The 101,967-nt window shown below is 32.3% G+C and overlaps 7 protein-coding genes across 19 annotated transcripts; 3 read left to right on the forward strand and 4 right to left on the reverse strand.

Moving 5' to 3' along the window:
- Nucleotides 1–29,988: 29,988 nt before the first annotated feature.
- Nucleotides 29,989–44,589, reverse strand: LOC141462175 (E3 ubiquitin-protein ligase RNF103-like). The gene is made up of 7 exons (XM_074143812.1): nt 44,309–44,589; nt 43,956–44,235; nt 41,853–42,126; nt 38,372–38,483; nt 36,236–36,437; nt 34,294–34,532; nt 29,989–31,097 (listed from the first exon to the last, which is right to left on the reverse strand). The coding sequence occupies exons 2-7, from the start codon at nt 44,188–44,190 to the stop codon at nt 30,336–30,338; spliced, it is 1,824 nt and encodes a 607-aa protein (XP_073999913.1). The 5' UTR covers nt 44,191–44,235; nt 44,309–44,589; the 3' UTR covers nt 29,989–30,335.
- Nucleotides 44,590–44,632: 43 nt separating this feature from the next.
- Sec15 (exocyst complex component Sec15) lies at nt 44,633–57,939 on the forward strand. Of its 3 annotated transcripts, none has more exons than XM_074143807.1 (19): nt 44,633–44,858; nt 45,647–45,812; nt 45,940–46,124; nt 47,522–47,623; nt 47,713–47,815; nt 47,892–47,976; nt 48,499–48,683; nt 49,050–49,217; nt 49,303–49,374; nt 49,493–49,627; nt 50,644–50,822; nt 51,505–51,696; nt 52,873–53,104; nt 53,195–53,336; nt 53,418–53,604; nt 54,193–54,334; nt 54,538–55,499; nt 57,369–57,501; nt 57,602–57,939. In XM_074143807.1, exons 1-16 carry the CDS (start codon nt 44,767–44,769, stop codon nt 54,329–54,331), a joined length of 2,364 nt encoding a protein of 787 aa, XP_073999908.1. In that variant the 5' UTR covers nt 44,633–44,766; the 3' UTR covers nt 54,332–54,334; nt 54,538–55,499; nt 57,369–57,501; nt 57,602–57,939. The 3 variants fall into 3 exon arrangements, with proteins under 3 accessions (XP_073999908.1, XP_073999909.1, XP_073999907.1); XM_074143806.1 differs by lacking the exon at nt 44,633–44,858 and adding an exon at nt 44,955–45,149; XM_074143808.1 differs by lacking the exon at nt 45,647–45,812 and having other exon boundaries at nt 44,679–44,858.
- Nucleotides 57,940–59,711: 1,772 nt separating this feature from the next.
- LOC141462180 (calmodulin-like protein 4) lies at nt 59,712–63,133 on the reverse strand. The gene is made up of 5 exons (XM_074143825.1): nt 62,907–63,133; nt 62,792–62,822; nt 62,596–62,727; nt 62,346–62,528; nt 59,712–60,030 (listed from the first exon to the last, which is right to left on the reverse strand). Exons 1-5 carry the CDS (start codon nt 62,907–62,909, stop codon nt 59,930–59,932), a joined length of 450 nt encoding a protein of 149 aa, XP_073999926.1. The 5' UTR covers nt 62,910–63,133; the 3' UTR covers nt 59,712–59,929.
- Nucleotides 63,134–64,034: 901 nt separating this feature from the next.
- Nucleotides 64,035–71,417, forward strand: rtet (major facilitator superfamily domain-containing protein rtet). Of its 5 annotated transcripts, none has more exons than XM_074143815.1 (10): nt 64,094–64,136; nt 66,436–66,600; nt 66,722–66,825; nt 66,899–67,057; nt 68,189–68,374; nt 68,443–68,548; nt 68,654–68,874; nt 70,357–70,447; nt 70,524–70,661; nt 70,781–71,417. In XM_074143815.1, the coding sequence occupies exons 1-10, from the start codon at nt 64,109–64,111 to the stop codon at nt 70,879–70,881; spliced, it is 1,299 nt and encodes a 432-aa protein (XP_073999916.1). In that variant the 5' UTR covers nt 64,094–64,108; the 3' UTR covers nt 70,882–71,417. The 5 variants fall into 5 exon arrangements, with proteins under 5 accessions (XP_073999918.1, XP_073999916.1, XP_073999914.1 ...); XM_074143816.1 differs by lacking the exon at nt 64,094–64,136 and adding an exon at nt 65,469–66,189; XM_074143817.1 differs by lacking the exon at nt 66,436–66,600 and having other exon boundaries at nt 64,035–64,136.
- Nucleotides 71,418–72,626: 1,209 nt separating this feature from the next.
- LOC141462173 (transmembrane protein 245) lies at nt 72,627–90,705 on the reverse strand. 3 transcript variants are annotated; one of them, XM_074143811.1, is made up of 15 exons: nt 90,175–90,705; nt 89,899–90,106; nt 89,781–89,830; nt 88,123–88,178; nt 87,810–87,925; nt 87,599–87,723; nt 86,593–86,721; nt 86,345–86,512; nt 84,162–84,357; nt 81,982–82,166; nt 80,264–80,364; nt 79,067–79,197; nt 77,413–77,563; nt 74,881–77,011; nt 72,627–72,849 (listed from the first exon to the last, which is right to left on the reverse strand). In XM_074143811.1, exons 1-14 carry the CDS (start codon nt 90,703–90,705, stop codon nt 76,855–76,857), a joined length of 2,304 nt encoding a protein of 767 aa, XP_073999912.1. In that variant the 3' UTR covers nt 72,627–72,849; nt 74,881–76,854. The 3 variants fall into 3 exon arrangements, with proteins under 3 accessions (XP_073999912.1, XP_073999911.1, XP_073999910.1); XM_074143810.1 differs by having other exon boundaries at nt 74,881–77,008; nt 77,413–77,587; XM_074143809.1 differs by having other exon boundaries at nt 77,413–77,587.
- A 131-nt stretch (nt 90,706–90,836) lies between these two features.
- Nucleotides 90,837–95,406, forward strand: LOC141462178 (tRNA-specific adenosine deaminase 2-like). 5 transcript variants are annotated; one of them, XM_074143821.1, is made up of 6 exons: nt 90,837–90,974; nt 91,080–91,430; nt 91,497–91,763; nt 91,828–91,977; nt 92,057–92,188; nt 93,899–94,051. In XM_074143821.1, exons 2-5 carry the CDS (start codon nt 91,188–91,190, stop codon nt 92,168–92,170), a joined length of 774 nt encoding a protein of 257 aa, XP_073999922.1. In that variant the 5' UTR covers nt 90,837–90,974; nt 91,080–91,187; the 3' UTR covers nt 92,171–92,188; nt 93,899–94,051. The 5 variants fall into 5 exon arrangements, with proteins under 5 accessions (XP_073999922.1, XP_073999923.1, XP_073999921.1 ...); XM_074143822.1 differs by having other exon boundaries at nt 91,393–91,430; XM_074143820.1 differs by lacking the exon at nt 90,837–90,974 and having other exon boundaries at nt 91,017–91,430.
- On the reverse strand, nt 95,294–96,757 carry Hexim (Hexamethylene bisacetamide inducible). Its single transcript, XM_074143819.1, has one exon. It carries the CDS (start codon nt 96,568–96,570, stop codon nt 95,620–95,622), a length of 951 nt encoding a protein of 316 aa, XP_073999920.1. The 5' UTR covers nt 96,571–96,757; the 3' UTR covers nt 95,294–95,619.
- Between the last annotated feature and the right edge of the window lie 5,210 nt (nt 96,758–101,967).

Raw genomic sequence — 101,967 nt, forward strand, 5'->3', positions numbered from 1 at the left:
TTAAAATAAAAATCTATTCATTGCTCCATTCACATCTCACAATTGCAGCAGCGCAGTACCAACAAAATCCGATAGAAAGCATGACCTGGCCCTATGTCCATACATGTACAACAAGTGAAGTTATAATCTACCTTTTTCTTTTTAATTATTCATCCTTTTCATTAATAAAGAATAAATAAATAATGCAAAAAAGTATTAAATATTGACAATTTCAATAAAAGAGATAAAGTAAAAAGTGAAATAGTTAAATAATTTATACAATTGAAAACAACACTTAAATTCATTATCAGTGGATGGTATTAAGTTAAAAAGAATGAATAGACATAAAAATGAACAATTAAAAAGTATAAAATCCATAAAATACATTAATGAAATACGTTTGATTCTCGTATGATCCGGTGTAAGAATGGCTTACTTAACAACGCCAGCTATGTGGGCAGGCGGTGGGGTTTCCGTTAGCTGTTCATGTAAACTTTATCGTATTCACAGCGAAAATAAAATAAATAGAAAATTTCAAAAATGAGATGAAGAACTTTAAGAAACAGTCAAAAATTGATTTCCTACAAATGTTCTACTCTGATACAAATTATAACAATTACTATTAAATTCTCTTATTTTAGAAAACTTGAATAATATTCCAAAAATGAAGCATTTAATGAATGCAGTAAGCTAGTAAAAATAGAATAATTACATCAAAAGTACTAAAAAATTTGAAAGTATTATTTTTATTATGCAATTAATCAATTTCTTTAAGAATTTAGCCATAATATTCGCCATTACCATTAATAACAGTCAAATATTTAGCTTGAAAATAAGGAATAAATAAAAGGATAAATAAATAAGAAGAAAAGGTTAGGTTACATGTGAAGGTAAATAAAATCGAAGATACATATCGATATTCTGGAAACTAGCCGAGTAGCCCTACTCACACAGACACACATAGCTTGAGCTTAAGCTCTTTGTGGAAAGTAAACAAGGGTAATACAATCGGAAGTGTATGGTTAACTAGTTTGGAAACTCCTAGGGGGAAATGACGTAATCACAAGTTACTAGTTTGGCGCGTTTCTCCACTTATTCAAACACTTGTTGAACCTTTACTTGTTTAATAATGTATTAAAATGGTAGAAAAGCTAGTGTATTGATAATAGAAACACATTAAGCTTGAATATAATAATAAATAACAACATTTATTACTTGCAATAAGTACTAATTATTTAACAAACAAACAGGAGTAATATCACTTTTTGTAGATCTAAGTCTTTTAAATAGTATCATATAAATTGGTAGATGATTCATTATTGATAAATAATCTTCATCTTTATTGATTGTAATAATTACTAATTTCACGTAAATAGCAAAATAAAAATATATTTCAATGATTATGTATTCTAAAATCATTAAAGACATGAAAATTGATATTTCAAATAATGTGAAACTACTAAAATCAAGTCAAAACAGCGTAATAATTAAAATAAACTCACTTGGTAAGACGCCAATTTTCTCCCGCGCTATTAAATAAAAGTGGAAATTTAGCGCGCTTCCTTTCTCTGCTAAGTGTGCTAAAAGAGACACCTGAGTTGATGATTCTACACTATCACTGCACAATACCAACAAAACGAAGGTGGCCCTGAAAAGGCATTAAACTAGGGAAGCTAGAAACACTGTACGCGGTAAATGAAGTAACAAGTAGCGCACGTAATAAAAGAACACTTCAAATTTAGGCAGATTTTCCAATGTATATTAGAAAACGGCCGGACCATAACGTAGACACACTTTCTATTGGCTGAGTTCGTAACTCATAGCTTGTCAATTTTGCAAATATTGAAATAATTAAATTTACGGCTTGAAATATTGTCAAATGTTGTTAGAATGTGAAATAGTAAAGAGAAAAAACATTTATTACAAAAAGGATAAGAAATTATTGAATAATAATTAATTTTGCAATGTGTATTGCAAGACAGCCGGACCATAACGTAGACACACTTTCTATTGGCTGAGTTCGTAACTCATAGCTTGTCAATTTTACAAATATTGAAATAAGTAAATTTATGGCTTGAAATATTGTCAAATGTTGTTAGAATGTGAAATAGTAAAGAGAAAAAACATTTATTACAAAAGGAATAAGAAATGATTGAATAATAATTAAAATATGTAATTTTCAATAAATAGAGATTGCAGTTGTGGCCGCTGGAGTCGTCTGCGTCAAGGGGGGTACTTTACTGCAGTACTAGTATTGTACGAACGTAGCCAATAGGAATTGAGATAGAGCCCTATATAAGACGGCCAGTTGACCGCTCTGGTCAGTCACTCAAGAATTTTTAAACCATCAACATCTCATGCAGTACAGCTTCCAACGTGGGATTTTACAGCTAAGCCAGCAGTATCAAGTGAGAAGAGGCTAGTTGGGCAGTATTCGCCTGGATGAAGGCGCAACGAGGGACTATAAAATTCGCCTGGATGAAGGCGCAACGTGGGACTATAAAATTCGCCTGGATGAAGGCGCAACGTGGGACTATAAAATTCGCCTGGATGAAGGCGCAACGTGGGACTATAAAATTCGCCTGGATGAAGGCGCAACGTGGGACTATAAAATTCGCCTGGATGAAGGCGCAACGTGGGAACAACTCATCTGTAACACCCCAGTACTAGTTGCTGGTGATATTTTTGAAATGTTCGCTGGGTCTTCGGACTCGGCGAACCCCCCTCACAAAGCTGTGGTGACACAGCACGCCTTCGAGTTAGGAGCTAGCCCGCTTGTGAGGTTTTGCATGTGGGCTTCTGTCTGTTTTATACAGATATGTAGCTTGTTGCTGATCAAGACAAGTGGGAATAGCAGAGAGCAGTTCCTTGCTGGCCTGTAAACATGTCTTCCGTTCTTTATGAACAGAGACTTGTGTTGTTTGGTGTGGCACAGTTTCTAGAGGCTGTGGTAGACCAAGTCAACTACAGGCAGTTTGGAAGTTTGCGTGAAAGGTGGGGTAAATTCCTCGGTGGCCAGTGGCACACTTGTCTTCGGGCCCAAGACTCGTGTGCCCAAGTGGTGAGGAGTTCAGGCTAGCTAACGTGCTAGTAACATTAGCTGTCCTGGACTGTTGATCCACAGCCACTTGGAGTTTTCCCATCTGTAGTTATTTTGTCCCTTGCCCGCGCAGCAGGATGCGCCTTTACAGGGCGCGTTGCGCACATTTTTTTTTATTTATTTATATGATAAATCTTGGCCGGCGGCTTTGCCGCCGGCCAAGAAAATTTTTTTTGTGCTTTCTGATTCAAACACAATTTTCCCGCGCTTTTTCAAATTTTCCCGCCCATTTTCAAAATCAAAATTTTCGCGCGGTTTCTTTTTTTAAAAGAACTAAACCCCACAATCAAAGAACAATATTTTCGGCTGTTAGTTAATAAGTGCGACTCTAAGTTGGCAAATTTGAAGAGAAGTCTCGTAAGTTCGACTCTGACTACACTTGCCAAGGATGATGATCCCCCTACCACTTGGCATCAAAGGTTCTTGGCCCTGAAAAGGACCCTTCGTTGTCCTAGCTGGTAGCACTGATCTTATCCGCTGGTGAACACGTAGCTGCTTGCTAGGATGACAATATCTCATCTTCAGCCGCTCAGCTTGCTTCTTCTTCTTCTTCTTCTTCTTCTTCTTCTTATTTGAGTCTGCTAGCTAGCAGTGCATCCTTTTTCTATCTGCTTCCAAGCCTTGCCTCTTCTCACTTGATACTGCTGGCTAAGGGTGTTTCTGCTTTTTAGTCCTTCTTCTTCCTGTGATGTTACTCCTTTGATTGTTCTTGAATGAATGAGCTGCTCTCTGCAGAGCACCCTCTTATATAGAGGGGATTCGCGCATGCGCACTGCGCAACCACCACTTCACCTACCCCCACTCTCATCCCCTCCAACAACTCACACTTGTCTCCCTTATAACTCCTACCCATAACACAACAGCCCCACCAATTCTTGTCGCTCTCCTGGACAACTGGCCAGAACGAATCCGCCTTTGGAATCGTTGGATTTGAATCAGTTCCAGGGTTCGAATCCATTACAACAACTCGTTCACTCATTAGTAAAAATGTCACGCAATTTATTCAAATATATCATTAAAAGTTAGTTACCTTTCCCAGTGTATAAAAAAACTATCCCTAATTTCCAATTGCTCTCATAAATATAAAATTAACAACGTAACACAAAAATACACTAATCAATTATAAAAATTAAAGCAATGCAGTTTAGTCATTATCTACCTTCACCACTGCAGTTAATAGAGAAACGCAAATAGGTAGCAAATTATTCCCATAAAAAAATTATAACCCTTCAAGTAAAATGATAATTACTCATAAATAAATTTACCAACAATTCAATATTATCTTATTATTTTACAAAAAGAAAAAGCTGTGTGCTTAATCTTTAAGTTAGCGCTGGACACTCTTATTCTTATCTTCATTGGCCCAACTTTAAACCTGTACAATGTCTGTCTGTGAGACGGTCAAAGTAACACTCAGCCAAAATGTAGTATTACCTAATTGCTTTATTTACTGCAGTATCCCATCTGGAGTTGCGGCCCCCCTTGACCAGAATTTTCTTTGAGCGACAATTGTCCGTTGGCAGCATTGGTTGTTTGAACGTGGTGCGTATGGTGACCAGTGCAAGGCAGAAGTTCAGTTGCCCTTGGGCACCTCAACAGAGACGGAGCTGCTGACTGACCTTGTGTGCTGTGCGTCGGTCCGCCAAATTGATGGCGTCCTTCCGCCGGAGGAACATGTGCCAGTGCTAATGAGGAGAGATTGTCTGTTAAGAATTGGACTTTAATCGCCATATTGTTATTATTTATTGTACCTTCTGTATCTGTCATGTATGTAAGTCTTGTACATTCATTATTAAGAGAAAATTACTTGCCACCCCCGTCTGGGGTTCTCATCATTCCAATAATAATTTATGCCAGGATACCTGTATGGTATTTGTAACTAGAGAATTCCCTGTGCACAGCCCTGTACATTTAATGCATTGTCAAAACAGTATCCTTTCCAATACCGTGCCTGGTATTAGCGCTAAAAGAGAGTCACAACTCTGTCGTTATATTAATTGTTCCTTGAATAATTGTCCCCAATACCGTGTCTAGTAATTAAGAAAAAATTAAATATAGAATTTATTCATTTTGTTAAGTGCATTGTAAGTTGTCATTTATTCTTTAATTGTAATATAGACTTTATTCCTTTTGTTAAGTGCATTGTAAACGTTGTCATTTATTCCTTAATTGTTCAATAAACATTAATTATATTTTTTCTAAGGGTACTTTAAGTGTTGGTCGAACACTTTGTTTTATATTAATTGACCCCCCCCCCTTTTACACTCCTTTTCACCATCCCTCCCACACTTCATCTATTTCACAAACATTCATCGATTGCAAATATTTTTTACTTAAATATTCCTTTCATTTCAATACAAAAAACATTATAACGCTTTCTTAACATCATTTTCATTTTTCAAATTTCTTTCTTTTTCTCCATTACTCTTATAAAATCTCCTTAACAAAAACTTACAGTTTAAAAAGTTAAGTATAAGGGTTGATTGAACGCCAAAAGGTACACAAATCAGCAAGTACCCAACATTTCATTTATACTTCATTGATGGTATTTAAGTAATTTTACTGCATTAATTTTCATTCATATTTTTTAAAATTTATTAGATGTCACAGACCTTTATGCTGGCCTTTTCATCTACAAAATATTTGTTCAAGTAGCACTATAGATTGACTATAATATCTATTTATCTATAATAATCAAACTATTAATTACAGGTTAGAAAGAAAAACGTTATAGAAAATATGAGGCTAAAAAATTCAAATACTTTTTTTAAAAAAATGCTCACACCAACATATATTAATGATTTTGTTTATTTTATTTATTTATTTGTATTTTTAAATAAAAATTGTCGGTTTAAGTTCATTCTTCGATTAAAGTAATTGTCATTTTATGTAGTAGTCAAACGTTTATAATAATAGATAATAAATTAATCTGGCTTTATCATAAATAATATAGTTTTCTTCAATTACATTCTCAATCTAAGTTTTCTTCCCACAATGTTATATATGTAATATATATAAAATAAATAAGATATGCATATATTTAGGACAGCTAATTGTTCCAGTATTTTACTATAAGTAAAATTAGGGGGACTAAATTCAATTACAATTGAGAAATGAATAATTGTTGTTGAATAATCTACTTGTTATTAACTGTGTGTTATTTGTGCTCACGAATATTTCGGTATGACGAATTCAAGACCGAAATATTGTTTTAAATCCAAAAACATTGATTCATATTTAAACAGTAGCCGACTCTTAGTCTTTTTCTACTTTAACATGCATTTATATGTGACTACTCAAAATAAAGGGCATATTAAAGATAAATCAGAAGAATAATTTGGAATAGAGTTAAAATAAAGTACCTATTTAATAACGAAGATATATTATACATTTTATCAAAATTATAACAAAAAAAATATAATGAATAAACTGGCCAGCATAAGGGTCTGTGACATCTAATAAATTTTAAAAAATATGAATGAAAATTAATGCAGTAAAATTACTTAAATAATATCAATGAAGTATAAATGAAATGTTGGGTACTTGCTGATTTGTGTACCTTTTGGCGTTCAATCAACCCTTATACTTAACTTTTTAAACTGTAAGTTTTTGTTAAGGAGATTTTTGTACCCTTTGGATAGATTTTTCTTTTTGTCTATTTTGCAAAGTTACATATCTGCTTTACAGATTTTTTTAAAAATTGGAATAAGCAATTCTATCATTATAACCTGATAAGGTGTTAAGTCGGAACCGTAACTACCACTGGAGAGATCTTTTTAAAGAACGATTATAGTTGCGGTGCCCAAACCATCCTCAATAACAAAATTTTTTTGAGAAAACGTTTTGAATAAAATAGGAAGGAATTTGTACTTAAGTAACAAAATTAAACTGCGATTTCAGTACTTCCTTTTAAGAGGAGTAAGAAAAATAAACTGCAATTACAGTACTGCTCCCTAAAAGGCAAAGAGGCAAAGATTTTGAATCGAACGACAATTCATTGGTGTAAATCGGTTCACTCATTGATAATTTTAACGATTGCAATACTTTCTCTTAGTAGGTGTAAGAGCATGATGGCACTTCACAGCCACGTAGAGGAGCTTTAACCACTTCTTCCTGCTAAATTTTATCAAAATCGGACAAAGCGTTATAGAAATATTAGTATTAATAGTTTTATAAAGGGCCTTACTTGGATAGGGCAAACTCCCCTCCTCATGAGGCATAGCGTCGAGACTTTTAAAGTGCAAATCTATACAAAATTTCGATTCGAATGACACTTCATTCATGAAAATCGGTTCACGTGTCGATAATTTTAAACGATTGCTATACTTCCCCTTAACAAGTGTAAGAGCTGATCGCCGCTTTATTGTTACGTAGGGGAGCCCTAACCCTATCATCCTTCCAAATTTTATCATAATCGGGCCAAGATTTACAGAGTAATTAGTAATAATAATTTTGGAGGGGGCCTTACATAAAGGGGGCTAACTCCTCTCCCATTCGATGTACAGCGTCGACACCCCCAAAAGGCACATCTACATAAAATTCCGAATCGAATGACACCTCATTTATGAAAATCGGTTCACGCGTTTAGGCGCTACGTTGTTTACAAAAAAGGTAACAAGAAGAAGAAGAACAACAACAACAAGAACAAAGAACATTTTTTGAAAAAGCCGTTTTTGCTCATTTTCGGCAACTTTTTTCTCGAAACCTATTAGATCTGAGTGGTTGCAAAAAAATTACAGTTATAAAGGAGGGTTCGGAGTAAGATTTAAAGAAAATTTGGGAATTTTATCTTTTATAGAAAAATAGAAAAAAATTGTCAAAGTTGGGTGTTTTTCAACGTTACGCTTTTTCGTGCAGTTTTTGATGGTCAACCCTTATACAACTGTCCTACCGGACAGTTTTAATACCAACAATTTCAAATAAAATATAAACACACAATCATCTAGTATGCAGGAGGAGTCAGTCCTCGTTACCTCGTTATTTTATCAACAGTTACAATTTCTATCCAATAATTTCCTACCCATTTCCCTTTCTCTATCTTCCATCCTCTTCAATTCAAGCAAGTTAACTCCAGTCAAGCTAGATAATCACAAAACTCCATTGCTTTAATTTATATTTCAGTAGCCTATTTTTCTCTTACCTTCTTCATTTTATATTTATCACAGCAATTGCAAATTAGGGATAGTACTTAATGTGTCTTCAACAAATATACTTTTCTTATTAAATGGCAAACCTAAATTTTAATCATATATTTTACTAAATTCCCTCACATTTCTTCTTATCTTTAATCCTTCCTGCCTCATTTTCATTTTAAATTACCTCAATTTTTTGCAGCGGGGCGGAATCACTTTTTTTTTAAAATAGCCATTTCAATCAACTCCTACCACTGCAACCAGTCCGCTCAAATAGCCCATCACTACTGGCCAACACCCAAACTCCTCTCAAATCATTTCATTAATATTAATACTCTTCCCAATTCTTTCAAATAATCCTTTAATTTATCTAATACAAACTCTAAATCAAAACTTATTTCCATCTCCTCTTCCCTTTAATCTATTTACTTCCCATATGATACAATTTTACAAGTCTAAACGCGCTACCTCTCTTCAATATACCGCAACAATCAAATCATCTTAATACTTCATACTTCTTTTTCCAAATTCTCTTATTCACTTGCTCATACTCCAACAGTACTCTTGTTTAAAACACCTCACTCTTAATGCAAGTCAAACTAAAATCATACATTTTTCAAACAGTACTCGTAAAAACAAATTCCCTAATATTACCTTTTCACCAAAGCCTATTCAAATTCTTCATCTCTTTCATTACCTATTACTTCTAATGCTAAATATTTCCACGCCTCAAAGTACTCGTACTTCGCCAACGCACAGAAACTGCCATTCAATAAAGTAAAGTCTATTTTCTTCAATTCTGCGGCAACACTTCACCAAACTAGAAAGAAACTACATACTCAATTCTATCCTCAAACCAACAATTCTCTATTGTAAAGTGACCACATTTTCATTCAGAAAAAGCAGCACAAATAGAATGAAATGACAATTACAATTTAGTTACATATATTTTATTCTATACATTCATATATTTTAACAAAAATCTATTTATTATTAATTATTGGTAACCAGAGTTGGGCAAACATTTAATCAATTAAAAAACAATTGAATTAAACCGAAATTTAATTTTAATCATGATTAAAAGTAAAAAATTTAATCGGCCAAAATTAGTTGATTAAAATTAAAATTAAATAATCAGAATTTTAATTGATTGAATTAAATTCCAAATTTAGTTTCAATCAATTTGGACCATTAAATTTTTTAATTTAATCAAAATATGACAGATTAAATTTTTAAAACCAAACATTGCCAATGGTTAAACCAGAATCGGACCAATCCATCTTTATTCCGCCTAGCTGGTGCTTCTTCTCTATCAATATTATCACCTTTCCCAAACTTGGCACCTTCATTCTACCAGTCTGGTGTCTCATCTATACCATGTTGGTGACTCTCAAGACTTAAACTCACATTTAACCATGTTTACCACTCACTAGACTTAGATAGGACTACCTTACACTCACATTTAACCATCTTTACCACTCACTAGACATAGATAGCACCACCTTACACTCACATTTAACCATGTTTACCACAAACTATACTTAGATAGGACCACCTTACACTCACATTTAACCATGTTTACCACATTTAAATTTTTTGGGTCATAAAATTCTGTAAAATTGTGGCCGTTCTATATCTCCCACTATGAACCACGTATTCGTATGGAATTTTGTTCTCTTGTACACTTTGTTTTTCTCAATTATAATCTATAGTTATTTTGTGCACACATCCATAAATGTAGAAGATATAAAGGGTTGAAAATTTTTTGGATCATGAAATTCTGTAAAATTATGGCCGTTCTATATCTCCCACTATGAACCACGTAATCGTACGGAATTTTGTTCTCTTGTACACTTTGTTTTTCTCAATTATAAACTATAGTTATTTTTTGCACATATCTAAAAAGATAGAAGATATAAAGGGTTGAAAATTTTTTGGGTCATGAAATTATGTAAAATTGTTGCCGTTCTATATCTCTCACTGTGAACCACGTATTCCTATGGAATTTGGTTCTCTTATACACTTTGTTTTTCTCAATTATAAACTATAGTTATTTTGTGCACACATCCATAAATGTAGAAGATATAAAGGGTTGAACAATTTTTGGGTCATGAAATTCTGTAAAATTATGGCCGTTCTATATCTCCCACTATGAACCACGTATTCGTATGGAATTTTGTTCTTTTGTACACTTTGTTTTTCTCAATTATAAACTATAGTCATTTTGTGCATACATCTAAAAAGGTAGAAGATATAAATGGTTCAAAATTTTTTGGGTCATGAAATTCGGTAAAATTATGGCCGTTCTATATCTCTCACTGTGAACCACGTATTCGTATGGAATTTGGTTCTCTTATACACTTTGTTTTTCTCAATTATAAACTATAGTTATTTTGTGCACAAATCTATAAATGTAGAAGATATAAAGGGTTCAAAATTTTTTGGGTCATGAAATTCTGTAAAATTATGGCCGTTCTATATCTCCCACTGTGAACCACGTATTCGTATGGAATTTTGTTCTCTTGTACACTTTGTTTTTCTCAATTATAAACTATAGTCATTTTGTGCACACATCTAAAAAGGTAGAAGATATAAAGGGTTCAAAATTTTTTGGGTCATGAAATTCTGTAAAATTATGGCCGTTCTATATCTCCCACTGTGAACCACGTATTCGTATGGAATTTTGTTCTCTTATACACTTTGTTTTTCTCAATTATAAACTATAGTTATTTTGTGCACACATCTATAAATGTAGAAGATATAAAGGGTTCAAAATTTTTTGGGTCATGAAATTCTGTAAAATTATGGCCGTTCTATATCTCCCACTGTTAACCACGTATTGTTATGGAATTTTGTTCTCTTATACACTTTGTTTTTCTCAATTATAAACTATAGTTATTTTGTGCACACATCTATAAATGTAGAAGATATAAACGGTTCAAAATTTTTTGGGTCATGAAATTCTGTAAAATTATGGCCGTTCTATATCTCCCACTATGAACCACGTATTCGTATGGAATTTTGTTCTCTTGTACACTTTGTTTTTCTCAATTATAAACTATAGTTATTTTGTGCACAGATCTAAAAATGTAGAAGATATAAAGAGTTGAAAATTTTTTGGGTCATGAAATTCTGTAAAATTGTTGCTGTTCTATATCTCTCACTGTGAACCACGTATTCGTATGGAATTTGGTTCTCTTATAAACTTTGTTTTTCTCAATTATAAACTATAGTCATTTTGTGCACACATCGAAAATGGTAGAAGATATAAAGGGTTGAAAATTTTTTGAGTCATGAAATTCTGTAAAATTATAGCCGTTCTATATCTCCCACTGTGAACCAGGTATTCGTATGGAATTTTGTTCTCTTCTACACTTTGTTTTTCTCAATTATAAACTATAGTTATCTTGTGCACAGATCTATAAATGTAGAAGATATAAAGGGTTGAAAATTTTTTGGGTCATGAAATTCTGTAAAATTATGGCCGTTCTATATCTCCCACTATGAACCACGTATTCGTATGAAATTTTGTTCTCTTGTACACTTTGTTTTTCTCAATTATAAACTATAGTTATTTTTTGCACATATCTAAAAAGGTAGAAGATATAAAGGGTTGAAAATTTTTTGGGTCATGGAATTCTGTAAAATTATGGCCGTTCTATATCTCCCACTTTGAACCACGTATTGTTATGGAATTTTGTTCTCTTGTACACTTTGTTTTTCTCAATTATAAACTATAGTTATTTTGTGCACAGATCTAAAAAGGTAGAAGATATAAAGGGTTGAAAATTTTTTGGGTCATGAAATTATGTAAAATTGTTGCCGTTCTATATCTCTCACTGTGAACCACGTATTCGTATGGAATTTGGTTCTCTTGTACACTTTGTTATTCTCAATTATAAACTATAGTCATTTTGTGCACACATCTAAAAAGGTAGAAGATATAAAGGGTTGAAAATTTTTTGGGTCATGAATTTCTGTAAAATTATGGCCGTTCTATATCTTCCACTATGAACCACGTATTCGTATGGAATTCTGTTTTCTTGTACACTTTGTTTTTCTTAATTATAAACTATTGTTATTTTGTGCACAGATCTAAAAAGGTAGAAGATATAAAGGGTTGAAAATTTTTTGGGTCATGAAATTCTGTAAAATTATGGCCGTTCTATATCTCCCACTATGAACCACGTATTCGTATGGAATTTTGTTCTCTTGTACACTTTGTTTTTCTCAATTATAAACTATAGTTATTTTGTGCACAGATCTATAAATGTAGAAGATATAAAGGGTTGAAAATTGTTTGGGTCATGGAATTCTGTAAAATTATGGCCGTTCTATATCTCCCACTGTGAACCAGGTATTCGTATGGAATTTTGTTCTCTTGTACACTTTGTTTTTCTCAATTATAAACTATAGTTATTTTGTGCACACATCTAAAAAGGTAGAAGATATAAAGGGTTGAAAATTTTTTGGGTCATGAAATTTTGTAAAATTATGGCCGTTCTATATTTCCCACTGTGAACCACGGATTGATATGGAATTTTGTTCTCTTATACACTTTGTTTTTCTCAATTATAAACTATAGTTATTTTGTGCACACATCCATAAATGTAGAAGATATAAAGGGTTGAAAATTTTTTGGATCATGAAATTCTGTAAAATTATGGCCGTTCTATATCTCCCACTGTGAACCACGTATTCGTATGGAATTTTGTTCTCTTGTACACTTTGTTTTTCTCAATTATAAACTATAGTTATTTTGTGCACACATCTAAAAAGGTAGAAGATATAAAGGGTTGAAAATTTTTTGGGTCATGAAATTCTGTAAAATTATGGCCGTTCTATATCTCCCACTATGAACCACGTATTCGTATGGAATTTTGTTCTCTTGTACACTTTGTTTTTCTCAATTATAAACTATAGTTATTTTGTGCACAGATCTATAAATGTAGAAGATATAAAGGGTTGAAAATTGTTTGGGTCATGGAATTCTGTAAAATTATGGCCGTTCTATATCTCCCACTGTGAACCAGGTATTCGTATGGAATTTTGTTCTCTTGTACACTTTGTTTTTCTCAATTATAAACTATAGTTATTTTGTGCACACATCTAAAAAGGTAGAAGATATAAAGGGTTGAAAATTTTTTGGGTCATGAAATTTTGTAAAATTATGGCCGTTCTATATTTCCCACTGTGAACCACGGATTGATATGGAATTTTGTTCTCTTATACACTTTGTTTTTCTCAAATATAAACTATAGTTATTTTGTGCACAGATCTATAAATGTACAAGATATAAAGGGTTCAAAATTTTTTGGGTCATGGAATTCAGTAAAATTATGGCCGTTCTATATCTCCCACTGTGAACCACGTATTGTTATGGAATTTTGTTCTCTTATACACTTTGTTTTTCTCAATTATAAACTATAGTTATTTTGTGCACACATCCATAAATGTAGAAGATATAAAGGGTTGAAAATTTTTTGGATCATGAAATTCTGTAAAATTATGGCCGTTCTATATCTCCCACTGTGAACCACGTATTCGTATGGAATTTTGTTCTCTTGTACACTTTGTTTTTCTCAATTATAAACTATAGTTATTTTGTGCACACATCTAAAAAGGTAGAAGATATAAAGGGTTGAAAATTTTTTGGGTCATGAAATTCTGTAAAATTATGGCCGTTCTATATTTCCCACTGTGAACCAAGTATTGATATGGAATTTTGTTCTCTTATACACTTTGTTTTTCTCAAATATAAACTATAGTTATTTTGTGCACAAATCTATAAATGTAGAAGATATAAAGGGTTCAAAATTTTTTGGGTCATGGAATTCAATAAAATTATGGCCGTTCTATATCTCCCACTGTGAACCACGTATTGTTATGGAATTTTGTTCTCTTATACACTTTGTTTTTCTCAATTATAAACTATAGTTATTTTGTGCACACATCTATAAATGTAGAAGATATAAAGGGTTCAGGAGTTGGTATTGAGCATTTGTAGAGTGCGGACGTAATTGACTGTTCTGTTTTAGTTTCTGTTTTTCTCTAAGTTAAATTCGAATTACTTAGTTAAATTTAGTATCAGTTTTTTCAGTTTTCTGCCTGCTTTTTAGTGATAATAATTTCATAAATAAGTTGTTTGGCTTCATTTGATAATTTAAGAAAAACTTAAAATAATTACTGTTAAAAATAATCAAGTTTAGAAGAAATTATGTACGGTAAAAATCAAAGTTCAGTTGGTGGGGATGTGCAGAGTGACAGTGTGCCGGGGAGTAGTGGGGGCACCGACTCTAGTAGCGTAATACTCGCCCGACTGGATTATATTTTCACTGAACTGCGAGATTTAAAAGCTGATCGAGCGGAAGTTGTCTCATCTGTAAACGCCTGTAAAAACGATATTGTCACAGCCATTTCTGCGATTGATGAGAGAATAAAAAAATGTAACGACGACAATCGTCAGCTTAAAAAAGCTAACATGAAACTGCAGAAAGAACTTGGAGAAGTTAAGCTACAAATAAATGAGTTAATTCAGTCTACACAATATAATAGCTCTGTTAGGATAAATAATGTCCCTTACACTGAGCAGGAAAATGTGTATAATATTGTACAAAAAATAGGCCTAGCTATTGGCTTTGAAGTAAGGGAGGAGCGTATTTGTTCCTGTTATCGACAATTCTTTAAAAAATTGACGGCCAATTATAGAGAGGAAACTGTCTGCCCTTCAATTATTTTGAAATTTGTGAATACTAAAGATAAAAACGAATTCCTGAAAAGTAAGAAAATAAATAGAGCTAAACTAACCACCGAATTATTCAGTGCTACTTCACCTGGTAAACCTATCTTTATAAACGAAAATATGTCTCCTTATCATTACAAATTATTTAAGAAAGTTAAAGAGCTTCAAAAACAAATTATGATAAAGTATGTTTGGTTTCAAAATGGGTGCATCAAGGTTCGAGTATCTGATACTACGTATGTGAAGTCTGTAAAAAGTGAAAATGATTTAATTTCCCTTCAGTTGGGCTTTACGGGGCAAAAGGAAACTGCTGAGCTGGGCGGAGAGTCAGAATATGACGAACCGGATACTGATGCCTCGGGCATCTCAACTGCATCCACACAAAGCAGCAAGAAAAGGAAATTGAAGAATTTGAAGAAAAACTCAGACTCCAGCTCGATTCTTCCTTTTTTACGAGGCCGACCTCAGCGTCCACTGAGTCAAGGGGAAAAGAACAAGGAGGAGAAGAAATAGAATTTAAAAACAGTCTGGACGGATCTCTGGTAACGATTTTGGCTTACAATGTTTGTGGTATGAAAAGTAAAAAATTTAATTCTGGTTTTTTTAATTACATAAAAAGGTATGCAATTTTTCTCTTATTTGAAACTTTTTTAGTTGAGGAGGAGTTTTCGTTTTTTGTTTCTCTGTTTGATGATTATGAGCTCAAGTTTATACCCGCAGTTCGCGTGTCAAATTATGGTAGAGCCAGTGGGGGTTTTTTGTTCGGCATTAAAAAATCTATTTATAATTTTAATTCAGTGAGATATGTAAATATTAATGGCTTTTTTACAATTAATTTATGTAGCTGTGATAATATGTCTGTATATGTTCTGCCAGTGTACTTAAATTGTAACAGATGGGAAGCTGATTTTATTTTGTTAAGTAATTTAATAACTGAATATCAAGATGAAAATTTCATCTTATTGGGCGATTTCAATGGAAGAATAGGAGATTTACAAAATAAATTATCTAGTAAGCAAATAGAGAATGTTGAATTTATGAACGTAGTCAGAAATAGTAAAGACAATGTAGTAAATAAAAACGGGCTAAGTCTAATTGAGTTATTTGATAACTACGACTTTATTGTATTGAATGGTAGATCACGAGGAGATATATTTGGTGAATTTTCATTTTTAGGCCCTACTGGTTCGTCTACAATTGATTTGTGCTGTGTGTCTAGAGAATGTTTGCCTGTTGTCTTGGATTTTAAAATTGATTCTCAAATTTACTCTGACCACATGCCCATCATAGTTACTTGCAAATTAAAAAGGCAATTCAAGTACGACCAGTCGTTAAATCTAATTCCGAAACTAAATTGGAAAATTCAAAACAAATCAGATTACCAATTTAAACTTGAAATAAGTACCGAAAAATTTATTTATGAATATAATACCACGAACTTAGAGTCTATTTATCAACTAATATTTATCTCTTCACATAATAACCTTTTGTACACAAACAATAATAACATAAAATACAATAGAATGAAAGAACAGCCCTGGTTTGATAAAGAATGTTTTCAAGCTCGTAAAATTTCTTTTAGTTCACTTAGATTGTACAGAAAGACAAATAATATTAATGATAGAAATAATTATTGTATTTATAATAAAGAATTTAAAGATGTTTTTAAAAGGAAACGTATAGAATACTATAGAAATATAATTGGAAAATTTTCTGAAATAAAAGATACCAAAGAATTTTGGGAAATAGTTCGATCTTTTAAAACTAAATCTTACGTCACTGGACCGGATATCTCGTTGAACCAATGGTTAATGCACTTCAGTGATATGTATAATCCACCCTTGCTTGCAAATCGCATTCATTTCTGCCCACCTTTTATGACTAATGAGTTTTTGGACGCTCCATTTACTTTTCCAGAATTAAAACAAGTTTTGAACACAGTTAAATGTGATAAAGCACCAGGTACAGATCGAATCCCGTACGAATTCTATAAATATGCCCCAGAAAACTTTTTAAATGTATTACTTAATTTTTATAACAACATTTTAGAAAATGGTAATATTCCAAAGCGTTTTAATGAAGCAATAATATTTCCTTTACATAAGAAGGGCAACACTAATTGTGTAGAAAATTACAGGGGGATCTCTTTTGAGAACACCGTCGGGAAAATATTTTCCGGGTTAGTTTTGCAAAGATTAAACCAGTGGTTCACTGAAAATGATATTTTAAAAGAATTTCAGGCGGGTTTCCGCCGTAATTACTCAACAATAGACAATGTGTTTACGTTAATTTCTCTGGTAAAAATCAAATTAAGCGTCAAAAGGCAAAAAGTGTACGCCTTTTTTGTCGACTTCAGTGCGGCATTCGATCGAATTGATCGACATGGACTAATTTATAAATTATACAATAATGGGCTCTCTTATAAAATAATTAAACTTATTTTTGGTCTTCACAATGATACTTATGGCAGGGTGTGGTGTAGGGAAGGTTTGTCAGACTCATTTAAAATCGCGATGGGAGTTAAACAGGGTGCACTTTTGAGTCCTCTCCTTTTTTCTGTATTTATTAATGATCTGGAGGAGTATTTAGATGGCGGAGTGAATATTGGTGCATCTAATGTTAAACTTATAGCGTACGCCGATGACATTGTCTTGCTTGCGTCGTCGCCCATTTCACTACAAAAAATGATAAATTCATTGCACAGTTATTGTAGTACTTGGAATTTGGTTGTTAATCTTGCAAAATCAAAAATCATTGTTTTTAGAAACGGCGGTAAAATCTCTTCAAATAACAAGTGGTGGTATGGAGCTGAACAAATTGAAATTGTAAACAATTATAAATATCTTGGAATCAATATCACGCCAACCCTTTGTCTGACTAATCATTTTAAAAATAAATTAAAAAGTTCAAAGTCTTGTCTAAATTCCGTTTGGAAAAGTTTTATTTTAAACAAAGATATTGGCTTCGAAAGTAAATTAAAAATATTTAATTCTATATCTAGAGCAAGTATCTGCTACGGAGCTCAAGTGTGGGGGGGCCAAAAATTTAATGATGTGGAAAAATTATTAGTATTCTTTATTAAGAAAGTATTTAAATTGCCAGTAAATACTCCAAATTATTTATTATATCTTGAGACAAAGCTTTGCCCATTATTTACTTTCACGCTTAATTTACATCATAAATATATTTTAAAAGTACTGAAAATGCCCGACTTTAGATTTCCGAAAATTCTTGCCCAGTTTGCTATAAAAAAAAATTTATATTGGTTCAAGATTCAAAATGAATTGTTTCATTCGCACGGAATTCGATTTGATGTGGGTGCTGTAAATCCAGAAGCCCTTAATAATAGCTTTAATAAATTAAGAGAACAAATAAGTTTTAAATTTCTGGAAGATTGCGTAAATGCAGCTACCTCGTCTAAAACCTCAGTAATTTATAAAGATTTAAAATACGATTTAAACTTCATAAATGAGTGGCTCTCCTTAAATGATCTTACCTGGATAATAAAAGCTAGAGGGGAATTGATTTGTTTGAACTACAAACGTTATGGAACAAGCGCATCATCCCTCTGTTCGCTTTGCAATCTTTCACAGCAGGAGGACATTTACCACTTCATTGCAATCTGTCCAATACTAAAAGAGTTTCGCGTGAAGTGGTTAAAAAAGGCTGTACTTACACGGGAAGAATTAATAAACTACTTAAATGGTGCCGATTTTAAAGCATTGATTAATTACTGCAAAACGGCCTGGCAGTACAGGTATTTCCTAGTACAGGAATTTAATTATTAATCTTTAATGTAATAATCCCTCTACGTTCCCTTTCATTTGTATTTCATTGGTTTTGTTTATAAAATGTAGTATTTATTTTTATTTTTGTTTGTTAATTTGGAATATTTTTGTAATGTATCCGAGTCAGAAGTACCATCTTATAACTTATATGCAGAATGTTGTTTTATTTTTATTTTATTTTTATTATTTATTGTGTTTATTAATGCCAGCTCCCTCTGATGGTTTATTAAACCAAGAGTATTATCTTTATATTGTCAGTGATTGTTTTGTTTTCATCTCTTTCTAATTTGGCTTAATAAAGATATTATTATTATTATTATTATTATTATTATAAAGGGTTCAAAATTTTTTGGGTCATGAAATTCTGTAAAATTATGGCCGTTCTATATCTCCCACTATGAACCACGTATTCGTATGGAATTTTGTTCTCTTGTACACTTTGTTTTTCTCAATTATAAACTATAGTTATTTTGTGCACACATCCATAAATGTAGAAGATATAAAGGGTTGAAAATTTTTTGGATCATGAAATTCTGTAAAATTATGGCCGTTCTATATCTCCCACTATGAACCACGTAATCGTACGGAATTTTGTTCTCTTGTACACTTTGTTTTTCTCAATTATAAACTATAGTTATTTTGTGCACACATCCATAAATGTAGAAGATATAAAGGGTTGAAAATTTTTTGGATCATGAAATTCTGTAAAATTATGGCCGTTCTATATCTCCCACTGTGAACCACGTATTCGTATGGAATTTTGTTCTCTTGTACACTTTGTTTTTCTCAATTATAAACTATAGTTATTTTGTGCACACATCTAAAAAGGTAGAAGATATAAAGGGTTGAAAATTTTTTGGGTCATGAAATTCTGTAAAATTATGGCCGTTCTATATTTCCCACTGTGAACCAAGTATTGATATGGAATTTTGTTCTCTTATACACTTTGTTTTTCTCAAATATAAACTATAGTTATTTTGTGCACAAATCTATAAATGTAGAAGATATAAAGGGTTCAAAATTTTTTGGGTCATGGAATTCAATAAAATTATGGCCGTTCTATATCTCCCACTGTGAACCACGTATTGTTATGGAATTTTGTTCTCTTATACACTTTGTTTTTCTCAATTATAAACTATAGTTATTTTGTGCACACATCTATAAATGTAGAAGATATAAAGGGTTCAAAATTTTTTGGGTCATGAAATTCTGTAAAATTATGGCCGTTCTATATCTCCCACTATGAACCACGTATTCGTATGGAATTTTGTTCTCTTGTACACTTTGTTTTTCTCAATTATAAACTATAGTTATTTTGTGCACAGATCTAAAAATGTAGAAGATATAAAGAGTTGAAAATTTTTTGGGTCATGAAATTCTGTAAAATTGTTGCTGTTCTATATCTCTCACTGTGAACCACGTATTCGTATGGAATTTGGTTCTCTTATAAACTTTGTTTTTCTCAATTATAAACTATAGTCATTTTGTGCACACATCTAAAATGGTAGAAGATATAAAGGGTTGAAAATTTTTTGGGTCATGAAATTCTGTAAAATTATGGCCGTTCTATATTTCCCACTGTGAACCACGGATTGATATGGAATTTTGTTCTCTTATACACTTTGTTTTTCTCAAATATAAACTATAGTTATTTTGTGCACAGATCTATAAATGTACAAGATATAAAGGGTTCAAAATTTTTTGGGTCATGGAATTCAGTAAAATTATGGCCGTTCTATATCACCCACTGTGAACCACGTATTGTTATGGAATTTTGTTCTCTTATACACTTTGTTTTTCTCAATTATAAACTATAGTTATCTTGTGCACAGATCTATAAATGTAGAAGATATAAAGGGTTGAAAATTTTTTGGGTCATGAAATTCTGTAAAATTATGGCCGTTCTATATCTCCCACTATGAACCACGTATTCGTATGAAATTTTGTTCTCTTGTACACTTTGTTTTTCTCAATTATAAACTATAGTTATTTTTTGCACATATCTAAAAAGGTAGAAGATATAAAGGGTTGAAAATTTTTTAAGTCATAGAATTCTGTAAAATTATGGCCGTTCTATATCTCCCACTTTGAACCACGTATTGTTATGGAATTTTGTTCTCTTGTACACTTTGTTTTTCTCAATTATAAACTATAGTTATTTTGTGCACAGATCTAAAAAGGTAGAAGATATAAAGGGTTGAAAATTTTTTGGGTCATGAAATTATGTAAAATTGTTGCCGTTCTATATCTCTCACTGTGAACCACGTATTCGTATGGAATTTGGTTCTCTTATACACTTTGTCTTTCTCAATTATAAACTATAGTTATCTTGTGCACAGATCTATAAATGTAGAAGATATAAAGGGTTGAAAATTTTTTGGGTCATGAATTTCTGTAAAATTATGGCCGTTCTATATCTTCCACTATGAACCACGTATTCGTATGGAATTTTGTTCTCTTGTACACTTTGTTTTTCTCAATTATAAACTATAGTTATTTTGTGCACAGATCTATAAATGTAGAAGATATAAAGGGTTGAAAATTGTTTGGGTCATGGAATTCTGTAAAATTATGGCCGTTCTATATCTCCCACTGTGAACCACGTATTGTTATGGAATTTTGTTCTCTTATACACTTTGTTTTTCTCAATTATAAACTATAGTTATCTTGTGCACAGATCTATAAATGTAGAAGATATAAAGGGTTGAAAATTTTTTGGGTCATGAAATTCTGTAAAATTATGGCCGTTCTATATCTCCCACTATGAACCACGTATTCGTATGGAATTTTGTTCTCTTGTACACTTTGTTTTTCTCAATTATAAACTATAGTTATTTTCTGCACAGATCTAAAAAGGTTGAAGATATAAAGGGTTGAAAATTTTTTGGGTCATGAAATTATGTAAAATTGTTGCCGTTCTATATCTCTCACTGTGAACCACGTATTCGTATGGAATTTGGTTCTCTTATACATTTTGTCTTTCTCAATTATAAACTATAGTTATTTTGTGCACAGATCTAAAAATGTAGAAGATATATAGGGTTGAAATTTTTTTGGGTCATGAATTTCTGTAAAATTATGGCTCTTCTATATCTCCCACTATGAACCACGTATTCGTATGGAATTTTGTTCTTTTGTACACTTTGTTTTTCTCAATTATAAACTATAGTCATTTTGTGCACACATCTAAAAAGGTAGAAGATTTGAAGGGTTGAAAATTTTTTGGGTCATGAAATTCTGTAAAATTATGGCCGTTCTATATCTCCCACTGTGAACCACGTATTGGTATGGAATTTTGTTTTCTTGTACACTTTGTTATTCTCAATTATAAATTATAGTTATTTTGTGCACACATCTAAAAAGGTAGAAGATATAAAGGGTTGAAAATTTTTTGGGTCATGAAATTCTGTAAAATTATGGCCGTTCTATATCTCCCACTATGAACCACGTATTCGTATGGAATTTTGTTCTCTTGTACACTTTGTTTTTCTCAATTATAAACTATAGTTATTTTGTGCACAGATCTAAAAATGTAGAAGATATAAAGAGTTGAAAATTTTTTGGGTCATGAAATTCTGTAAAATTGTTGCCGTTCTATATCTCTCACTGTGAACCACGTATTCGTATGGAATTTGGTTCTCTTATAAACTTTGTTTTTCTCAATTATAAACTATAGTCATTTTGTGCACACATCTAAAAAGGTAGAAGATATAAAGGGTTGAAAATTTTTTGGGTCATGAAATTCTGTAAAATTATAGCCGTTCTATATCTCCCACTGTGAACCAGGTATTCGTATGGAATTTTGTTCACTTGTACACTTTGTTTTTCTCAATTATAAACTATAGTTATTTTGTGCACACATCTAAAAAGGTAGAAGATATAAAGGGTTGAAAATTTTTTGGGTCATGAAATTTTGTAAAATTATGGCCGTTCTATATTTCCCACTGTGAACCACGGATTGATATGGAATTTTGTTCTCTTATACACTTTGTTTTTCTCAAATATAAACTATAGTTATTTTGTGCACAGATCTATAAATGTACAAGATATAAAGGGTTCAAAATTTTTTGGGTCATGGAATTCAGTAAAATTATGGCCGTTCTATATCTCCCACTGTGAACCACGTATTGTTATGGAATTTTGTTCTCTTATACACTTTGTTTTTCTCAATTATAAACTATAGTTATCTTGTGCACAGATCTATAAATGTAGAAGATATAAAGGGTTGAATATTTTTTGGGTCATGAAATTCTGTAAAATTATGGCCGTTCTATATCTCCCACTATGAACCACGTATTCGTATGAAATTTTGTTCTCTTGTACACTTTGTTTTTCTCAATTATAAACTATAGTTATTTTTTGCACATATCTAAAAAGGTAGAAGATATAAAGGGTTGAAAATTTTTTGGGTCATGGAATTCTGTAAAATTATGGCCGTTCTATATCTCCCACTTTGATCCACGTATTGTTATGGAATTTTGTTCTCTTGTACACTTTGTTTTTCTCAATTATAAACTATAGTTATTTTGTGCACAGATCTATAAATGTAGAAGATATAAAGGGTTGAAAATTTTTTGGGTCATGAAATTCTGTAAAATTATGGCCGTTCTATATCTCCCACTGTGAACCACGTATTGGTATGGAATTTTGTTCTCTTGTACACTTTGTTATTCTCAATTATAAATTATAGTTATTTTGTGCACACATCTAAAAAGGTAGAAGATATAAAGGGTTCAAAATTTTTTGGGTCATGAAATTCTGTAAAATTATGGCCGTTCTATATCTCCTACTTTGAACCACGTATTGTTATGGAATTTTGTTCTCTTGTACACTTTGTTTTTCTCAATTATAAACTATAGTTATTTTGTGCACAGATCTATAAATGTAGAAGATATAAAGGGTTGCAAATTTTTTGGGTCATGAAATTCTGTAAAATTATGGCCGTTCTATATCTCCCACTGTGAACCACGTATTGGTATGGAATTTTGTTTTCTTGTACACTTTGTTTTTCTCAATTATAAACTATAGTTATTTTGTGCACAGATCTATAAATGTAGAAGATATAAAGGGTTGCAAATTTTTTGGGTCATGAAATTCTGTAAAATTATGGCCGTTCTATATCTCCCACTGTGAACCACGTATTGGTATGGAATTTTGTTTTCTTGTACACTTTGTTATTCTCAATTATAAATTATAGTTATTTTGTGCACACATCTAAAAAGGTAGAAGATATAAAGGGTTCAAAATTTTTTGGGTCATGAAATTCTGTAAAATTATGGCCGTTCTATATCTCCCACTATGAACCACGGATTGATATGGAATTTTGTTCTCTTATACACTTTGTTTTTCTCAAATATAAACTATAGTTATTTTGTGCACAGATCTATAAATGTACAAGATATAAAGGGTTGAAAATTTTTTGGGTCATGGAATTCAGTAAAATTATGGCCGTTCTATATCTCCCACTGTGAACCACGTATTGTTATGGAATTTTGTTCTCTTATACACTTTGTTTTTCTCAATTATAAACTATAGTTATCTTGTGCACAGATCTATAAATGTAGAAGATATAAAGGGTTGAAAATTTTTTGGGTCATGAAATTCTGTAAAATTATGGCCGTTCTATATCTCCCACTATGAACCACGTATTCGTATGAAATTTTGTTCTCTTGTACACTTTGTTTTTCTCAATTATAAACTATAGTTATTTTTTGCACATATCTAAAAAGGTAGAAGATATAAAGGGTTGAAAATTTTTTGGGTCATGGAATTCTGTAAAATTATGGCCGTTCTATATCTCCCACTTTGAACCACGTATTCGTATGGAATTTTGTTCTCTTGTACACTTTGTTTTTCTCAATTATAAACTATAGTTATTTTCTGCACAGATCTAAAAAGGTAGAAGATATAAAGGGTTGAAAATTTTTTGGGTCATGAAATTATGTAAAATTGTTGCCGTTCTATATCTCTCACTGTGAACCACGTATTCGTATGGAATTTGGTTCTCTTATACACTTTGTCTTTCTCAATTATAAACTATAGTTATTTTGTGCACAGATCTAAAAATGTAGAAGATATATAGGGTTGAAATTTTTTTGGGTCATGAAATTCTGTAAAATTATGGCTGTTCTATATCTCCCACTATGAACCACGTATTCGTATGGAATTTTGTTCTTTTGTACACTTTGTTTTTCTCAATTATAAACTATAGTTATCTTGTGCACAGATCTATAAATGTAGAAGATATAAAGGGTTGAAAATTTTTTGGGTCATGAAATTCTGTAAAATTATGGCCGTTCTATATCTCCCACTATGAACCACGTATTCCTATGGAATTTTGTTCTCTTGTACACTTTGTTTTTCTCAATTATAAACTATAGTTATTTTGTGCACAGATCCATAAATGTAGAAGATATAAAGGGTTGAAAATTTTTTGAGTCATGAAATTCTGTAAATTGTTGCCGTTCTATATCTCCCACTGTGAACCACGTATTCGTATAGAATTTTGTTCTCTTGTACACTTTGTTTTTCTCAATTATAAACTATAGTTATTTTGTGCACAGATCTAAAAAGGTAGAAGATATAAAGGGTTGAAAATTTTTTGGGTCATGGAATTCTGTAAAATTATGGCCGTTCTATATCTCCCACTTTGAACCACGTATTGTTATGGAATTTTGTTCTCTTGTACACTTTGTTTTTCTCAATTATAAACTATAGTTATTTTCTGCACAGATCTAAAAAGGTAGAAGATATAAAGGGTTGAAAATTTTTTGGGTCATGAAATTATGTAAAATTGTTGCCGTTCTATATCTCTCACTGTGAACCACGTATTCGTATGGAATTTAGTTCTCTTGTACACTTTGTTTTTCTCAATTATAAACTATAGTTATTTTGTGCACTGATCTAAAAATGTAGAAGATATATAGGGTTGAAAATTTTTTGGGTCATGAAATTCTGTAAAATTATGGCCGTTCTATATCTCCCACTGTGAACCACGTATTGGTATGGAATTTTGTTCTCTTGTACACTTTGTTATTCTCAATTATAAAATTCTCAATTATTAAAACTGTCCGGTAGGACAGTTGTATAAGGGTTGACCATCAAAAACTGCACGAAAAAGTGTAACGTTGAAAAACACCCAACTTTGACAATTTTTTTCTATTTTTCTATAAAAGATAAAATTCCCAAATTTTCTTTATAATATAGGGCAAATCCTCCTTTATAACTGTAATTTTTTTGCAACCACCCAGATCTAATAGGTTTCGAGAAAAAAGTTGCCGAAAATGAGCAAAAACGGCTTTTTCAAAAAATGTTCTTTGTTCTTGTTGTTGTTGTTCTTCTTCTTCTTGTTACCTTTTTTGTAAACAACGTAGCGCCTAAACGCGTGAACCGATTTTCATGAATGAGGTGTCATTCGATTCGGAATTTTATGTAGATGTGCCTTTTGGGGGTGTCGACGCTGTACATCGAATGGGAGAGGAGTTAGCCCCCTTTATGTAAGGCCCCCTCCAAAATTATTATTACTAATTACTCTGTAAATCTTGGCCCGATTATGATAAAATTTGGAAGGATGATAGGGTTAGGGCTCCCCTACGTAACAATAAAGCGGCGATCAGCTCTTACACTTGTTAAGGGGAAGTATAGCAATCGTTTAAAATTATCGACACGTGAACCGATTTTCATGAATGAAGTGTCATTCGAATCGAAATTTTGTATAGATTTGCACTTTAAAAGTCTCGACGCTATGCCTCATGAGGAGGGGAGTTTGCCCTATCCAAGTAAGGCCCTTTATAAAACTATTAATACTAATATTTCTATAACGCTTTGTCCGATTTTGATAAAATTTAGCAGGAAGAAGTGGTTAAAGCTCCTCTACGTGGCTGTGAAGTGCCATCATGCTCTTACACCTACTAAGAGAAAGTATTGCAATCGTTAAAATTATCAATGAGTGAACCGATTTACATCAATGAATTGTCGTTCGATTCAAAATCTTTGCCTTTTAGGGAGAAGTACTGTAATCGCAGTTTATTTTTCTTGCTCCTCTTAAAAGGAAGTACTGAAATCGCAGTTTAATTTTGCTATTTACGTACAAATACCTTCCTATTTTATTCAAAACGCTTTCTCAAAAAAATGGTTATTGAGGATGGTTTGGGGACCGCAACTATAATCATTCTTTAAAAAGATCTCTCCAGTGGTAGTTACGGTTCCGATTTAACACCTTATCAGGTTATAATGATAGAATAGCTTATTCCAAATTTTAAAAAATCTGTAAAGCAGACGTAACTTTGCAAATAGACAAAAAGGAAAATCTATCCAAAAGGTACAAAAATCTCCTTAACAAAAACTTACAGTTTTAAAAGTTAAGTATAAGGGTTGATTAAACGCCAAAAGGTACACAAAACTGCTGATTTGTGTACCTTTTGGCGTTTAATCAACCCTTATACTTAACTTTTAAAACTGTAAGTTTTTGTTAAGGAGTTAATGATAATAATTTTGGAGGGGGCCTTACATAAAGGGGGCTAACTCCTCTCCCTTTCCATGTACAGCGTCGAGACCCCCAAAAGGCACATCTACATAACATTCCGACTCGAATGATACCTCATTCATGAAAATCGGTTCGCGCGTTTAGGCGCTACATTGTTTACAAAAAAGGTAACAACAACAACAACAAGAACAAGAACAATTTTTGAAAATGCCGTTTTTGCACATTTTCGGCAACTTTTTTCTCAAAATCTATCAGATCTAGGTTGTTGCAAAAAAATTACAGTTACAAAGGAGGATTTGCCCTACATTATAAAGAAAATTTGGGAATTTTATCTTTTATAGAAAAAGAAAAAAATTGTCAAAGTTGGGTGTTTTTCAACGTTACGCTTTTTCTTGCAGTGTTTGATGATCAACCCTTATACAACTGTCCTACCGGACAGTTTTAATTAAAGCATCAATTCACTAATCTAGCTTCATTTCGTTTTACGAAGTAGATGCTTCTTAATTATCTAATACAACTTTATCACTTCTTAAAAAAACCTATATCCCTGCGTGTTTCTATTCCCCTTTATCAGGGGCGGCTTAACCTATAGTGCAGGGTGTGCAATGCACACGGGCGCCGCGGCGCCCCCTGAGACAGCTAAGAGCATCGTCTTGGACCATCATGGTACAACAATGATATGACAGAAGCGGCCAGCCAGCGCGGTGGCGGCAGTTATCAAACGCGATAACTTAGTTAATAGTTATAGCCGTGGGGGGGGGGGGGGTCAGGCCTAGGGGGCGCCAGGGTTTCATTGCACACAGGCGCTACACGAGCTAGAGCCGCCCCTGCCCTTTATGATGTAAATAGATCTGTAATTCTCATCCACACTCTGACAAAAATACATTTCCTTCCTTTAGTATCATTTTACTTTTTTGCCACCTGCACAACACACATTTCATCCATACATTTTCAAGAAATTCAAATCAAAGCATCCATTATAAAACAGTTCTATCGAACTTTACCACTCACACCAGTATCACAACAATCAAAGTTTAGAAACTAAACTTAGATTCCAAATGTCTTGATTTCTATTGTACGACATTTCATGTAGTTTGGTACGATTATAGGAAATATTTACCGTATCTCCATAATTGAGAGAAATATGATGATTTTAGCTTCAAAAGTAAAGGAAATTTAGGAATATAAAATTTAGAAACCTGTCGTTTTTATTAACTGGACACTACTCTCTGAAGTAAGATTTGCTCAAATATTTTCTGTCTGCAATTTCAGTTCCAAGCCGAAATACTAACTTCGAGATTTCCGTGAATTTTAATTTGGAGATTTTCTTTTCTTCGTAGACGCCATGCGTTAGAGACATTTTTAGTTTATGGGAGGGGTAACTTTCAGTGATTTTTTTTTTCTAGTGAAAATTCGGTTTTGTAAATTAAGATTATTTTGCAATATTTCCTTTTCTTCAAAAAAGAAATCGTATTTAAAAAGATGTTATTATATCTATAAATTACTTCTTTGTTTTCAAATAATTTAACTAACTAAATATTTTGAAAACATTTTGTAACATAGAGTGTTGAGTGGTGGGAGTCTAAGGGACCCGCCGCCAAAAGGGAAGGAGAGGGAGTTAGTTGTAGAAAAGTAAGGAGTGGACACGCACCTACCGTCCGCCATGGCCCGAAGACCAATTGGTAAAATATTTTTTTGAGCTCATTATTTTTAAATCTTAATTAACTTGATTATTTAAATTTTGTATTTTAAAGGAAACTTTAACTGTTTTATTATTTTAGTTTATTTATGGTTTATACAACTTGTTACCCAGCTGGCGTCATTATTTAATTTAAAGAAATATATTTTGGTTTGTTCAGTTTTGATATGCGTTTTTTATTTTTTATTTATTTGATATATCACCACCTCTGAGGACAACTATAACGTTGCAATTTGTATTGCGGTTCGATTCCCAACATTGTCCTTGCAGTTTATTTAATGTGATAGAGAAATATAACTAAATTTTTCGCTATTTTCCTTCATACACAAAATTTGATCAGTGGATGACCGTAAACCTAGCCAAAATCTATTTGCGAGTCTTAACTTTTTCAGCTAGATGGCTAGCCACTTTTGGCCCTTCGCGGGTTGTAGTTTGCTACAACTCTGTACAAAACTCCACTTCCATTCGGCAGCACCAATCAGTTTCTTGTGAAGAAGGACGACTCGATGTTGAAAATGTAGTTAGGTATGAAGCGCTAGATAATTGCTAGATTGCAGATTTTCTCCCCCGTAGCAGGTCTGTGCCTGGACCGTTTTCACATTCACCTCTTTTTTAATTAAACTTAAGCTAATTAAACAGTTTAGTCTAGGAGATTTTCTTAAACTATCTACCCGTCACATACTATATTTGATGTCAAGGATGTTAACAGCCGAAGAGAAACATAACGTGCAAGTCTGCATATTCTAAAATCTAGGAATATTCATGTTATAATTAATAGGAGTATTAATAAGGAATAAGATTAGCTGAGTGGTTAGCGACTGGATATACTGGATTCCAATGCGATCAAAGGTCCGAATCCAGCTGATTGCTCTTACATTTTCTCTTCGTAGAAGCTTCTTACAGCTCACTTTCCGGTAATGGACAGTGTTGTATGTAAAGAGACAACACCGTCCGCAGTACGGCAGTGTACTGGAAAAAGTTTCGGGCACCAATTACCTCAGATGTTGACGCCCCTTAAAGAATAATAATAATAAAAAGGAATATTAATGTTTTAAAATTTGGATAGGTGGATAGTATTTATTTTATTTTCAATTTCTGATGAATAAAAAACTGAACAATCAAATGGTGACATTTTCACAAAAGGGCATTCTACAAAACTTTACATGATATTTATCACAAATAAGATGGAAAGGAATGAACGTTATGGAATGCGCACTAACTAATCCTCCATTTTAAGATTGATAGTTACCCAGCATTTATTTACAAAGCATAGAACATGAAAACCATAGTGTCTACATTGTCTCTTTGACTAAGTAATTAGCAAGTAAGTGAACTTGAGAATCTTATTTTTCCACTTAAAATTACAAAAAATAAAAATGAACATAACATCACAAAGATAAAATTAGTTTATTAAATTTTAGTTTTGTAGGCTGGCCAGCGACAGATGGGACAGTGGTGATTATTTCTGGATAACCAGGTGAAGATACATTTGTGATGATAGTTGTGAGAACATGGCAATGTACACAATAGCACACCTGATCTGTACTTATCTAGACAGATAGCACACTCTGTCACTTCTTTAGCGTCGAATAATAAATCTCTACGAGACAATTCCGTGACAATATTATCATCTTCAGTATCCATCATTGTTTGCAAAGCTTCCGGCGAGTCCTTTCTAACTAGTTTCCTTTGTGGAGGACGATACTTATGTGTTGGCAATAATGAGGCATACTCATGAATAAGGGAAGGTTCTAACCAAAGAGCAGGCACGGCAAGACGTTCGATGAGTACTCCAGTCTCAGGGTCTAGTCCAATAGCGCTGAACAGAGGAGGCTGTTGTCTGAACAAACAATCAATCTCCCACCAACTAGTTCCGCGTTCATTTTCACTTCTAGGCACCTTACGGCGTGCGAACACACCGAACGCAAATAGGGAACAGACAAATAGCCTCGAAGATTTTAATAGCCGCAACCAATCCGACCGGACCAGAGAACCAGTTTCAGAAAGTGCAATCATCCTTATTGCAGAAAGGCACCAGTTACAAAACGAGGCGGTAACTGGCCAATGAAGTGCTCCGTACAGAACTAGCCATGCAGCGAACAGTAGCAGATTGCACACTACTACGGTCCACAGGACGGCAGCCAACATTCTCCACCACGATTCTGCAATCACCTGTTACAAATAAAACTATATTTAGCTGCTTCAACGAGTTACACAAAACACTTTCCATAATCGCGGCCTATTGGGTCGCTGAGTAACTATTAGAGTAGCGCACAATTAATTAATAAAAAACAGAATTTATGTAGAATGTAAATAAAGTGTGTTCAGCTATTTCTAGGGCTATCCCACAAATCAAATAGCTTTGACATTAGTGATAATGTTTTTCAGTTACTATTCTCTGTTTTCGAGGAATAGGCTATTTTTTTACTATTAGAAAAAGCTTATTTATACAAAAATATTTTACCCATTTAAATCTATTTATTTTCATGTTTTCTTTCAGCACAATTTTTGAAACTAAGATGTACTTGCTACTTAATAAATAAAATTGAATAAAACACAGGATTTGAAGAGCGATTTGATTAAATGTTTTGTTTTGAAAGCCTAATGTCCAATATTAGCAGGCGAAATTAAATTACCTTTGAAGGATTATGAATGTTCTTTCAGTTGGTATAATTAATTTGCTACAACTATTGCTCCTCATATGCAAGGCCATTTTATGGTTGAAAGTTGTGAAGCATTAAAAAGTTATAAAATGCCGCCTCTCGAAAAGAAACCATGGTTTCTTTGGATATATTAAATGAAACATCAATAAATAAACACATTTAACTTACATCCTGAATGTAAATTATGTAAATGAGATAATTTACAGATGTTTGCACCTTCGCAGTTTGTTACAGATGTAATAAGGTATAAATTAATATACAAGAATTGGGGATAATAGAAAATTAACCGTTTAATTTATAAAAACGGAGATTAATAAAAATGAACTTAAAACTGGTTTAAACTTTCTTAGCTCCTGTGACGAATACCTCCGAGATATAATTGAACATTTGAGGTTCTTGATATACAGCTGAGAACCTTTAAGATATTTTAAGCCGCTTGAAAGGTAAGTACACATTATTACCAGTATTTATAGTACCTTAAATGTGAACATATCTCCCAACTATTTCATTATTTTCTGTTTCAGCGCATAACCTTTTTAAGATGAAAAATGATATGTCAAAGATATTATGTTAAGTTCTTGAAACGCGGCTTACGTGTTTCGCGTGACCTTTTTTGCAACAATCTCCCGAAAATCACTGCGTTTCTGCAGGATGAAGATCATCTTGGAGTGAAACAAGGCAAATGTTTTTGTTCTGTTTGGGGAAGGTGTGGATGAGTGGCTTATTATTGCACTGGGTTGCTAGAAGAGGCTGGAAATGCAATTTCGGCTGTTCACAGTATATTCATGGAGCCTCTTCTCTACAAGAGAAAATTTGAGATTGCCTATCACTCTAAGTAATTCCTAGTGAATTACATTCTCTTCATCAATCATATAAAATTATTTCTTTTTATCAAACTATTTAAATTCAATTCATTTTCCCCTAAACATTGTAAAAAAAAATTTATTGGAAACCTTTAGTCACTAACTAGCTATCTTTTTACAAGCTAAAAGAGAGAAGTCACCAGCATAATGTGTTTTCTTGAAATAATTTCTCCAGGTCATTTATACAAATTATGAAAAGTAAGGCCCAAGGCGGAACAGAGCGGAAAACTATGTATCTTCGATCATTTTATGTGACCTGGGATTGTTGAAAGAAAATAATGAAATCTTTCGGCTGATTCGTTTTAAAAACTTTTAACACATAATAAACTGGAACCTAATACCAGCGCTTTTTTATCTAAATCGTTTAGCAACAAAAAATAAATAATTAAAAAGTACTTAGAATGCGCTGGATGTATGAGGGTCCTATTTTAAAGTTTCACTCTTGATTGCTAGTTTATTAAATATCATTACATGGTGGCAGCGGTGAAAATAAAGATGGCAATATAATTAATACCAAAGAAACTAACTGAGATATTAATAAAGCGGTTCAGTCCGCGCACCGCCGCCAGATAAATACGATATCCAAAATCTAGAAGAATGAATCACACAATACGAACGCTTTCAGCGGTCGGTTTAGCAAGCATAAGGTAAATGTTTTTGTCTGTTTGGGGAAGGTGTGGATGAGTTGCGTAATTATTGCACTGGTTTGCTGGAACAGGAAAGGGATTCACACAAGACAAAAAATGAAATTACTAAAACAATTTAGTATAAACACATTCTAAGAAAGAACTACTAAATTATTGAATCTTTTCCAAGCCGAAAGGAAATCAATTATAAGTCGCTCAATTAAATGCAACAGCTGAGTTTAAGGGAAATGTATTTTGGGTGAGATTGTATCAATTTAAGAGATGCCTAAGTTAAGGTTCTATTGACCTACGATTGGACGTCTGTTAAATCGTACTATACTTGTGGTAAGTAACACATTTCAAACAAGCAGAGCTGCTAAGTTGAGTAAGTAATTACGTAGATGTAGAGACAGAAGAAGTATTAACTAGTTACTAGGTAACAACTAGGTAGTATTATGGGCGGCTCTTGCTCCATTTACCGAGAATAAATCTTTTGGTATTCTAGACACGCTTTCTCTTAAAGCCAGCTGGTAACGAAGGCAGAAGAGATATAAAACAAAAAGTTTTGTGCAAGCTAGTTTTAAAAATTTCCGCGTTAGATCGTAGATTAACAGCTGTTAACCCCTACTAACACCACCTAATGAGTCTGTGTGGGTGCAGATTGATTCAATCCAAACACACGGAAATATTTTACCTGTTAGGACAGTTTATCAAGGTACATGGAGGTGATATTGTTACATGAAGCGACTTCAATTCAATATAGACTTCATCACGTAGTTGTTGATTTAGGGCAAACCTATAACTCTTAATACTGAAAGGATTTACTAATCATTTTTGGGATTGGTTTGTAATGTAAATGGGGATTATTTGTGTTCATCATTTACTAAACCATAAAAAGATGTATGTAACGTTAGCGTGTGAGACTTAAGAACTGCCCAAGAAAGCAAGACTGATTTGGGCTTAGAGGCAAGGCGGGTTCTGAAGAGAATATTTAGTTCCCTTTAAAAAGGTGCAATAGTATAACTGGAAAATCTAAGAATTGTACTAAATATACAAGAGAGACGACCAAGAAACTCCTATAAAGAGAGGTCGGCTCCATTAGTTGGATCATTCGCCGCCTTCCCCCCCTTAATTTATACTGAGTGATCTTTGCTACATTTAAATTATTAAATTTAACTTTAAACATGAAAAATAAGCAAGTAGGAGGAAATTTTACTTGTAAGAAATAAAACACAGCGAACATGTTGGCCAACAGCAGGCTGCACAGGAAGAAATCATTCATTTCTGGCTGAATAGCTTTAAGAAAGGAATTCATTGACCTCAGATTGAAATGTTCCATTTTTCTTCTTCCGTAAACAATTGTCTGATCCGGGGTTATTATCAAATAACTTGGAATTTTACCAACTTTACTGACATCTTCCTTTTTCACAGTGAAAATGCCAAATGTTATTCGTCCTGAAAACAAACAATTCGAGTTGAAGTTACAAAGTTAATTATTTTCTTTTATCAAGCAAAGGGGGGGGAGCAATGAACATTGAAATGATGTCAAAATTTCGATAAATAATTTTTGTTGGAAAGATTTAAAGTCTCCTGAGTCCAATAAAGTGGTTTTTAAAAAAAGGTCAGAAAAAAAATGGTTTTCAATACTCTACAAAAATGCAAAATCGCAGAATGCTCAGTATTTCTCTTTAGTATAAATTACCCCATGGGAGTGATATTAACTAAGCGAAGAAATAAGATCAATCTGAAACTTGGAATATATCATTGAAAACGTTACTTGTCCAGATCTACAAACGTATTTAAAACATTTTTTGGGGAAAATTTGCTTTGAGGGTACTTTTGGAAGAGAGATGAGGTCCAATAAAGTGCTATTTCGGCATTATGTACTGTTCTATCACTTAAAAGTACTTGAATAATACCCAAAATTACCAATTCAAAGAACATTTTTAATTGGAAAAAGCTTCTTACTGGTCAGAATTTGCATTTTTTTTTATAGATTTTCATTGAACTGGAAGGCGTGTACAGAACACAAGCTTATATATATTCTATATCTATAGAACATATACGCTTAATATTTAAACACAGAGGTTTAATTTTTATCAATAGTATAATGTTATTGTTTTAAATGAGTTACATAAATTTTGAGTAATTATAAAACATAAAAATAGAATTAAAAAAAGCGTGCGCGTGAACAGTGTATGCGTTCCCACTAGATTTGTTTTTATTATTATTTTTTTTTGCAAAAATCGTAGTGTAACTTTGAGTACAAGTAAAGGCCACCCCAAATGCAAAGTAACTTCGTATCGTTGATTTCATCCACCGAAGTAACAAAGTTTTTTTTTTACCTCACTTTTTAATTTTTTTTATAATCCCGAAACTCTTGAGAAATTAAAAAAAAAGAAAAAAGAAACTTGCGCACTACGATAGATAGTACTCTGATTCATAAAACCTATGACTGGTTAGTAATTATGTTTATAGAGAACCAAAACCAACTTCAAATTGATTAGTGATCGATCTACTAACAGTCCCAGATATGCGCAGTAGCCTGCTTCCTTTGACTACTGTAGAGGTTTCACAAATTTCTTTTAAAATATTTCTGACATTACTAATTGCAAACTGATTAAAGTGTACCAGTAGAACAAACTGAATTTAAACCTCCTTGGATCACTAAATAATCACATACGAAATAGCATCGATCACAAATCGCCTGCTGGAATCAATATAAAGTCAATGATATATTCCAACACTGCGAACCGAAACGAATATATTAACGAACAATTATTAATGAATAATGAATAATAATTCTTCAGATAAGTTTTTTTTTTTTAAATCTTTTATTGAAATTTGCAACTGCAAATATATATATTTCTCTCTTCCTAAAAGGGGAAAAAGAAATTAAACTGTGATTACGACTCGATTGCAATACATCCCCTTATATGAGGTGGACGGCACTTTAATGTTACACACGGAAGCTCTAACCACTTCTTCTTGCCAAATTTTATTAAAATCAAGAAAGGTTTCGAGTTATTATTATTAATAGTTTAAGCGAGTGGGTTCCTGACCGACGATTTGAAAAACATTTCAGTCACATTCTCTCAGGAAAAGTAATTATTCAAAGAATGAATAAATAAATTAAATCTAGATTAAGTGAGAAATACCTGTAAATTTTATGCTGAGGGCTGCGAGAAACAGTGGTGGATGTAGAAGATGAGTAAGCAATAGCACTTTTACACCAATGTTGGACTCTATAGTGGTAGCGTTTTGATTATTTGCTTGCAGCCATTCCTTTTCCAAGTCACTATATTCTTCTACTTTTTTAACTCGCAATGATAATTGTTCTCTTAACCACTCAAATATTGCCTGAAATATAAGGGTTTAATTTGAAATAATTGAAAAAAAAATGAACTACTGGGTTTTAATTAATTTAAATTGCTATTAATAATTTATTTGACCCTGCATTCGAAATTATTTTATAGAATAAATATTTCTATAAAAAGGATTATAAATAAAAATGTACTTGAATCCTTACAAATTAAGCTATTTCTAAACTTATGTAACATACTTGATGTACTATTTATTTAGCATACTCTGGAGATTAATACATCCCAACTGAACGGATTCGGATTAGAGTTGATTTTCACTTGTTTCACTATTAAGGAAAGGTATAGCAATTGAGCAAAATTTTCTATATTAAGTTTTCACTAAAAAATTTATTTTTGAGGTTCCCAGCATCAAAAAAAAGAGTAGTCTTTAGAAAATGGTGTTATGCAAATCTGCGTCTTAAATGAAGTACATCAAAAATGAAGCACCGTACGTCTCTCAAACGTTTACTATAAACCAGGTTCTTAAACTGATCGATTGCAAATTATGGGTTATAAAACTCCTTAAGAGCAGTTGGCTGAATGGATTTTTGTTTTCCTTTTCTGAAATTTTTCCTTAAAATTACTCCAAAAACAAGAGCACTTCTGTGGAAGGAGATTGTTTACGCACCTCTCTAATTTGTTATTGCGGTGTGAGGTAGGATAAGGAAATATTGTATATAAATAAATATCTACTGTATAAAATTTATAGGTTAGAGTCTAGAAAAGTATGGCTGGCTCTCAGGACTTTCTCTTACTGCCGCCTTTTATCTAATTAGATTTCCTCAATACTTTGAACTAGTAAAACATATTAAATATGTAAATTTTTACAAAATATACATAAATTCACTACTCTCCCTATTTAATCAATCCTCTCAATCAATAATTCATTCAATTGATCAATAACCAAAGTGATCCCTGGCTATCATACGAGTATATTATGTCCAAATTCTGAAACCATGAAAATTTGATATGAGTCGTTAGGTGGTGTATGAAAAAATTCTGTAAAACCAATCTTTCAATATACTGTAAATGAAATTTCTAAGCTGATAAGAATAAGATAAATATGCATGTTATGATAGATAAAATAAACGATTTCAAATGAAACTCTTTGATGTTGCTTACAATAATCGTGTCGCAAAGTCTCTAATAGTACTACTCGGAATTGGTTAGACTCATTAAACTCGTAAATCCGAATATGGTTGAAGAACCGTGAAACAGTCCTTACGAGAAAAAACTTACTACAGTCCTCCCTAACAACGTAAAAAATTATTGTAACCTTTTCAAAAAATAGTTCAAAAATTGAAAATCAGTTTCGTAATGTGGTACTTCGGGCCATCCGAGATTCTTCCAATGAATTGAAGTTTTGTCGTCAGATTAAGTTATTAAAGCGATTAGACCGTTCGATGATACCGAAAGGGTACTTTAGAGGGTAACTCTCTTCCTCTTGAAGTGCTCTTAAATGGATTTATCTTGGAGAATGTTTCAAATAAAAATTATAGATCTATATTTACGTACATAATTAGTGTATTAAGTTAAAAGTAATTAAAATATTGAATAACATCAAAAAACTAAAAAATCTTTTTTGTTCCAAAGAGGCTCTTCCTCTTTGGTGTAGACGAAAAGATTATTAACGAGCATACCAATCATGGCTCCAGAATGAAATATCACTACTATGATGACTACTATGATTTTTCGTTTTTGAGTTGTGCTGACCGCACGAATAAACAAAGGATGCACAACAAAAAGATACCAATTAGTAAATAAAATTCATATTATGGGATCTCTTCATTCAAATTTCCAGTGAAAATACAAAATCGAAAATCTCTAACGAGAACTTCCTCTTATTAAGAGAAAGTAATTTTAGTAATAAGAGACAGTAAAAACGAATAAATCGGTAAATAAAAAGAGTAACCTTAGTACATAAAGACTTACGTTTGGTTTAGTAAGTTGGCACGTTCTCATGATAACTCTATCTTTTGGTTTGATGCCTCGAGGCATCGCCAGTAGTAGTAGAGGCTGACTCCATCCTTTACTGTTACAAAGCCTAAAACAATCCTATAATTGAAGTTTAATCTCATTTAATCGAAACGCCAGTTATATCATTATGAATAATCTTCATTCACTTTTACTTTCTCTTAATTCTTGAAAGGGAGGTATGAAGATTTTAATTAATTATTTACTCTTTCATTCCAAGAAAATAATTGTTTTCCAGCAGATTTTCATCGGTCAAATGCGATCTGAGTACGAAAAATATTAAATGCACATATATAAGAATCTGTTGGGAGTAACTAGGTGGTCAATAACGAAAAATCTGGTAAGTTTAAATTCTTCACATTTCTTTTATAAGTTGCTTCACTTTTTTTCAACAGGAAATCCAGTGTAGTTATCTTACATTCATTTAGAATCAAAATTTTATCCATATTTTTCACACAAATCACAAAAATTAGTAAAACCGCTTTTTCTTAACAATTTTCTGAGCAGCAGGATTGGCAACTTACTAACAGGTAATGCTAAAATCTTTTTTATGTACTTCATAAATATTTTTAAGGTGGTTAATAAATATTCCAACAAAATCTGGCAGAGTTTTAATTAAAAAAAAAAAAAAAAAATGGTCAGATGTGAACATTTACACTTTTTCTCACAATAACTCTCACTAACTATCTTACTTGCTTATTTGTACATTTCAACTTATTCCTTAAATTTTCTATGACGAATTATTCCCAATGCGCAGGAATAGGGCTGGAAAGTACAGTGGAGGTTATGTACAGGAAAATGTATAATTTTTACTAAGGATTAAAATTTTATTATTTATGTGTAAGAGTGAGTTGACAATGTAGTACTTAGTAAGAAATGACTTAAGGAAACATTTTAATGGTTTAACCTAGAAATGATGGTGAATTTTAAAATGGGTTACTTTAGGAGGTTCAAATAATTTAAATTAAATCTGAGTTTTGCAATAATAAAGTGAATATGTAGATTTTTAAGAATTGGCCACTTACTTATCACAGTATACGTCGGGAACTAGTATAACTAAAAGTAAGTACAACTTTGGAAATAACGTTACTAAAATGTTAAGGAATTTTTTTTTTTTAATGAATATGTTTCTGAGACAGGTATTGCATCTGCGCCTTTAAATTGTCCAAACTATTAGGAAATACTTTTAGTTGTTTGCAGTCGGTCAATTCTATTCTGGCAGGCAGGAAATGAGCGGATCCGACCCAGGGCCTCGCCCGACGGGGCAGAAGATGACCCTCAACCCGACAAGGCGCAGCTTGATGTAGGATCTTCATTGGGGAATATGGATGTCTCAAATGCAACGTTTGACTCCTTAGTTACAGCAGCAATTTTGAGCTACTTGCAGAGGTGTAAATAGAAGTGATTAAACACTACTTCACTTCAAAAAAAATAGGTTTCTGGTAAGGAAGGTCAGTACCAGCGCTAGGTGGCGACTGAGAGGGTCTCTCTCTAAGTAGATGTTAGTTACAGTGTTATCTCCTACGTTATGTTCTGATGATTCTATATAAAAAATACTATAAAAGTATTTGTGTTGTTGTTTGCATCCTGACAATTGTGGGGCTGGTTAGTTGCTCAGCATAGGTCTGACCATATTTATTTTTTTGTCAATGGCTAGGTCGTATTCTGATCATGAAGAAGGCTTATTTCTAGATGGTGGCAGGAGCCTCGTTCCTCAGGCAACATATTGTTTTATTGGTTTTCCAGAAAACGTTTTAATCATACATTACAAGCCTGAACATTTAATTATCGTTTCAATAAAAACAAATTTAAATATTCTAGATTCCACGAGGTTTGCCCAGTAAGTCTACAAGTTAGCGTTCCACTTGGCGACCACAACGACCAAAACATACTTTTAGGCGTTCCACTTGGCGACCGCGGTCGTTGTGGTCGTGGCGAAAACGTCACTAATGACGTCATTATTTTCGCCCACACAACGACCACAACGCCCCATCTATAGAGCTGGGTCGAAGTGGGCTTTCAGAGTTGGCGCAATTTTTAAAACAAAATATGGCGACCGAAAAAATTATCTCATCTAAATGAAAGTATTATTTCATGTAAATAATAGAATGTGTTTCTCGAAAGTCTCCAAAAAATAAATAAATAAATAATTACTTATCCCTTTACATACTAAATCACTGAATAACACAAAATCATTTACCTGAAATAACTTTTAAATTCTTCATTTGAATAAAGATCAATTACTCTGATAGCTAATAATACGTGGCCTAAGTTTTCGCTTTTTATCATTGCTATTTTGTAAAATTACATTCCACTCTAATCGGAACTAGATAAAGAACTTTCTAAAGCATTATTAATAAATATCCAACTGTTGCCACAAAAGACATTTTAATTTTATTTAAACGTAAATTTTATAAATACTCCACTAAAATGTAATATAAAAAATTGAATTATATATATTCTTTTAATATAAGTCAACTTTACCAATAATTAATAAAGTTTATTATAACTGCTTATACATGGGGTTTAAATTAAAAAATAACCTCTTCAAGCTTCTAACTTATTTTCGAGGCCGCCATATGCAATGTTTACATGAACGGTTAAAACGCCCACAGTCCGTTCCACTTGGGTTTTCGATCGCAACGCCCACAAGCAAGTGGAACGGGCAAAATCGCGGTCGTGGTCGTGGTCGTTGTGGTCGCCAAGTGGAACGCACCCGATCTGTTGTGTATTAGTATTTAGTAAAATGTTATTTCACTTTGAATCGATTTTTATTTCTCTCTTTCTCCATAAGAAATTGAAATGAAAGTCACATACACTTACTACTACTGGTGAAGAAAGTATTGCGACCATATTAAATTTATTTTGATTATGAATTATTTCGATTATAAGTTTTCACTAGAAAAAAAAAACCCGTGTCTCAAAAATTGGTTTACAGAAAATGGTCAGTGTGGGTAAAAAAAAAATTTAGAAAACGGATAATCTCAGAAAGATGAAACTTTATGAATCAAGTACTGTTACAGTATCTAACTTAATTCTAACCTAGAAATGAACTCATTGTTAATAAGAGTAAACGTTATTTAAGTTGTACATTCTTTCATTTTTATTTCACTACACTTAATAACTTTTCTAGCAAAATTTGTTTTAAGGGCACTTCGAGGAGAGATTAAGTAGATACAAATTTTTACTTCACACTAATGAGCAGTTTTACATTTTGGTTAACATAGTTAGATAATCTAGGCATTATTATCAAGAATTAAATGTGTTTTAAAATTCACATTTTAAAGATTTGAAGAAAATTTGTGTACTTAGAATGTGAGAGTAGTATAAAGAAAAAGAAGTGCGAGAGTTCACATCATATTTCTTAATTTGGTTTATAGACTGGAAAAGCTTCTTATATTTAAAAAAAAAAAAAAGAAAATCATTGAACTAATATCACCTATGATCAAGACGGCAATTAAAGATCCCAGTTCGAATTGCGAATGGTGCTAACATATTTCTCACTATAGTCCATGTGTAATCATCCAGTAAAGGATCCATTTTTGTCATGGGAATCACTTGCACCAGCCAAACACTGTCTTTAGTGTCCTCAACTTGTTCATAAAAATGAGCCGCACCAGTAAAATGTGACGGATTTGGAGTTGATGTCAAGCGCTCTTTTTCTCGAAGATTTACTTCACCCAATTCTTCTACTTCGTCCCGGACTACATCGGCTAAAAATAATATTTAAAAAAAGACATTAGGAAAATTCACTAACATAAGTAAACTTCAAGGCAATATGGAATTTCAAATGAATTAGAGTTCAAGAGAAAATAATACGGAATGAATGATTAGTAGAGAAAGAAAGTATCACAGTGGAAATAGACAATTTTGTTTCTTTCTTTCTTTTAAAGGAAAAATGCTTATGCATCTGTGGCTGACTGATAGTCCGTGAGTGAGTAATGTACAGGCAAGAAACCCTCTCTAGGGCTGCAAGGAGTTGACCTCGACATATGCTCTTTCACATCCGTTCTCCATTCGTTCCTTTAACAAGAGTCCTACTTTTTGCGTCTGAAAACTGTCTCGATGAACATCGCTACCTAGTCACATAAATCTGTGTGGAAAAGCAGGATTCCTACTCTTTTCTCCACTATTCGATCCAGGATAGCAAGCAAATTATTCATCTTTTTTCTCCTCTATTCTACCATGTTTTTCCCTCACACTATAGGCCATCTTCTGTTCTAGGAATATTAAATCAACCTGCAAAGACTAATGCGGCGGACTCTTCTTTAGACCAAAGGTATCTGCTTCCAATAATTTTCTTTAGTTGAGATTTTGCATGCATACAATTGTATAATATTTTTGCTCCTGTCATCAACATGTGCCGTTATTTCGCTATAAGGCCCTAAAATTTGCTAGTCTATTTAATGCTGATGTATCTTTGGATTTCTCTGAAAAGTGCCTGCCCTGCTCCCAAAACGAGAAATTAGCAACGAAATGACACGCCCAGACACCGTGCTTTTGGAGACAATGTTTCATTTCCCTCATGAATCTGGACGGTTGTAGTAGAGACTTAATGTGACGACCACCTTTTATCTTACGCCAGGCTGACATTGATTCTCGAACCAAGAGCTCGCGTGCCTCTTAACTTGATAAGAGGTTTAGCTGAGTCTCATAGGGGTCAGGTGTGACTTGCGATATCATTTAACTCTCTTTTCAAGGAATTTTCAATCTGCATCTCTATAAGCAGGTTGCCATCATATAATATATTCCACAACAATAACAAGTAAAAAAAAAAGTGTTAAAAAAAATTGTTGATTTATATAAAATGTGTAACAACCTTTACAACTGTACTAAGGGTAAGTTGTGTAAGTGTTCACATTTCACTTATCATAGAAACAATTTTTTAGATAAAAAGTAAAAATAACATTGGATTAAAATAATGAAAAAACCAATGTGAAAATTACATGACCTTTTATCTGTCCCCAATTTATGAAATTAATTTTAGTTTATACATATTATTTACTAAAGTTTGCCGTCTATATCATTCTGACTGCCAAATCACACCAATACAAATGCTTGAAGAGTTGTATTAGATTGGTATACGTTCAGGTCTTCTAATCAGCCAAGAAAAAAATGTGTTCATGACCAATTCCAACTAAGCAAACATATTTCTCAAGGTAAGAAGCTGGAATGAAGATAGAAGCCATTTATTTCGGTCAAACTAAATCCTTCACCGATACATTTGCTAAAGAAGTGTACCGTAGAATGTCAATGGTTAAACAAAAAAGTTTATACTGTAGGAATTTCGGAACCTACAGAACCTTACCTAAAATACTGCACAGGTTTTTGTTTTCATACCTAACATCAATAAAATAGTAATGGTCTTAACCATAAATTTTGTTAATTATGATCAAATAGCCGAGTCGAAATTCAAGTTAGTGTAAATTCATGATGTAGTAAAGCCGTGAATACACTGAATGTGCATGTAAAATAGACTCATTGCATGTTTCGCACAAAAATCTACTACTTTACACACTTCTAAGAATAATAAAAAACTTACCTGATGCTTCAACTAAGTGTGCTAATTCTTGTTTTTCGACATAGCCAGTATAGCTGACTCCTCTAACTTCAAGCAATTGTTTCAATTGTCTTACACTGAGCAATATAGGATTAATTGTATGAGTTGTGAGAACCCCTTCCTGGTAACGTAGCATAATGTCAAGGAATCGAAAAGCCAGAAACACCAGCAACAAATAAGTGAGAAGAAGAACCAGGGCAACCCATGCTGAACGCATTGTAACTTTAAAGCATTACCACAAATAATCTATTACACAGTCCATCTAAAACAGGAATTTAATTTCTTAAATAATTGAGCTAGTTAACTGATAATGACATGGTTTGAAGTAAACTTACTTAGTGCTCCTTACATAAAAAGTACGAAATTGTATTCAAGGACTTAACATAAAGTAAGAGGCTATGAAGTTCAAGAGAAGATTGTTTTTTTCATTTTCTGTAGAAAATCTAAATTTCATTACTTTTTCTTTATGATGGGTTTAACTTTTTAAAACTTACTTCTGCTTAGAGACAATTTAACCACTAATAACTTATACAATATGTCATGTTCTCGAGATACGCTACGAAAACACTGCCCTGTGCCCTGTCTTTATCATTTCTACGTTACACCTTATTATTAAATCCTACATAATAAATGTAGCTCTTCAATCGATTATTTTTTTATCGATAATGAATATGGAGATAAGTTATTTTACGGTTACAATTTTTTGGTGAAATTGCATTGTGAATTAGCGTGGTATTAATGATTTTTATTTTATTATTGCAGACGATTAAGGAAATTCACATTGAAGAGGGAGATGGAAAACATATCCGAATCAAAAACTCCAAATTATGACGCTTTTTTCCAAGAAATTGAAGGCTCAGATGACTATTGGGGCCCAACTTTTCGGTACTTTTTAAAAATCTATTTCTTTATAAATAAATTACTGTTAGCTAACCTTTGAAACAGCTAGATTGTACGCAAGTACTTAATTTATTGATTTAAGAAATGTGCAGGCTAGAACCAAAGTAACCTACTCCTTGATATAAAAAGTTTAAATTTGCAATAAATATTTATAACCAGAATGAAAAGATCAGTTACGTTAGATTCACAGAAGTGTTTCGCTATTCAAACCAAACATGAACATTTCATTAATGAACTTGAATCGACCGACTTAACCAGTATAAGTCTAGTTATCAGGTAATTAAAGCCTTGAAACTTCATCATTCTATTTACTGGGAAACAGCAATTTACTATGCATATAAACGCACTGCCAAGTTTTGAGTAATAAAGATATTAATTTTCGTAGCATTTTATTGTATTCTGTGAATGCTTTTTTATATACCGAGTATTTTATACATATTGTTTGGTTGTACAGGATATTTCAAGGTAGTTTCTTTAAATTGTTATTCTTCAAACAGGCTTTCTGACATTCATTAATACTTGTAACTTTACCTACTAAACTCTGATCTAAAGTATTAAAAATTAAAAAAATCTCTAAGCAGGAACATGTCATATCTTTCTTTCAAAAGGGGCACTCAACTAACTTGGTGGCCACAGTCTTGTATCATAAACACATCCTAATACTTTTCCATAATCTCCTGGTGCTAGAATTAGGGTATTATTCTAGTTGAGTCTTACTCATAGCAAATCATTAGCTGTTATTTATTTTTAGTGATTTGTTTTTATTCCCAAAGGGCAATATACGATGGTGATGAAGCCGCTAAATTCATGGAACAGCTGGACGCCAGAATTAAAGCTCATGACCGCGAGATCGAAAGGCTATGCAATTATCATTATCAAGGATTCATTGATTCGATTAGAGAACTTCTGCAAGTCAGATCACAAGCCCAAAAACTTAATGTAAATGACTCTTAAGAAAATATTTGTTACATTGATAAAGTTTGTGAAAGACGTACTTTCGTATTCCTCATGTTGACATTCTAAGTTTGGAAAAATAAATCGACTTTATAAAAAATTTTAATTTCAGAGTGAAATAGTCGAACTAAATACATCTTTACAAAGTTCGGCAAAAAGAATAATTTCAAAAAGTGAAGAGTTGGTCAAAGCGCGCAAGGTAGAGAGTAATATTGCAGCGGCAATTCATAGTTTGACGGTCTGCCTGCCTGTACTTACTACCTATGGCAAACTACAGAAACAAATGGATGAGAAAAGGTAAATTTTAAATTTTTATGAGAGAAATATACTCGTCGGGATTCCTGCAAAGTCTTTATTTTCAGATTTCAGCAGACTTCATTAGATTTATTAGCCTGTAGGGCTTTCCAGGCGTCCAAGAAGATGGCGACTCTGCAATAAAATTTCTTTCGTTTTTTTTTTTTTTTCAGCTACACAAAGAAATATTAGGTTGGCTCCACCTGAAAGACTGTTCAGAATAGTTGGCCTATAGAGGTGTTAAAACTTGGATTAGCCTTCTACTCTTTCTCATACTCCTTCCTTGCCAGTATGGTTCCTCTATGAGCTGAATACACATTACAATGTGCTATCAGTACTTTTGATTAGATTAAGTAGAACAGTTTTTGACTTCGAAGTCAAAAAATATTCGGCAAAGAGAAGGAAGATATCCATCTTACTCAATCTAAATTGTGCCCTCAGTAAAGTTTAGGACGGGGAATCGCTAGTTGTACCATTGTTTAAATGTTGTATAATTTCAGCGAGTCTATTTATTTATTAATAGTAAAAATCATGTTGGTATCATTAAACAATTCTTCAGTCCCCAACTGGTCATTTAGTTCATCTAGTTTATAACAAACTTTCAATTCCTTATGAACTAATTCAATATAGTGTTCTAGATCCTTGTTTCTATTGTACGTTACCACTTATAGAAGAATCTTTGTTTGTTTTTCAAATTTTTGAATAGGCTGCTTTGATTGAGTACTATCAATACGGGTCATCAAACACTCTAATATCCACGTTTCACAAATTTGTGCACAACAATTAATATATTAAATTCGACATTTGTTATAGATTATAATGATCACTACACTAATGATGATGGAAACTAATTAATAGAAAACATAAGTCATAATTTAAGAAAGATCATAATTCTACTTTTTTCTTAATTTCTTAATCTACAAAAGAAGTCCTAGAAGTATTTAGAGACGTGCTAGCAAAAATTCTATTTAAGGAGGTCTAGTCAAGGATTTTCTAATTGTATTTGTATATAACTCTAATAGTTGAAAGTGTAAACTTTGTAATGCTTAATTCCAATAAAACGTAGTAATCGCCATTAAACGAAAAGTAGCCAAGGACAAAACAATAATATGACACCGCCTTCCCTTTAGAGTTTGGTGAGAGAGAAGTAATTTCGAAATAATTGAATCTTCCATAAATATTCATTTTTCAAAATGTATCTCTACTTGTCATCTTCGAACCTAAATTTTTAAATGTTAACAGTAGGAATTATTTACTAGTATAATGATATATTTTTTTAATTGTAAAAAGTTTGACCAATTTTTATTTTAATTTTTAAGTTTATGAATTTCGTATTATTTGTTTATCAAAGTCTGTTCCCATTTAATAATAGGCAGACACTAAAAACGTTTTCCTATTAGATACTACCCGGCACTCAAGACCCTAGAGCAGTTAGAACACTTGTACCTTCCTCGAGTTGCCAATTATAGGTTCTCTCGTCAGATGAAAGATAATATACCAAAGTAAGTGAAATAATATGAGAACGATTTGTCTAATCTGTTTACTTTTTTACATTGAATTGAATTAACCCCTGAACACTTCAATAATCTAGGTTAAGAGAAAACATTAAAGAGGCATCAATGTCTGACTTGAAGGATTTTCTAGAAAATATAAGAATAGTCTCGCCGAGAATTGGAGAAGCAGCCATGGTTCATGTAAGTTATGTTTATTTTATTTTCTCGCGGATAAAAAATTAATCAACTCTCCTCTGTTCGTTGGGTGTTGTTGCAGACCTCGGAGCAGTTAGTTATCGACCCTGAACTCATCAGAAGAAAGAAGAAGCGCCACGCACCTCCTCCTCCAAATCCTTTTACAGGTAATCCACGTTACTATTTTTTCGATAGCAATTTAAAGTTTATAACACTAGTTGTGACTGTTTAAAAAACGAGAAAATATGGACATAATGATTTAATTTTTATTAATTTACTTTATCAATATTTTGGTATTTTTCTACAAAAGGATTTCGTGTTTTCTTTTTTTTAATTTTAATTTTAATTTTTTCTTTTAAATTACTTTTTCCCTCCTTTATCTTCCAGCAAAAAATTATTTTTTACAGATTAAAAAATAAAAAAAATCACAAATAATTAGTTGATGTGAACAGATCGGAAGCAAATGCTGTTATTACTTATCCCTTAAAAAAAATTATAAATCTGGGAATCACACGAATATCAGGGAGCTGTTATTTTGTTAATTGTAATGTTTGTGTTTTATGTATTTATAATGTTTTCATATCTGAGATAACATTTCCTACTGATTCGTTAGTTCATTCTCGTCTCTATTATTTTATTTAAGGCATGTACGCCTACTGCCAACACTTTTAATCAAAGCCAATTTTTAGGGGAAATTGATAAGGAAGATTTAGATGAAGAAGATCTAAGTGCTCAAGACATGATAGATTTCTCACCAGTATATAGATGTCTGCACATCTATACTGTGCTAGGTTCCAGAGCAGACTTTGAGTCTTACTACAGAAAACAAAGACGACAACAGGCCAAGCTTGTTCTACAACCTCCTACAAACATGGTACTATTTTATTCCTTGAACATTATGTACATATATATCATACATATACATATATTGAAAAAAGAATTCATTCTTGTAATAATGAGTGGATAAATTGAATAATGAAAAATTGATGTGAGAAACACTCTCATGGCTTTCTAATCACTGAAAATTATGTAAAAAAAAATTAGTATTTTTTACCAAAAACAAAAAATGGCGAAAAAACAAAAAAAAAGATTAATCAGTTAAGTGACATTTTCGCTTAACTATTTTAAATTTTACATACATATTTATATTCAATTATTTTAAGCGCTTGCTTTAATATTAAGGAAAGTGTAGCGAAAAACTGCTTTTACAAGAACATATACATGCAAATGTTGCCCCCAGCATGAATCCATTGAAGGATACAGAACATATATGCACAATTTGCTCGGATTCTTTGTTGTGGAAGATCATATTCTAAATACTGGAAATGGATTAGTGGATCGTACTTACCTGGACGAATTGTGGGCGTTTGCCATTGGAAAGATAGTGAATGCCCTGCGAACTCATTCCGTGAGTGATAAGTTGCATTCTGATAGATCTGAGAGTTCTTTATTCTCTGATGGTCTATTTAAATGTATATATTGATTTCTTTCAGGCTTACTGCACTGATGCCACGCTCATGCTTAAAATCAAGGATCTTATCATGCTGTTTGTAACTTCTTTGAGGGTAACATTAATCATTTCAGATTTTTTTTATTTTTTATTATACTATACTTATACAAGATTATACTATTATACTGTTATCTTTCAATATTCTTATACTATGTTTTTTACTCCATTTACAGAACTATGGATATTCTGTAAACCAAATATTTGAAGTTCTCCATGAAATACGGGATCACTACAATGAAGTGTTGATGCAGAGATGGGTTGGCGTATTCAGAGAAATTCTCGATGAAGAGAGTTTCCTTCCTATCGAGGTACTTTAATTCAACAAACCTGAGATTCACTAGAACATGGAATTTTGTATAGAAATAAGTATTGTGTTCTTAAATATAGCATCGCGATAATATGTGGGGACTGTAGCATTGCTATGCAGATACAAGTTTACTTGATGCAGCCGGCTGTATTTGATTCGCCATCATTGCCTTAAGCTTAAAGGCAGTTTAAGACGGTTTGCTTCTGACTTTCATCACGGAAAGTAAATAACAAGCAAACTGTGTAAACAGTAGATCGAAGAAGTGATCATCTTGGATGACGGTTAAACAAAGTAAAGACACTTTTAACATTCCCTTTATTTATGATGATTATACGAAATATGTACCTCCGTTTTATGAAAGTGTATTAAAGCAGATATTCATAAGAGAAAATATTTTGACTATTTTACAATTTTGACTATAAGTAACTCAAGAATTAATTATTTAAACACACTAATAAATTATTGCCGATTGACAATATTTGAAGAAGGCTTTCTGCTGCTGCACTAAAATTGTAAATATGATCACTATTAATGGTAGAAAATAAATTAAGAATGAAAGTGAGCTGCATATTTCGATTAAATTGTTTGAATTCATCTTTTGACATTAAATTAAGTAAGTAATAGGTTAATATCAACATATTTTATAAATATTTGTTTATATTTACCAGTATAATTTTTCTGCAATTTTTTTTTTTTTTTTCAACTTTCTCAAACTCTTATTTACTTTTATTAAGACTGTTCTTAGATGTTCCTTGGAGGTAGTATTCTTAAGCCACGACCTTTTTGTCCCTACAAATTGTTCAAATTACTCTGATCTTTATGGTGAGGATTCAGAAAACGCAATTGAAATATTAGAAATGAATGGAGAGAAAATGTTTCGAATGTGTAAAATATAATATTTCGGTCATTTTAAAGGGCGGTTGTGGTTCTCTAGAAGATCTTTCATTTAGAAGTCCTTACTTGTTTTACTCTCCTTCCGGCTACAAGGTTTTTATTAATCAACAAGATTGTTTCTAGGTAGAAACACAAAAGGAGTTTGATCAAGTTCTATCAACGTTTCCATTTCAAGATGATGCGCTAGAAGCGGCTTTATTTCCTAAGAAGTTCCCATTCTCCCCATTTGTTCCAAATATATATCAACAAGTGAAGGAATATATTTACGCTTGTTTGAAATTCTCTGAGGATCTGAATCTGAGGTAATGAGTGCTCTCAACTTTATATAATAAAGATAAATCTTAAAAATTGATGTTAGAGTTATACGGCATTTTAATTAAGATGCCTGCAAAACTAAATTTCCTTCCGTGTTCCAATTATCAGCAGAAAATTATTGGTGAACGCCAGTGTGCATGAGCTGGAAATAAAGATAATGATTTCTATTTTTTTTGTTAGTCTTGAAATGTGGAATTTATAATTTTGTTGGTAGTTTTAGAAATATTGCGGCTTTCAAGGATATGGATTTAAAAAAAAATCATTAAAAAATAATGTTGTTTTCATTAGAAGATTTTTTTTTAGGTTATTGAAAGACTAAAATAGACATTCAAAGCCAATTTCTCATAGATTGGATATCTTTTAAGTGGCAAATCGTTTTTAGAGCATCATATTGTTGAATTAATTGGAAATAGCGCGGTCATATTTATTTTATTTATTTATTGTTTTTTTTTTTTTTTTATAACGTAAATTCTGTGAATAATCCAGTATATGCTAAACAAAAAAATAATAGACACATTTTTTTGGATATTAGCTTGCTATGAATCTCTAAACAGTAGCCAAAGATGTAGGACAAAATTTCGTAATTTCTGTACTATCACTTCGCTTAAAGACTTTAGAGGAAAATCTCATTTTGAAATGTGCAGTGTTTGATGAAATATTGAATTTCAGCCAAGGAGAAGTTGATGACATGATAAGAAAGTCTACGAACCTTTTATTGACAAGAACTTTTACTGGTTGCCTTTCATCTGTTTTCCGCAAACCAGGTTTGGGACTTATGCAGGTGATTCAGATAATAATTGACACCAGATATCTTGAAGATGCAACTGTCTATCTTGAAGAATTTGTCTCTAACATAACAGGGTAAGAATATTTCTTTTTCCAAATAATTTTTGATATTCTATGAACCTTTTTATCTTTTCCTTTTAGTACATTCAACTCTTAATATTTAGAGTAGGGCTCTTAGCTCAGTGAATAAGGGCACGCTTTAATTTGTCAATTTTTGTCACTCATCATGTGGCAAGTAAGTCTTTTTCGCCAGTGTATGCTGGCTGCATTGCTGATTTAGAAGGACCTGCAGAGTTCTAACATCATTTAGAAACGTGCTAATCTCAAGTTTCACGCACATCATTCGTCCAATTCTAGCAGAATGGGCTTATAAGCAGTCGTGGCTGGTTGTATTGCAGATAGCTGTAGTTACAATAGGAGGCAGTAGCCGCTCAGCAAGTTGGTGCTATAATTTTCTCACTTCTAGAGCCCTACATCGCTCGCGGGTGCTGAGATTAGCTTCAACTAGACATTGCTCCTCATTCGCACCTCTTTTGACCAGGGAATCCGCTAGATTTGCATTACTTTCTAGTCCGACGTGCCTGGTAGATACCCCACTACATTTGCACGTTGAAACCATTGTGGTTTATATGTGATAATAATTGCCTTCTGCGAGAAACCAGCGGGCATTTGATCAGAGAGGTTTCGTAGAGAGCTTTTAGGTCATTTATAAGTCCAAATAAAGAAAAAATGACGAGGAGGCATTTGTTGGCGCCTTTTTGATTGCGTCCTCCTGTCGAAATTAGTTAATGTAATATTATTGTTACACTTCCTACCGGCTCTCTTTCTGATCCAAGGAATTCCTTAGAGAACCAATGAGAGTTGTTTAATCTTCTAGGAGTGCTATAGGGTGAGTGGACTTACCCTCAGCATTGGAAAAATAATCTTTTTAATCGGTCAGAATACTCCGTTAACAATTATAAATAAAAGAAGTTTACTTCCGAAGGAGGCTCTTTTGGTTATTCTGTGATCACAAAGTTAAAGGTACGGTTCAGTAGATTGGCATACGCTAAATAGTATGCAATAACATTCAAACTTCAAAAATGCTACAAAGGTTTCCTGAGTTCATCGCTTGCCTACAAATGGTCCTCATTTTCAGCATTCTCCACCGCACCATCTATATTTTGTGATAAGGCTAAGATCTAATGTTATAATGCTATGCGTTTAGCAAAAATTACAATCCTGAAAAAATTTCCCAATAATTGTTTCTAGATCGCCTAAAGAAGGTCAACTAGGTTCTCGAGGTCAAGGACATCTGTTCGGCGTGGCCAGAGACGATGCCGAGAAACAAATTTGTGACAAACTGAAACAGAAACTGGACGAGTTCATTGAGTTGGAAAGTTATGATTGGCTGCTAGTAGAGCCCCAAGGACATGCTTCTACTTTTGTTTCTGATCTAATAGCCTTCCTCAACAGTACTTTTACTTCATTCACCAATTTACCCGTAAGCCATAATTTTTTTTTTCCAAGCTATCCAAGAATTAAATTTTCTACATTTTTACCTAATAAAAGCATTATACTATTTGACTTGTAGAGTGAAGTAGCTCAAGTAGCCTGTAAATCTGCTTGTGAACATATTGCAAAATCTTTGATGGGAATGATTACTAACAATGATGTTAAACAAATATCTATGGGAGCCATACATCAGTTGAATTTAGATACATTGCAGTGTGAACGTTAGTAACCCAATCGTGAAGTTTTCTCTTTAGCTGTTTTATCATTTGTAGCTAAAACTAATTTTCTATTTTATTAAATAGAATTTGCTGCTTCCGAGCCTGTGGAAGGACTGGAGGAAGGAGTACTGTTGCAGTACTTTACAGACCTAAGACAATTGTTAGACTTGTTTTTATCCTGGGATTGGTCTACTTACTTCCATGATTACGGCCAAGACAACAGCAAGTATCAACAAGTATCACCAAACACGGCCATCATTCTCTTGGAAAAGTATACATACCTCTTAACTATTATTTGTAACTTACCGCCCTGTTTTTTAGATAGTTACAATGTTGCACACCAGCTTTGTAAAGTAATATCTTATACCTTTACAAAGGTGTCAGTACCAAAGTACTTCTATATGGCAAGCTCTAAATAATAAATGCCAAAGAACACACTGCCATAGTCAACCCTTGAGTTAGTGTCCTTAACCTCCCGGGGGCCAAACTGCAAATTTCGAAAGAATAAAATATTTTTCCCTCACAATACATGTATTATAAAGTTCTTTTTTTATTTGGTATCTGATTCATTAACCCAATGAGAAGATTATTTCCAATTTCAATTTAATCTTATTCTTTTATTTTTTGAAATCTATACTAGGTACATATATGAACAGTATAACGATTACTAAATACACCATACTAAACTGGACATAAAATAAAAGTACCTAGTGTTTTATGTCTTGACCATATTTTATGTACTATTTTTATTTTCAAGGCTATCCATTCGAAGGAGGTTTTTGTCCCCCACAAATAGTAACCTTTTTCTTGTTTGTTGTCATTCGTAAAAACTCTTTCATATTTACGTAATTATTGTTAGAATAAGAGAAGCTGACAAGAAGACTGTTTTTTCTGTTTTGAAGAAAAGTGAAAGAGATAAAAAGAAACTGTTAGAAACTGTTTTGAAACAATTAAGACAGCTGGCAGCCACTGCCCAACAACAGCACCAATTGACTTAGAAGGTAGGTTAATTGTTCCAATTAGTTGTAATATGGAAGGAATTTGGCGTCACATTGTACACCCTTTGCCAGGTCAAGAACCAATTATATTCCTACAAACATCTGAATTTAGTTAAACCTTTAAAGAAATTAGTAATAATAACAATTTAGTAATAATTCGAAAAGTAGTTATTTGATTTGAATCACAATTGTTCTTTATTTCGCAGTGCCGCAGCATCAACAAAATTTTCCTGCAATTTAATTTTGAATCCTCAGTTATTTATGGATGTGCTAATATTCGTTTTAGCGTAAAAGGAGTCAACCGAAAGCGTGGTACATGTTTGTTAGTGATATCAGCAATAGAGAGCAAGTTTCAGTTTAATTAATTTTAGTATTAATCGTTCAAAATTTGTTTATTTTTAATTATATTGTTAAAAAATACTTTTATACATTTAATTAATCTTTAAAAATCATTATTCCAACACACTACATTTGTTTAAAATAATAAATTATTGTTTATAGTTGTTGTTAATCACTAGATGAGAATCCCCTCCATGTAATATATTTATTAATTTAATCTTTATTGAAAAAAAGTTATTAATTGTACAAGTAAAGAAAATTTGCTCTTCAGACTCGAGTACAGGTGTTGGCTTTTCGAGCGAAGCGAGTTAACTTCTGGACAACGGGGTAAACATCCCTCAGTGTCCAGTTCTCTCAAAATTTTTCTGCAGGCGATTCAATTATTTATAAGGTATATACTCCAACGAAATGATTACATAAAGATTGATTGAATTGGTAGGTTACAAAGTTGGTGATTCATTAGATAATAATGTATCAAATTTGAATGCCTAGCTTGGTTTAGAAAGTGTTTGGCGGTCCTTATTTGCAGATAAATTGGAGTTCATGCTTTGTTTTTTTCTTTGTAATACGTATGAATTACTTTTTTGTACTTTATTTTTTAATGAACACTTTTAAAAAAGTCATATGAGCCTATTGAAAAAATCTCAAAAAAGTGAAAAATCTACTAAGTTAAGTGGCACTTAATGTTGACTGATTTTTACCTTAAAGATTATAGTAGAGTCTGATAGTAGCACCTTATCCAGATATCAAACTTAAATTTTCCGCGATGTTTTTTTTGTTATGCTGCAGGCAACCCTCTACTCAGACATACACATGAACACAACAACTGGTAAAATCTGTTTATATTTATTTATTTATATTTAGGAGGCCTCATATCGGATATTTCTAATTAGAACAGATTTCGTAAATTTGCCATGATGGCAAACAGTCAAAGAAAGATAATATACTTCTACAAAAATTAAAGTTAACCATAAATAACGCAAACCACATCCCGCTGCACTTGAGAACTTCTTCCAATCAGACTAACCTGTCATAAACCGAGTATTTGGATAGTGGCCATTCTAACTGTAAGCACATGCTAAATACATCCTATAAAAAAATCCTATAATTTTTCTTATATTATAAAAAAAAAAAAGTATAATTACCCTTACTAGCTAGATGCTGCAAGTTTTTGTTAAAGAGATAGTATTTTAAGATGTATAAGTTGCCTTGGGCTTTGAAAATTCAATTCTTTGTAGTGTTTTCTATGTTTATTTTATGACTAAAAAGTTTGTTGTTATTACAAAAATGCTTTAATCGACCAATCTCATTTTTCTCTTTTTTTTAATCCTCTTTTGTTTTAAAAGATTATATTTTTCGACCGTACGTTTTACATCATCGATCAAAATTACTTATCCGAAAGAACCACTTTCTGGAATGGATTTGCTAGTTACTAAAATTTGCTTTAAATTCATTAAACTTAATACTCTCATTTCGTTCTTGAGTAATTTTTATTTTTAAGTGTCATTTTGAGTAATGTACGGACTATCACCTGTTATCGAAAATAAGTGTTTCATTGAAGTGCGGAATTGGAGAAAGTGGAGAGATCTGAAGTCACGCATTTTCTGAAAAGACTTTTACAGTTTTCCTCGTTTTTCTTAGTTCATCAACAGAAAATTCCCAGATATTTTTTTTACTGCCATTAGCTATTAAAATAAAGATAATCATCTTGTATTTTTTTTTAATTCATTGTTGGTGAGGAGGGTACTTTTTTTTTTTAAATATCGTCGTCTGCATAATAGTAATGACAATTTCTATTTAAGTATCTAACTTTATGACATCCTTAAATATTCATTTACTCTTGGCATTGGTAAGCTGTTGGCCCAAGTTAAGGTTAACTTCTATGTTGACTGTTGAGTGTTGATAGTGTTGACGTACGTACGTACTACGTCCACGTATTTGAGGTTTAATTTAATCTTGGAGTGAAATTAACAGAACCCATTTTTCATTTTTAATATTACAGATAGTGTTCACAATAAAATGATCACCGACATTCAGCTTATGATATTTGCCAATTTTTTAGGAGTTTCCCTATTTTTGCTCGTCGTACTTTATCATTACATAGAAGCTAACTATATAAAATCATAATACTTGTAAAATTGTAAGTTTTTTTTTTTACTTTCTAATATTGTATATGTCACATTTGGCTTGACCATTTTAAAGAATAATATTGATAATATTACTTAGGGAGGATAAATATGTAATTTTTCACTAGCCCAATTGGGCTAGAAAAAACTTACATATCTATCCTCATATATAATCTTAGTTCCTCTTGTGTACTTTGTGTTCGTGACTTCAATTTTCAAAAAAAAAAATTTTTACTTTTTAATAATTTAGAATACCAAATAAACATTCAAATATGATGAATGCCTAAGAACACTAAAGACAAAGTAGTTACGTGTATAAAAAAACACGAATGGTCTTGTTATTGAGCTAGACATCTTGTGGACTCCTTATTTTTTTTTTTTTTTACTTATTAAGCTAGTTCACTACTAAATGAAATCTTAGTATAGCGATTTGCCATGATTCTTGCAAAAGAAATGCCAGTAGGTAGACCTTACAGAATTTTTCATGAATTCAAACTGAGAACTGTTTTCTCTATTAGCAATAAATATTTGTTGAACTAATTGAAATATAGTAATTTTTGTATTTGTTTTAGCATGTACTGCGCAATACAAGCCACAATATTGACATCTAGACATCATAGTATTTTCTACACTGAATGTAAATTCAACATTTGAACTGCTGTCAACATCAATATTATTGTCCCCATTATAGGAATTTTTTAAAAGGTTTTTTAATGCTTTGACTGACTAATTATTAATTGAAAAATATATCCATAAAATATTTACTTTGTTGCAAAGATTTATATATCAGGTTTGTTATTTATAGGATTGTCTGGCACTTTCTGTTATTGCTGAAGTAATGCCAGTGTATTGGACAAAATGTTAAAAAGGGTTGCACTAAATGTCTCGGAAGGCTGCTTGAGTTACACTTTCTTCCAAACTCTCTGGTTCATTTTTAATACTTAACATATTAGAATCAATAAAAATTGAAGTCTTTAATAGTTGACAATTTTTCCACTAGTTCTACTTGTAGAGTTTTTTCCACTATTGAGGATGTTCAAATTTATCAAAATCCTAATGAAAATCGCCAAAAATGCAATATAAATTTTTTCATTTATAGAGATCTGTATTATTGATGTTAATAAAAACACATTATTAATTCAACCTCGTTTGATTGTGAAAGATTACTAGTTTTTGAGCATTTTGTTGCAGTCTATCCATATCAGTGGATTTGTGACAAATATAAGAATTTTGAATATAAGAACTCTAATAACTAGTGAAGTGGATCTGTATTATCTGGTCTATTAATAGCATATTACAAGCTGTAACTTAGCCCAAGTATAATATAAGAAAACGCAAGCATCAATTACACTAAACCTTTAAATATAACAGCCAGTTACTGGGTAGGTCCTAAAAAAATTCTAATGGTTATGTGTGGTCAGGTGTTCTGGCACATTTTGTTTTAGCAAAGGCAGTACTATAGCATTCTCTTAATATCCTTTAATCTAAAACTTAAGTTTCAATATACATAAATGTTACTTAAATCTCACTAAAAATTTTTGCTTATCCGCTGTATAGCAGAAATGTCCCCCTCCTCCTAAAAATATTTATAGTATTCCAAAAAGTGGAACTACTGTTACTTTTGGCGTCCGTCAAGTTGGTATGGCCACCAATTTATTTTCAACTTTTTAATGAAACTTTACTTTGTAGCTTACCTTGTACATAGTTTTTCAATTTTAACTGGGATTTAAATTTATTTTTAATACAAGATAGTTTCGAATTGCTTGCCAAAATTAGAACGTATTTGTCCATTCTACGGACCATCAAATCAAGGACTAATGTCGTGTAATCATATGAAAAATTCCTGTGGTTTAAGGTAGCAACCCTGCTGATACAACAAAAGTTACTCCTTAACAGGTAAGTATCGAGTTCTACAATGAAAAGTAATCTCTTCAAGTAGATTCTGCGTATAATTTGGGGATGGTTACATATATTTCACATCCAAAACGTTTTTATTATTGAATATTATTTTTTATAAATTCATTAAGATTTAAATCTATTAACTCTGCTTTATTCTTTTAAATATATATATACAACACGAGGCGCAACGGTAGCCGAATGGTTAGAGGCGGCGAGGTCCGCAAAGCTAATATGTATTGAAGTCTGTACTGGGTACGATTCCAGGTCTAAGCCTTGGATTTTATTTTAATGGTTAATCAAAGAAATTTGCTGTAAAATATGCTATCCCGCTACCGTCCATGACTCCTTATCAGTAGTTGAACGTTAAGTCCGCCTGAAAAAATAGGCATTACTTTTTTAAAAATGTCACACCTGTTTCTTATGATGTAATCGTTGACTTATCTTCCACATGAAGTATGCTAAATGCATGAGATAAATTTTGTGTTCAACATAGAGGGAAATAAAAGAAAAGGAAGAAATTTTTACATTCTGTTGCAAGTTTTTTGCAAGAGTAATTGTGTGATCATTGTAAAATTGATAAAGATTCAATAATTAAAATGTGTATTATTTTACTGATACTGACTTTCACTTACCAAATTTCAATTTTATTTTTCAGATTCTCATTTTACAGAATTACTTAGTTTTATTATTTTCAAAGTTTTTAATTTTTTTCTGTACCGAAGTAAGTCATTACCAATTCTGTCAACTGTATTTTGTAGAATGTAATTATTTAACTCTGCATGATCTTGTCTAGTTAAATTTGAATTAAGTATAAATCGCAAAATTTTACTAATGCATTTTGTTTGGCACACTTTTTATACGTATGTTGTAATATACTTTTTGCATTTAATTCATTGAATCTTTAGATGTTTTAATGCTACTTTTTGTTTTATTTCAGCATATCTTGCTTTGCCTTTGTAAGAAACTAAGGGTGCTACTAGACATCTAATATGGTTTAAATGGCATGTACTTTTAGGTGTTGTTTTATAAATATATTTCAAAAAGTTTAAGTACATTTATTGCAGTCACTCTCCTATCCATGCGCAAATATTTCCTTACAAATTTTAAATTTGAAGACATACATTTCTTTCATTGCACTTTTAAAGAATATACTTTTATTTAATCATTGTTCCTTTAAGAAAGAAAAACTAAGAGAAAATATAAATATAGAAAATAATAAACTAAAGCATTCCATTCAGTAATAATCTGGTACTGGAGCACAAGCAATCTTGACGAAGTCTTCATATTTAACCATTGAATTTGTAGAAACATTTGCTTCTCTGAATATCTGTTCAACTGTAAACATAAATGCTTAACAACATTCTAAATAAAGCATTCAAAGTTTTCATGAAAAATTGTACGGAACATTACGCCCAGCTAAACGCCATAACTTACCTTATCTTAAGTGATCCTTAATACACAAACCACATTCCTTCAAAGATTACTTAATAAAAGAAAGATTTAAAGGACCGTATTTTTTTCAAATATTTAAACTTAGTAATGACAAAGGAATTCTTTAGAATTTTTTCAACCTTTTTAAAGACCCCTGTTTTAGAAAAATAGTTATCGGAATGTGTCTTGTCATGAGTGTCTATGTGAGTAAAACGAAGTCAGCGGGAAGCTATAAATTTATATTTAGTTAAGCAATCGATAGAAACTTAGGTGTAGTCCCTGACCCAGAAATAGCAATCAACTAAAAAGACTTCTTAAAATGTCTCCCATGATTTTCTTCAACCTTAGCATTTCTATTGCACTTACGAAGCCCTGAAAGTTTGTTTGAAACATTTTTTTAACAAAATGCGGTTAAGGAGGAAACAATCACTTTTAGAGGAGGATTGGGTCAAAGGTGTTATTAATACGAGGGTCGTTTGAAAAGTCCGTGCAAAGTCAGAGAGATAGCACTACTGGCGCGTATCGAGGTTATGTTTAGTTAGTAGCATCTCTTGGAAGAATACACACCAAGTTTCAGCCAGATCGGTCTATTTCTTTGTGTTTGGCATTCGTTTGAATCGAGGAAGTCGAGTGATTTTCAAAAAATGGACGAAAAAGAATTTCGTGTGTTGATTAAACACTACTTTATGAAAGGCAAAACGCCTCAGGAGACTAAAGAGAAGCTTGATAAACATTATGGTGACTCTGCACCTTCGATTAGAACAGTTTATAAGTGGTTTCAAAATTTTCGGAGTGGCCATATGGGCACAAGTGATGCTGAACGTTCTGGACGCCCTGTTGAGGTTACTACTCCAGAAATCATTGATAAAATCCATGATATGGTGATGGTGATGGATGACAGAAGAGTGAAGGTGCATGAGATTGCTAGTGCTGTGGGCATTTCGAATGAACGGGTACATAATATTTTGCATCAACATTTGGAAATGACAAAGCTATCCGCAAGATGGGTGCCGCGATTGCTCACGCTTGACCAAAAACGAAATCGTGTGAAGTGTTGCAAGGACGGTTTGCAGCTGTTCCAGAAGAATCCGTCACTGTGGATGAAACATGGATACATCACTACACTCCTGAGACCAAAGAACAATCTAAACAATGGGTTACCAAGGGGGAATCTGCGCCAAAAAAGGCGAAGATCGTTCCTTCGGCCGTAAAGATTATGGCGACTGTATTTTGGGATTCGCAAGGAATAATCCTCATCGACTATCTGGAAAAGGGTAAAACTATTACAGGTGCACATTATTCATCGTTATTGGACCGTTTGAAAACCGAGCTGCAAGAAAAACGCCCACGATTGGCCCACAAAAAAGTCCTTTTCCATCACGACAACGCACCAGCTCACACCTCAGCAGTTGTGGTCGCAAAATTAATGGAAATAGGGTTCCAACTCGTTTCACATCCCCCCTATTCTCCAGACTTGGCTCCCTCGGACTACTATTTGTTCCCCAATATGAAGAAATGGCTGGCGGGAAAAAGATTTTATTCAAACGAGGAGGTGATTGCAGAAACGAATGGCTATTTTTCAGACTTGGACAAATCCTATTATTCGGAAGGGATCAACAAACTAGAGCAGCGTTGGACGAAGTGTATAAGCCTAAAAGGAGACTATGTTGAAAAATAAAAAAGGTTTACCCCAAAAAATTAAGTAGTTTTTATTTTTGCACAGACTTGTCAAACGACCCTCGTATATTAAGGAGGCGTTATGCACCGCAGAATTTGTAAGATTAATAAAACGGAATATAGCAATATGTAGAAACTTAACTATCCCCTAACTTAAGAAAGAAGGTTTTTTTAACAATTTAACTTATTCTAATACATTATTACCTCTAAATATCTTTTATTACGACTATTATCGTAATCATTTTTCTAGGAAAATTCTTTTAAGGGCAGTTCTGGAGAGAGACGTTTACTTAGATGCTTATAAACTGTATAATGTAAGGAGGTAAATATGTTTCAAAAATTCAGAGAGTGAAGAAAACGTATTTCTAAATTAGAACCTTGAAAATTGGGAGAAAAAGTCGTGCGAATGTTCACAATTTTTAGAAATTAATATAATAAATAATAATATACATATTATTGTTACTATTGGAAGGGTAGTGCCTTCTTACAAGTTTTATTGACTAATTTAGTATTTTATAAAAACGAATATCTAAAATAATTACCTTCCTTAGAACTAAGTTGTTCTCCCCAGTGAAGCAACAAATGTCTTAGATGTGTCCCAGGAATCGTCCCCTTTTTAGTCGAATCTTCTGCCTTAAATGCTTGAACTACTTCTCGAGGAAGATTTTCGACTCTACTGTGCACATGCATAACTTTTAAAAAATCGGGAAATGACATTTTTCCACCTATAAGAGAGGTTAAGAAATCATACTATGTAATTATATAAACCTTAAATAATTTTTAAAATTAAACCTTTTTCCTTTAGGTATCCTTTCAGTTCTGCTATGGTCGGGCTCATGCCAAGTGATCTCATAATCACTGTCAACTCATCCAGTGTTCTAATGTGACCATTTCTTGCAAAAAGAAAAAAGCATTCCCTAAATTCTGAAATATGCATTAAATTATAATCTGAAAATTTAACACAGTAAAAATAAAAGAATAATCATACCATCTATATCCTCTTCTTTGAAATGATGGGCCTAGAAAAGTGATTATATATAATGAAAAATATAATTGTAACATTAAAAATAATGCCGTAAAAAGTATTAGAAAATGTACTTTACCATATTCAATATAGCGGTAGTTCTAAGTTTGCCAAGTAAATAGGTTAGGAAGTAACGGGTCCAACACACAAAAAATGACAATACATAGTTCTTAGTTTACGAGGGAGTGGGGTCAGGTAAGCTACTAGCAATTAGCTTGCTTTCATATTGTAGCACAGTGGTTCCCAATCTTTTTTTCATTAGTGTACCCCTTTACCTGATTGTTTCCTCAGTGTGTACCCCTAATATATACATACATAGTATATATAAAATAAATAATCGTATTCTTGATTTTACGTATTGTAACTTTACATTTACTGCAAAACAATCTGAATAAAATGTGTCTTGTAAACAACATATACATATGATATGTTCCTATTAAAAAAATCATTTATGAATAGTTAAACATTTCAAACCAATAACTATTGCAGGGGTCGTAAATTGAAACAGCAAAGCGTTAATAAAGGAGAAGTAAATTATATGCGGGCCATGTGTAATATTAGTCAAAACTAAAGCAACATTTTTTCGAATTTTTACATTTTCAAGAAATCATTTAATAATTTTTGATATACAAATATATTTACTTTTAAAAAAAATACTGCAGTATCGAATGAGTACTTAATTCTTGTCAATTTATGTGTTATTCAGTTTTATTATAATAATTTTGTAATTAAGTTGTAGGAATCATTTATTATATAATTTTTTTCTCATTAATAATATATCTGTATAATTTTTATATCTTCCGCCATAAATTTTTTGCGTACCCCTAAACAATCTTTCGCGTACCCCAGGTTGGGAACCGCTGTTATAGCATATCAGTTTGGTCATTTCGCTGAATCCTTAGTGATGAGAATTAGCTCTATTTTCAAAACATGATTTTTTTTCTCAGATTTTTTAGTTCACTAATAGCAAAAATGTTTTAAGCAAGTTTTATATACATATAAATTAATTTTTCCGTTGGGAACTTGAATTAGGTATGCTTTTTCTGACCATGATGACTCTCTTTCCTTGAAGGATATTTAGTCTTTGTCTAAAAAATATTAATTCGAGAAATCTTGTCATATAGTTAACATTTCTAATGTCACATAACAAAGAAACAGCATCCACAAAAAGATTTTTCAATTTTATGATTAATTAAACCATCTTAGTGTTTCAGGTTGGCTATCCAAAGTGGAAGTAGTACTCCCTAACACCTAAGGGCTTATTGCGGCTATCATCAGTGGATGACCGCCTTCACGAAATTAAGCCAATGTATGTGCGCTGGCAATAAGTCAACGCAATATCTTTGTTTACATTTTATCTTTTTCTGGTTGTTCTAGCTGTACAGTTGTAAAATGCTAGAATAAAAAGAAAAATATGTCAAATTTGATTGGTCTGTGCGATGGTATGTACGAATCTATTTTCTGAACGACTTCAATAATCGAAGCCACCCCCGAGGAAAAGATTACAAAAAAAAGAACATACAAAAACTTGGAAAAGTACAGAGCGATTTACAAAATACATGTTAGGAATACGTGAGACGGTAACCAGAAAAAAAGTAATAAAAGAATCGTTCAAGAAAAATAAATAAATAAAAACATGCATTTGAAGAGGAAATATAAAACTATGTTTAATCGTTAAACTTTAATGAAGCATATCATAGTTTCTTCGAAAATAAATTTACTATCTAAAATAAATCATTCCCAAACGGCGCATGTACATCTGGAATGGATATTATAATTTTATGATTTTTTTAAAAGAATTATTAAAACTTCTGGAATTATTATCTAAGTTTAGAATAAAAAATGATACTATTTAACTTTGCAACTTAATTTTTGGTAAATATTTAGCCTTTTACGCGTTTTCATTCAGTACCGTTTAAAACACTTAACTTCTTTCTAATGGGATTCTTGAGAAGCATAATTCTTTTCGATGAGAAGGTAATTTTTAAATAGAGTGATAAAGTGAGGTACGAATAGTCTGAAATTAAAATTAATAATTTTCAATGTAGATTTATACATCATTCAAAAGGCATTTATACTCAAGTCAGCCATAAATTTACAGAAACATCTATTTTAATGAAAATTGTTTAGTTCGAAGCGCAAATAATTCGAGAATTAATTAAAAGAAATCAAACAACATTATTCATGACATATTTAAACAGTTGTTTAACTGATTTTAACGTTATTTTTTTTCTTGGATAGCAATTTAAAAACTTTTTTCAGTACATTTGAGAAAAAAATATTTTATAATTTTAATTACAATTATTTTCGGTTTTGTTCTTTCATTTACTATTAATTTTAGAGGGGAAAATATATTATGAACCTTAGGATGACATACAACCCCATCGTGTGTGGGGCCCTTACCCTCCATAAAACTTCCCTTAACAGGCTTTCTTGGGGCCGCTTACCGCTTATTTTAAACTGTTGTGAAAACTCACACGACTTTTTCTAACTACATATGTACTTGAGATTCTAATTACACATTTTTAGAAAAGTTTAAAATATTAAATTTCTAGAAGTAGAACAGCACATTACTCCGAAATTATTCTTTTAACCTTCGTCCACCCACCACAAAATCCCAGGAATGAATTTTCCTAGAAAAACTATTTTTTTAAAAAGTTATAGATTTACATGCATGTATCACATATTAAATTAAGAGAAAATTTTACAGGCAATTTTCGAAAAAGCGAAAAATGCACTTGTTATCGTGTTACTTCCCTAGAAGCATTTTCTCTAATGTTTAACCCACATGTTAGTCTTACAAATTTAACCCTCTGTAGAATGTGTTATAAAAAAAATAAATGGATAATGAAACGTGAACAAAATTGTCTAGAATTAACCTGTAGTTGCGTCTTTGCTCCGTTAGCCTAAATAAATTCTTTACTTAATCTACATTCCTCTAGAGTGATCGCAATGCACTGGAACATACATATGTATGTTTCACATTTAATCTGTTTTAGTTAGTTACATTTTATAATGAATCTTGGAGTGGCCATTGATTCTAATTTTATTTTGCGTGCATAAGATTTCGATTAATTACAGTAAACTAAAAATGCGATTATATGATACTATTTACACGTACAATTGTGATTTTTACACAAATGTAATTTATTTTTAGATATGCTATTACGAATTGTGGACATACATACATATGTATGTAAAGATAAACGCGTACAAGTGCTGCGCAGCTTCACTCTAACGAATTAGTTCAAAGTCTGACGATGCTGATGTGCAGTCATTCCGGTTCCAGAGCATTCACTTCCCCAACTGTAGCAGAAGCCAACAAGTCAGATTCACATCAGTATGTGCTCTGCTGCTCAGTGGTATGTAAGCTAAGTAGGTGGGCTAACCTGCTGAACTTACTAACCTTCAACGTTTTTTTAGTGTAGTTTTTTTATGTTATTTAGTTTCCATTGTATACTGGACATTAAAAATAATAAATCATTCCTTTTATTCTTTTGACAAGTTAAATATTACCACTTTAAGAATGGAAAGTGTGTCAGAAGTAAATACAAAAAATGAAATAAATTCAAAAATGTTATACATTATTTTTATTTCATTATTAATAGATTTACTGGCATTTACTATGATCTTGCCTTTACTGCCTTCTTTAATGGATTACTACAGACAAAATGACCCTCCAGAAGGTCTTTACAATTACTTTTTGAGTGGCATTAATTCATTTCAGCGAACGATTGGAGCTCCGGATCATTATAGTTCAGTTCTATTCGGAGGTAATAACGTTCATTCTGAAATTTCCATCTGTTTCGCTCGCTTAGTATATTAGTTTAGGCGATTTGCAAAGGTAAACTGCTTGAATACGTACGTATATTCAAAAAAATGTTATGTTCGCAGGTACACTGGGTTCCATGTTTTCATTTCTACAGTTTATTGTGTCACCTCTATCAGGTGGTTTATCTGACGTCTATGGAAGAAAGCCCATTCTTGTTCTAAGCTTGGTAAAGTGCATTGTTAGAAAATGGTTCTGTTAACGTCATAAATAAAAATTAACTATGTAATTATGTTGTTTAGGTAGGTATTGCGATGTCGTACGCCCTTTGGACTGTATCTTACAGTTTTACTACTTTTGTTTTTGCAAGGATGTTGGGAGGTCTCAGCAAGGGAAATGTAAGTCTTTCGTTAGCTGTGATTACAGACGTTTCTACGCCTGCTACTAGAACTGCGGGAATGGTAAGCGTAAATTTAAGTCAGTGTGAAAGTGTGCCATATCTCCAGCAAGGTATGGAACACTCATTCCCCATAGAAATTGATACGCTCGTATTTAGTAATTTTTTTTCCTTTATTTTCAATAGTTTCCACAAGAAAGTTAGTCATATAAACTTTTTAACAAATTAAATAAATAACCTTTATAATATAATCGAGTGAGCAAAACAATAAATACAGTCTCTTAAAAAACAGAAACTACAAACTTGTAAGAAAAACATGTAAAAGAAAAAATTATGGTTATAAGTATAGGTAAATCTGCACATATTGATATATATGTTTGAATTCGGGCAAACTAATTATTTCTTTTATAATGGTTGCGGGGTGAAATTTGTGACTTCAAAAGTTTTTTTTTTCTTTTTTGTTCAAAGCAACTACGTTGGATATAACTTAGGTATTCAACTCATGGATTTTTAAATTTTTGAAGTCAGAAGAAAAATTAAAAAAATATACTGATCCAGTATTACAAATTCATAGGAAAAACTGGAATTTGTTAGTCCAATGTGATTTGCACAATTTTAATCTTAAGAGTTCTCTCTTTCCGTTTAATAAGCTTAGGCATTGAATGGAACCACATTTGGTCATCGCTTCCTTCTATTTTACTTCGCACTTTTTAATTGATTATTACCCAACTTAACTTTTAATGTATTCAAATGTTAATTCGATTCGGTGACTTAGCTGATGTTTAAATCACTTTTGACCAATAATTCAATGCTATGCTTAAAAAATATTGAATTATATTTTTTAAATTTAGAAAATTTAAAATGAAATATATTACTTTCAGTGTAGATCTCTAAGGTTCTTTAAGGATCTAATATCCCATTCATACTGCACCACAAATGTCATTGATGCAAACATGATCAAATACTAGCCATCAAATTAAATCAACAATTTTAAAGGAGATAAGCTTAAGTAAAGGTCAATAAAAGAAAAAAGTTCTATAGTATTTGGATCATATTTATGTCATAAACTTTTAATAACGTTTAAGTGCAGTGCAATGCAGTTTGTCTGAACACTGAGTAGCACCAAGACTCAGTAATAACATAATTATAATTAGGATATTAGTCACCATTTACTTATGAATGCTTTATTTTCTAGGCTCTAGTGGGCATAGCTTTCTCAGTTGGTTTTGTAATCGGACCAGTAATAGGAGCTTTATTTGCAAAATGGGCTTCTTCGCAATCTGAAGCGAATTGGTTCGTACTTCCAGCAAGTTTCGCTCTTTTTCTTGCATGTACAGATATTGTATTTGTAATATTTTGTTTTAAGGAAACATTGCCAAAGGTAAGGAGTGGAAATTTTAACTGCCAACTTCATTTTTTTAAAATGAAATTAATTAAAATATATTTCAGGAACAACGTGCCAAATCTGTAGCTGAAAGTTTAAGCCATGCAATTACTTATATAAATGTAATTTCACTTTTCAATTTTTCAGCGGTAAAGCACTTGCAGGAAGCTGGTAATTTTTTCTCTCTCTTTCGAAAAAAAAAGCAACATTTCTTATAATAGTAAGCTTTAGAATAATAAAACCTTTTCCATTCCTTGAAATAAACATGTGTTTTAGGGAGAAATGATCTCAAACGGCTTGGTCTTATTTATTTCGTATATCTATTTATATACTCTGGTTTGGAGTTTACATTGACGTTCGTTACTCACCATCATTTCGGTTTCACCCCAATGAAACAAGGAGTCATGTTTTTTTGGATTGGTTTAACAATGGCTTTTCTTCAAGGAAGCTGGGTTCGTAGAGTACCGCTTGAGCGGGTCAAGTCAGTGGCAACTTTGGTAAGTAACGATTTCATTTTACATCCAAATTATCTTGTTCCGAGCTTTCATATTTGTGGGATGTCTACCCACTAGTATAAATATGAAACAGTCTAACAATTGCTACCTATCAACTAGTCACATCCTCAACAACCACACATTTCAAAAAACATTCCACCAAAAAGCTTATAAAATCCCTAATAACAATTACAGAAATCAGTTCAGAAGGTCAGTAGTTTGTGTTTATAGGTATGCCTGTTAATGGTCAGATCTAAGTTGAATCCATTTGTGTACTGTTTAGTTTGATTAGAAAGTTGGATATTGGAGTGCTTTATTGTTATTGTAAAATATTCGATTACTACTGAGTCTATTTGTCCTTTTCTGGTAAAGTAGGAGGTCAGTTTTAATAGGTTTTTTAATCTTGTTTATTAGCCTCCCAGTCAAGATCACTTACGGTCTACCTTGAGAGTGGTGGCTCAATTTAGAATTTTTCCCACTGAAGAGCTATAGCGAAGAAGAGATGAAGATGGGTAAGAATAGCTTTGCATGTCACAAATGATGCAAGTCTTGGTCTACTAGTAGTGTCTGAATAATGTTTAGGTTTCGGATTAGACTTTTTCTGCCGTGTAGAGAAATTTCTCTGACTGGCAAATAATGACTTGGATATCGTGATGACTAATATCTAGTAATGTACGACCGTTAAATTTGTGATGCTCTCTAAATCATTTTTGCTAATGTGGTCATCTAGCAGTATCGTTGAAGTTGATAACAATGTGTCCTGCAAAACGTCGCACTTGATCTGAAGATTGGTTTGAGCTTAGCACACAATACATTGAGTGCGAATTGTCTAGGATACAGACATAATTAATACTTTCAAGAGCTGAAGTACCATAGGCTGTAATCCCAGACATAACAAAAACCGCTAAAAAGCAACTATTTAAAAATGTATACATTTTTGTATTTCGTTCTATTCAAATTTTTATTATTTAATTATTTATCAGTGACAGTTTTATATGCTTAATTTGTATCGTTAGTTTAAAGATGTCGTTAGAGATTTAAAAAATGTAAAATAGATTCTAAAAAAGATCAACTTCTGTTGGCTTATTTTGTCCCAAGCTTATTGCTGAGTTCCCACCGTTGCAACTAAACAAAACGTTAAATTTCAATACGCCTTGATTTTTCATTTGTTATGCAGGTCACACATATTAACAAACTCACACTCATACATATTCGTAAAAATCAACTTTTTCTTACTTATGTGATCTCAGATACTCGAAGAACATCATTATCATTACAATACTTCTTCACTCTACTGTATTAAGAGAAAGAAAAACTTTCTTGTATGGCATTGAATAAATTTAACAGTATTTTGAATATTTGTAAATAGGGACGCAATAGTTAAAATTGACAATATCAGAAGTAAAGTTGCTATTAGGTTATAAATCTGAATGTTCTGTAACGATTGCGGATTGGTTATAACGCTAAATCTTGTTCATGTTTCAGGGTTTGATGTTTATTATACCATCATATCTTTGTGTGGCATTCGCAACCTTTGAAACGCTTCTTTATGTGGGTGTATTCCTGTTTGCTGTTTGTATGTATTGGTGGTAATAAGTAGTTTGGTTGGTCGGTCATGATCTTCCATTCTGAACAGAATTCTGATGTTTCAGCTACGGCAATGGTTGTGCCTTGTATGACAACAATGGCTTCGAATTTTGGTGGAAAAGATCAGAAAGGGACTGTAATGGGAGTTTATAGATCTTTAGGGGCATTAGCAAGAGCTCTAGGTCCCATCCTTGCCTCTATTGGTAAGAAAGAAAATATTTTATTAATTTACTTAGATAATTTACTAAAAAATGTGGAAGCTGACTTTATTTAATATATTTCAGAACCATATAATGAACGTTTTCAAAATATTTGGTTTCAGTTTATTGGAGTCTCGGATCTAGTTTAACTTATACAATTGGAGCCGTGGCTTTACTGTGGCCTTGGATGGCCCTTAAGGCAACCAAAATCAGACAAACGTAGTCTTAAACAATATCTTAAGTGGATGCTGGAACCGGAATACTGGATATGCAGTTAACTGTAGCCTTAATAGCATGCTTGTGCTCCTTCATTCTGACTTGGTCAATCAGTGTATGAGTCACAGAAACTGGAGCTAGAAGTCAACTTCTGTACCTAAAATATGAACCTCTAAGATAAAGTACGAAAGCGGTCACAATTAAAGAACACGAGCATGTCATTGTTGACTTAAATTGTAATTTATACTTATTACGACGCTAGACTAATACACTAGAATATATTGTGGGTGCTACCTGAGTCTGTAAGAATCCATCCATCCACTTTTAAATTCCCTCCTGGATCAAATTAAGGATTAAGTTGATCAAATCTACTTTATGTTTTCCATTTTTTCTAGAGAGGAAAGAAAAATAAATTATATTTTTAGCGAATCATGTATAAATTGTATGTAGTAAGGTTGAATTTTTTGTATGTTTATATTTTATGTTGAGAAAGTAAAGTATGGCGCAATATTGCCGAATATATGGTACTTTTATAATTTTCAATGTTTTTAGCGAAAGTTTATCCTTATTTATTTATATCCCTCTGGTCCTCATTGAAGGAAGCCATCTGACATTTTTTCTGTTAACCACAAATATAGCCTGCGTCATTGGGGCATAAGAAGCCACGGGGACTTAGAAGCTATAATTGAATCTTCACATTCCCTAAAATTTCTTTTTCCATTAGATCGAAGATCTGTTCTGCTTTGAACAATATTGTCTACGGATCTTTCCGATTTGATGAGCGACAACTCTAAGCTTTTTTCTCATAAAGTAACGGCAGCTTTTAGTACACGATATTTCTTAAATCTCAAGAAAGGAACATTTACTTTTTTTTGGGCAATGAACCAATGGGTTATTATGCCCTCTCGTTCGTTGTTAAAGACTGAACAACCAAATCTTCTTCTTTAGAAAAGCTTAAAACAAATCTGGCGTGAACGCTCGCATGTTTTTCTCTTATTTACAAAGTTCCAACTTTAATATTTTCTTCAAAGTCCAAATCTCAGAATGCATTTAATTTTTAGATAATTATATGGTAGTTGAACCTTGTATTATACGAAAATATTATATAAAAGAGAAGCCTATTCTCAGAATTGCTTTGAAACTAATTTTCTTATAAAAATAATTCAATTAAAAATAGTAGCGTTACATGTGCACAGTTAGTATGCAAAGTTCAAGTAAAATCGTCTGAACGATTTTCGAGTAAATCTAAAAAAAGTAAAATGCATCAAAGGGATGTTTCAGATTTATTTTAGGCTCGATATTTTTGTGATTAATAGAACCATACCCTACTGAAGTAAAGTAATTTAGATGGAAGCAATTCTGCACCCTTTTTTTTTACAGAAATGTCAATAGAATTTTCAAGAACAAGGGTTAAAAAGAAATTGCGTTGACCGATGCCAGTGAAACTAGTGAGCAAAGTTTTTACAAAATGTATAAGTCCTCTCCGAAAAATCTTGAAAAACCTTTCAAGAAAGAGTTCTTCCAGTTGAGAGATTTTGACTATTTACTTTCTGGCTGGTCCTTTGGCGGTAACCAAACAAAATATATTGTTTAAGCTTCCTGCGATTTATTTTTTCTTCTGTTTCAAATTATATAACATTTTACTAAAAAAATTAAAAATGGATTCTAAAATTTGACCCGATCACAATAACTCTTCTTTCTAAAAGTAAATGAAAACAATTTTTACCAATAAACAGAAGAAGATTAACTTACCACGATTAACAAACCAATTTTAAGTGATGTAACTGTATTTTTGTTTGGAATCATTAACAAACATGACTCCTTACTGTTTGGTTTTTCAATGCAACAAAAGTTGTAATCTCCAGGTAAGGGAGTACAGCTGTACTTAGTGTTCTGAACTCCCATGCATACAACTTAGTTCGTGTGTGGCCATGGATGTCTCTTCTTAAATGCTGCTTATTATTCACTTACAGTCCTGTGAAAAAGTGTAAACTCACTAGATAAAATTGAATTATTTTTAAAACTGTACAATAATATGTAAACAAAATATTATTTAAACTGTATTTCATATTAATACGAAGTCAGAAAACACTCAATGGTCATTGCTCTAGTTGATAATGTAACAATACAAAACATGTATCATGTAAACATATCTTATTTACGCTGTGGCTGCGAATTAATATAAACTCAATGTTTTGATAAAGGTTTATTTTTAACTTACTTTTATGTTTTTGAAAAAATATCAATTCAGTTCACCTTTTTACATCAAAGAGTAAGTATTCGTGCTGATTTTCTTAATTTAAAATATGCCGCGTGGGATTCAATTAAGTGAAACTAAGCAACAAAGAATAATCGACTTAAAAAGAGTCGGCATAACACAAAGGCAAATCGCTCCCAAGGTGTAATTAAAAACTTTAAAGTTGGGTCCAGAAAATTATGGAAAAAATAAAAGAACTGGAAGGCCATCAAGATTTTCCAGTTACGTGAAACGCGCCGTTTTAACAGAAATTTCAAAAACTGGTGCTTCTTCTGTTTAGATTGTGAAGCGATTCAACCTAGGATATGATGCCTAATACGGTCCAGGTCTTTAAAATATCGTAAAATTACAAGAAAACTGCAGCTCAAAAAACATCATTTACAACGGCGCTTGCAGTTTGCTGAAAAACACATCCAGAAAAAGCAAACTTTGGTCCAGGGTGATTTTCAGTGACGAAGTTTAATCTTGATGGCCCTGACGGTTTCAACTATTACTGGCACGACATAAGAAAGGAAAAAAAAAATTCTCTCGAAGGTCACATTGGGGTGGTGGAGTAATAGTTTGGGCTACTTTCAATGAAAAGGGCAAGTCTCAAATTGCCTTCATCACTGGCAAAATGAATGCAGTTAGTTATCAAAAAGTGTTGGAAGGATTTCTTTTGCCTTTTATTACATTATTAGAAGAAGAAGAGATAATTTTCCAATAAGATAATGCACCGATACACAAAGCAAGGTCCACAAAACTGAGGTTTGAGGATTTCACGCTCAATGTTTTGGATTAGCCGGCTGTTAGTCCAGCTCTTAACCCCATTGAAAATATGTGGGGGCTCATGGCAAGGGAGGTTTTTTTGGCATTGGCTTTCGCCATACAGCCAGCATCGTCTAGGTGCTTATCACTAGAATAACACTCACTCTCCATTCTTACTTATAAATACTCCACTCATTCATCCCTCTACCACATACAACTATTCACATAAACTACAGCTAATGGATGGATCAGTACTCTATATTCCTGCCATCCTTATAGCTTAACCGATATTAAAATCACCGCAATTCTTCTCTAATCATTTTCTTGCATTCATTCTAATCGGCTATAACTTTTAAATACATTCATATTTCATTGCTAGCTCTGCTATAGACTTAAGCACATAGATGTTGGTGGAGAATATAATGTCTTTTTAGCGAAATGGTGCACCTAAATACCTGTTTATGTCGTCAAACATTCGTTTCCTTTCTACCACATAACGTGGACATATCATTACGTATTATATGTTTGAAATCCTCCTCCTCATTGCAATCTACGCAGAGAGGAGAGGACCTTTTGTTGATCCTGAGAAGATACGATTCGCACACCGCGTGGTTCGCTCTCAGCCTGCTTGTCGTAACAACCCATTCATTAAAGACAGTTCCCTTAATCCATGGAAGTCTAGGTAACTGATCTACCATAGTTTTATAGAATCTCCCTTTTAACATTACTGTAATCTGTCTTCTATTTTTTTAGTGCTGCTTTTGCAATTATACACTTGATATCGGTGTGTGGTAATTTATAATTAGCCATTTCCCCACCACTATTGGTGCCTTCCTTTGCAAGTTTATCAACAATTTCATTTTCTTTTATACCACAATGATCTCTTACCCACAAAAAATTAATGCAGACCCCCTTCTCTTTAAAAATGGCTATACTTTCTACAATCTCTGCGATAATATGATTCATTCCTACAGACTGGACTTTATTTCTTATCAACATTACCTGCGTATTTCATCAAAAACTTAAAACATGACTTGTTTTCTTTAAGGCATAAAGATAATAAAATTCACATAAAACACTTTTTTAATATTTGGGAATCTGAGCTGGTGAAACATTTTGGTAAGATTGCATATTTTTTTTCACAAGGGATTCTAAAAGTAAAATGAAATTCTAGAGAGAGACTGACTGAAGTTCACTGATAGTGCGGTTAACTACTACTTAACTTTTACTAAGGTTATCACGTCACCAATTGTTTACAATTTATACAGGAATAAACAAATTAAATAAACCTGAAGTTGTGAATATACTTTAGAATTATTTAATGGTCAAATATTATTTAAATAAGGTCAGTCTAGCAAGGAATGATGATATTTCAAATGAGATATAAACTACCAATATCTAATAGCAATTAAATATTTTTTTGCTGAATAAAAAATTATGAATGAAGGTGTATCTGAACAATAAGCGAGTTTGGTAGTTGCTTTCGACATGTTTTCACTTCTTTATGAAACGAAAGATTTAAATGATAAGGTGAATAAAGATAAATAAGTTATAGAAATAACGTGAAACAATTAAAACTATTCAAAATAAAAACAGAATGAGCCTTAATAATTAGAATACTTTCAAATTTCTAAAAATCATTATTAGTTTATTACTATTATTTAATGCATTATAAATCATAATTATTTTGGGGGGGGGGCAAAAAAACGGTTGGTAACTACAAGTAAGAAATAATAAACAGATATCACAGACAAGAATTTGAAAATTTGCAATATCCCTAAGTTTACATGTTGTCATACTGATATTAACATACATTAGGCCAGAAACAATCGACACCTTCCTTATAGCTATTTATCAGCCATTAATTGAAGTACTTATTTCACATTTAATTATTAAAAATTAATAAGTGAAGATGATAACATAATGTTAGCCATAAAAGTCTACTATGCCTCACCTTGTTATTTATTGAATCAATAGTTAATTATTTTTGGATCACTATGCGGATTCATTTCATTATTAACTAATATTATTTCTACCGAAGTGTTAACCAAAGTGATTTTTTTAAAACTTAGTATTAAAATTTATTTCAAGATGGATCACTTAAATTCAATTAATCTTTTAACTTTTTCAAAGGTGATCGTTAAATGAATCTTGCCTAATGTTTTTTCTCCTCATTTATTTAATCTCTTACAACTATTCCTATTTTTTTAAAGTTTTAATTTAGAAAAAATAGTATAGTTTCTGACCATTAATTACCTAAAAAAAAACAAAATAATGAAACAAAATAATAATTACAATTTTCCCCATTATTAAGCTCTTCTTTCGCATTTGCTGCGGGTCTTTTGCCCTTAAGCGTACATAAACTGGCGAACCGCGGTAGAAGTAGGTTACAATTCCTAGCTATTTCTCCACATTATCGCATTGTCATTACCATGCCATCATTATTCTATAGGATAAATTAGATTTGGTTTTTGGTTAATCAGTTTTTTAATTTTCCCGCCATATTTTCTCGTTTTTATTGAGAAATTCTTGAAATTATATACATCGATTAAAGCGTAATAGATTAAACTTGCTAATCACAAAATCTTCTTCGCCAACAGTATTTTGCGTAAATTTTTTTTATTCTTATGGCATTAATTTTCTATACATAATGATGTAATGTAACGTTAAAACTGAAGGAACACCTGCACTAGTTGTAATATCTATTTTTTTTATTTAACGTATAGCAAAAATTTGGAGAAGTATATATCAACTGGGCTCCTTCAAGAAAGTTTTCCAACTAACTTGAAATTTAATTATCGAAGGAATTTAAGCCGAAAATATGGCGGTTACAATGTCATCTTATTTTTCTATTTCATTTGAATATTTAAGCACTCACCAACATTACGTATAACAATTGATTAACAAATAAAACCAACTCTTAATATAAACATACGTGTATCTTAAATTAATCAAAATGAAGAGACTGTGATTGCTTCAATGGCTGGACGTCTCAGGAATATCGTTGTTTGAAACCATATTGATGATTGTAAATAGAAAACAGAGTATTAGAGGCCCAACAATGGCACCTTCGATTCCAAGCCAAAATATTCCTCCTGCTACGCTTAGACCAGTCAAGTACGGATGTCCACTGCTGAAATAAATAAATCTTCAGAATTTATTTTACTTTTAGAGATCAAAATGAGAATAATTTAGTTTTACAAACTTGGAGTTTCAACCAAAAACTTTTAGAATTACATTAAAATTGAGTATTTTGGTGGTTGAGTGAATACTAAAATTCATCTCCAAAATATTAAAAATAATAATTTATCAAAATAATAATGATGTTACAAGAAATGTATAATTGACAGGTACTTTATAACATTTGAGGTAGCAAATTTGTACTTTTGTTTATCAGTGTGCGAACGATTTTTGTTTGACTTACATACCTTAGTCACTCGAATATAATGGAGATGTTCATTTTATATAAATTACAAACTTAAGTTAATACAATAAAGTTAGTTTACGAAAAATTTATAAGCGTTACATACACACCCTTTTATTTCATTGTAAACTGTGGTTTCAACTACAGCTGTGGGGAATATCTGCGCCAAAAAGAGTGCTATCGCTCTCACTTTACTGTCCTGCATAAGCCAGAGGTCGAGAATCGCTGGAAGACAGGCCCAGTAAGTTCCCAGTACCGGCACTACTCCCAACACAGAAGCAAACACTAACATGCAACAGTAAGCAATCTGTCTTAGACACCTAGGCATTTTTTTGCAAAATTAATTTAGTGTTCAGATCCATTTTCAGGTAAGAGATTAGGTAATAGGTTAGTGTACAGGATTCCAACGCAAAGATCACAGGTTTGAATCCAGCTGCTGACCGTCAGCTTACTTATTTCAATTCGGCAAGAAAACTAATTGTAGATTATTTTGTATGCAAAAATATATGCTATTTTAAATATAAGTAGAATCCTAATTGAAATTCTAATTTACTCTATGTAGAAATATGATTTTGTTATTCCCTTTTAAAGAGCTAGCTGCTTTATTTGGTCATTGAATTGAAAAATATCACGCAATTTGTGACCAGTTGTCGAACAGATTTTGGTTATTATTCAGTGCGCTCATGCCATTCAAGTGCTGGTTGAATTTGATTTGAATTTTAGTTCGGTTGGTAAACTTTTACGCATCCCTAAACATTTTTCATTTTATTGAGTTCTTAATAAATTATTAGGCCTTAAATTAGAAATTAATACCGTATTTAAAGGGTCAATTCTCAAAAAGCTCCTGATAAAGGTCACCAATGGTATTCGAAACTTAGAACACTAATAAAAAAGTTATTACAATGGTTTTTATAAAGAATACTTTCTTTTTCATCTCCTTCCTTTTTCAAAATATTTTTAGACACGATTCATTTCTTATAATACGCATCTTTTTTTTAAGAAGTAAATTGGTTTCTTTTTTATTTAAAAAACTAATGTTTCATTTAGGATAAAACACAATCACTTCTTAATGAGATTTTTACTCAGATAATATTGAAAAAATAATTTAGGTAACCTGATCTTTTTAAGCTACAAAATATAGATTGAAAACTAAATGAAATTTGAACTCTTCTCGGATAGTCCTAGACAAAAGAAAAGTATGGGGTAGGTGTTATTCGGTAAGCTAAAAAAAATCTGTTTTTTAAATTCTAGGTGCTACTGAAATTATAAAAAATGATAAACAGTTCCAGAGACATAATTTTCTGAGATCCAGGCGGCTCAACTGATTTGTCAAGCGCTTTGTAAAGACTACTACTTTAAAGGTCCAGTCATACAGAAAAAAAAGTAATTAGGCGACACTTGGCCAGGGCAGGAAACCATCTACACTTTGCCTTCAAAGGACTTCATTTACGGCAAAGAAAAATGACTCAGTTGTACATTCAACAATGAATAAGTCAAAAATTCGTAGCAATCAGTTGGTGGAAACTTCAGGGCATAAGGCAATAAAGTTCTTTATTAGCCTAATTTTACTAGCTGAAATTTCTTGTTGATATTATGTTGATGTTCAATCAAATAGACACAGTTTAATGTGACAAGACTTCACTATTCCTTTTAAATAATTATAACCAAAAATTATAATTTTAATTTTAACCCCTGCACGCTATTAGCTGAAATGTTAGCAAAAAAAATCAAGAATTTGCATAAATGAAGAAGTTATACACATACCCGCCGGCATGTAGACAATATTGCTTTGGAAGAGGGTGTGTACGAGCCAAGTCCACAGCCCATAGAATATAGACAATTTTGCAGAAGCAGCCAACACTTCCTGGCATGAATGTTCAACTGCCATTGCTAACCTGTTGTACAAAGATTTCTTTAAAACGCCAAATTTGGCTTATAGAAATTACTTGCTGTAACATTATCTGTTACATTATATTCGCCGAAGTGCGAATAAAACAAAAAATTGACAAAATATTTTCTATACTTACTTCCATTTTTTTTCTCACAAAAACTAAAAAATATAACATGAATACATACGATACTTCCATTCGCAATTACATTCTTTTGTATTGCATTTGATTCTGTCTTTAAAAAGAACCACGGAGGGTTTAAAAAAAATCCCTAATAATCAGGCTGAGATAATGAAACCTGTCTACTAAGAGCCTAATTGTACGGGACGGATTGATGAGGCCGATTGAAGATATTTAGATGTTTTAAAGTACTAAAGAGGTCTAAGTAACATAGCCTATGCCCTCCAATAATTCATCGCGAAGTTAGATGAGGTATTTTTTAAAAGTACCACAGTACTTTTATACGCAATAAAAGTAGTATTAAAAGTGGGGCTAACTTTTCTCTCATAAAATGCACATCCTTGAGGTTACCAAAAGGCACATCTACATGAAATTTCGAATTTGAAGACACTAATTAATTAATAAAAATTGGTTAGGCCCAACATTATTTACAAAAACGGTAAGAACTAAAAGAAGGAAAACAACAATTTCTGAAAACAAATTATTTTTTTGGCGGCGTTTTTCTCGAAACCTATATCAAGTAGGTAAAATCAACTCAGTTACGAAAAATTACACTTATTAAGGAAAATATGCTTTATATCTTGTACCACTAAATCTAGATTAGTAGTTTTTGAGGAAAGACTGATTGCAGTTTTAGAACAAAGCGTACTTAGAACGAACTTATAATAATGAAGAAACTTTACATAAAATTATTCTTTATGTGTTGCCCAAAATTAGTTAACACACTTCATTTTATTTATTCTGTATACTGCACAAATTTGACTGAATTACATATTATCAAAATATTTTCAAAGAATGATCCAGTATGAAATTTCACTTAATTTTATGTTTAGAGCGTACAAAAACATTTTCTACATACAATAAAAAATTTAATACTATTACGAAAACTTACTTGCTTCCGTATTTTGGACTCATTTGGGTCACCATTTCTACCGGTTTGTATAACTCTCGGCTTGAACTTAACAGATAAAACAGGGCTGTGAGAAAAACAACCTGAAAAAATTAAAATATAATTTGGAAAAAACATTCACTTTCTGAAATTTTTAATATTTCATGTCAAATCGATCAAATTAATCAGTTGAGGATAGAGACAGAAAAACTGTTTTGCTATTATTGTATTTGTTCAAGACGAATCGTCTTTAGTAAGTGCAAAAAAGCATCATTGAAGTGCACATTGCAGATTTTTTTATGAGGCCATCTATATAGAAACTCTTGATCTTAAGTAATATACTTAAGGATATATGCTAAAGACCAACTAGAGGGATTTGCGGATTACCAAGCCGTAAAAAGTATAGAAAGTAATAGATGAAAGCGTTTTCACTTCTTCAGTTGCTGGGGTTCACTAAGACAGGTTTTACCGACAATCCCCATAAGAGAATACTATGTTTAATAAGGTATTTCTTAAGCCTGGAAGTACGCTAAATTAAGAAATTACAGAATCGAAGTTAATGCGCAAAAACGAAAATGAGGTATCAAATAACTGATGTTGTTTTGCTGATTAACTGCTGAACAACGACGATACTATTAATAACCTCAATAAAAATCAGGTTAAAGTTCTCTAGACTACTTTTTTAAAGTAAATATTTCTAATTGAACCATTACATATTTACGACTCACACTTATTCACTTCAACCATTTCCTATTAGTTAATATTGATAATTGGTCCGTGGTTTGAGGAGCGTGCAGGCAACAGGTTATCAGCATGCATTACCATTATGATGTACGCTCTTACGTATTGCAATTTGGGTCTCTCAAGATATCAGTGAGAGATTCTGCTCTAGCAACTATTTATGGGATGAATAATAGTAATAGCTTTCCCGTCGCTTTTACGAAGAAATATTCGATTGTCAGAAGAAAATAATTGATCGATATGGACGTCACGATATGTATGAAGCTCTCCCGCCAGAAAACCTATCGAATAGAAACAAAATCTGTCAATTCCTTCGGAATCAGAAGTTCGAGGTGTAGTCTTGCTGAACATAGTAATACTGATCCATTTCCATGAGAACCCAAAAATTAACAAGTTCGTCTGCAACAAAAAATATTTCTGCGATTCACAATGGACAAACGCCATAAACTTTCAACGCCACCACACTCGGCGGTGATTCACTCAAAGCTGTAGGATTCTGTCAGGGAGATTTAAACTAGAGCCTTACCATCTGCTAGGAAAGTTTCCACAAATATGCTTCTGGGCACAAAAAGAATCCTCATAATTGGTCGAACCGTAGGAGAAGAACGATCTCGACAAGGCCCAAAAAAATTCAACTAAAAAAAAGAATCAATATATAATATAATCATCGGTTTTCTTCGGTATAATTTTAAAGAAGAAACAGGAAAGAGAGTTCGAAGTGCATTCATTGTTTATTGGTTGGAACGTGAGAAAAAATTTCAAGATGATTTGCTATTTCTGGCCGAAATTGGTCCCTCGTACTTTCACATACGCACTCATTCATCCAAATTAATTTATATTTATAAATAATATAAACCTTTACACAATTTCATATTTACTACATTTATTTTGCTTTCCCGTCAATATTTGTTGTTTTAATAGGATATTCATTAAAATATAAATCCTATTTAGAAAAAATAAATAAAATAAAATATATTTACAGACTGCAAAGTGAAGTTAATAAGTGAGAGTCCGCCACCAAACACCATAGAGAATAGTGTTGAGAGAATGCCAAGCAGTAGTGAGATATTTCCTTTAAGGATGAGCCAGACGGAGTCGAAACCAGCGCTTAGTGTGGACATATTCTCTTGTAAAAAACTTCTTACTGACTTCCAGTTGATTACCTCTATCAATTGAAATAAAATTAATAAACAATTTGCATTGATTCAAATGTAAATAATCTAGTGGGAGAGTCATACTATATTCTCAGTTTTAGTAAAGAATTTTCTTAAAACTTGAAAGAAACTGTTTTCGAGAAAAAAATAAATAAATAATAATCTATTTTTCACGTTTCTTCAAATTTGGAATTTTGCCTAAATATTCAGTACCTAATGTTAAGTAAAGGAAGGGTTAGCTTACCTGGTAGCGCGATGGACTTTGGAATAGCTTAACCCCCCCTCTCCTGATTTGAAATGAATTTTTTCAAATATAAATCAAATAATAGTATTTTGTATATAAAGTTTAAAGAGAATTTCTTGTACCGATTTTGAAAAACTTTGTAAAAAAAAAAACACAAATTTTTATCTATAAAGTATCATTTCTGCTAAACTAATCTCATTAAAATTTTGAAGTTTAGTAACCAAATTAAATTTCTTACTACCGTAATGAGGCCAATATTACAATTGAATAGGACTTAAGAAGGACCTCTACAACACAACTGCTTTTTTCAAATAAAGATGAAGATCTATATTCAAGCAATAAACATATAAAATTAAATTGATAAAAACAATGTAAGTCTTACAGTAAGTATTAAGAACATTGCCTTGTTAACTTTAGAAATTAATGAAAAAATAACTTATTGTAAGCCCATCTATATCTATAATGAATTCGAACACATGTTAATCAATCCTTCTATCCCTGATCAATATAATAAACTTAATATTTCCTTCCTTGATCTTCACGACCTGAATATTAAAATGTTACCCCTAGAGGAGCTAGAAGAAGAATCTACCTCAGACTACACTACAACTTTATTCATCATCGCCATCATAGCTCTCTGCCTCTCAATCACTCATCTAATCATCCGTTATAGAAGGAAAATCTTCTAGGAATTGTGCAATTCTTTAACAAAAGTGAGCCCCAGCAACCAGAGGAGAATTCAACAGATACTTCAGTGACTCCCCTGCCACCAGTTCGTACATCATCAATGGCAGCCTACCAACAACATCTCCAAATTCGATAAACTCCTCACACTTCCAAATTTCGTGAGGACACGAAAAACTTAAGGAGGGAGGAGTTATATACACGAAACCTCGAGACTCAGCATAAATATATTTCCTCTGATAACAGCAGTCTTCAAACATATAAATACTTCTACCCAGCCCAGGCCAGTCAGTTCTGCCCAGACGTTGCCCAAGCTAAGTTGCTGCCCGAGATCAGTTCCGCTCAGTAGTGAAGTTCCCTTCCCCACATATTTTCTTGTAACCGTTATTTTTATATATCATTAATATTGTAATAAAGGATTTGTGTTTTAAATAAAAAATATTCTTTTTAAAAAAGCCCCTAACGGTTCAAGTTATATAACTCGCGTTATAATGTTAGACTTTCTTATATGCACATTCAGCACGAAGTAACGTGGATGAATCCATTAATCAATTATCCAATGTAATCACATTAATACAAGTTCACTCTTTTTTAAGTCTCAAAAAAGCTTATCAGTACAATTCTTCAAAATTAATATTCCGATTCGAAATTTTTGGAAATTTAAAATTATAAATAATTTATATTTAAACTAGATGTTAAAATAAAATACTTTGATACTGTTCTTAATAGAAGATCTTAAACTTCACCTCTAAGAATTCTACATAGATGTGGTTTCTAGTATAAAAATATTTCACTTAAATCTACTTGATCTGTGAATTCATTTATTTATTTACAAACTTTTAAGAAAATCACCGTACTAACGTTTTCGTAAAAAGCGCTAAAAACTCAAAATCAAATATTTGGTAAAGGGGTTATGAAAAAGTCAAACTTAAACACGGTTTTTAAGCGTCAGGTTCCAAATTATTAACGGAAGAATGTTCTACAATAGTCAGTCTTTTTGCAATAACTCTTATTGGTTCTCTATTATTCCAGAACAACTGGAGCCATATATGAGAACTTTATGGAATATGAAACAAACCTGGAGTCTTCTTTAATCTTTCAATAAATTTGTGACAAGATGAGAGAACAGCATCCGGAGTAACTGTCGGACCAATGGCGGACTGGGCGGGCATGACCCATGCTTGATATGCCCGATCCCAGAGTTCTAAAGCCCCTTTCTCTATTTCTGCACGCTTATCTTCGCTTATACCCTTGTCCGCTACTAATTTTCGTACCTGAAACAATCACCAAACATCTAATGTGACTTAAGCTTATTGAAATTAACATAAAAATGAAAATATTTTTCATTATTATACATTTTTACTATTATACTATTTTAAAATCCAACTACCAGTTGCAGTGAACAATAGTTTTTGTGGCTTTAATTATATTTAATGAAATTCCAAAAAAAATTTATTTAACACGTGCTGAGAAAATTTAGGTTAATATCCCAGAAATAACAAATTTTGAATCAAACTCTCATACGACTTTCTCTTACCGCAATTAAAATAATATAATTTTCTTGAAACTTAATGAATTTGTAGAAAAAGACAGCTGACTTCAATATACAATATGAATCCAATGTAATAAAATGATACAGTTTAAAGACGCCTGGTGTTACGGTTCTCTCAGAACCTATACAATTAATATTTCATAACAAAAAGTTCAAATTCATGTCATAGGTTTAACATAGGTTATCCCTATATTTGATTATTTATTTTCATTAATAATCAGCTAGAAATCTAAAATAGACTCCCAAATTTAAAGAGCACTTAGATAAGTTTGTAAGGAGGCAGCTAGATCTATGAGGTTTATATTTAGGCATAAACTAGACCAGAAATATATGTATTATTGCCTTGCCAGATCTAAACTTCAGTTTAAGCTTCCCTTATTTCGATTCCGTGTACAGTGTGCGAAATACGGTGTTAAGAAAGCTGCAAAAGAAATTTGTCCACTTCCACAAATAATCAAGGAAGTGCAATAATGAGGTGAATTTGGATTCTCTTGAAGACAACTAAAAATCATCTGAAAGAAGTCCTCACAAAGTTTCCTGGATAAATGTTTTACACAAGTAATCGATCTAATTGTATAAAGAATTTATTTATGTAATAATTGACAATGTTAAACAAAATCACTAAAGCTATTTTCGTAAAATGATACATAACATGTATGATCAACTAATTTTCTTGAAATTTGGAAATTGTGTTCATATTTATAATTATAATTGATATTACATAGGTGTTCAGGGGCACTAAATTGATTTTCCTGGGAAAATGTCACAAATAAAAGTTATAACCAACATTCGCTCATTTCATTAGAAAACTCAGTTGAGGAACCATTGGTGCCGTTTTAATTGATTTCATTTGATACTTTTGATTAAATGACTTTATTGGAAAGCTTGCTGTCGGCACCTAAACCAGATATCAAATATGAACTTTCTGCGCTTTTTTGTAATTTGAGATACATATGTATCTGGTCGCACACTTTTTAGGCAGACTCTCTCTTCCTCACATAAACAATAGTTCAATTTGTAAAAACCAATTTTCGTCCCCTGAGGATCTTAAATTGTGGATTTCTTGAGAAATACATAATCGCAAACGAGAAGTAAAAAAGTAAAACAAAATATCGTGATATATATTTCTGAAGGCTCACTGTACATACAAATACCACTAGTTCGCGGAAGGAGGTGGATTGCCAGCATTCTTTAGAATTTTGCAAAATAGTACATTAACTTAAGAATTAAAATAAATAAATAAAAACCCTGGAATACGAATCCAGTTGGGCACAATAAACTTAGCTTTAATGCAAATAAATTCATTGATCCTGAAGGCCGGCTCGATGAGTTAAGCAAAATTTTCTAACATTCTCCATCACGCTGTTTATTTGATCTCTTATGAAATTATCTACTAAGTTTTTGAACATTAACCTAGGGAAAAATCGCCAAATCATGTGTCAAACAGTTCAAAAAACAAAGGATACCAGCTTGGAGCCAACAGCAAATTTTGGCATCTAATGGTTAAATTAGCATTAAACATCGCATTCATAATACAACCTACGAATGTAATAGGAATGTTTTAAACATGGTTGTAATCAGCTCTTGAAGTTCGTATATGGTTTTAAACAAAAAATCTATTTTTTTTTTTTTTGTGTTTGCGGGCCAAGTATTAAGGAGAATATCAAGATAATAGTGAAATGTAACAACTTTAATTTTCTTAAAATTACCAATTTTGTAAGCGCATCACGAGCGTAAATGTAAGCATCGTTGAGCGCATTGTCCATAGTTGTTTGCCAATCTTCTGGCAGCATCTGTTGCAGTTCAGGATTGTGGACAATTGTACTGTTAATTATATTGCCTCCAGTTTGTACCAAATACATTCCTTCCTTGTATGCCTGTCAAAAGTAAAAAGATTATAGTTAATCTGTAGAAAATTTTTAAGACCGAGTGAGATTAGAAGAGCCAATTGTCTTACCTGAATTGTAAAGAAAACCGATACAAAAGTTCCAAATATCAGCAAAGCTAAAATAACGGCTATCGCAGCGGCCGAATCGCAACAATTTTTAAGCCCTTCGAAGAATCTGTCACGCACCTTACTGAGTACCTAAAAAACCAGTAAAATATTATTACATATACTTGCTTAATTTCAGCCCAATAGGAGTTTTATTGTGTTCTACATTACTGTTTTTTCTATCTCATAATCCACGCGTCTTTGAATGAAATACTTTTTACCAAATACATTCTTTCCTTGTGAGCCTTTCAAAAGTAAAAAGATCATAGTTAATCTGTAGCGAATTTTTAAGATCGGGTGAGATTAGATTTATTTTAAGTTATCTTAACATCTGTTAAGAGGATCTCCCATTCAAGCATTCGCATTCCTTTATTGCGTAACGAAAAAAGCAGACAATGATCTCTTAATTTCGAGATATCGGCTGATTTTTTTTTACTAATCAGAAAGCAATGGACATGAGTCATCTCCATGAAATCAAAGTACGCATTACTGTTCGTTCGAATATTTTCTTCAAGTGAAATTCTTCTAGAAGCTACAAAGCTACAAGTTTTATTACATTTTTATTTTAACTTTTAATAGTAACAAACTTTATACACCAAACTTATTTTAAATTTCAGTCAGTCATCGACCTCATTATCTTGAACAATTATTCGTAATTTATTGAAAACCTTTTTTAAAATGATTCTCTGGTATCTCCAATATCAAAATATTTTTCTTTCATTTTATAATATATATAATGAATGATTATAATATTTTATAATCTCCTACGGTCCTAAATCTATTAAACACTGTTACTGAAAATTGAATGCCAAGTAATCGGCAGTAAGCAACCGAAGTGTTTTAAACACTATAAATAAAAAGTTTATTCAACTAAAAGAAAAGAAAATGTAAAGATGACTTTAGTTACTCTGCTTAACACAAGGAGCACTTAATTGAAATAATTTTAAATTTCAAAGTTTAATTTACTTACAAACAACGTAAATTTTAATGGTTTAGGAAGGATAATATCTTGTCTCTCAAGATACCATTTATAACCACTGGCGAATATTGCTTCCATTCGAAAATTAACGATTGCAATTAATCCAAAATAAATGCCTAAATAAAACAAGACAAGTTACAATACTAAACATTTCCATTCACTGCAAGGCATTTTAAAATATTTAATAAAAATATGCACTAACATAACTGTTTGATGGCGTAAATGGTAAGCATCACAACAAATATGTAAGGGAAAGAAGAGATACTTAACAGTACTACTCCTACGCACACGATGAACAGCCAACGGATGTACGTCATGCTATAAAGAAATATTTTTTTAAAGATATCTTTTTTACAATAGCTACAAAATTTAAAATTCAATTTAGGAAAATAATCGTTATTAGACATATACTTCATGGTCTAAGGAATTCAATGCCAACATGGACTAACACCATCGTAATAATAAAACAGATCCTAGTTATACACACTGAAGTATTTCGGTTTTATAAAAGATACCTCGTTATTATTTGTTGAGATTCTGAATGCGCTTGACCAAAAGGAAAGGCTTCCTCCTTAAAAAAAATGTAAATATTTAAAGTAATCATCAATATGTTCATAAATATTTACTAAACAGTTTATAGGAAATTAAACAAAAAGGTTTTTTATGACTACTTAGATTAAAGCTAACAATTCGTAATAATGTTTACATTTTTATCAAGTTAACATAGAAACCCAAAGAAAGAGTCGTAAATATTTGAAGTTTGTGGCGACTGTGCGGAACCCCAGCGCAACAATACTCATCTTAGCATAGGATATGCAGAGCTAGCTGATTTGCAAAGAAAGCTGGATTCACACTAAATGATTAGTTTACGGTTCAGCCATGTTCAAGAATTTTGGTTGGATTCATTGTAGAACATTTCAGCTCTCAGTAGGGCCACGTTCACGAATTCGAGGTTGGATTCACATCGAACCATCAGTTCGGAAGATCAGTTCACAATACGGTCACTTCAAGAATTTGGCTGTCCTTTGAACAGGTTATGAGCTCACTGCAGGCCTTCATGTTTAAGAATTTTAGAATGTTATCTGATTAGATTATCAGCTCACGATATAATCAAATTCACGAATTTTCTTTGGCCGTTCTTGCACTTATTATCTAGTGAGATTAAAAATAGGAAGTTGCCTAACTTAGTGATTTAATGTTTCCAAAATTTACCGAGCTGATTTAGCTGCCTCCGCTATATGCCTACTCAAGATTAGAGCAGCCAAGCAAACAAAAGCGCAATATTCGGGAGCTCCATATACTAAAAGCACTCGAAAACGAAAAATAATTGTTTACTCTCCTCATGGGACTGTGGATGATAAACCAAATGTATAATATTTTTGGCATGTAAAAACCAATTAAATTAATTCTATTAAACCAATTCTAATAAACACCAAAAAGAAGTTGAGAAAGCATCATAAGATCTCGGGAAGTTCTAACCCTAAAAGAAAGTAAATAATAAAAGCTGTCTTTGTAAAGTAAAAACTGAATATGACTTATTTCTGAAATATAGGTGACAGTCGTTAAGTACGCTTTTAAAATTGTTTATTAAACAAATAAATATCACGATAATTCACTAGTTTACTCAAACACTCAACTGAATGTCTGATCCTCTCACGTATTCAAGAATCCTCTCAAGTATTGTTGGAAAGTGAAGCCGCACTTACAGACCCGGAGGGAACCGTGACTGGGTCACCTAATGTGCACAAATGTTTTTAAAATTTATACATTACTAGTAAGGATTTAACTGGTGCGTGAACTATACTATACATTAACTTGACTGGTTTAGCAGTTAGCACAAGTCTAGCTATATTCAACATCAAAGACTCTCATCTTCCATTGTTCAGAACTTCTTGCTCATCGTATGAACGATGCGGAATATAGGACACAAGGAATCTTAGAGTTAGATGACTTTTATTGCGACTACCACTGATATGTGTTTTTATTTACACAGCTACGAGGCTACATTACTCACAAGTAAATGAGATACAAAGTGAAATCCAAGCTGTATAAGCTTCAGACTTAGTCATTTCAATTAAGGTTCAAAGGACGCAAAGGTTTCAAATGCCAGATGAGAGATTTAATTATGTAAATAAAATTTTCTTCAATATTAAAGAACATCTGTATTATTTACCTGTTTTTCTTCCGCTTTGACACAGGGTGAACTTTCTCTGCTGACAGACGCTGCAACATATTATAAATGATTTTCAAGCAAGGTAGTAACAAGAAGAAATCTAAAGAAGCAAACTTACATTTGCATGCGATAGCGTAGATGTAACCTCCACAGAGAGAAAACTGAAAGAGGACAAACACAGAAATTCTAAGATAATTAAAAAAATTAGCCACCCAGGATGTTGTCGCAATCCATACAAATATCGATGAGACGGAGAAGATGAATTCATGTTCTGGTTTCCACAAAAATATTAACGAACCAATATAGCAGGCAATCACTGAAGTAGTCTGTTTTAGAAACAAAATATTAGTCCATTCATCATTAAATTCATAATACAAAAATAACATTTACTTACAATAATTGAATTGTTAAACACATCTAGAGTAAAATTAATCATGTACTTATTGAATCCCATAAAAATACTGCAGAGCTTCCAAACGAATTGGGGAGTGTATAGGTGTAACACACTTAGAGCACTTACTGCTCCCAAAAATTTGATTATTAAACCAAGATGTCTGATGAGGAACTCACCCAAGGCGTCTGAAATTTTCAGTATAAACGAAAATGGTAAGCAAATGATGTTTAGATAAAGTGGTTTAGACGATGATTCCAATATTACAACTTGAGTACGCAATATGGTTGCAACGGCTAATTTAAACGGGTGCAAAGCCGATCCGCAAAGTAAAGCCCAGAATAAGGGTTTAATGAAAGGCTGCAATATAAAATACACGCCACAGATAGTTACCACTGCGAATATTACTAGAAAAATTGCTATCCCGTTAAATACAGCAAGCTTAAAGGCATTATCATTTTTTTCTGATTCTGTAGATAAATTGTTAAGGATTTCAGTCATAGAAAAAACACTTCGCTTTTTTGGCCTCTCCATCTCGCCTTTCAGTTTCAACTACTTAAAAACTTATACAAGTTTGACTCCTCCCCTATTAGATCATGCCCAGCGTTTCTGACTTCCTTGACACATTTCTATTCGTATTGTAACCATAGTGAGAACCTTCTGTACTTAGAGTCAGACATAATTTCTTCTCCCCACGTAAATCTGATTGGTAGTGCTTCGTTGTTTGTAATATATACGTCTTTCATATAGTTAAGTACATATTCTTAGTCTAATTCAAGTGCTTCAAAAGTTTTACAATTCAGGTACTTAATGCAAAACAATGATTCGTATGATCAATTCATACAGTTCATTTAATTGTAAATTTTAGTGGTTAAAAAATTCAATAAAGCTATTTATATTTCTTCAAGGTTTTAATTGGAAGTTACTGGTTTTTAAATTTGATAATTCATTAATGTTCGAGAAATAAAGGAAGGGTAGAAAAAACATTTCTCCTATTGTAGTAGTTGAATTGTGCCATGTCTGACCAAACTGATTTATCTTTTAAAACAGTTATAAGTGATATATTTCTTGAAAAAGAAATGCTACTTTTAGATGAGTTGACTAAAATCTCTTTTGGTGCTTCGGTAGAATATATATACAACCCACTCAATTACGCGATAGATGTACACAAGGCGTATTTAGACAAATATTGTAATGGATCAAAGAAACTTCTTTTCTTAGGTATGAATCCAGGCCCTTGGGGGATGATGCAGAATGGAGTAAGTTTTTACACGTGCTTATAAATAAAGGTTGATTGAAAAAAATAACACATTTTTTTACTGTAGGTGCCTTTTGGCGAAACTAATTCAGTACGTGATTTTTTGGATTTGTTTGGGACTGTGCACAAACCAGATCGAGAGCATCCATCCAAGCCAGTTCTAGGTTTTTCCTGCTCTAGGAGTGAAATAAGTGGGAGAAGATTTTGGGAATTAGCTAGAGTTCTAGGAGCTGGTTCGCCTCACCAGTTTTTCAAACATGCGTTTGTACATAATTATTTTCCACTTTGTTTACTCAGTTCGAATGGGAAAAATATTACACCTTCAGAACTAAAGGTATTTTATAAAACTTAAGAATATAAATTAATCTAGCTGAGACTGGCATATCGAACAATTTTAGGCTAATGTAAAAAAGGAAATAGAGCGGGCATGTGATGAATGCTTGGTGGAGGTATTGCTCTTGTTAGAAATAGAAGTTGTAGTTGCTATTGGCCGGTTTGTTGAGAAAAGAGTTCAGAAATTATGTTCCCGGGCGAATCTTCCTATTCAGGTGAAATAATTGAGTAAATTATTTAATTTTGTTATAACGTTTTATGATTGTTCTTAAAAAAGGGTTTGTTAATTTACAGGTAGTGTTTATTTCACATCCAAGTCCCAGGAATCCTTCAAGCAATCGCGACTGGCTAAATAAAACAAAAAATCTTATCATCGATTCCGATTTAGCAAAATATTTTGCAGTTTAGAGGTTTGCAATGGATTTGGTAAGTGTTAATAAAGAATCGTTATGGGCAAAACCGGGCTGCAATTTATACCTTCAGAAACTGAAACACATTTGCAAAATAGAGATAAGACAAAAATTTTCCAAATGTTAGTTTACAACAAGGTAATAGTTAGGTACTCCAAAAACAGATTAACATTTACTAGCGGCTTTTTTGATCGATAACTGTAATTGAATCCAAAATTTCGTTGTAATAACTAAATTAACGTGCAGATACTAGATTTCATTCCTTTCATTTACAATTACATTTTATTTTTGGAGAGAGTTATTAGTTAATATTTTGTGGAAAGTTGCCTTCATATGGCTGGCGATTTTCCATCCACGGGTTGCTGTCTAAGGTTCCTTTCCCCAAATTCCTGCCGGTCTCGCTTCCTCACATCTCTGGCAACCAACTTCTTTCCCACTTCACGGTGGTCTTTCTCTTCTTCCGTTTTTCATGGGGGATGCATTCTTCATGAATGCAAACTCCTAAGGTATCCATTCCCTCCATTCTCTTCTCATTGATTCAGTTATTCCATTTCTTGCCTGACATTCATATTTCACGTTTTACCCTTTCGCGGTACCCAGCTATTTCCAAAATCTATACATTAGCAAATATAATTTAATAGATGTGTCAACTATAATAAAAAAAATTCGGATTCGGAAAATAACTTCTTTTTTTTTTTTAATTAATGTTTAAAGCGACAAATATGAGTATTTTTCTTGGCAGAGATGTTTGTCCTCAAAAAATATTGCGAATAAACATTTTTTGGCCCACAGTTTTCTTTAAATCGAGTTTAGTTAACGCGTGCGAAAAAAATGTTACATGTTTTTACAAACTTTTTTCAGTTTTTGAACAGTAAAAACAGATATTGTAGGATTAAAGTTAGTTCTCATTAGCTTTTCAATTATTATTTTACCTGCTTCATGCTAACTATTGTTAATCTGTCGTAGTAAAAATAAAATTGCCCCCCATTGATTTTTTTGCATTGCTTTAAAATGGAATATTAATAGTATTAATTTAATACTATATGATTGATTTTAATCCTCGACCTAGTACCTAGTCATTTATAAATGTTCGCAAAACAACTCTAGAAATTTGGAGTGGCTACATCTTATCTTTGAATAGAAAATAAAGACATTGTGGTTGCGCAACATTTTTAAGAAGGGATATTCAGACAAAGAATATCTCCGAAACTCAGTTTATAATTTTATGAGATTTGCGTCTTCATTTTGAGATTTTATTTTATAATTTCGTGACAAAAGTTAGTTTCAAATAAATATGTGTTTTTAGTCTTAGACTCTAAGTAAATAGGTCTATTTCTTATCCGGTGTCTCAATTCGACTCTTTGTACATCCTATATATATTTGAAAAACAGTACAAGATCTTCAAAAATAGAAAGTGACGATTTTGAGTTTGAAATTGTTATAAATTAATTGCATTAATTATGCGTTCCACACTTCGTTGCTAACGTTGGGTTTTAACATATCTTTCATGGGAAACAAAGCACAGGTGTGCATGTATTTGAATTGTTTTAAACAGTGTAAGCATTTTTTACTAATTTATTAATTAGTTTCTGAGTATCCGATACTTAAAATAGTTTTAAAGTAAATACATTTAAAATCATACTTTCTCAAAAAAGTGATATTTTAAGAATTTTAAATAAATTATTGATACAACTGCGCTTTTCAGTTATATTGATCATAATTTCAGGTGTCTAAAGAAAGTTGGATGAAGGTTGCATTGAAGCATGCAGAGCAAGCTTTGAGGGATGGAGAGGTTCCTGTAGGTTGTCTGTTCATCAAGCATAACAACATTATTGCTGAAGGACGAAATGAAGTCAACGTAACAAAAAACGCGACCAGGCATGCAGAAATGATGTGTATCGATACAGTATTACAAAATCACTGGAGAGAGTGCCCGTTAAAAAAGTTTGGAAATGTTACAGTTGTAGTGACAGTTGAACCGTGTATTATGTGCGCTGCTGCTCTTCATGATCTTGGAGTCCGGGAGATAATATACGGTTGTCCCAACGACAGGTTCGGTGGTTGTGGGTCAGTATTGGATGTTGCTGCAGTGCATTGCAAGCCGGTTCCTGTGGCAGGTGGACTCTACTCTGATCAAGCGATGTCTTTGCTAAAAAAATTCTACAAAGGTGTCAATCCCAACGCACCTCTTTCTAAAGTTAAAACTAAGAGGAACTATCATTCCATGGCTTCTTGAAACATAATTATTGTAAGTGAAATATTTCGCCTTCAATGCTGTAGTGCGCTAGGTATTATTAAATATTAATTGTAGAAGAGCAACTGAAACTAAGTGCACACTACTTAGTTACGTTTTCGGAAAAGCTGTTGCGTTGTGTTTTTGCACTTGATTTAGTTTGAGAATATCTAAGGTTTCGGTACAGTTGACATCAAAATAAAGTTTAAGATGAAACGCTCCTTCCGAAACGTCTTAATATCTCTTTCTAGGACTTGGGCAACAAAAAAAAATCCAAGTAAGGTGCAGATATTGACGTTTTGAGGATAAGACTTTCACAATGATGTTAATTTATCTTTTAGCATTTTAAAAACTTGTACACCAAATAAAAAAAAGAAAAAAGTTCTATAAAATGTATTGATCAATGAAGGGCTGGCTTTGTAGATGCAAGTCAAAATTTGTAAATATTTTTTTTTTCTTGTTCCGTTATTTTCGTCGACTGGCAGGTTAATTAACTGAATGTCAACAATTTTCGAGCATGAATTAAATGGTAGTAAAGGATGTATTTTGAACTTAAACCGTAGATACACATTACCTTATGTGTATTTATCCATATATAAAATATTAAACATTTTGTTTCTTAAACACCAAGGTTTATTTTTTTAAAGAAATACACATTAATAGGAAATCTTTTGTTTTTTGCCTTAGGAAACTGCCGTTTTTGTAATTTTTTTTAAAAAAAAATTGAAACTACAAAATATATATGTAAAATATACTTACTTCTTTTTTGGAAATCTTATGACCTTGAATAGTGATTACTAAATTTATATATATATATAAAGTTTCGGTAGATAGACATTTATTAGCAGGGCAAATCTAAGCTCTTTTGTAAGTGATGTAAGAGATGAAAAAAGTTCAATGAATATATTTACATAAGTTTAATTACTTAATTATAAGATTAAATATTTGTGGTATTTATTGTTTTATTATTATGTACAATTTATATTATAAAATTAAACTCCTTTAGACTACTTTATTCAGAAATAAAAAGCCATTTCAGACTGCAACTGGAATATAACTTTAAACTATAAATACAAAAGATAGCAAGAATCCATATCAACTTCACAAAGGGTTTAAGAAGTATTTTTACAAGTTCATACATACAAAATCAAATTAAACAATAAATAATTATAAACAAAATTTATACATTACTGTAAAGAAAAAGAGCAAGTGAATTATGTATTATCTGTAGGGTCCATGTTTATATCATTTTGGGGGTGTAAATCACCATTCATATGCTTGTAAGATTCCGGATTCATTTCTTCATCGGATGTCACATCGCTTGAATCCGATGAACTTGAACTGTCACTTTCAGAGTCTTCAGAACTTTCTGGTAAACATCTATTGTTCTGTTCTCTTAATTTTGCATTTTCATATTTAAGTTCTTCGTTGGCAAGCACTAATTTTGATATTTCCGTCTGAAAATATGAAGACTTATCAGTTGCATCCGATCTATTCTTCTCATCGCTATCATCTTCTTCCCTTTCGTCACTTTTATTTCCAAGTATTTTCTGTAATGTATCTACTTTCTCTTCAAGCTGAAGGACTTGCTCTATAAGTTGGGCTTTTGTCATTGATGTTAAACTTTCTACATGGAGATCTTGATAAGTATTGGAGAACTCTTTTGTTAGGAATTCTTCCTCATCTTCCGGCGAGGAATAGAAAAAATCTTCATCCGATTCAGCACTGGTAAAACTAGAATCCCTTACCCTTCCACCTGCAGTTCTGGTGGGCATTTCTGAACCATTTTGATCTCCCGTTCTAATTGCAGCTGCCATTAGTTTCACTTCAAAATCTTGTAAATCATTGTGATCTTCTATTAAAAACTGATTAGAATTATAGGGAGCAACTGGTTGCTCGTAAATTGATTTACTCCCTCTTAGTCTAATATTTTTCTTACCTCGATTTTCTAAAATTTGTTTTGTGTAAGGGTTCTTTCGTTTTGCTTTCCGTCTCCTCGTCTTCTTTTTTCTCTCCAGATGTTCCTGTTCTATATCGGCTGCCGTATCTTTATTGTCTATACTCGAACTTAACTGTTTGATATCGCCACTAGGTTCGCTATCTACCACACTTGTCCGACATTTTACGTCACTAACAGACACATTACTCCGCACTATGCTTTCCATTGTATCGCCCACTATTCCATAAAATGTAAAATTTTTATAGTTTTAACACTTTTTACACAAATATATTCATAGTTTACATAACATTATTAGTCTACAAAGCCCGCAACATATTGTATTACACTAGTACGCTTTACTTAAAACCACACACTAGGCAACACCCAATGGCAATGAGTACTTCTATAAACGGCCGCAAGCATCTGATGGCGCCCTAGTATTATCGTTACTACAGAAATACACAAAATATTTTAAAGTGATTAATTGTTATGAATTTATTTATATACATATATATATATGTATACATACATATATTTATATGCTTTATCAATAATTTCTTGAAAAATATCAATAAAGAAATATTATTGGTGCAAGCATTGTATTAATTAGGGTTTTTTTATATGGTGGATAAAAATAAATAATTATTGCAATTTATTAGTCGCCTGAAACTCTTAGTTCAATAATTATTAGTTTTATAGCTTTGTCACGTTGCTGACTGGATTGTGTAAGCAGATGCCAAAAAAAAACTTGATTAAGCTTGGATGCTTGTGATAAAACAAAAATCGTTACCTTGAAAATAAAATTCTATCTTTATGGCTAATAAAATGGAAATTGTAACAATTAAAAATAGTACAGATTTAGCGTAGAAGGGAAGTGTGGGTGGTTTACCATATAATATTCTGTATCAGTAGGATGTTGATAGACGGGCCTAATCTGTCACCAAGTCTGCGGTTCACGATCACCACTCAGATCCAGAACATTGGGCTTTCTCTATTACTGCCGTCTTGTCAAACATTGCATTTTTGTTATAATCTCATTTTAGTCGCACTTATTTTCGCCCTTCACTACATAAAGATTTAATAGAACCATTTATTACAGTTTTATTTTTTCTTTCTCCTGTTTCTTAAAAAGGAAGTTGTTTTGTAGCAGTCCTGCGTTTTTCATTTTCGCTGTTTTTAGGTTCTATGAATCAATGTAAAAAGTAGGTTTTCAAAAATTCTCAAGTGAGTTTTTCATAAGAACGCCATAATTGTCCCGGGCAGATTCTCATAGGAGCTCATTAACTTTAAAATTTTCATGAAACTTAAAATTTGTTTTAAAAAGATAGATAGTTTACTTCGTTATTATAAATGCTCACTTCTTCACTTATATTAATTGGCGGTGTTGAAGGAAACTTGAAGTTACAGCTCCGCTAGAACCCACCAAAAATAAATATTCTATAACTTTAAAGAGATAATGTGACCTTACATTTATTTACACATTATATTTTGAGTGATGCTAGCCTCATTCATTAACACTAACCAGAAAAAATCACTATGACGTTCTCAGAGGACTGCAGCCGGATATTTCGGATGAAAACTTCTCTCACTGCATTAAGAGATCTGATGTGCTCATACAATCTACTTTCTTTCTCCTATTAAATTTCGCGAGCTCCCAACATATACAAGCTTGCGAACTGCGATTTTTAAAACATGTTTAATTCTTTAATACAATAATCCATATTGTAAAAATTGCACAGTCCATCGAAGTGACGCTTGATTCAATGAAGTCGCATTCCTATGGACTACAATTCGGAAATTTGGTGAGTCATTTCTTAATGATAATATTACACAGGCATAACTAAAACCGCACTTTAGAGGACAACTTAACATCAACCCTTATTAAAATCCTGATTAATCAATTTTTCATAGAAAATGTTCCAAATAAAAGTAATAGCCCTGCTCGTATTGATTGAATTTAAAAAGTAATTGTTAATATACTGCATGTATAGTCAAGTAAATACAGTAAAATAATAAAACAAAAACAAAGACTGATGGAAAAGAAAGCTCTCTTCTACTGCACGTAATTAAATTTTCTTGAAATTTAAAATTTCAATTTCATATTTCTTTGACATTTGACTTTTCTTTTCTTTTTACTCTCTTTATTACAACTAGTAAATATGATTACTAAAGAATTATAGTAATGCCTATTTTTTCAGGTGAGCTTTACGTCAAACTACCAAATTAGGTGTCATGGACTGAGGTGATTAGCAAAATTACTTTTATTAACCATTAAATAAAATCCAAGGCCTAGACCTGGAATCGAACCCAGTGCCACAATACATATTAGCTTTGCAGGTCTCGCCTCTAACCACTCGGCTACCGTGGCGCTTGTAAATATGATTACTATAAAACTCTAATACTACATAAATTGAAACGATACATCGATAATCACGAGTCGACTAGCTCAGCATGAAATGATTCGAAGCCCTTTTCTATTATGAGAACAAATGATAGCGAGGTCATCGGACGCTCCAGAGGAGATTCAAGGGAAAGGTAGTTTGAGATAGCAGTTTCAGATACTGACTGAAGTATTGGGACAATTTGGAACGAAATTTGGTGTAAGGGATTTAACTTCATCAAATCAAAAGGGACTTTGAGATCAGCGTGAATAACGTAGAAAGGTGCATTAACTAAGTAGTAAGTAGGATTTTCGATTGGAGGGAATAGAATAAGATAAGATTAGAGCGATTAGGTGCAGCGTACAGTTCAATCCGTATGTTCAGATTTGAGCTAGTTGGGCAGAATAGTTTTTTTTTGCATAGTCAATTTGGACATATGTTGGATTGAATTTTGATCATTCGGTAACGTTAAGATCATGTCGCTTAGTAGGGTGACGGGTTCCAGGTGAGGCGATTGTCAAAGATTTCGCACTTTATCTGCAGGAGAGATAGGAATATGCTTCAGATAAATTGGAAGGGGTACTTTGTGATTGAGCGTAAATTTAACGTAGTTGAGGGAATGTTGTAGTTGAAATTGAGTTGTTATCACAAATTTGTAATAAATTTGTTGAATAAAAAATGATGTAATGTGCTCGCACTACTTTCTCTTAAAACTTTCCTTAAGGCTCTAAGTCTCAAGTTTATTTAAACTCAGAACTTCTCAGCTATATATTTTTTCGTATTAAAAAGACCTGAAAATATGTTTGAAATTTGAATATTTTAGGGAAATTAACAATAGAAATAATTTGCAGACTAGGTTTTTTGAGTGGCGAAACAGAATTTACATTTCACATCGCACTGAATGTAATTTGAATGTAGATGAGTATGAGGAAAGGATGGGTGGGTAGATTAGAGCAATGAGAGGACGGGAGTTTTGTTTACTTCGTGTATGGAGGCCGAGCAGACTACTTCCAACTTTTTGCAAAATGTAGGGTGCAGGGGACTCATTCGTAATTAAAAGTTGACAACTCTGCAGGCCCCATCGCTCTAATCTGATCGTGCTTGCCGGTCATCGCAATATTTTCCATCTTCTCAGTCAAAAGTTCATCTTCTTTCCCCATATTAAAATATAACTTCTGAATTTCTTATTTTTAATAAGTCCCTACATAGAAAAAATAAGTAAAATTCAAATACATAAATTAAGGGCGCAGATATGAACAACATTAATATAATTTTAGAATTTAAGTGCATTCACTTTAATTTTGTAAAAACTATTTTGTTATTCATGGAGTTCGTTTTTACTTTCAGTAATCTTAACAAAGATTACAATTACAACAAAGTTACTTTATTATAAGTTATCTTTAAAGTTATTACTTTGATAATGAGCCACAAGTGAAGTAAGTTAATGTCACTTTTGGCTACCTAATTTTATAACTTGGTGAATTTTATTATCACCAAACCTAAACCAAACTAATAGAAAAGCCGTAGAAAGCCCAAATTTGGCATTCAGTTGGACCATTGAAACAAGTTTTGGCCAAAATCGGTTCGATGAAATCCGAATTCTAGTTGCGATTTTTTAACTTTTCATGTTTTCCTCAAAAATGACTCCAAGGGTACCTAAACAAGGAATAATACTGATTGTATGTATATATTGTATTGTTTGTATATACAAAATAGTATTGAATACTGTACATGATTGTATACATGGAATCACTACGAATTACTTAATTTCAAACATTTTTCTAGGAATATCTTTGATTTTATCAGTGCAGCCACGCCATATTTATTGGATCCCCGACCTGTTTCGCACTTCCATCCATTATCAGAGGTAATTAATCAATTTGGAGGAGAGATTTCTACTTATTAAACACCTGTGTGAGTATATTAGTACAAGACATAGAGCAAAACAAATAGTCATGAGCTAATAACCTAAGGTAGAAAATTACAAATAATAATCTTATATTATTAATCAAAGCGAGAAAAGGCAACTCTGCAGTCATTTTAACACAGTCATACCGTTTACAAATCATTAGAATTTATCACAACTAAAGAATGCATCAAATTCTATAATTAAGGAGAATGTCAATAAGATAGGTACAATAGAGTAGGGAACATAGAATGTTGAATTCATTGATCACTTTTACACTGATAATTTGAAACATAATCTCTCTTCATGCCGATCTGATCTCTATATAATTTGGTGCATTAAAGAAAGTGTCAATTACACAGATACAATATACGACATGATAGCACGGGCATTACTTGGCCGTTACTCACTCCTTTCAGAATCCTAAAGAGAAACTAAGTTTAAAAGAGGATCGTCAGCAAAGATATATGGACCGTCTCATACTAAGTTACACTGAAGTGGGATTCATACAACTTGGGCTGCAGCAGTTCAAGACTACAGAAGGTCGTAGCAAGAGGTAAGGCAGGCAGACAGCTTCAAGAAGAGTAGAGAACAAGAGCCAACTAAGTCATCCTGTGAGAAAAGGTATCAGCAGTTAGATCCGCGAATCATTCGACTCAAGGACTACATCGGATAAGTGGTGCTTTAAAGGAGTCTCCACTTTTTTTTTGGCGGAGGCATTGTAATTTTATAATAAGTACAGGCACGAGGGGAAAAGCGTCATGGAAGTTGTTAAGTAGGGGTTAGTCCATAGTTTAGCCAGTAGCCGCAGCTGTAAGTTGTAGGGATGGGCAGAACGAGTCCGCCTTTGGAGTCGGTAGATTTGAATCAGTTCCAGGGTTGGAATCGATTCCAACAACTCCTTCACTGATTCCAGTCTCTGTCAAATTGTATTCGGTCGGAGAGAAGGTAGGAGTGTGGCTTGGTAACCCCTCTACCACGTGAGCGAGGTGGACGAGAACTTTTCACAATCCCCCCCCCCAAAAAACATATTTTTACTTTTTCTCCTACGTGTCACTTTTATCGACAAATGGAACCATTATTGTCTGAATGTGTAATTCTTTTTCACCTCAACCTGCTCCTATTCTGATTACACATCTAATTACAAACAGATCTGACCATATATGGGCATAAAAATAAAAGTTTAGTCGCTAAATGATTAATATTTCCAAGCAATTAATTCTGAAAATAATTAACAGAAACTGATGTCTAGACAGAACGCACAAATGTTAGGAAACATATTTTAATCTTTTATGCTTTCGTCATGTAGCAAATATAATTATTCAAGAAACTTAAT

This window comes from Rhodnius prolixus, unplaced genomic scaffold (assembly GCF_049639745.1).
Source record: "Rhodnius prolixus isolate KJV_2025 unplaced genomic scaffold, Rpr scaffold_18, whole genome shotgun sequence".
Lineage (NCBI taxonomy): Eukaryota > Metazoa > Arthropoda > Insecta > Hemiptera > Reduviidae > Rhodnius > Rhodnius prolixus.

Bases quoted from the DNA above. Each gene is read 5' to 3' on its own strand.
- LOC141462175 (XM_074143812.1), bottom strand. From the start codon at position 44,190: ATGCGTTCAGCATGGGTTGCCCTGGTTCTTCTTCTCACTTATTTGTTG. The intron at 36,438-38,371 runs GTAAGTCTTTAT...CTTATATTTCAG, and splicing joins GCCAACTTACTAAACCAAAC to GCAATATTTGAGTGGTTAAG. The intron at 31,098-34,293 runs GTAAAATTTCCT...TATTTGTAACAG, and splicing joins CTGTGTTTTATTTCTTACAA to GTGATTGCAGAATCGTGGTG.
- Sec15 (XM_074143806.1), top strand. From the start codon at position 45,034: ATGAAAAGATCAGTTACGTTAGATTCACAGAAGTGTTTCGCTATTCAA. The intron at 45,813-45,939 runs GTAAATGACTCT...TTTTAATTTCAG, and splicing joins CACAAGCCCAAAAACTTAAT to AGTGAAATAGTCGAACTAAA. The intron at 47,624-47,712 runs GTAAGTGAAATA...TCAATAATCTAG, and splicing joins ATGAAAGATAATATACCAAA to GTTAAGAGAAAACATTAAAG.
- LOC141462180 (XM_074143825.1), bottom strand. The intron at 62,728-62,791 runs GTATGATTATTC...TGCATATTTCAG, and splicing joins CAAAGAAGAGGATATAGATG to AATTTAGGGAATGCTTTTTT. The intron at 60,031-62,345 runs GTAATTATTTTA...TTATGTTTACAG, and splicing joins ACAACTTAGTTCTAAGGAAG to TTGAACAGATATTCAGAGAA.
- rtet (XM_074143813.1), top strand. From the start codon at position 66,354: ATGGAAAGTGTGTCAGAAGTAAATACAAAAAATGAAATAAATTCAAAA. The intron at 68,375-68,442 runs GTAAGGAGTGGA...AATATATTTCAG, and splicing joins TTAAGGAAACATTGCCAAAG to GAACAACGTGCCAAATCTGT. The intron at 68,549-68,653 runs GTAATTTTTTCT...CATGTGTTTTAG, and splicing joins AAAGCACTTGCAGGAAGCTG to GGAGAAATGATCTCAAACGG.
- LOC141462173 (XM_074143809.1), bottom strand. From the start codon at position 90,705: ATGGAGAGGCCAAAAAAGCGAAGTGTTTTTTCTATGACTGAAATCCTT. The intron at 84,358-86,344 runs GTAATTTTAAGA...TGATTGTTTCAG, and splicing joins GTGATGCGCTTACAAAATTG to GTACGAAAATTAGTAGCGGA. The intron at 80,365-81,981 runs GTAAATATATTT...TAATTTTTTCAG, and splicing joins TTAACTTCACTTTGCAGTCT to GTTGTTTTTCTCACAGCCCT.
- LOC141462178 (XM_074143821.1), top strand. From the start codon at position 91,188: ATGTCTGACCAAACTGATTTATCTTTTAAAACAGTTATAAGTGATATA. The intron at 91,431-91,496 runs GTAAGTTTTTAC...TTTTTACTGTAG, and splicing joins GGGGGATGATGCAGAATGGA to GTGCCTTTTGGCGAAACTAA. The intron at 91,978-92,056 runs GTGAAATAATTG...GTTAATTTACAG, and splicing joins GGGCGAATCTTCCTATTCAG to GTAGTGTTTATTTCACATCC.
- Hexim (XM_074143819.1), bottom strand. From the start codon at position 96,570: ATGGAAAGCATAGTGCGGAGTAATGTGTCTGTTAGTGACGTAAAATGT.